Here is a 121,042-nt window from a genome sequence, read left to right as displayed (position 1 = left end):
AGTAGGTGGTTGGAGCCCTGGTCAAGATGCGGTGCCTGGGAGAGTAGACTGCCTCTTTGTGCCTCTATTTACCCCTCGCAGCAAATCTCAAGTGACTCTGGATGGCAGGAGGTCTCAGGGTGGCCCAACAGCAACAAATGCAGCTGGTGCCGCTGAAGGGCAGTTTTGCCCCGGGGCGCTGCGCCCTGGTGGATAGCGCAAGCTCCTCTTTCACTTTAGCACTTTAGGACGTTTGGCGGCGAGGTGTCTATGCTGGAGGGGAAGGGAGGGGGGGTCTACCTCTCTGACGGATCCCGGGCACGTGAATGTGGGGAGAAAGATTGCCTGGAGATGACTGTCAACAGGCTGCTAGCGTGTGCCAAGGACGTCCTAGGGAGCAAGACCTCTTGGAGAGCGTGGCTCCAAGGGGATCAGCCTGTTTGATCCGATGCTGGAGCACATCTGCCTGTCCCAAGTGCTCACAAAGACGCTTGCTGAAGAGCCTTCTCCTTTCCTACTTCCAGGGAGTGCTCCCGTTGCGTGCCTCCTCTCTCAAGAAAGGCCTGTGCCACCCGCGTTATCTGGCGCCGGCCGTAAAAAGCAGAAGGGGCGGAAGAGCAAAGGAAGCAAGTCGTCGGCCAGGTGAGGCTCTTGGAGAAAAGGGCTGAGGGTGCCCTTGTGCTCTTGGAGTTCTTCGAAGGGGTTGCTTCTTCCGTACACTCTGTCAGTGTGACATCTGAAGGGCGGCCAACAAGTCTTTGCATGACTTGGTCTTCCTAGATTGACGGCAAGCCTGTCGCAGGTTTCTGCGAGCCTCTGGTGTCAAGCTTCTCTCTGGTGCCTTTCTTGTTTCCAGGACGGAGACTGAGATGTCGCCTGTGAGACCAGCCTCTTCCTCCAGAGGGTCTCGGAAGGCCGCCAAAGGCCGGGAGGCAAAGGACAGAGCGCGTAACAAGCAGACTGAGGGAAAAGGTAATGTCACAGCTGACTGGTGAGAGAGGTGTGTTTGTTTTCCTTTTGGCCTCCGCAGCACGGGGCTGGAGCCAAGCTGAAAAGGCGATGCCTGGCGGAGTAGGCTGCTTCTCTTGTGCCTCTGTTTACTCATCACGGCAGATCTCAGGGGACTCCTCCTGGAAGGGGCTCTCCGGGCAGTCCTGCAGCACCAACTGCAGCAGCTGCCACTGCTGAGGGGCACTTGGCCCTGGGACTCCATGCCCTGGTGTGTCTTGCAAGCTGCTCCTTAGTTGCAGGAGTCTGTCTGTGCAGCAGCATTTAGGAATTTAGGAAGATCCCTCCGCGCTCTGCGCGGGATCAAAATCCTGCCTTGAGCTGCCAGTGGCGGAGGGGGTCTAGCTTTCCCAGGGAAGCAGCGCGCTGGAAAGTGGGGAGGAAGACCACGTGGAGATGAGTGGCGACAGGCTGCGAAGCTGTGCCAAAACGTGGCTTCCTTGTGGAGGCTGGTAATTGCAGGCCTTGTGCTGTGCATCTCCCTAAGCATGTCTTTGGGCTGGATGCGCCAGAAGAGCAAGTCTGTGCATGTGAGCGCCTTATAGATGTGCAGGAATCTGTTCCCCTTCTCGTGTGGAACTATGCCCTCCAGCCCGCAGCCGCCCCAAAGGAGAGGGTACCATGAGGTCACCAGCACCTCCCAGCCAAGCCCCGCTTTTTAAGCCTATGGGCTAGAGAAAGCAGGAGAACAGCCACAGTACTCCAGGGCAGACGGGTGCCCTGCAGAAGTGAAGAGCTGGACAGGATTCTGTGTCAGCAAGGGCCTAAGACCTGCTCGGGAGCAGAGCTCCGAGGCAATCGGGCTCTTTGATCCAAAGCTGGAGCACAGCTGCCTGTCCTTCTTGTTCAAACGCTCACAGAGATGCTTGCTGAAGAGTCTCCGCCCTTCCTACTTCCAGGGAGTCCTCCTGCTGAGCGCCTCCTTTCTCGAGAAAGGCTTTCTCCGCCCACGCTATCTGGGGCCAGCTCAAAGGGAGGGAAAGAATGGAAAACCCGGGCAAACAAGCCAGCTGCCAGGTGAGGCTCTTGGAGCAAAGCATGCCGGTGACCGTGTGCTTTTGGCATTCTGGGAAGGAGTTGTTTCCGTCGCACACGCCGTCGGTATGAACTCTGAAAGGTTGTCAACTCGTGTCACAACGACCGATGTCGATGCAAGAGGTGTTGCAGCAGCTGAGAAGTTGCAGCAAAGCTGTTCTGCTTTGCTAGACATTTCAAGGGACCTCATTTGGTTGCAGCGTAGATGAGAGCACTTCCCAGAGGAACGTGAAAGTCAGACCATCCTCCCCCACCAACAGAGAGCGGTGTCCGTTTTCCCTGGTTTTTAGGTTGGATTCAATTCACTAGAAGCCTCCCCTTTTCCCATTTCACCCCAAAACAGAGTCTTTCTGACCACCTCACGGCCTTTAGTGCCCCTAGCAGGAGGCGGCTAGCGGGCTCTGCAGGCTCCGGGCGTGGCAAATGGCACTGGTTTTCTCCTCGTGCCATCCAGAGAGGGCCCACACCTGGGCATCCAGAGCTTTCCTTAGGGCCTGTAGGGCCCTCACTCTTGATGGGATCACAAGGGCTCAAATACACCAAATGCTCCAGCAGCACCGTCTTGTGCTGCAGAGGCTGGCACGCCGCTGCTTGTGAGCACAAGATGGAGAACGGTCTCATCCGGGACTCCGATAACCTCACCCGGCTTGTGTGTTTTCAGCCTGCTGCAAACAGTTCGGGAGAGCTCCTCTCAGGTGGACGAGGACAGCAAGCAGCAAGAACCTCGTCAAGCCAGACCTCGGACTGCAATTCCTGTTTGCAGGCAGCCAAACAGGGCAGAACAGGTAAGCCGAGGAGCGGAGCCGTGGAGGTCTCCAAGTCCGAGTGGTACTGCTGCCCCCCAAAGAGCAGGCCAGGTGGCCATGGTCTTTCAAGCTTGCCTGCCCATGCCTGGCAGGGAGAAGCTGCTGCAAAAAGCCAAAGGGGAGGAGCAGCAATGTGCTGTGGTGGGGGCATGGCTGGGTCACCCCCTCCCTTGAACTTGCAGGGAAGAAGGCCAACCACAGGCGGGGCTGTGTTTGCAAGAGTGTAGCCAGCCGAGTGAAGGACGCCACGAGTCCTCTCTCTTCAGCCCTTGGGAGACCTCACCTGGAGCCAGCCCTAGGTCCAGGGTGGGGCTCGACCATGCAAGAGAGGCTCTGGAATGCTGGAGCAAATCCAGCGGAGGCTCCCAAGCTGGCCAGCGGGCTGGAGAACCTGGTGTCCAAGGGAGAGGTGGAGAGGACTGTGTTTGTTCAGCCCATAGAAGAGAAGGCTCAAGGGTCCATCTCCTTGCTGTCTGCAGCTACCCGGGGGAAAGGCTAGAGGTAACTTAGCCAGCTCTTCTCAGAGGCGCACAGTGACAGGGTGAGAGGCACAAGACGTAGAGTTGCAAAAAGGCAGATTCCGGCTAGCTGTTGGGAGGCGCGTTTCCACCATGAGGGTGGTCAAAGTTTGGAACAGGGCCCAGAGAGGCTGTGGGACTTCTACCCTTGGAGTTATTCAACCCTCAGGTGGACACAGCCCGGGCAGCCTGCTCTAACTGGCCCCGCTTGGAGCGGGGCCTTGGACGAGAGTTCTCCAGAGGTCCCCTCCAACCGACCCCGTTCAGTGGTTCCGTGCTGGGGTCTGACTGGTGGAACCCCACGGGAGCGTTTGATTTCACGGTTGCAGCGCTGAAAAACGGTCATTCCTTGCCCTCATTCACCCTGTCACGAGCGATGTCAGCAAGAGAGAATGGAGCCAGCAAGCAACGGTGGTGAATCCCGGCCAGGGTCCCTGCCTGCGGCAGTGCTTGGCATGGGGGTTTCTGAGGCCAGAGCAGAGCAAGTGTGCGGGAGGACGCACAGGCCCCGCAGTTGCTGGCTTCTCCAGGGCTGAGAGGTGAGAGCGCCTGAGGGAGGTCAGAAGCAGCCTCAAATTTGTCCTCTGGCCCCAATGCAGGCTTGGCGGCATCAGGAAACGCTGCCCGAGGTTCAGCCACACTCACCAGTGCCGTGGCTTGGGAAAGAGGAGAGCGCTGCTGCCTTCCTGCCCCGAGCTGAGGAGAAGAAGAGGAAGCCAGAGAGGCTGCCGCGGCTGCGCAAAGAGTAAGTGCGCGCCAGGCCCAGCCCCGGCCTGGAAAACTGGAGTGGCAGCACCTGTCCGAGGTGTGAGGAAGCCCATCTTGGGAGCCATGGGGCTGGGTATGGCGTCCCCTGATTTCTCCTGGCATGGCAATGACCTGGGCTGGACCCTGGTGCCAGGCAGCCCCAAGCTGCATTGCCACTTGAAGGCTGTGGGTACCACCAGCGGGAGCGTGCGTGCAGGGGCTGGTCGAGGGGAGAGGCAGGAGGGCCTCAGCCAGAAGGGGAGAGGGAACTTTCCCTGCTCTTGCAGGCAGCTTTCTGTACGAGCAAGCCACACCCTGCAACTCTTGGAGACTTACCAAGTGCGTCGGGAAGAGTGGAAGCAGAGGGTAGAGCTGAATCGGCAGCGGAATTCCCAAGAGAAGCACTTCCTCTGGTAAATTTCTCCAGCTGGGGGTGCTGTTTCCCCTTCCCCTGCACTGGCCTTCCCTCCACACCCAGGAGCACCCAAGGGGAGGGGAGGGGAAGGGGGTCCGGTCTTTCCCTGGCACCCCTCGTGGGAGAGCAACAGGCTTTGCAGGCTGTGGCCTGGGAGCAGGCACCCTTCCAGCCCAGGGGCAGGGGTTGGGCACTCAGCGGTGGGCTTTCCCTGTGGGACCAGAAAGTTGTGGCTGCCGACGATGAAAGGATTCCTCCAGCGTTTTGGCTCTCCCTTTTCAAACCGCACGCTCCATCCTTGTCTCCCCAAGGCTCCACACCCGGACACCTTGCCCTGTGGGGATCGAGGCCGGCTTGGTGCAAAGTCCCATCCCCGCCTGACTCCTCCGCAGGCTGATTACCGGCACGTGGCACCTTGTCATGTCCTTGCCTTGGACACTAGGGCCCCTGTCCCGTTCCAGAAAGCATAGAGATGCCAGCAGAAGCAGACCCCAGAAGAACCGCCCTGCCCTAGGCCTGCAGCGTTTCCGTGCCCTTCTCCCTGTGCCTAAAACCAAACGGTTCCTTTTTAATGCCCTAGCACTGGGCAGCAGATGGCTCTGCGGGATCAAAGGGAGAGATACCAGGACTTGCTGGCTGCGCAGAAGACATGTGAACATTGCTGGAAAGTCTGGAAGCGTGGTCCTGAGCCATCTTGCTAGCTGCGGAAGCCTGCCTGGGCCTGAAGAGCGACCAGTCCCAAGGCACTGCAGCTCCAGGGCCAAGTGGAGGCCTGTCAGCGTGGGAGCTCCCTCGGCTGCTGTCAGCGTTGTCTCCATTGCGGCCATGGAGCTCTTAGCAAAGGGGATGTTGAAATCCACCTACAAGGGCCAAAGGAAAAAAAAAAGTGGCGTGTACTTGTTCACGGCTGGAGTAACCAGCCTGTGCCTCACAAAGGACAGTGCTGCAGGACAGATGAACAGAAGAGCTGTTAAACCCCCCATGTGCTCCTCCACAGTTTTTGTAGCGCCGTAACAGAATAACGCCCGTACACAGACCGCAGCATAGAGACACGCGTGCCACAGAGCGGGTGTGCAAGCAAACCACTGCCTCACTCATTCTAAGGACAGCGCGCGCGCACACACACGCGCCCCTTTCTTCCTTCATTACCCTCCCTAGGACACGCTCAGAGCTCACACCTCTCACTCCCCAAGACCCTCACGCACAGCCAGGACTGCACCGCCAGAGTGCACATGCACCAGCCCAACACATCCCTGACACTGCACACGCATCCGCACACATGCTCACGCTCTCCACACGCACAGAGACACTGCACAGCGGACACACCCCTCACACAGCATGGTGGCCAGGACACACGTACACCTGATGGGCCCACAGCCCCAGGGGTGCTATAGGAGCTGCAGCCCTTCTCCGGATTGTATGGGGAAAGGCTAAGGGCAGAGGAGGAGCTGCTGTGGGGTAGAGCGGTGCGGCAACCTGGGAGTGCAGATGCCTGGCTTTTCTCTGCAGCTGCAGTGCTCTCCAGCCAGGCAAACCTGGGATGGGCCATGTTTGTCCCTGGGCCTCCGTCGGCCCTTGGCTGCTCCTTGTGGCGGCCCCCCCAGGGCTGTGCTCATGTCCTGGTGGGCGCACGGTGTCCCCACCACCCACCTCCTGCCTGCTGCCTGGAGGTGGACGTGCCTCATTTAGACCTTCCTCCTCTCTTGCCGCATGGCTGCGGTTGGTTTTTTTAGCGCTTTCTTGAATTAGGTTTTCAAAGCAGCACCTAGTAGCTTCTTGTAAACTACAGGCAGCTCACAGCTGCTTGACTGCCCTGTCAGCCTTTTTCAAATCCTGGGCTCCTTGAAGCCTGTCCATGCGCCTCCTCTGACCCGGGAACACAGCATCTCCCTGCCCTTCATCAAACACAGGAAGGGGCTTTGTGGATCCTCCCAGAGGAGCGGGTGATGGCTGTGTCCTTTCGGTCTGTTGCTGGGAGAAGCCTCTTCTTCGGTCGTCTTCCTTGTCCCAGTAACGCCTGATGCTCCAAACACTGCACTCTCCCTGCAAGTGCTGCCTCTTACTAAGCACCTGCTTCACTGGCAGACATTCGGCGTAGTAAAGAGGCAAAGGCTTTGGACCGCCTTGCTGCTGCAGGGACCAACAAATTGCCAAGGAGGTCCAGAAGCTGAGTACTCAGCCAGTACTGTTTTGCCCTGCCTGTGCGCTTAGTTGGCAGCTTTCCCTGGCCATGCAACTCGTGAAGTGGTGCTGACCCTGATTTCCAGAAAAGTGCTTGTCAGTTTAAAAGAGAAGAACTGGTTTTCAGTGGGGAGTTGGAAGGGCGACGTTCTGCTGCTTTGGGGGACTGCCCGCTGGCTTTTCTGGTGTGGTGACCCTTCTGTCTCGTCTCGCTCTGAGAGCTCCGCGAGGTCCCTCTTGACCCTCCCTGTGTGGAATAGCTACAAGATGCTGCTGCAGAGACTACTGGACTCTGACAGCCAGGCAGGGGTTAGGCCAGAGCCCAGATGCCCTCGGGAGCAGAGCGCAAAGCCAGAAGCCCGTTGGCTCCCCCACGAGATGTGGTTTGGGACCAGTGTTCCCTGTTGCTGCTCTCCGTGTCCTTCTTGGCTGCCTTAGCCCCTCTCCAGCCTCCACTCCCATTGGCCCAGCATGGCTTTGGCTGCTCTGGGTCTGCCCTTACTCACGGTCCCTGTGGCAGTCGGGTGTCCTTCTTCTGCCTCCCCTCGCCCCCTCCCCCGGCTGCCTTCACTACAGGGGCTTTCTGATGCACTCAATGGCCTCACAGGGCTGCCACAGCAGCGACCGCACTGTCCCAGCCCTGGGTCGCCTGTGGCCTCCCTTTTCCTGCCTCTAGCCAGCTAAACCCTGCCGAGGGGCACTTTGCCCTGGCACTCCGTGCCCTGGTGAATGTTGCAAGCCTGGCACGCAATGGCTGCTCCTTGCTGGACGAGACAAAGAGGAAAGCACTTGAGGTGCCCGGTTAATGCTGAAGAGCCATGGTGATCGCAGGCAACAATGGTTGCTCGTGGGCTCCAGTCCGCCTCTCCAAGCGTGCTCCAGTGGCGCAATGGGCCAGCGCGCAGTACTTATACAGCAGTGCTAAGCGGAGGGATGCTGAGGGTGAGTTCAAGCCTCACCTGGAGCATGGGCTTTTGATCATGCACTGCCTCCTCTTCCCTTGGGCGGTGCAGCTTCCTAGCAGTGACATCTGTCTCAAGCCAGACATCCTGGGACCTGCCAATACAGACACCTTGGAACACCAGAAGCGCTCGGGGCCGTTCCAGGCTTGACCTGGGCTCTGCCCGCATAGCACTCGGTTTGGGGCCCCGGAGGCAGAGCTGGGCTCTCCTCCCTTCTCTTCCGCAGAGGATCCAGACCTCTTCTCTTCCGCAGAGGATCCAGAGGGTTTCTTTCCCACAGCCAGCTTACAGCTTGGCCGGAACAGGACTTAAGGCTTCCAGCATGGTGGCATAACCTCAGAAAAGTCACACGCTCCCCCTGAAGAAAAAAAAAAAGCGACTTCTTTCTCCCAGGGAAGAGCTACTTGTGTTGGGGGTCTCTATGGCGTGGGATGGCAGTTGCGGGTGGGCTGGGGCTGCAGGGCAGTTTGTGTGTGGAGCTGAGAGTGCCCTGACTGCAACACGGAGAGCAAGGGCAAGGGAAAGGAAAGGTGAAAAGCTGGGCACTTTCCAGGCAGACTCTCTCAGTTCTCAAGCTTGGCCTGGAGAATGGAGAAGCTTGACTGCTTTCCCAGAAGCAGGGGTAGCTGTCACGGCAGCCCCCCAGCAGAAGACACTGCACGATCACTAGAAACCAGGAAATCATTTTAGGCACGAGCCCACTGAATGTTTGGAACAGAGAGCACAGAAGAGCTTCCTAGGCCATGGCATCTTTGGAAACAAACCCACTGGCCTACCCTTGCGGGTGCCTCCCGTGTCTTTTCCAACTCTCCTTTTCACCCGGCGGGCTTTGCAAAACCATTGCTGTGACTCGGATTCGGCCACAACGCAGAGTACTAACCACTATACGATCACAGCTGCCCATGTGATTGCCTTTCCTCCTCGGGCCATTTGTCCCTCCTGCCTCCTGCCCTCCTGCCTTCTGCCCTCCTGCGGAGCAGCCAGAGCTGTCAGGTGACGGCAGGCTAGCAGGGAGAAGTCAGAAAATGCGAGTCTGTGTCCTTGCAGAGCAGCACCCGAACAGCGCAAGCCCTCATGTGCCTCCCTGGGAGAGGGGAGGCAAACTCACACTCTAGATTCACCTTTTCAGAAGTCTCAGTTCTTGGGGATGGCAAAGAACTGGACTGAAGGAAGTTACGGGGCATGTCCAGGGGCTGGCGATGAGGAAAGGACAACTCTGCAAAGAGCGGCCCCGCGTAGCCAGTGGACAGAGGGTGGTGTAGGGGGGAAGGCAGGTGCATAGCACAGGGGATACGAACTGCTCCGTGCCCAGCCCTGGCTCTTTCTGCTCAAGTGTCCCCTCCACCACGCACCCTGGGGTGCAGTGTGAGCCTGTGGGCGCACCTCCACAAAGAGCGACGGTCCTTTCCCCACTTGCTCTGCTCCTGCTGCTGGGAGAGGTCCTGGCGAGAGGTTGCAGCTGCAGGAGTGCTGCGCTGGGTGGCGGAGGTGGCTCAGCAGAAGGGAGCTGCTCCTCGCCTGAGCTACGTTGCAGCCATGCCCGGCCCTGGCCGCCATGCACCTCGCTGACCCTGCCCTTCCCTGGCTGACCGGGCTCCAGAGCTTGGCCTCAGACCCGTCTCAGCACTTTGGACTTGGCTGGCAACCACTGCTCTGTGCCTGGCCCTCGTTCCTGACACTCAACCAGCTCTCCCTTCTTGCTCGGGTGCTGAGGGCCTGTGCCCTGCCAGGGAAGTCCCTGCCTCACTGGCCTTGCTATGTCCCTCGCAGCCTGCTTGCCTGCCCTCGGAAAGCAGCCTGCTCCCACTGCTGGCTGCCACCTGCAGCAAGAGCGTGCTCACGTTTCGCACTGTGCTGCAAGGACAGCCGGAAGGGGCATCGGTCCCCTGGCGAGAGGCAATCCAGACTTCCCCCAGCCCAACCCATGCACCAGGACAGGAGTGTTGCAGTCTGGTGGGTATAGGTGAGTGGTGCAAGGAGCTGGATTTTGGCTCCGGTTTCTTGGAGAGGTGGGTTTGAAGCCCGTGCTGTCGGGCTTTGTTGTCTCAGGCTGCTGTGATTTGTGCCCAGCTGTGATTTTCTGCTCAGGGACTTTCCAGGTGCAAACCTGTGTCCAGCAGTGACCAGCCTCCCCGCCGACCGCCACCTTGCACTCCCTGGGCCTTCCCACTGCAGGGTGCCTGCTGCCCAGAGGCTCTGGTTGAGGGCCTCGTTCTCAGAAAGAAGGAGGAATGCCTGCAGAGTTGCCTGGGAAGGCTCGGGCTGCCACGGCAATTTGTCTTCCTGACCGGCTGTGGGGGGCTGTGGTTGGAGGGGTTGGTCCCCTGCAGGGCAGGGCTGGTGCCCACCGGTGGGTGCACAGGCAGGCTGGGCCTCTCCTCCCTGGTGGTCTAGTGGTCAGGATTCGGCACTCTCACTGCCGCGGCCTGGGTTCGATTCCCAGCCAGGGAAAGGCTTAGGGTTAGGGCTAACCCTATTGCCACAGCAAGCGAGGCCTTTCACCTGGGGGGGCAGCGTGGAAGGAAGGGGACCCTATCAGACGCACAGGAGCTCTGAGCAGGCACGAGGAACAAGGCGTTTCCTCTGTTGCAACAACAGCCATCCTGGGCTTGCCTGTGCAGCCAGCTCCAGGGCAGCCCTGTCTTCTGCCAAATCCCCTTGCAGAATACCCTTTCCTTAGGGCTCCTGGGAGGCGCTGGGTGACAGAGAAAAGGTCTCTGGGTCTGCGGGACGTGACTCACCTGCCGCAGGAGCTGCCTTGTCTTTCAGTCCTAAGATCCCTGCACTACCCAGTCCCACAGAGGCAGGAGCAGGCGACTCTGCAGTGAAGCTTTGCTCTGCACATGCCAATGAGAGACCCTTCCCATGCTTCCTGGTGCAGACGGGGCCAGAAGGCCCAGGGAGGAGCTGAAATGGGCTCCTGGGCCCATGGGCAGGGTGTGTGGAGCATTGCTGGTCAGGGCCACTGAGGCCCTCAGGGCCCTGACAGCACCCAGGTGTCGCGTCCTGCTGCTACGCCACAGGGGACTCGCAATAACAACCAGTGCTTAGGCCCTGCTGATAGTCACAGCCTGAGCCAGCCCTTGGTTCTGTTACGTCCTGGACAACTCCGGTCACTTTGAAAGAAGCCCTGGAAACAAGCCCACCTGCCCCCCACACTCAGCCATGGCACAGGTGTTCCTCAGTGCAGCGAGATGTTGGTGCACAAGGGGTGGCGCTTAACGCTCCCAGACCCGATTTTGCATTCGCACGGCCTTTGGCACGGTTTGGAGACGGTCCTGGCGGACTCTTGGACAGTGCCCGGGGGGAAAGGAAGTAGCCGTTGCTGAGAGCACAGCTCACCGAGGCAGCACACAGGTGCAGCAGTTTGAGCCAAAGGAGGCTGTGACCTCTCGCAAGCTCTAACAGGCTCCAGCGAGCTCTGTCAGCCATTCCTGAGCACAGGGCGCTTGGAGCTCTAGTTCCACCTAGAGTCGTGATGAGGGAAGGTCAAGCAGCCGTCCAGCAGGTGCCAGCGAGAGACCTGTACCACAAGCGCTGGGCCCAGTACAAGAAAGACATGGCCATGCCGGAGCGAGTCCAGCAAAAGGCCTCCGAGAGGCTTGAGGGATTGAAGCATCCGTCACACGAGCAGAGGCTGAGAGAGCTGGGATTGTTTAGGCGGGAGACGCAAAGGCCCAGAGGGGCTCTTGTCGGTGTGTCTAAATACGCGATGGGGGGAGTAAAGAAGACGGAGCCAGACTCCAGAGCCCAGGCAGACTCCAGACTCCAGAACCCAGAGAGGCTGTGGTATACCTAACCAGCACCAGCCCTTGCTTTGCCGAGGCTCCTCTTTATTCCTTCCTTCCTTTATCCCTTCCTTCCTTCCTTCAGGGCAGAGCTCAGCACAGCCCCTGCGGCCAGCAATGGCAGCGCAGCGTCCCCATCTGGGGCCACCACACTGGTGAGCTCCCCCTCCCCGCCCCCGCCATGGCTCTCGCTGCGCCACGGCGTGGGGTGGGGGCAGCACCCCAAAACAGCCAGCGCAGCTGCCCTTGGCTGAGGTGGGCAAAGCCTGGCAGGGTCTGGGGGAGGGTGTCGCGGGAGGCCTGGCAGCCTCTTGGTGACGCGGGCGGGGGTCACAGTGGGACATGCCGCATCACAGCCACAGCTCCCCTCCCGCCACGGGGCCCCTCCCTGCACTTCCCTGCGAGGCCTGGGCAAGCCCAGCTTTCGGGTGCTGCTCTCGCCACCGCTCTTCTCTGGAGGAGCTGCTTTGCAGCGCAACGAGAGGGCGAAGGCAGGCCACGCAACACTGCTGGAGCCTGCCTGGGGAAGTGCAAAGGAGGAGGAGGAGAAGTTTCCTCCTCCCCCTCCTGCTACAGGGCCTCATTGAGCGTGAGGGGGCGCAAAGATGGAGAACCTGTGGCCAGACGTGTTCCCAACGCTCAGGAATCTCAGCCGCTGCGGTAAGGCTTGCAGGAGGTATTTCCTGACTGCTGTAGAGCATATCAGCTAGGAGAAGAGCTATGGAAAGGCTGGGCTCTGTGGGGCAGGGCTGGACAGGGCTAGTGGGTGCCACGAGAGACCAGTCTGCACGTCCCTTGGTGGCCCAGCGGTGAGTTTGGCAGCCGGGACTCCTGCAGGGGAGACACCTGGGGCTGCCCTGAGCCTGGGCGACTCCTGTGGGCACGGCACCGTCCTCTCACTGGCGTGGAAAGCTAGTCCCCGTTTCCCTAGCGGGCGGGTATGCCTTTCAGGCATGCCCACCTGAAAGGACAGGAGCCTCGCTTAGAAGTGGGCAGAGGTGTCCTCGCAGCTCAGCTCTGCAGCTCCCGCCACGTGGAGCGCCTTGCGTGTTCGGAATTGGGGTGGCGGTATGTTTCGTCTCACCTGCACCGGTCACCTCCTTGGTGAGCAGGGTGCTGAATGGTTGTGCGCTTGCTGACTTGGATTTTTCCCTTGCTTTCCAGAGATTGTTACCATTTGGGACAGCGTCTCTGAATACATTCTAGAGCACTTGGCAGAGAACAAGGTGGGTCTTGTGGCTCGGTCCTCCCCTCCTGAAACGCTGACGGTTTGCCTTGTCCTGACACCCCTGTGCCACGGCGTGCCGTTGCTTCCCTCCCCTGAAAAGAGAAAGAGCACCCCCGCAGGACACTGTCCTGGACAAATGTGCCACAGAGCAGCTTCTCTGGCACCGGCGGTAACAACGGAAGTCCCGATAAAGCAGAAGAGAGTGCTGGGCACTTTCTGGGCCTTCTCCCTTCTCCAGTGCCAGCATGGAAAAACCAAAGCCTGGCCCCTGTTCCAGGGTTGGTCCCTGCCGTTGGAAACCCCTCCGACTGTAGGTAGGGGAGGAATGTTGGCTCTGCTGTTGCTTTCCCAAAGAGATTTGGGGGGCGAGCCGAGGAGCAAGAGGAAAGAAAGGTCTGGAGTGTGTGCTTTCCCTAGTGCCCCATCTTGCCCTTTGCATGCTAGGGGTGGGCAGGGCCCAGGGCAGCATCTCCACGCTCGGGCAAGCCCTCGGTCCGTTTTTCGTCTCCAGGCTGCTTATGCTTGTTCCTTCTCTCCCGCTGCTGCTCTCAGGGTGTCAAGGTATTAGGAGTGGGGATATTCTATGTCCTTAAACACTACGAGTGCTCCGTGAACGGTGAGCTTTCGATTGTTCGGAGACCCATGTTCCGTATATCGGAGGTTGTTGCCAAGGAATACCAGGCCAGGTGCGCTCAAGAAGATGTTCCTGGTAAGAAGACACGTTAAAACCTTTGCCTGCCCTTGCGCCGAGCTTGAGGCGCATGCAAACTGCTCTGAAGACATGACTGAATGCCTCCGGCTGGCCTGAGAACAACTTCAGCTTGTTCAAGCTGCAGAGGCCAGCCAGGAGCAACTGCTCAGAAAGGCTCCCTGGGTGTCCTTTCCTGGTAATATGCCTTCAGCCGGTGCGTGGGAGGGATAGGACGCTGGCCCCAAAAGCGGAGACATTTGCTGACTACGAGGCGGTGGGGGTGGGGGTGGGGGTCGGGGTGGGGGTGCGGGGGGGTAGAAGAACCCTGTGGGCTGCTGTGCCGTCCTTGCACTTTGCTTCTTCCTTGCGTCTACTGACATGGCATAGGCTTAGCCAGAGGGCACTGGCTGCGGGCACAGTCACAATGGCCTGGCACCACGCACTTTCTCATGGGACCTGCACCCGTCTGCCCTACTTGTCCTGCCCTCCGGTAACGTGGTCCTACCAAATGGTTAGTTTCCCTTTTTTATTCCTGCACTGGCAAAATCACTGCTGCCCCCTGAGCACCTCAGTTTGCAGGCTGCTCTGACTCTTCCCGGAAGGGACTCCATAAACCGCTCCTAGGCGCTGTAGCAGAGGATTCAAGAGCCTGCTCTGAGGCAGCGCTGTCTTGCCAGAAAGTGTTGTCGCCTTGTGATTGGAGCCCGCTGCCCTGCTGCAGAGGTGACTTTGTTCCTCCTTTGCTGCTGTCTAGGTGACGTAAGAATCGTCCCTCTGAGGTACGAGGATCTATCCGTGTGTGCCCACATGCCTTTTACAACGGTGCAGTGCTGCATACAGGAGACCGTGATGGCGTTCTTTCGGGCCATCTCAAAAAGACAGGCCGTGGACTTTGTCTTCAAGGCCATTGGCATTCTCTCCGTACGAGACCAGGAAGTGACCATGAGATTTTACGATGACTTCCTCCTCACCGTGGATGGCACTGGAAAGCTGCTAGCAGCTCTGCTCGGGGTAAGTCGAGCACTTCCCCGTGCTACGCCTACTTCTTCTGGACACCTGTCAAAGGACGACTGAACTGATCTCTGTTGGCCTGCCAGGACCTTCCCGGCCAGCGGGGCAGCCACGGTCTCCAGCCACGCCAACTCTCTCTAGCGTCCGTCTCTCGTACGCAGTGGTCTGGGCGACAGAGGCGAACGTAGGACGAGCTGCCCCGCGTTAGGCCAAGGCTCTGGCTGGCCCAGCATCCCACTCTCTGTGCTAGAAATGATAATGGCGAGGCTTTTACGGGCTCAAAAGTAGGCAGTTTCTGGGGAAAGAGTCTACGACGCAGGCAGGTATCTGTGGCGCTTCCCCTCGCAGAAAGCCATGGTTGAGTGCTGGGCCGTCTGCACTGACCAGCCCTTCCCAGTGTCCCTGGCGTCCCACTGCCATGAACAGCTCTTTTCTGCCCCAGGCCTGCATTCACGCTCTGCTTGGGATGGTCACCCTGTCCCAGCCTGTCTCCTCATCCCAGCCCAATGCCCTTCCCCAGCTCTCTCGTGTGGCGCTCCCGGTTCTTACCCACTGGGCAAAGGCAAAGCAAGGGCTGGGTCTCTCTCGCTCCTCTTCCATGCTATGGATGCAACCACCCAAATCCTTGGAGAGCCTGTGAGGCTAACACCAGGTCCGAGCCAGGTGTTCTCTTTCCAGGAAGGCTCATAGCAAGCCAACCGGCAAAACCCGGCCCGCAGAGACCCTGGCTAATCGAATGCCTTCTCCTGTGCCTGACTTCTCCACTAACAGAGAAGGAGCGTCCTCGTTGACTGTCTTGACTCTTGCCCTTGCGAAACACCTGGCAGTGAGGTCCCTCAGTCTCAGCTCTGAGCTGTGCATCTTCTGCTTTCCTAGTTGAGGGCTAGCATTTGGAGAGGAAACTTTGTTTCAGGGTGTCCCCGTGGCAGCATCTGCCCTGAGCACAAGAAAGATTTGCTGCCTTTAGGAGCAAGGCAGTCATGTCGCCGGAACGCTCTCACGTACCTCTGTCTCTGTTTCAGGCCCCAGGGACGAGACCCCTGGTGGTTTCAGGAAGAGGAAGTGTGGCTTTTCGCATGGGTCCCGGCAGTGTCTTCGTGTTGCCACAGTACGTTTGTGGAGTAGGTCTCAGCTCCTGCTTGGTGAATAGGAGGAGGGGAGGCGAGATGGTCTCCAGGGGCAGCAAGGAGGCCTGGAGTACACTTTCTCCGCGTCAGGATAGGGAAGCCCTGGCCCAGACTGGTGGGGCCTCTCGTGTGCGCACACGCCGCGGAGGTCTGGCCTGTGCCTCTCCGGTTCCTCAGAATGAGAGTTCTCAAGGATGTTGCGTACTCTGCTTTGGAAAGCTATGGCCTTGGCAGGCCTTCTCAAAGCTCTCTGGCAACGGACTGTGAATGCGAGCGGCAAAGGGAGCGTGGTGCCTTTTCTGCAGCCTGGCGTCTTCTCCTTTCCAGATTTGATTTGACGCTTCCGGCTGAAAAACAAGAGGCGGAATCTCCCTCCCAGGGATCCCTGAAGTGCACTGAAGAAGAAGGGCAGATGGACAGAACAGGTCATGTCACAGCTGACTTGTGAGAGAGAAGGGAGTGTGCATGCGTGCGTGTGTTCATGCGTGTGTTCCCTTTGTCCTCAGCAGTAGGTGGTTGGAGCCCTGGTCAAGATGCGGTGCCTGGGAGAGTAGACTGCCTCTTTGTGCCTCTATTTACCCCTCGCAGCAAATCTCAAGTGACTCTGGATGGCAGGAGGTCTCAGGGTGGCCCAACAGCAACAAATGCAGCTGGTGCCGCTGAAGGGCAGTTTTGCCCCGGGGCGCTGCGCCCTGGTGGATAGCGCAAGCTCCTCTTTCACTTTAGCACTTTAGGACGTTTGGCGGCGAGGTGTCTATGCTGGAGGGGAAGGGAGGGGGGGTCTACCTCTCTGACGGATCCCGGGCACGTGAATGTGGGGAGAAAGATTGCCTGGAGATGACTGTCAACAGGCTGCTAGCGTGTGCCAAGGACGTCCTAGGGAGCAAGACCTCTTGGAGAGCGTGGCTCCAAGGGGATCAGCCTGTTTGATCCGATGCTGGAGCACATCTGCCTGTCCCAAGTGCTCACAAAGACGCTTGCTGAAGAGCCTTCTCCTTTCCTACTTCCAGGGAGTGCTCCCGTTGCGTGCCTCCTCTCTCAAGAAAGGCCTGTGCCACCCGCGTTATCTGGCGCCGGCCGTAAAAAGCAGAAGGGGCGGAAGAGCAAAGGAAGCAAGTCGTCGGCCAGGTGAGGCTCTTGGAGAAAAGGGCTGAGGGTGCCCTTGTGCTCTTGGAGTTCTTCGAAGGGGTTGCTTCTTCCGTACACTCTGTCAGTGTGACATCTGAAGGGCGGCCAACAAGTCTTTGCATGACTTGGTCTTCCTAGATTGACGGCAAGCCTGTCGCAGGTTTCTGCGAGCCTCTGGTGTCAAGCTTCTCTCTGGTGCCTTTCTTGTTTCCAGGACGGAGACTGAGATGTCGCCTGTGAGACCAGCCTCTTCCTCCAGAGGGTCTCGGAAGGCCGCCAAAGGCCGGGAGGCAAAGGACAGAGCGCGTAACAAGCAGACTGAGGGAAAAGGTAATGTCACAGCTGACTGGTGAGAGAGGTGTGTTTGTTTTCCTTTTGGCCTCCGCAGCACGGGGCTGGAGCCAAGCTGAAAAGGCGATGCCTGGCGGAGTAGGCTGCTTCTCTTGTGCCTCTGTTTACTCATCACGGCAGATCTCAGGGGACTCCTCCTGGAAGGGGCTCTCCGGGCAGTCCTGCAGCACCAACTGCAGCAGCTGCCACTGCTGAGGGGCACTTGGCCCTGGGACTCCATGCCCTGGTGTGTCTTGCAAGCTGCTCCTTAGTTGCAGGAGTCTGTCTGTGCAGCAGCATTTAGGAATTTAGGAAGATCCCTCCGCGCTCTGCGCGGGATCAAAATCCTGCCTTGAGCTGCCAGTGGCGGAGGGGGTCTAGCTTTCCCAGGGAAGCAGCGCGCTGGAAAGTGGGGAGGAAGACCACGTGGAGATGAGTGGCGACAGGCTGCGAAGCTGTGCCAAAACGTGGCTTCCTTGTGGAGGCTGGTAATTGCAGGCCTTGTGCTGTGCATCTCCCTAAGCATGTCTTTGGGCTGGATGCGCCAGAAGAGCAAGTCTGTGCATGTGAGCGCCTTATAGATGTGCAGGAATCTGTTCCCCTTCTCGTGTGGAACTATGCCCTCCAGCCCGCAGCCGCCCCAAAGGAGAGGGTACCATGAGGTCACCAGCACCTCCCAGCCAAGCCCCGCTTTTTAAGCCTATGGGCTAGAGAAAGCAGGAGAACAGCCACAGTACTCCAGGGCAGACGGGTGCCCTGCAGAAGTGAAGAGCTGGACAGGATTCTGTGTCAGCAAGGGCCTAAGACCTGCTCGGGAGCAGAGCTCCGAGGCAATCGGGCTCTTTGATCCAAAGCTGGAGCACAGCTGCCTGTCCTTCTTGTTCAAACGCTCACAGAGATGCTTGCTGAAGAGTCTCCGCCCTTCCTACTTCCAGGGAGTCCTCCTGCTGAGCGCCTCCTTTCTCGAGAAAGGCTTTCTCCGCCCACGCTATCTGGGGCCAGCTCAAAGGGAGGGAAAGAATGGAAAACCCGGGCAAACAAGCCAGCTGCCAGGTGAGGCTCTTGGAGCAAAGCATGCCGGTGACCGTGTGCTTTTGGCATTCTGGGAAGGAGTTGTTTCCGTCGCACACGCCGTCGGTATGAACTCTGAAAGGTTGTCAACTCGTGTCACAACGACCAATGTCGATGCAAGAGGTGTTGCAGCAGCTGAGAAGTTGCAGCAAAGCTGTTCTGCTTTGCTAGACATTTCAAGGGACCTCATTTGGTTGCAGCGTAGATGAGAGCACTTCCCAGAGGAACGTGAAAGTCAGACCATCCTCCCCCACCAACAGAGAGCGGTGTCCGTTTTCCCTGGTTTTTAGGTTGGATTCAATTCACTAGAAGCCTCCCCTTTTCCCATTTCACCCCAAAACAGAGTCTTTCTGACCACCTCACGGCCTTTAGTGCCCCTAGCAGGAGGCGGCTAGCGGGTTCTGCAGGCTCCGGGCGTGGCAAATGGCACTGGTTTTCTCCTCGTGCCATCCAGAGAGGGCCCACACCTGGGCATCCAGAGCTTTCCTTAGGGCCTGTAGGGCCTCATGTGAGTGCTACAGCTGGAGGCGTTCTTCCCTCACTCTTGACGGGATCACAAGGGCTCAAATACACCAAATGCTCCAGCAGCACTGTCTTGTGCTGCAGAGGCTGGCACGCCGCTGCTTGTGAGCACAAGATGGAGAACGGTCTCATCCGGGACTCCGATAACCTCACCCGGCTTGTGTGTTTTCAGCCTGCTGCAAACAGTTCGGGAGAGCTCCTCTCAGGTGGACGAGGACAGCAAGCAGCAAGAACCTCGTCAAGCCAGACCTCGGACTGCAATTCCTGTTTGCAGGCAGCCAAACAGGGCAGAACAGGTAAGCCGAGGAGCGGAGCCGTGGAGGTCTCCAAGTCCGAGTGGTACTGCTGCCCCCCAAAGAGCAGGCCAGGTGGCCATGGTCTTTCAAGCTTGCCTGCCCATGCCTGGCAGGGAGAAGCTGCTGCAAAAAGCCAAAGGGGAGGAGCAGCAATGTGCTGTGGTGGGGGCATGGCTGGGTCGCCCCCTCCCTTGAACTTGCGGGGAAGAAGGCCAACCACAGGCGGGGCTGTGCTTGCAAGAGTGTAGCCAGCCGAGTGAAGGACGCCACGAGTCCTCTCTCTTCAGCCCTTGGGAGACCTCACCTGGAGCCAGCCCTAGGTCCAGGGTGGGGCTCGACCATGCAAGAGAGGCTCTGGAATGCTGGAGCAAATCCAGCGGAGGCTCCCAAGCTGGCCAGCGGGCTGGAGAACCTGGTGTCCAAGGGAGAGGTGGAGAGGACTGTGTTTGTTCAGCCCATAGAAGAGAAGGCTCAAGGGTCCATCGCCTTGCTGTCTGCAGCTACCCAGGGGAAAGGCTAGAGGTAACTTAGCCAGCTCTTCTCAGAGGCGCACAGTGACAGGGTGAGAGGCACAAGACGTAGAGTTGCAAAAAGGCAGATTCCGGCTAGCTGTTGGGAGGCGCGTTTCCACCATGAGGGTGGTCAAAGTTTGGAACAGGGCCCAGAGAGGCTGTGGGACTTCTACCCTTGGAGTTATTCAACCCTCAGGTGGACACAGCCTGGGCAGCCTGCTCTAACTGGCCCCGCTTGGAGCGGGGCCTTGGACGAGAGTTCTCCAGAGGTCCCCTCCAACCGACCCCGTTCAGTGGTTCCGTGCTGGGGTCTGACTGGTGGAACCCCACGGGAGCGTTTGATTTCACGGTTGCAGCGCTGAAAAACGGTCATTCCTTGCCCTCATTCACCCTGTCACGAGCGATGTCAGCAAGAGAGAATGGAGCCAGCAAGCAACGGTGGTGAATCCCGGCCAGGGTCCCTGCCTGCGGCAGTGCTTGGCATGGGGGTTTCTGAGGCCAGAGCAGAGCAAGTGTGCGGGAGGACGCACAGGCCCCGCAGTTGCTGGCTTCTCCAGGGCTGAGAGGTGAGAGCGCCTGAGGGAGGTCAGAAGCAGCCTCAAATTTGTCCTCTGGCCCCAATGCAGGCTTGGCGGCATCAGGAAACGCTGCCCGAGGTTCAGCCACACTCACCAGTGCCGTGGCTTGGGAAAGAGGAGAGCGCTGCTGCCTTCCTGCCCCGAGCTGAGGAGAAGAAGAGGAAGCCAGAGAGGCTGCCGCGGCTGTGCAAAGAGTAAGTGCGCGCCAGGCCCAGCCCCGGCCTGGAAAACTGGAGTGGCAGCACCTGTCCGAGGTGTGAGGAAGCCCATCTTGGGAGCCATGGGGCTGGGTATGGCGTCCCCTGATTTCTCCTGGCATGGCAATGACCTGGGCTGGACCCTGGTGCCAGGCAGCCCCAAGCTGCATTGCCACTTGAAGGCTGTGGGTACCACCAGCGGGAGCGTGCGTGCAGGGGCTGGTCGAGGGGAGAGGCAGGAGGGCCTCAGCCAGAAGGGGAGAGGGAACTTTCCCTGCTCTTGCAGGCAGCTTTCTGTACGAGCAAGCCACACCCTGCAACTCTTGGAGACTTACCAAGCGCGTCGGGAAGAGTGGAAGCAGAGGGTAGAGCTGAATCGGCAGCGGAATTCCCAAGAGAAGCACTTCCTCTGGTAAATTTCTCCAGCTGGGGGTGCTGTTTCCCCTTCCCCTGCACTGGCCTTCCCTCCACACCCAGGAGCACCCAAGGGGAGGGGAGGGGAAGGGGGTCCGGTCTTTCCCTGGCACCCCTCGTGGGAGAGCAACAGGCTTTGCAGGCTGTGGCCTGGGAGCAGGCACCCTTCCAGCCCAGGGGCAGGGGTTGGGCACTCAGCGGTGGGCTTTCCCTGTGGGACCAGAAAGTTGTGGCTGCCGACGATGAAAGGATTCCTCCAGCGTTTTGGCTCTCCCTTTTCAAACCGCACGCTCCATCCTTGTCTCCCCAAGGCTCCACACCCGGACACCTTGCCCTGTGGGGATCGAGGCCGGCTTGGTGCAAAGTCCCATCCCCGCCTGACTCCTCCGCAGGCTGATTACCGGCACGTGGCACCTTGTCATGTCCTTGCCTTGGACACTAGGGCCCCTGTCCCGTTCCAGAAAGCATAGAGATGCCAGCAGAAGCAGACCCCAGAAGAACCGCCCTGCCCTAGGCCTGCAGCGTTTCCGTGCCCTTCTCCCTGTGCCTAAAACCAAACGGTTCCTTTTTAATGCCCTAGCACTGGGCAGCAGATGGCTCTGCGGGATCAAAGGGAGAGATACCAGGACTTGCTGGCTGCGCAGAAGACATGTGAACATTGCTGGAAAGTCTGGAAGCGTGGTCCTGAGCCATCTTGCTAGCTGCAGAAGCCTGCCTGGGCCTGAAGAGCGACCAATCCCAAGGCACTGCAGCTCCAGGGCCAAGTGGAGGCCTGTCAGCGTGGGAGCTCCCTCGGCTGCTGTCAGCGTTGTCTCCATTGCGGCCATGGAGCTCTTAGCAAAGGGGATGATAAAATCCACCTACAAGGGCCAAAGGAAAAAAAAAGTGGCGTGTACTTGTTCACGGCTGGAGTAACCAGCCTGTGCCTCACAAAGGACAGTGCTGCAGGACAGATGAACAGAAGAGCTGTTAAACCCCCCATGTGCTCCTCCACAGTTTTTGTAGCGCCGTAACAGAATAACGCCCGTACACAGACCGCAGCATAGAGACACGCGTGCCACAGAGCGGGTGTGCAAGCAAACCACTGCCTCACTCATTCTAAGGACAGCGCGCGCGCACACACACGCGCCCCTTTCTTCCTTCATTACCCTCCCTAGGACACGCTCAGAGCTCACACCTCTCACTCCCCAAGACCCTCACGCACAGCCAGGACTGCACCGCCAGAGTGCACATGCACCAGCCCAACACATCCCTGACACTGCACACGCATCCGCACACATGCTCACGCTCTCCACACGCACAGAGACACTGCACAGCGGACACACCCCTCACACAGCATGGTGGCCAGGACACACGTACACCTGATGGGCCCACAGCCCCAGGGGTGCTATAGGAGCTGGAGCCCTTCTCCGGATTGTATGGGGAAAGGCTAAGGGCAGAGGAGGAGCTGCTGTGGGGTAGAGCGGTGCGGCAACCTGGGAGTGCAGATGCCTGGCTTTTCTCTGCAGCTGCAGTGCTCTCCAGCCAGGCAAACCTGGGATGGGCCATGTTTGTCCCTGGGCCTCCGTCGGCCCTTGGCTGCTCCTTGTGGCGGCCCCCCCAGGGCTGTGCTCATGTCCTGGTGGGCGCACGGTGTCCCCACCACCCACCTCCTGCCTGCTGCCTGGAGGTGGACGTGCCTCATTTAGACCTTCCTCCTCTCTTGCCGCATGGCTGCGGTTGGTTTTTTTAGCGCTTTCTTGAATTAGGTTTTCAAAGCAGCACCTAGTAGCTTCTTGTAAACTACAGGCAGCTCACAGCTGCTTGACTGCCCTGTCAGCCTTTTTCAAATCCTGGGCTCCTTGAAGCCTGTCCATGCGCCTCCTCTGACCCGGGAACACAGCATCTCCCTGCCCTTCATCAAACACAGGAAGGGGCTTTGTGGATCCTCCCAGAGGAGCGGGTGATGGCCGTGTCCTTTCGGTCTGTTGCTGGGAGAAGCCTCTTCTTCGGTCGTCTTCCTTGTCCCAGTAACGCCTGATGCTCCAAACACTGCACTCTCCCTGCAAGTGCTGCCTCTTACTAAGCACCTGCTTCACTGGCAGACATTCGGCGTAGTAAAGAGGCAAAGGCTTTGGACCGCCTTGCTGCTGCAGGGACCAACAAATTGCCAAGGAGGTCCAGAAGCTGAGTACTCAGCCAGTACTGTTTTGCCCTGCCTGTGCGCTTAGTTGGCAGCTTTCCCTGGCCATGCAACTCGTGAAGTGGTGCTGACCCTGATTTCCAGAAAAGTGCTTGTCAGTTTAAAAGAGAAGAACTGGTTTTCAGTGGGGAGTTGGAAGGGCGACGTTCTGCTGCTTTGGGGGACTGCCCGCTGGCTTTTCTGGTGCGGTGACCCTTCTGTCTCGTCTCGCTCTGAGAGCTCCGCGAGGTCCCTCTTGACCCTCCCTGTGTGGAATAGCTACAAGATGCTGCTGCAGAGACTACTGGACTCTGACAGCCAGGCAGGGGTTAGGCCAGAGCCCAGATGCCCTCGGGAGCAGAGCGCAAAGCCAGAAGCCCGTTGGCTCCCCCACGAGATGTGGTTTGGGACCAGTGTTCCCTGCTGCTGCTCTCCGTGTCCTTCTTGGCTGCCTTAGCCCCTCTCCAGCCTCCACTCCCATTGGCCCAGCATGGCTTTGGCTGCTCTGGGTCTGCCCTTACTCACAGTCCCTGTGGCAGTCGGGTGTCCTTCTTCTGCCTCCCCTCGCCCCCTCCCCCGGCTGTCTTCACTACAGGGGGCTTTCTGATGCACTCAATGGCCTCACAGGGCTGCCACAGCAGCGACCGCACTGTCCCAGCCCTGGGTCGCCTGTGGCCTCCCTTTTCCTGCCTCTAGCCAGCTAAACCCTGCCGAGGGGCACTTTGCCCTGGCACTCCGTGCCCTGGTGAATGTTGCAAGCCTGGCACGCAATGGCTGCTCCTTGCTGGACGAGACAAAGAGGAAAGCACTTGAGGTGCCCGGTTAATGCTGAAGAGCCATGGTGATCGCAGGCAACAATGGTTGCTCGTGGGCTCCAGTCCGCCTCTCCAAGCGTGCTCCAGTGGCGCAATGGGCCAGCGCGCAGTACTTATACAGCAGTGCTAAGCGGAGGGATGCTGAGGGTGTGCGTTCAAGCCTCACCTGGAGCATGGGCTTTTGATCATGCAGTGCCTCCTCTTCCCTTGGGCGGTGCAGCTTCCTAGCAGTGACATCTGTCTCAAGCCAGACATCCTGGGACCTGCCAATACAGACACCTTGGAACACCAGAAGCGCTTGGGGCCGTTCCAGGCTTGACCTGGGCTCTGCCCGCATAGCACTCGGTTTGGGGCCCCGGAGGCAGAGCTGGGCCCTCCTCCCTTCTCTTCCGCAGAGGATCCAGACCCCACTCAGGGCGCAGATGCTAACATTTTCCTTTGCTCTTCAGCATTTGCCCTCCAGGCGGACACTCTCCCAGCACCAGCTGCCCAGCCTCACTGTGGCAGAGCCTTCCTAGCCAGCCTTTCCCCCTGCAGCCAGGCCAGGAGGAAGCACTCCTGGCTCTCTACACGCGAGCACTGCGGTGGAGCTGCAGGCAAAAGCTGCTGCCTCACAGCGCCTCTCACTCTGCAGCAGGCAAGGGAGAAAGGCAGCTCTGCCTTTCCAGGGAGGGTTTCTTTCCCACAGCCAGCTTACAGCTTGGCCGGAACAGGACTTAAGACTTCCAGCAAGGTGGCATAACCTCAGAAAAGTCACACACTCCCCCTGAAGAAAAAAAAAAAGCGACTTCTTTCTCCCAGGGAAGAGCTACTTGTGTTGGGGGTCTCTATGGCGTGGGATGGCAGTTGCGGGTGGGCTGGGGCTGCAGGGCAGTTTGTGTGTGGAGCTGAGAGTGCCCTGACTGCAACACGGAGAGCAAGGGCAAGGGAAAGGAAAGGTGAAAAGCTGGGCACTTTCCAGGCAGACTCTCTCAGTTCTCAAGCTTGGCCTGGAGAATGGAGAAGCTTGACTGCTTTCCCAGAAGCAGGGGTAGCTGTCACGGCAGCCCCCCAGCAGAAGACACTGCACGATCACTAGAAACCAGGAAATCATTTTAGGCACGAGCCCACTGAATGTTTGGAACAGAGAGCACAGAAGAGCTTCCTAGGCCATGGCATCTTTGGAAACAAACCCGTTGGCCCACCCTTGCAGGTGCCTCCCGTGTCTTTTCCAACTCTCCTTTTCACCCGGCGGGCTTTGCAAAACCATTGCTGTGACTCGGATTCGAACCGAGGTTGCTGCGGCCACAACACAGAGTACTAACCACTATACGATCACAGCTGCCCATGTGATTGCCTTTCCTCCTTGGAAAGGGAGGGATTGCCTTCCCTCCTGCCTCCTGCCCTCCTGCCTTCTGCCCTCCTGCGGAGCAGCCAGAGCTGTCAGGTGACGGCAGGCTAGCAGGGAGAAGTCAGAAAATGCGAGTCTGTGTCCTTGCAGAGCAGCACCCGAACACCGCAAGCCCTCATGTGCCTCCCTGGGAGAGGGGAGGCAAACTCACACTCTAGATTCACCTTTTCAGAAGTCTCAGTTCTTGGGGATGGCAAAGAACTGGACTGAAGGAAGTTACGGGGCATGTCCAGGGGCTGGCGATGAGGAAAGGACAACTCTGCAAAGAGCGGCCCCGCGTAGCCAGCTGGACAGAGGGTGGTGTAGGGGGGAAGGCAGGTGCATAGCACAGGGGATACGAACTGCTCCGTGCCCAGCCCTGGCTCTTTCTGCTCAAGTGTCCCCTCCACCACGCACCCTGGGGTGCAGTGTGAGCCTGTGGGCGCACCTCCACAAAGAGCGACGGTCCTTTCCCCACTTGCTCTGCTCCTGCTGCTGGGAGAGGTCCTGGCGAGAGGTTGCATCTGCAGGAGTGCTGCGCTGGGTGGCGGAGGTGGCTCAGCAGAAGGGAGCTGCTCCTCGCCTGAGCTACGTTGCAGCCATGCCCAGCCCTGGCCGCCATGCACCTCGCTGACCCTGCCCTTCCCTGGCTGACCGGGCTCCAGAGCTTGGCCTCAGACCCGTCTCAGCACTTTGGACTTGGCTGGCAACCACTGCTCTGTGCCTGGCCCTCGTTCCTGACACTCAACCAGCTCTCCCTTCTTGCTCGGGTGCTGAGGGCCTGTGCCCTGCCAGGGAGGTCCCTGCCTCACTGGCCTTGCTATGTCCCTCGCAGCCTGCTTGCCTGCCCTCGGAAAGCAGCCCGCTCCCACTGCTGGCTGCCACCTGCAGCAAGAGCGTGCTCACGCTTCGCACTGTGCTGCAAGGACAGCCGGAAGGGGCATCGGTCCCCTGGCGAGAGGCAATCCAGACTTCCCCCAGCCCAACCCATGCACCAGGACAGGAGTGTTGCAGTCTGGTGGGTATAGGTGAGTGGTGCAAGGAGCTGGATTTTGGCTCCGGTTTCTTGGAGAGGTGGGTTTGAAGCCCGTGCTGTCGGGCTTTGTTGTCTCAGGCTGCTGTGATTTGTGCCCAGCTGTGATTTTCTGCTCAGGGACTTTCCACGGCAGCGGGTCCCTGCCGGCAAGCCCACGTGTGCCGCCAAAAGGAGGCCGTCCCTGGGTGGGCTCGAACCACCAGCCTCTCGGTTAACAGCCGAGCGCGCTCGCCCATTGCGCCACAGAGACCCCCCCCGACCAAGGGCTGTCTCAGTGATGCGCCCGTCTGTGCCATGACACACCTCGGTGCTGAGGGACTGGCAATGCCCCTGATCTTGGGCCATGTCCTTGGAGGGCACGTGCACGCACCACGCGGTGGAGGCGGCTTGAGGAGAGGCCTTTTCTCAGTCTCTTCCAGCATCGCTTTCCCACACGCTGTGCGTCAAGAGAGAGCTGGTGGGTGCAGCTCTCTCCCGTGCCCGCCCGCCTGCTCTGCTCCTGGTGCTGGAGGCAGGACAGTAGCCACGCACACAGCACTGCTGACCTGGCTGAGGTGGACTCAGGGCAAGGGATTTGCTCCGCTCCCTCTGGCCACCCCTGCCCAGAGCAAGGTGTAGCAGTGGTGCCAGCAGCTGGAGGCTCCTCTCCTGGATGGGCCCTGAGCACCTGGGGTCCACTGCCCATAGGTGCTGAGTGGTGTCTAGGCTTCCTGTGAGCCCCAGCACCATCGGACCCTGTCAGCGCCCTCCGGACCGTTTCTCAGAGACTTCCGGAATAAGAAGAGCTTGGCGCAGGGGTTGCTTCAGAGCAGGCATTTGAGTGAGGCACACGGTGGTTTCCTCTCTGCGTGGGCATCGACTGACCCTGGCAGAGGACAGACTCCCCTCCCAGGGAGCCAGCTGCTCTATGAGCGCAGCAATGTGTGAGCCCTCTTGGCTTGACATGGAAAGACGGGCAGTTTTGTCCCGCAGAGGCACACTTCTGAGAGCTGCAGCTGAATTTAATGCAGGAGGGTGATTTTGCCAAGCTGTTAGGAGCTATGAAGCTGGACTGGTTGTGTCCTCCTGGCAGCGTGTCGTGACTAGAGCCGGGGCCATCTCAGCAGCACAAAAGGGCATTAGACTGTGCAGAAAGGGCCCCCAGGGCCCCCTTGCCTCAACCACGCTGCCAATAGCACACGGCGCAAACCTGTGTCCAGCGGTGACCAGCCTCCCCGCCGACCGCCACCTTGCACTCCCTGGGCCTTCCCACTGCAGGGTGCCTGCTGCCCAGAGGCTCTGGTTGAGGGCCTCGTTCTCAGAAAGAAGGAGGAATGCCTGCAGAGTTGCCTGGGAAGGCTCGGGCTGCCACGGCAATTTGTCTTCCTGACCGGCTGTGGGGGGCTGTGGTTGGAGGGGTTGGTCCCCTGCAGGGCAGGGCTGGTGCCCACCAGTGGGTGCACAGGCAGGCTGGGCCTCTCCTCCCTGGTGGTCTAGTGGTCAGGATTCGGCACTCTCACTGCCGCGGCCTGGGTTCGATTCCCAGCCAGGGAAAGGCTTAGGGTTAGGCTTAGGCTTAGGGCTAACCCTATTGCCACAGCAAGCGAGGCCTTTCACCTGGGGGGCAGCGTGGAAGGAAGGGGACCCTATCAGACGCACAGGAGCTCTGAGCAGGCACGAGGAACAGGGCGTTTCCTCTGTTGCAACAACAGCCATCCTGGGCTTGCCTGTGCAGCCAGCTCCAGGGCAGCCCTGTCTTCTGCCAAATCCCCTTGCAGAATACCCTTTCCTTAGGGCTCCTGGGAGGCGCTGGGTGACAGAGAAAAGGTCTCTGGGTCTGCGGGACGTGACTCACCTGCCGCAGGAGCTGCCTTGTCTTTCAGTCCTAAGATCCCTGCACTACCCAGTCCCACAGAGGCAGGAGCAGGCGACTCTGCAGTGAAGCTTTGCTCTGCACATGCCAATGAGAGACCCTTCCCATGCTTCCTGGTGCAGACGGGGCCAGAAGGCCCAGGGAGGAGCTGAAATGGGCTCCTGGGCCCATGGGCAGGGTGTGTGGAGCATTGCTGGTCAGGGCCACTGAGGCCCTCAGGGCCCTGACAGCACCCAGGTGTCGCGTCCTGCTGCTACGCCACAGGGGACTCGCAATAACAACCAGTGCTTAGGCCCTGCTGATAGTCACAGCCTGAGCCAGCCCTTGGTTCTGTTACGTCCTGGACAACTCCGGTCACTTTGAAAGAAGCCCTGGAAACAAGCCCACCTGCCCCCCACACTCAGCCATGGCACAGGTGTTCCTCAGTGCAGCGAGATGTTGGTGCACAAGGGGTGGCGCTTAACGCTCCCAGACCCGATTTTGCATTCGCACGGCCTTTGGCACGGTTTGGAGACGGTCCTGGCGGACTCTTGGACAGTGCCCGGGGAAAGGAAGTAGCCGTTGCTGAGAGCACAGCTCACCGAGGCAGCACACAGGTGCAGCAGTTTGAGCCAAAGGAGGCTGTGACCTCTCGCAAGCTCTAACAGGCTCCAGCGAGCTCTGTCAGCCATTCCTGAGCACAGGGCGCTTGGAGCTCTAGTTCCACCTAGAGTCGTGATGAGGGAAGGTCAAGCAGCCGTCCAGCAGGTGCCAGCGAGAGACCTGTACCACAAGCGCTGGGCCCAGTACAAGAAAGACATGGCCGTGCTGGAGCGAGTCCAGCAAAAGGCCTCCGAGAGGCTTGAGGGATTGAAGCATCCGTCACACGAGCAGAGGCTGAGAGAGCTGGGATTGTTTAGGCGGGAGACGCAAAGGCCCAGAGGGGCTCTTGTCAGTGTGTCTAAATACGTGATGGGGGGAGTAAAGAAGACGGAGCCAGACTCCAGAGCCCAGGCAGACTCCAGACTCCAGAACCCAGAGAGGCTGTGGTATACCTAGCCAGCACCAGCCCTTGCTTTGCCGAGGCTCCTCTTTATTCCTTCCTTCCTTTATCCCTTCCTTCCTTCCTTCAGGGCAGAGCTCAGCACAGCCCCTGCGGCCAGCAATGGCAGCGCAGCGTCCCCATCTGGGGCCACCACACTGGTGAGCTCCCCCTCCCCGCCCCCGCCATGGCTCTCGCTGCGCCACGGCGTGGGGTGGGGGCAGCACCCCAAAACAGCCAGCGCAGCTGCCCTTGGCTGAGGTGGGCAAAGCCTGGCAGGGTCTGGGGGAGGGTGTCGCGGGAGGCCTGGCAGCCTCTTGGTGACGCGGGCGGGGGTCACAGTGGGACATGCCGCATCACAGCCACAGCTCCCCTCCCGCCACGGGGCCCCTCCCTGCACTTCCCTGCGAGGCCTGGGCAAGCCCAGCTTTCGGGTGCTGCTCTCGCCACCGCTCTTCTCTGGAGGAGCTGCTTTGCAGCGCAACGAGAGGGCGAAGGCAGGCCACGCAACACTGCTGGAGCCTGCCTGGGGAAGTGCAAAGGAGGAGGAGGAGAAGTTTCCTCCTCCCCCTCCTGCTACAGGGCCTCATTGAGCGTGAGGGGGCGCAAAGATGGAGAACCTGTGGCCAGACGTGTTCCCAACGCTCAGGAATCTCAGCCGCTGCGGTAAGGCTTGCAGGAGGTATTTCCTGACTGCTGTAGAGCATATCAGCTAGGAGAAGAGCTATGGAAAGGCTGGGCTCTGTGGGGCAGGGCTGGACAGGGCTAGTGGGTGCCACGAGAGACCAGTCTGCACGTCCCTTGGTGGCCCAGCGGTGAGTTTGGCAGCCGGGACTCCTGCAGGGGAGACACCTGGGGCTGCCCTGAGCCTGGGCGACTCCTGTGGGCACGGCACCGTCCTCTCACTGGCGTGGAAAGCTAGTCCCCGTTTCCCTAGCGGGCGGGTATGCCTTTCAGGCATGCCCACCTGAAAGGACAGGAGCCTCGCTTAGAAGTGGGCAGAGGTGTCCTCGCAGCTCAGCTCTGCAGCTCCCGCCACGTGGAGCGCCTTGCGTGTTCGGAATTGGGGTGGCGGTATGTTTCGTCTCACCTGCACCGGTCACCTCCTTGGTGAGCAGGGTGCTGAATGGTTGTGCGCTTGCTGACTTGGATTTTTCCCTTGCTTTCCAGAGATTGTTACCATTTGGGACAGCGTCTCTGAATACATTCTAGAGCACTTGGCAGAGAACAAGGTGGGTCTTGTGGCTCGGTCCTCCCCTCCTGAAACGCTGACGGTTTGCCTTGTCCTGACACCCCTGTGCCACGGCGTGCCGTTGCTTCCCTCCCCTGAAAAGAGAAAGAGCACCCCCGCAGGACACTGTCCCGGACAAATGTGCCACAGAGCAGCTTCTCTGGCACCGGCGGTAACAACGGAAGTCCCGATAAAGCAGAAGAGAGTGCTGGGCACTTTCTGGGCCTTCTCCCTTCTCCAGTGCCAGCATGGAAAAACCAAAGCCTGGCCCCTGTTCCAGGGTTGGTCCCTGCCGTTGGAAACCCCTCCGAGTGTAGGTAGGGGAGGAATGTTGGCTCTGCTGTTGCTTTCCCAAAGAGATTTGGGGGGCGAGCAGAGGAGCAAGAGGAAAGAAAGGTCTGGAGTGTGTGCTTTCCCTAGTGCCCCATCTTGCCCTTTGCATGCTAGGGGTGGGCAGGGCCCAGGGCAGCATCCCCACGCTCGGGCAAGCCCTCGGTCCGTTTTTCGTCTCCAGGCTGCTTATGCTTGTTCCTTCTCTCCCGCTGCTGCTCTCAGGGTGTCAAGGTATTAGGAGTGGGGATATTCTATGTCCTTAAACACTACGAGTGCTCCGTGAACGGTGAGCTTTCGATTGTTCGGAGACCCATGTTCTGTATATCGGAGGTTGTTGCCAAGGAATACCAGGCCAGGTGCGCTCAAGAAGATGTTCCTGGTAAGAAGACACGTTAAAACCTTTGCCTGCCCTTGCGCCGAGCTTGAGGCGCATGCAAACTGCTCTGAAGACATGACTGAATGCCTCCGGCTGGCCTGAGAACAACTTCAGCTTGTTCATGCTGCAGAGGCCAGCCAGGAGCAACTGCTCAGAAAGGCTCCCTGGGTGTCCTTTCCTGGTAATATGCCTTCAGCCGGGTGCGTGGGAGGGATAGGACGCTGGCCCCAAAAGCGGAGACATTTGCTGACTACGAGGCGGTGGGGGTGGGGGTGGGGGTCGGGGTGGGGGGTAGAAGAACCCTGTGGGCTGCTGTGCCGTCCTTGCACTTTGCTTCTTCCTTGCGTCTACTGACATGGCATAGGCTTAGCCAGAGGGCACTGGCTGCGGGCACAGTCACAATGGCCTGGCACCGCGCACTTTCTCATGGGACCTGCACCCGTCTGCCCTACTTGTCCTGCCCTCCGGTAACGTGGTCCTACCAAATGGTTAGTTTCCCTTTTTTATTCCTGCACTGGCAAAATCACTGCTGCCCCCTGAGCACCTCAGTTTGCAGGCTGCTCTGACTCTTCCCGGAAGGGACTCCATAAACTGCTCCTAGGCGCTGTAGCAGAGGATTCAAGAGCCTGCTCTGAGGCAGCGCTGTCTTGCCAGAAAGTGTTGTCACCTTGTGATTGGAGCCCGCTGCCCTGCTGCAGAGGTGCCTTTGTTCCTCCTTTGCTGCTGTCTAGGTGACGTAAGAATCGTCCCTCTGAGGTACGAGGATCTATCCGTGTGTGCCCACATGCCTTTTACAACGGTGCAGTGCTGCATACAGGAGACCGTGATGGCGTTCTTTCGGGCCATCTCAAAAAGACAGGCCGTGGACTTTGTCTTCAAGGCCATTGGCATTCTCTCCGTACGAGACCAGGAAGTGACCATGAGATTTTACGATGACTTCCTCCTCACCGTGGATGGCACTGGAAAGCTGCTAGAAGCTCTGCTCGGGGTAAGTCGAGCACTTCCCCGTGCTACGCCTACTTCTTCTGGACACCTGTCAAAGGACGACTGAACTGATCTCTGTTGGCCTGCCAGGACCTTCCCGGCCAGCGAGGCAGCCACGGTCTCCAGCCACGCCAACTCTCTCTAGCGTCCGTCTCTCGTACACAGTGGTCTGGGCGACAGAGGCGAACGTAGGACGAGCTGCCCCGCGTTAGGCCAAGGCTCTGGCTGGCCCAGCATCCCACTCTCTGTGCTAGAAATGATAATGGCGAGGCTTTTACGGGCTCAAAAGTAGGCAGTTTCTGGGGAAAGAGTCTACGACGCAGGCAGGTATCTGTGGCGCTTCCCCTCGCAGAAAGCCATGGTTGAGTGCTGGGCCGTCTGCACTGACCAGCCCTTCCTAGTGTCCCTGGCGTCCCACTGCCATGAACGGCTCTTTTCTGCCCCAGGCCTGCATTCACGCTCTGCTTGGGATGGTCACCCTGTCCCAGCCTGTCTCCTCATCCCAGCCCAATGCCCTTCCCCAGCTCTCTCGTGTGGCGCTCCCGGTTCTTACCCACTGGGCAAAGGCAAAGCAAGGGCTGGGTCTCTCTCGCTCCTCTTCCATGCTATGGATGCAACCACCCAAATCCTTGGAGAGCCTGTGAGCTAACACCAGGTCCGAGCCAGGTGTTCTCTTTCCAGGAGGGCTCATAGCAAGCCAACCGGCAAAACCCGGCCCGCAGAGACCCTGGCTAATCGAATGCCTTCTCCTGTGCCTGACTTCTCCACTAACAGAGAAGGAGCGTCCTCGTTGACTGTCTTGACTCTTGCCCTTGCGAAACACCCGGCAGTGAGGTCCCTCATTCTCAGCTCTGAGCTGTGCATCTTCTGCTTTCCTAGTTGAGGGCTAGCATTTGGAGAGGAAACTTTGTTTCAGGGTGTCCCGGTGGCAGCATCTGCCCTGAGCACAAGAAAGATTTGCTGCCTTTAGGAGCAAGGCAGTCATGTCGCCGGAACGCTCTCACGTACCTCTGTCTCTGTTTCAGGCCCCAGGGACGAGACCCCTGGTGGTTTCAGGAAGAGGAAGTGTGGCTTTTCGCATGGGTCCCGGCAGTGTCTTCGTGTTGCCACAGTACGTTTGTGGAGTAGGTCTCAGCTCCTGCTTGGTGAATAGGAGGAGGGGAGGCGAGATGGTCTCCAGGGGCAGCAAGGAGGCCTGGAGTACACTTTCTCCGCGTTAGGATAGGGAAGCCCTGGCCCAGACTGGTGGGGCCTCTCGTGTGCGCACACGCCGCGGAGGTCTGGCCTGTGCCTCTCCGGTTCCTCAGAATGAGAGTTCTCAAGGATGTTGCGTACTCTGCTTTGGAAAGCTATGGCCTTGGCAGGCCTTCTCAAAGCTCTCTGGCAACGGACTGTGAATGCGAGCGGCAAAGGGAGCGTGGTGCCTTTTCTGCAGCCTGGCGTCTTCTCCTTTCCAGATTTGATTTGACGCTTCCGGCTGAAAAACAAGAGGCGGAATCTCCCTCCCAGGGATCCCTGAAGTGCACTGAAGAAGAAGGGCAGATGGACAGAACAGGTCATGTCACAGCTGACTTGTGAGAGAGAAGGGAGTGTGCATGCGTGCGTGTGTTCATGCGTGTGTTCCCTTTGTCCTCAGCAGTAGGTGGTTGGAGCCCTGGTCAAGATGCGGTGCCTGGGAGAGTAGACTGCCTCTTTGTGCCTCTACCCCTCGCAGCAAATCTCAAGTGACTCTGGATGGCAGGAGGTCTCAGGGTGGCCCAACAGCAACAAATGCAGCTGGTGCCGCTGAAGGGCAGTTTTGCCCCGGGGCGCTGCGCCCTGGTGGATAGCGCAAGCTCCTCTTTCACTTTAGCACTTTAGGATGTTTGGCGGCGAGGTGTCTATGCTGGAGGGGAAGGGAGGGGGGGTCTACCTCTCTGACGGATCCCGGGCACGTGAATGAAAGATTGCCTGGAGATGACTGTCAACAGGCTGCTAGCATGTGCCAAGGACGTCCTAGGGAGCAAGACCTCTTGGAGAGTGTGGCTCCAAGGGGATCAGCCTGTTTGATCCGATGCTGGAGCACATCTGCCTGTCCCAAGTGCTCACAAAGACGCTTGCTGAAGAGCCTTCTCCTTTCCTACTTCCAGGGAGTGCTCCCGTTGCGTGCCTCCTCTCTCAAGAAAGGCCTGTGCCACCCGCGTTATCTGGCGCCGGCCGTAAAAAGCAGAAGGGGCGGAAGAGCAAAGGAAGCAAGTCGTCGGCCAGGTGAGGCTCTTGGAGAAAAGGGCTGAGGGTGCCCTTGTGCTCCTGGAGTTCTTTGAAGGGGTTGCTTCTTCCGTACACTCTGTCAGTGTGACATCTGAAGGGTGGCCAACAAGTCTTTGCATGACTTGGTCTTCCTAGATTGACGGCAAGCCTGTCGCAGGTTTCTGCGAGCCTCTGGTGTCAAGCTTCTCTCTGGTGCCTTTCTTGTTTCCAGGACGGAGACTGAGATGTCGCCTGTGAGACCAGCCTCTTCCTCCAGAGGGTCTCGGAAGGCCGCCAAAGGCCGGGAGGCAAAGGACAGAGCGCGTAACAAGCAGACTGAGGGAAAAGGTAATGTCACAGCTGACTGGTGAGAGAGGTGTGTTTGTTTTCCTTTTGGCCTCCGCAGCACGGGGCTGGAGCCAAGCTGAAAAGGCGATGCCCGGCGGAGTAGGCTGCTTCTCTTGTGCCTCTGTTTACTCATCACAGCAGATCTCAGGGGACTCCTCCTGGAAGGGGCTCTCCGGGCAGTCCTGCAGCACCAACTGCAGCAGCTGCCACTGCTGAGGGGCACTTGGCCCTGGGACTCCATGCCCTGGTGTGTCTTGCAAGCTGCTCCTTAGTTGCAGGAGTCTGTCTGTGCAGCGGCATTTAGGAATTTAGGAAGATCCCTCCGCGCTCTGCGCGGGATCAAAATCCTGCCTTGAGCTGCCAGTGGCGGAGGGGGTCTACCTTTCCCAGGGAAGCAGCGCGCTGGAAAGTGGGGAGGAAGACCACGTGGAGATGAGTGGCAACAGGCTGCGAAGCTGTGCCAAAATGTGGCTTCCTTGTGGAGGCTGGTAATTGCAGGCCTTGTGCTGTGCATCTCCCTAAGCATGTCTTTGGGCTGGATGTGCCAGAAGAGCAAGTCTGTGCATGTGAGCGCCTTATAGATGTGCAGGAATCTGTTCCCCTTCTCGTGTGGCACTATGCCCTCCAGCCCGCAGCCGCCCCAAAGGAGAGGGTACCATGAGGTCACCAGCACCTCCCAGCCAAGCCCCGCTTTTTAAGCCTATGGGCTAGAGAAAGCAGGAGAACAGCCACAGTACTCCAGGGCAGAAGGGTGCCCTGCAGAAGTGAAGAGCTGGACAGGATTCTGTGTCAGCAAGGGCCTAAGACCTGCTCGGGAGCAGAGCTCCAAGGCAATCGGGCTCTTTGATCCAAAGCTGGAGCACAGCTGCCTGTCCTTCTTGTTCAAACGCTCACAGAGATGCTTGCTGAAGAGTCTCCGCCCTTCCTACTTCCAGGGAGTCCTCCTGCTGAGCGCCTCCTTTCTCGAGAAAGGCTTTCTCCGCCCACGCTATCTGGGGCCAGCTCAAAGGGAGGGAAAGAATGGAAAACCCGGGCAAACAAGCCAGCTGCCAGGTGAGGCTCTTGGAGCAAAGCATGCCGGTGACCGTGTGCTTTTGGCATTCTGGGAAGGAGTTGTTTCCGTCGCACACGCCGTCGGTATGAACTCTGAAAGGTTGTCAACTCGTGTCACAACGACCGATGTCGATGCAAGAGGTGTTGCAGCAGCTGAGAAGTTGCAGCAAAGCTGTTCTGCTTTGCTAGACATTTCAAGGGACTTCGACATTTCAAGGGACCTCATTTGGTTGCAGCGTAGATGAGAGCACTTCCCAGAGGAACGTGAAAGTCAGACCATCCTCCCCCACCAACAGAGAGCGGTGTCCGTTTTCCCTGGTTTTTAGGTTGGATTCAATTCACTAGAAGCCTCCCCTTTTCCCATTTCACCCCAAAACAGAGTCTTTTTGACCACCTCACGGCCTTTAGTGCCCCTAGCAGGAGGCGGCTAGCGGGCTCTGCAGGCTCCGGGCGTGGCAAATGGCACTGGTTTTCTCCTCGTGCCATCCAGAGAGGGCCCACACCTGGGCATCCAGAGCTTTCCTTAGGGCCTGTAGGGCCTCATGTGAGTGCTACAGCTGGAGGCGTTCTTCCCTCACTCTTGACGGGATCACAAGGGCTCAAATACACCAAATGCTCCAGCAGCACTGTCTTGTGCTGCAGAGGCTGGCACGCCGCTGCTTGTGAGCACAAGATGGAGAACGGTCTCATCCGGGACTCCGATAACCTCACCCGGCTTGTGTGTTTTCAGCCTGCTGCAAACAGTTCGGGAGAGCTCCTCTCAGGTGGACGAGGACAGCAAGCAGCAAGAACCTCGTCAAGCCAGACCTCGGACTGCAATTCCTGTTTGCAGGCAGCCAAACAGGGCAGAACAGGTAAGCCGAGGAGCGGAGCCGTGGAGGTCTCCAAGTCCGAGTGGTACTGCTGCCCCCCAAAGAGCAGGCCAGGTGGCCATGGTCTTTCAAGCTTGCCTGCCCATGCCTGGCAGGGAGAAGCTGCTGCAAAAAGCCAAAGGGGAGGAGCAGCAATGTGCTGTGGTGGGGGCATGGCTGGGTCGCCCCCTCCCTTGAACTTGCGGGGAAGAAGGCCAACCACAGGCGGGGCTGTGCTTGCAAGAGTGTAGCCAGCCGAGTGAAGGACGCCACGAGTCCTCTCTCTTCAGCCCTTGGGAGACCTCACCTGGAGCCAGCCCTAGGTCCAGGGTGGGGCTCGACCATGCAAGAGAGGCTCTGGAATGCTGGAGCAAATCCAGCGGAGGCTCCCAAGCTGGCCAGCGGGCTGGAGAACCTGGTGTCCAAGGGAGAGGTGGAGAGGACTGTGTTTGTTCAGCCCATAGAAGAGAAGGCTCAAGGGTCCATCGCCTTGCTGTCTGCAGCTACCCGGGGGAAAGGCTAGAGGTAACTTAGCCAGCTCTTCTCAGAGGCGCACAGTGACAGGGTGAGAGGCACAAGACGTAGAGTTGCAAAAAGGCAGATTCCGGCTAGCTGTTGGGAGGCGCGTTTCCACCATGAGGGTGGTCAAAGTTTGGAACAGGGCCCAGAGAGGCTGTGGGACTTCTACCCTTGGAGTTATTCAACCCTCAGGTGGACACAGCCCGGGCAGCCTGCTCTAACTGGCCCCGCTTGGAGCGGGGCCTTGGACGAGAGTTCTCCAGAGGTCCCCTCCAACCGACCCCGTTCAGTGGTTCCGTGCTGGGGTCTGACTGGTGGAACCCCACGGGAGCGTTTGATTTCACGGTTGCAGCGCTGAAAAATGGTCATTCCTTGCCCTCATTCACCCTGTCACGAGCGATGTCAGCAAGAGAGAATGGAGCCAGCAAGCAACGGTGGTGAATCCCGGCCAGGGTCCCTGCCTGCGGCAGTGCTTGGCATGGGGGTTTCTGAGGCCAGAGCAGAGCAAGTGTGCGGGAGGACGCACAGGCCCCGCAGTTGCTGGCTTCTCCAGGGCTGAGAGGTGAGAGCGCCTGAGGGAGGTCAGAAGTAGCCTCAAATTTGTCCTCTGGCCCCAATGCAGGCTTGGCGGCATCAGGAAACGCTGCCCGAGGTTCAGCCACACTCACCAGTGCCGTGGCTTGGGAAAGAGGAGAGCGCTGCTGCCTTCCTGCCCCGAGCTGAGGAGAAGAAGAGGAAGCCAGAGAGGCTGCCGCGGCTGCGCAAAGAGTAAGTGCGCGCCAGGCCCAGCCCCGGCCTGGAAAACTGGAGTGGCAGCACCTGTCCGAGGTGTGAGGAAGCCCATCTTGGGAGCCATGGGGCTGGGTATGGCGTCCCCTGATTTCTCCTGGCATGGCAATGACCTGGGCTGGACCCTGGTGCCAGGCAGCCCCAAGCTGCATTGCCACTTGAAGGCTGTGGGTACCACCAGCGGGAGCGTGCGTGCAGGGGCTGGTCGAGGGGAGAGGCAGGAGGGCCTCAGCCAGAAGGGGAGAGGGAACTTTCCCTGCTCTTGCAGGCAGCTTTCTGTACGAGCAAGCCACACCCTGCAACTCTTGGAGACTTACCAAGCGCGTCGGGAAGAGTGGAAGCAGAGGGTAGAGCTGAATCGGCAGCGGAATTCCCAAGAGAAGCACTTCCTCTGGTAAATTTCTCCAGCTGGGGGTGCTGTTTCCCCTTCCCCTGCACTGGCCTTCCCTCCACACCCAGGAGCACCCAAGGGGAGGGGAGGGGAAGGGGGTCCGGTCTTTCCCTGGCACCCCTCGTGGGAGAGCAACAGGCTTTGCAGGCTGTGGCCTGGGAGCAGGCACCCTTCCAGCCCAGGGGCAGGGGTTGGGCACTCAGCGGTGGGCTTTCCCTGTGGGACCAGAAAGTTGTGGCTGCCGACGATGAAAGGATTCCTCCAGCGTTTTGGCTCTCCCTTTTCAAACCGCACGCTCCATCCTTGTCTCCCCAAGGCTCCACACCCGGACACCTTGCCCTGTGGGGATCGAGGCCGGCTTGGTGCAAAGTCCCATCCCCGCCTGACTCCTCCGCAGGCTGATTACCGGCACGTGGCACCTTGTCATGTCCTTGCCTTGGACACTAGGGCCCCTGTCCCGTTCCAGAAAGCATAGAGATGCCAGCAGAAGCAGACCCCAGAAGAACCGCCCTGCCCTAGGCCTGCAGCGTTTCCGTGCCCTTCTCCCTGTGCCTAAAACCAAACGGTTCCTTTTTAATGCCCTAGCACTGGGCAGCAGATGGCTCTGCGGGATCAAAGGGAGAGATACCAGGACTTGCTGGCTGCGCAGAAGACATGTGAACATTGCTGGAAAGTCTGGAAGCGTGGTCCTGAGCCATCTTGCTAGCTGCAGAAGCCTGCCTGGGCCTGAAGAGCGACCAATCCCAAGGCACTGCAGCTCCAGGGCCAAGTGGAGGCCTGTCAGCGTGGGAGCTCCCTCGGCTGCTGTCAGCGTTGTCTCCATTGCGGCCATGGAGCTCTTAGCAAAGGGGATGATAAAATCCACCTACAAGGGCCAAAGGAAAAAAAAAGTGGCGTGTACTTGTTCACGGCTGGAGTAACCAGCCTGTGCCTCACAAAGGACAGTGCTGCAGGACAGATGAACAGAAGAGCTGTTAAACCCCCCATGTGCTCCTCCACAGTTTTTGTAGCGCCGTAACAGAATAACGCCCGTACACAGACCGCAGCATAGAGACACGCGTGCCACAGAGCGGGTGTGCAAGCAAACCACTGCCTCACTCATTCTAAGGACAGCGCGCGCGCACACACACGCGCCCCTTTCTTCCTTCATTACCCTCCCTAGGACACGCTCAGAGCTCACACCTCTCACTCCCCAAGACCCTCACGCACAGCCAGGACTGCACTGCCAGAGTGCACATGCACCAGCCCAACACATCCCTGACACTGCACACGCATCCGCACACATGCTCACGCTCTCCACACGCACAGAGACACTGCACAGTGGACACACCCCTCACACAGCATGGTGGCCAGGACACACGTACACCTGATGGGCCCACAGCCCCAGGGGTGCTATAGGAGCTGGAGCCCTTCTCCGGATTGTATGGGGAAAGGCTAAGGGCAGAGGAGGAGCTGCTGTGGGGTAGAGCGGTGCGGCAACCTGGGAGTGCAGATGCCTGGCTTTTCTCTGCAGCTGCAGTGCTCTCCAGCCAGGCAAACCTGGGATGGGCCATGTTTGTCCCTGGGCCTCCGTCGGCCCTTGGCTGCTCCTTGTGGCGGCCCCCCCAGGGCTGTGCTCATGTCCTGGTGGGCGCACGGTGTCCCCACCACCCACCTCCTGCCTGCTGCCTGGAGGTGGACGTGCCTCATTTAGACCTTCCTCCTCTCTTGCCGCATGGCTGCGGTTGGTTTTTTTAGCGCTTTCTTGAATTAGGTTTTCAAAGCAGCACCTAGTAGCTTCTTGTAAACTACAGGCAGCTCACAGCTGCTTGACTGCCCTGTCAGCCTTTTTCAAATCCTGGGCTCCTTGAAGCCTGTCCATGCGCCTCCTCTGACCCGGGAACACAGCATCTCCCTGCCCTTCATCAAACACAGGAAGGGGCTTTGTGGATCCTCCCAGAGGAGCGGGTGATGGCCGTGTCCTTTCGGTCTGTTGCTGGGAGAAGCCTCTTCTTCGGTCGTCTTCCTTGTCCCAGTAACGCCTGATGCTCCAAACACTGCACTCTCCCTGCAAGTGCTGCCTCTTACTAAGCACCTGCTTCACTGGCAGACATTCGGCGTAGTAAAGAGGCAAAGGCTTTGGACCGCCTTGCTGCTGCAGGGACCAACAAATTGCCAAGGAGGTCCAGAAGCTGAGTACTCAGCCAGTACTGTTTTGCCCTGCCTGTGCGCTTAGTTGGCAGCTTTCCCTGGCCATGCAACTCGTGAAGTGGTGCTGACCCTGATTTCCAGAAAAGTGCTTGTCAGTTTAAAAGAGAAGAACTGGTTTTCAGTGGGGAGTTGGAAGGGCGACGTTCTGCTGCTTTGGGGGACTGCCCGCTGGCTTTTCTGGTGCGGTGACCCTTCTGTCTCGTCTCGCTCTGAGAGCTCCGCGAGGTCCCTCTTGACCCTCCCTGTGTGGAATAGCTACAAGATGCTGCTGCAGAGACTACTGGACTCTGACAGCCAGGCAGGGGTTAGGCCAGAGCCCAGATGCCCTCGGGAGCAGAGCGCAAAGCCAGAAGCCCGTTGGCTCCCCCACGAGATGTGGTTTGGGACCAGTGTTCCCTGCTGCTGCTCTCCGTGTCCTTCTTGGCTGCCTTAGCCCCTCTCCAGCCTCCACTCCCATTGGCCCAGCATGGCTTTGGCTGCTCTGGGTCTGCCCTTACTCACAGTCCCTGTGGCAGTCGGGTGTCCTTCTTCTGCCTCCCCTCGCCCCCTCCCCCGGCTGTCTTCACTACAGTGGGCTTTCTGATGCACTCAATGGCCTCACAGGGCTGCCACAGCAGCGACCGCACTGTCCCAGCCCTGGGTCGCCTGTGGCCTCCCTTTTCCTGCCTCTAGCCAGCTAAACCCTGCCGAGGGGCACTTTGCCCTGGCACTCCGTGCCCTGGTGAATGTTGCAAGCCTGGCACGCAATGGCTGCTCCTTGCTGGACGAGACAAAGAGGAAAGCACTTGAGGTGCCCGGTTAATGCTGAAGAGCCATGGTGATCGCAGGCAACAATGGTTGCTCGTGGGCTCCAGTCCGCCTCTCCAAGCGTGCTCCAGTGGCGCAATGGGCCAGCGCGCAGTACTTATACAGCAGTGCTAAGCGGAGGGATGCTGAGGGTGTGCGTTCAAGCCTCACCTGGAGCATGGGCTTTTGATCATGCAGTGCCTCCTCTTCCCTTGGGCGGTGCAGCTTCCTAGCAGTGACATCTGTCTCAAGCCAGACATCCTGGGACCTGCCAATACAGACACCTTGGAACACCAGAAGCGCTTGGGGCCGTTCCAGGCTTGACCTGGGCTCTGCCCGCATAGCACTCGGTTTGGGGCCCCGGAGGCAGAGCTGGGCTCTCCTCCCTTCTCTTCCGCAGAGGATCCAGACCCCACTCAGGGCGCAGATGCTAACATTTTCCTTTGCTCTTCAGCATTTGCCCTCCAGGCGGACACTCTCCCAGCACCAGCTGCCCAGCCTCACTGTGGCAGAGCCTTCCTAGCCAGCCTTTCCCCCTGCAGCCAGGCCAGGAGGAAGCACTCCTGGCTCTCTACACGCGAGCACTGCGGTGGAGCTGCAGGCAAAAGCTGCTGCCTCACAGCGCCTCTCACTCTGCAGCAGGCAAGGGAGAAAGGCAGCTCTGCCTTTCCAGGGAGGGTTTCTTTCCCACAGCCAGCTTACAGCTTGGCCGGAACAGGACTTAAGACTTCCAGCAAGGTGGCATAACCTCAGAAAAGTCATACACTCCCCCTGAAGAAAAAAAAAAAGCGACTTCTTTCTCCCAGGGAAGAGCTACTTGTGTTGGGGGTCTCTATGGCGTGGGATGGCAGTTGCGGGTGGGCTGGGGCTGCAGGGCAGTTTGTGTGTGGAGCTGAGAGTGCCCTGACTGCAACACGGAGAGCAAGGGCAAGGGAAAGGAAAGGTGAAAAGCTGGGCACTTTCCAGGCAGAGTCTCTCAGTTCTCAAGCTTGGCCTGGAGAACGGAGAAGCTTGACTGCTTTCCCAGAAGCAGGGGTAGCTGTCACGGCAGCCCCCCAGCAGAAGACACTGCACGATCACTAGAAACCAGGAAATCATTTTAGGCACGAGCCCACTGAATGTTTGGAACAGAGAGCACAGAAGAGCTTCCTAGGCCATGGCATCTTTGGAAACAAACCCGTTGGCCCACCCTTGCAGGTGCCTCCCGTGTCTTTTCCAACTCTCCTTTTCACCCGGCGGGCTTTGCAAAACCATTGCTGTGACTCGGATTCGAACCGAGGTTGCTGCGGCCACAACGCAGAGTACTAACCACTATACGATCACAGCTGCCCATGTGATTGCCTTTCCTCCTCGGAAAGGGAGGGATTGCCTTCCCTCCTGCCTCCTGCCTTCTGCCCTCCTGCGGAGCAGCCAGAGCTGTCAGGTGACGGCAGGCTAGCAGGGAGAAGTCAGAAAATGCGAGTCTGTGTCCTTGCAGAGCAGCACCCGAACAGCGCAAGCCCTCACTCTCTAGATTCACCTTTTCAGAAGTCTCAGTTCTTGGGGATGGCAAAGAACTGGACTGAAGGAAGTTACGGGGCATGTCCAGGGGCTGGCGATGAGGAAAGGACAACTCTGCAAAGAGCGGCCCCGCGTAGCCAGCTGGACAGAGGGTGGTGTAGGGGGGAAGGCAGGTGCATAGCACAGGGGATACGAACTGCTCCGTGCCCAGCCCTGGCTCTTTCTGCTCAAGTGTCCCTTCCACCACGCACCCTGGGGTGCAGTGTGAGCCTGTGGGCGCACCTCCACAAAGAGCGACGGTCCTTTCCCCACTTGCTCTGCTCCTGCTGCTGGGAGAGGTCCTGGCGAGAGGTCGCAGCTGTAGGAGTGCTGCGCTGGGTGGCGGAGGTGGCTCAGCAGAAGGGAGCTGCTCCTCGCCTGAGCTACGTTGCAGCCATGCCCGGCCCTGGCCGCCATGCACCTCGCTGACCCTGCCCTTCCCTGGCTGACCGGGCTCCAGAGCTTGGCCTCAGACCCGTCTCAGCACTTTGGACTTGGCTGGCAACCACTGCTCTGTGCCTGGCCCTCGTTCCTGACACTCAACCAGCTCTCCCTTCTTGCTCGGGTGCTGAGGGCCTGTGCCCTGCCAGGGAGGTCCCTGCCTCACTGGCCTTGCTATGTCCCTCGCAGCCTGCTTGCCTGCCCTCGGAAAGCAGCCCGCTCCCACTGCTGGCTGCCACCTGCAGCAAGAGCGTGCTCACGCTTCGCACTGTGCTGCAAGGACAGCCGGAAGGGGCATCGGTCCCCTGGCGAGAGGCAATCCAGACTTCCCCCAGCCCAACCCATGCACCAGGACAGGAGTGTTGCAGTCTGGTGGGTATAGGTGAGTGGTGCAAGGAGCTGGATTTTGGCTCCGGTTTCTTGGAGAGGTGGGTTTGAAGCCCGTGCTGTCGGGCTTTGTTGTCTCAGGCTGCTGTGATTTGTGCCCAGCTGTGATTTTCTGCTCAGGGACTTTCCACGGCAGCGGGTCCCTGCCGGCAAGCCCACGTGTGCCGCCAAAAGGAGGCCGTCCCTGGGTGGGCTCGAACCACCAGCCTCTCGGTTAACAGCCGAGCGCGCTCGCCCATTGCGCCACAGAGACCCCCCCCGACCAAGGGCTGTCTCAGTGATGCGCCCGTCTGTGCCATGACACACCTCGGTGCTGAGGGACTGGCAATGCCCCTGATCTTGGGCCATGTCCTTGGAGGGCACGTGCACGCACCACGCGGTGGAGGCGGCTTGAGGAGAGGCCTTTTCTCAGTCTCTTCCAGCATCGCTTTCCCACACGCTGTGCGTCAAGAGAGAGCTGGTGGGTGCAGCTCTCTCCCGTGCCCGCCCGCCTGCTCTGCTCCTGGTGCTGGAGGCAGGACAGTAGCCACGCACACAGCACTGCTGACCTGGCTGAGGTGGACTCAGGGCAAGGGATTTGCTCCGCTCCCTCTGGCCACCCCTGCCCAGAGCAAGGTGTAGCAGTGGTGCCAGCAGCTGGAGGCTCCTCTCCTGGATGGGCCCTGAGCACCTGGGGTCCACTGCCCATAGGTGCTGAGTGGTGTCTAGGCTTCCTGTGAGCCCCAGCACCATCGGACCCTGTCAGCGCCCTCCGGACCGTTTCTCAGAGACTTCCGGAATAAGAAGAGCTTGGCGCAGGGGTTGCTTCAGAGCAGGCATTTGAGTGAGGCACACGGTGGTTTCCTCTCTGCGTGGGCATCGACTGACCCTGGCAGAGGACAGACTCCCCTCCCAGGGAGCCAGCTGCTCTATGAGCGCAGCAATGTGTGAGCCCTCTTGGCTTGACATGGAAAGACGGGCAGTTTTGTCCCGCAGAGGCACACTTCTGAGAGCTGCAGCTGAATTTAATGCAGGAGGGTGATTTTGCCAAGCTGTTAGGAGCTATGAAGCTGGACTGGTTGTGTCCTCCTGGCAGCGTGTCGTGACTAGAGCCGGGGCCATCTCAGCAGCACAAAAGGGCATTAGACCATGCAGAAAGGGCCCCCAGGGCCCCCTTGCCTCAACCACGCTGCCAATAGCACACGGCGCAAACCTGTGTCCAGCGGTGACCAGCCTCCCCGCCGACCGCCACCTTGCACTCCCTGGGCCTTCCCACTGCAGGGTGCCTGCTGCCCAGAGGCTCTGGTTGAGGGCCTCGTTCTCAGAAAGAAGGAGGAATGCCTGCAGAGTTGCCTGGGAAGGCTCGGGCTGCCACGGCAATTTGTCTTCCTGACCGGCTGTGGGGGGCTGTGGTTGGAGGGGTTGGTCCCCTGCAGGGCAGGGCTGGTGCCCACCAGTGGGTGCACAGGCAGGCTGGGCCTCTCCTCCCTGGTGGTCTAGTGGTCAGGATTCGGCACTCTCACTGCCGCGGCCTGGGTTCGATTCCCAGCCAGGGAAAGGCTTAGGGTTAGGCTTAGGCTTAGGGCTAACCCTATTGCCACAGCAAGCGAGGCCTTTCACCTGGGGGGCAGCGTGGAAGGAAGGGGACCCTATCAGACGCACAGGAGCTCTGAGCAGGCACGAGGAACAGGGCGTTTCCTCTGTTGCAACAACAGCCATCCTGGGCTTGCCTGTGCAGCCAGCTCCAGGGCAGCCCTGTCTTCTGCCAAATCCCCTTGCAGAATACCCTTTCCTTAGGGCTCCTGGGAGGCGCTGGGTGACAGAGAAAAGGTCTCTGGGTCTGCGGGACGTGACTCACCTGCCGCAGGAGCTGCCTTGTCTTTCAGTCCTAAGATCCCTGCACTACCCAGTCCCACAGAGGCAGGAGCAGGCGACTCTGCAGTGAAGCTTTGCTCTGCACATGCCAATGAGAGACCCTTCCCATGCTTCCTGGTGCAGACGGGGCCAGAAGGCCCAGGGAGGAGCTGAAATGGGCTCCTGGGCCCATGGGCAGGGTGTGTGGAGCATTGCTGGTCAGGGCCACTGAGGCCCTCAGGGCCCTGACAGCACCCAGGTGTCGCGTCCTGCTGCTACGCCACAGGGGACTCGCAATAACAACCAGTGCTTAGGCCCTGCTGATAGTCACAGCCTGAGCCAGCCCTTGGTTCTGTTACGTCCTGGACAACTCCGGTCACTTTGAAAAAAGCCCTGGAAACAAGCCCACCTGCCCCCCACACTCAGCCATGGCACAGGTGTTCCTCAGTGCAGCGAGATGTTGGTGCACAAGGGGTGGCGCTTAACGCTCCCAGACCCGATTTTGCATTCGCACGGCCTTTGGCACGGTTTGGAGACGGTCCTGGCGGACTCTTGGACAGTGCCCGGGGAAAGGAAGTAGCCGTTGCTGAGAGCACAGCTCACCGAGGCAGCACACAGGTGCAGCAGTTTGAGCCAAAGGAGGCTGTGACCTCTCGCAAGCTCTAACAGGCTCCAGCGAGCTCTGTCAGCCATTCCTGAGCACAGGGCGCTTGGAGCTCTAGTTCCACCTAGAGTCGTGATGAGGGAAGGTCAAGCAGCCGTCCAGCAGGTGCCAGCGAGAGACCTGTACCACAAGCGCTGGGCCCAGTACAAGAAAGACATGGCCGTGCTGGAGCGAGTCCAGCAAAAGGCCTCGGAGAGGCTTGAGGGATTGAAGCATCCGTCACACGAGCAGAGGCTGAGAGAGCTGGGATTGTTTAGGCGGGAGACGCAAAGGCCCAGAGGGGCTCTTGTCAGTGTGTCTAAATACGTGATGGGGGGAGTAAAGAAGACGGAGCCAGACTCCAGAGCCCAGGCAGACTCCAGACTCCAGAACCCAGAGAGGCTGTGGTATACCTAGCCAGCACCAGCCCTTGCTTTGCCGAGGCTCCTCTTTATTCCTTCCTTCCTTTATCCCTTCCTTCCTTCCTTCAGGGCAGAGCTCAGCACAGCCCCTGCGGCCAGCAATGGCAGCGCAGCGTCCCCATCTGGGGCCACCACACTGGTGAGCTCCCCCTCCCCGCCCCCGCCATGGCTCTCGCTGCGCCACGGCGTGGGGTGGGGGCAGCACCCCAAAACAGCCAGCGCAGCTGCCCTTGGCTGAGGTGGGCAAAGCCTGGCAGGGTCTGGGGGAGGGTGTCGCGGGAGGCCTGGCAGCCTCTTGGTGACGCGGGCGGGGGTCACAGTGGGACATGCCGCATCACAGCCACAGCTCCCCTCCCGCCACGGGGCCCCTCCCTGCACTTCCCTGCGAGGCCTGGGCAAGCCCAGCTTTCGGGTGCTGCTCTCGCCACCGCTCTTCTCTGGAGGAGCTGCTTTGCAGCGCAACGAGAGGGCGAAGGCAGGCCACGCAACACTGCTGGAGCCTGCCTGGGGAAGTGCAAAGGAGGAGGAGGAGAAGTTTCCTCCTCACCCTCCTGCTACAGGGCCTCATTGAGCGTGAGGGGGCGCAAAGATGGAGAACCTGTGGCCAGACGTGTTCCCAACGCTCAGGAATCTCAGCCGCTGCGGTAAGGCTTGCAGGAGGTATTTCCTGACTGCTGTAGAGCATATCAGCTAGGAGAAGAGCTATGGAAAGGCTGGGCTCTGTGGGGCAGGGCTGGACAGGGCTAGTGGGTGCCACGAGAGACCAGTCTGCACGTCCCTTGGTGGCCCAGCGGTGAGTTTGGCAGCCGGGACTCCTGCAGGGGAGACACCTGGGGCTGCCCTGAGCCTGGGCGACTCCTGTGGGCACGGCACCGTCCTCTCACTGGCGTGGAAAGCTAGTCCCCGTTTCCCTAGCGGGCGGGTATGCCTTTCAGGCATGCCCACCTGAAAGGACAGGAGCCTCGCTTAGAAGTGGGCAGAGGTGTCCTCGCAGCTCAGCTCTGCAGCTCCCGCCACGTGGAGCGCCTTGCGTGTTTGGAATTGGGGTGGCGGTATGTTTCGTCTCACCTGCACCGGTCACCTCCTTGGTGAGCAGGGTGCTGAATGGTTGTGCGCTTGCTGACTTGGATTTTTCCCTTGCTTTCCAGAGATTGTTACCATTTGGGACAGCGTCTCTGAATACATTCTAGAGCACTTGGCAGAGAACAAGGTGGGTCTTGTGGCTCGGTCCTCCCCTCCTGAAACGCTGACGGTTTGCCTTGTCCTGACACCCCTGTGCCACGGCGTGCCGTTGCTTCCCTCCCCTGAAAAGAGAAAGAGCACCCCCGCAGGACACTGTCCCGGACAAATGTGCCACAGAGCAGCTTCTCTGGCACCGGCGGTAACAACGGAAGTCCCGATAAAGCAGAAGAGAGTGCTGGGCACTTTCTGGGCCTTCTCCCTTCTCCAGTGCCAGCATGGAAAAACCAAAGCCTGGCCCCTGTTCCAGGGTTGGTCCCTGCCGTTGGAAACCCCTCCGAGTGTAGGTAGGGGAGGAATGTTGGCTCTGCTGTTGCTTTCCCAAAGAGATTTGGGGGGCGAGCAGAGGAGCAAGAGGAAAGAAAGGTCTGGAGTGTGTGCTTTCCCTAGTGCCCCATCTTGCCCTTTGCATGCTAGGGGTGGGCAGGGCCCAGGGCAGCATCCCCACGCTCGGGCAAGCCCTCGGTCCGTTTTTCGTCTCCAGGCTGCTTATGCTTGTTCCTTCTCTCCTGCTGCTGCTCTCAGGGTGTCAAGGTATTAGGAGTGGGGATATTCTATGTCCTTAAACACTACGAGTGCTCCGTGAACGGTGAGCTTTCGATTGTTCGGAGACCCATGTTCCGTATATCGGAGGTTGTTGCCAAGGAATACCAGGCCAGGTGCGCTCAAGAAGATGTTCCTGGTAAGAAGACACGTTAAAACCTTTGCCTGCCCTTGCGCCGAGCTTGAGGCGCATGCAAACTGCTCTGAAGACATGACTGAATGCCTCCGGCTGGCCTGAGAACAACTTCAGCTTGTTCATGCTGCAGAGGCCAGCCAGGAGCAACTGCTCAGAAAGGCTCCCTGGGTGTCCTTTCCTGGTAATATGCCTTCAGCCGGGTGCGTGGGAGGGATAGGACGCTGGCCCCAAAAGCGGAGACATTTGCTGACTACGAGGCGGTGGGGGTGGGGGTGGGGGTCGGGGTGGGGGGTAGAAGAACCCTGTGGGCTGCTGTGCCGTCCTTGCACTTTGCTTCTTCCTTGCGTCTACTGACATGGCATAGGCTTAGCCAGAGGGCACTGGCTGCGGGCACAGTCACAATGGCCTGGCACCGCGCACTTTCTCATGGGACCTGCACCCGTCTGCCCTACTTGTCCTGCCCTCCGGTAACGTGGTCCTACCAAATGGTTAGTTTCCCTTTTTTATTCCTGCACTGGCAAAATCACTGCTGCCCCCTGAGCACCTCAGTTTGCAGGCTGCTCTGACTCTTCCCGGAAGGGACTCCATAAACTGCTCCTAGGCGCTGTAGCAGAGGATTCAAGAGCCTGCTCTGAGGCAGCGCTGTCTTGCCAGAAAGTGTTGTCACCTTGTGATTGGAGCCCGCTGCCCTGCTGCAGAGGTGCCTTTGTTCCTCCTTTGCTGCTGTCTAGGTGACGTAAGAATCGTCCCTCTGAGGTACGAGGATCTATCCGTGTGTGCCCACATGCCTTTTACAACGGTGCAGTGCTGCATACAGGAGACCGTGATGGCGTTCTTTCGGGCCATCTCAAAAAGACAGGCCGTGGACTTTGTCTTCAAGGCCATTGGCATTCTCTCCGTACGAGACCAGGAAGTGACCATGAGATTTTACGATGACTTCCTCCTCACCGTGGATGGCACTGGAAAGCTGCTAGAAGCTCTGCTCGGGGTAAGTCGAGCACTTCCCCGTGCTACGCCTACTTCTTCTGGACACCTGTCAAAGGACGACTGAACTGATCTCTGTTGGCCTGCCAGGACCTTCCCGGCCAGCGAGGCAGCCACGGTCTCCAGCCACGCCAACTCTCTCTAGCGTCCGTCTCTCGTACACAGTGGTCTGGGCGACAGAGGCGAACGTAGGACGAGCTGCCCCGCGTTAGGCCAAGGCTCTGGCTGGCCCAGCATCCCACTCTCTGTGCTAGAAATGATAATGGCGAGGCTTTTACGGGCTCAAAAGTAGGCAGTTTCTGGGGAAAGAGTCTACGACGCAGGCAGGTATCTGTGGCGCTTCCCCTCGCAGAAAGCCATGGTTGAGTGCTGGGCCGTCTGCACTGACCAGCCCTTCCTAGTGTCCCTGGCGTCCCACTGCCATGAACGGCTCTTTTCTGCCCCAGGCCTGCATTCACGCTCTGCTTGGGATGGTCACCCTGTCCCAGCCTGTCTCCTCATCCCAGCCCAATGCCCTTCCCCAGCTCTCTCGTGTGGCACTCCCGGTTCTTACCCACTGGGCAAAGGCAAAGCAAGGGCTGGGTCTCTCTCGCTCCTCTTCCATGCTATGGATGCAACCACCTAAATCCTTGGAGAGCCTGTGAGCTAACACCAGGTCCGAGCCAGGTGTTCTCTTTCCAGGAGGGCTCATAGCAAGCCAACCGGCAAAACCCGGCCCGCAGAGACCCTGGCTAATCGAATGCCTTCTCCTGTGCCTGACTTCTCCACTAACAGAGAAGGAGCGTCCTCGTTGACTGTCTTGACTCTTGCCCTTGCGAAACACCCGGCAGTGAGGTCCCTCATTCTCAGCTCTGAGCTGTGCATCTTCTGCTTTCCTAGTTGAGGGCTAGCATTTGGAGAGGAAACTTTGTTTCAGGGTGTCCCGGTGGCAGCATCTGCCCTGAGCACAAGAAAGATTTGCTGCCTTTAGGAGCAAGGCAGTCATGTCGCCGGAACGCTCTCACGTACCTCTGTCTCTGTTTCAGGCCCCAGGGACGAGACCCCTGGTGGTTTCAGGAAGAGGAAGTGTGGCTTTTCGCATGGGTCCCGGCAGTGTCTTCGTGTTGCCACAGTACGTTTGTGGAGTAGGTCTCAGCTCCTGCTTGGTGAATAGGAGGAGGGGAGGCGAGATGGTCTCCAGGGGCAGCAAGGAGGCCTGGAGTACACTTTCTCCGCGTTAGGATAGGGAAGCCCTGGCCCAGACTGGTGGGGCCTCTCGTGTGCGCACACGCCGCGGAGGTCTGGCCTGTGCCTCTCCGGTTCCTCAGAATGAGAGTTCTCAAGGATGTTGCGTACTCTGCTTTGGAAAGCTATGGCCTTGGCAGGCCTTCTCAAAGCTCTCTGGCAACGGACTGTGAATGCGAGCGGCAAAGGGAGCGTGGTGCCTTTTCTGCAGCCTGGCGTCTTCTCCTTTCCAGATTTGATTTGACGCTTCCGGCTGAAAAACAAGAGGCGGAATCTCCCTCCCAGGGATCCCTGAAGTGCACTGAAGAAGAAGGGCAGATGGACAGAACAGGTCATGTCACAGCTGACTTGTGAGAGAGAAGGGAGTGTGCATGCGTGCGTGTGTTCATGCGTGTGTTCCCTTTGTCCTCAGCAGTAGGTGGTTGGAGCCCTGGTCAAGATGCGGTGCCTGGGAGAGTAGACTGCCTCTTTGTGCCTCTATTTACCCCTCGCAGCAAATCTCAAGTGACTCTGGATGGCAGGAGGTCTCAGGGTGGCCCAACAGCAACAAATGCAGCTGGTGCCGCTGAAGGGCAGTTTTGCCCCGGGGCGCTGCGCCCTGGTGGATAGCGCAAGCTCCTCTTTCACTTTAGCACTTTAGGATGTTTGGCGGCGAGGTGTCTATGCTGGAGGGGAAGGGAGGGGGGGTCTACCTCTCTGACGGATCCCGGGCACGTGAATGAAAGATTGCCTGGAGATGACTGTCAACAGGCTGCTAGCATGTGCCAAGGACGTCCTAGGGAGCAAGACCTCTTGGAGAGCGTGGCTCCAAGGGGATCAGCCTGTTTGATCCGATGCTGGAGCACATCTGCCTGTCCCAAGTGCTCACAAAGACGCTTGCTGAAGAGCCTTCTCCTTTCCTACTTCCAGGGAGTGCTCCCGTTGCGTGCCTCCTCTCTCAAGAAAGGCCTGTGCCACCCGCGTTATCTGGCGCCGGCCGTAAAAAGCAGAAGGGGCGGAAGAGCAAAGGAAGCAAGTCGTCGGCCAGGTGAGGCTCTTGGAGAAAAGGGCTGAGGGTGCCCTTGTGCTCCTGGAGTTCTTTGAAGGGGTTGCTTCTTCCGTACACTCTGTCAGTGTGACATCTGAAGGGTGGCCAACAAGTCTTTGCATGACTTGGTCTTCCTAGATTGACGGCAAGCCTGTCGCAGGTTTCTGCGAGCCTCTGGTGTCAAGCTTCTCTCTGGTGCCTTTCTTGTTTCCAGGACGGAGACTGAGATGTCACCTGTGAAACCAGCCTCTTCCTCCAGAGGGTCTCGGAAGGCCGCCAAAGGCCGGGAGGCAAAGGACAGAGCGCGTAACAAGCAGACTGAGGGAAAAGGTAATGTCACAGCTGACTGGTGAGAGAGGTGTGTTTGTTTTCCTTTTGGCCTCCGCAGCACGGGGCTGGAGCCAAGCTGAAAAGGCGATGCCCGGCGGAGTAGGCTGCTTCTCTTGTGCCTCTGTTTACTCATCACAGCAGATCTCAGGGGACTCCTCCTGGAAGGGGCTCTCCGGGCAGTCCTGCAGCACCAACTGCAGCAGCTGCCACTGCTGAGGGGCACTTGGCCCTGGGACTCCATGCCCTGGTGTGTCTTGCAAGCTGCTCCTTAGTTGCAGGAGTCTGTCTGTGCAGCGGCATTTAGGAATTTAGGAAGATCCCTCCGCGCTCTGCGCGGGATCAAAATCCTGCCTTGAGCTGCCAGTGGCGGAGGGGGTCTACCTTTCCCAGGGAAGCAGCGCGCTGGAAAGTGGGGAGGAAGACCACGTGGAGATGAGTGGCAACAGGCTGCGAAGCTGTGCCAAAACGTGGCTTCCTTGTGGAGGCTGGTAATTGCAGGCCTTGTGCTGTGCATCTCCCTAAGCATGTCTTTGGGCTGGATGTGCCAGAAGAGCAAGTCTGTGCATGTGAGCGCCTTATAGATGTGCAGGAATCTGTTCCCCTTCTCGTGTGGCACTATGCCCTCCAGCCCGCAGCCGCCCCAAAGGAGAGGGTACCATGAGGTCACCAGCACCTCCCAGCCAAGCCCCGCTTTTTAAGCCTATGGGCTAGAGAAAGCAGGAGAACAGCCACAGTACTCCAGGGCAGAAGGGTGCCCTGCAGAAGTGAAGAGCTGGACAGGATTCTGTGTCAGCAAGGGCCTAAGACCTGCTCGGGAGCAGAGCTCCAAGGCAATCGGGCTCTTTGATCCAAAGCTGGAGCACAGCTGCCTGTCCTTCTTGTTCAAACGCTCACAGAGATGCTTGCTGAAGAGTCTCCGCCCTTCCTACTTCCAGGGAGTCCTCCTGCTGAGCGCCTCCTTTCTCGAGAAAGGCTTTCTCCGCCCACGCTATCTGGGGCCAGCTCAAAGGGAGGGAAAGAATGGAAAACCCGGGCAAACAAGCCAGCTGCCAGGTGAGGCTCTTGGAGCAAAGCATGCCGGTGACCGTGTGCTTTTGGCATTCTGGGAAGGAGTTGTTTCCGTCGCACACGCCGTCGGTATGAACTCTGAAAGGTTGTCAACTCGTGTCACAACGACCGATGTCGATGCAAGAGGTGTTGCAGCAGCTGAGAAGTTGCAGCAAAGCTGTTCTGCTTTGCTAGACATTTCAAGGGACCTCGACATTTCAAGGGACCTCATTTGGTTGCAGCGTAGATGAGAGCACTTCCCAGAGGAACGTGAAAGTCAGACCATCCTCCCCCACCAACAGAGAGCGGTGTCCGTTTTCCCTGGTTTTTAGGTTGGATTCAATTCACTAGAAGCCTCCCCTTTTCCCATTTCACCCCAAAACAGAGTCTTTCTGACCACCTCACGGCCTTTAGTGCCCCTAGCAGGAGGCGGCTAGCGGGCTCTGCAGGCTCCGGGCGTGGCAAATGGCACTGGTTTTCTCCTCGTGCCATCCAGAGAGGGCCCACACCTGGGCATCCAGAGCTTTCCTTAGGGCCTGTAGGGCCTCATGTGAGTGCTACAGCTGGAGGCGTTCTTCCCTCACTCTTGACGGGATCACAAGGGCTCAAATACACCAAATGCTCCAGCAGCACTGTCTTGTGCTGCAGAGGCTGGCACGCCGCTGCTTGTGAGCACAAGATGGAGAACGGTCTCATCCGGGACTCCGATAACCTCACCCGGCTTGTGTGTTTTCAGCCTGCTGCAAACAGTTCGGGAGAGCTCCTCTCAGGTGGACGAGGACAGCAAGCAGCAAGAACCTCGTCAAGCCAGACCTCGGACTGCAATTCCTGTTTGCAGGCAGCCAAACAGGGCAGAACAGGTAAGCCGAGGAGCGGAGCCGTGGAGGTCTCCAAGTCCGAGTGGTACTGCTGCCCCCCAAAGAGCAGGCCAGGTGGCCATGGTCTTTCAAGCTTGCCTGCCCATGCCTGGCAGGGAGAAGCTGCTGCAAAAAGCCAAAGGGGAGGAGCAGCAATGTGCTGTGGTGGGGGCATGGCTGGGTCGCCCCCTCCCTTGAACTTGCGGGGAAGAAGGCCAACCACAGGCGGGGCTGTGCTTGCAAGAGTGTAGCCAGCCGAGTGAAGGACGCCACGAGTCCTCTCTCTTCAGCCCTTGGGAGACCTCACCTGGAGCCAGCCCTAGGTCCAGGGTGGGGCTCGACCATGCAAGAGAGGCTCTGGAATGCTGGAGCAAATCCAGCGGAGGCTCCCAAGCTGGTCAGCGGGCTGGAGAACCTGGTGTCCAAGGGAGAGGTGGAGAGGACTGTGTTTGTTCAGCCCATAGAAGAGAAGGCTCAAGGGTCCATCGCCTTGCTGTCTGCAGCTACCCGGGGGAAAGGCTAGAGGTAACTTAGCCAGCTCTTCTCAGAGGCGCACAGTGACAGGGTGAGAGGCACAAGACGTAGAGTTGCAAAAAGGCAGATTCCGGCTAGCTGTTGGGAGGCGCGTTTCCACCATGAGGGTGGTCAAAGTTTGGAACAGGGCCCAGAGAGGCTGTGGGACTTCTACCCTTGGAGTTATTCAACCCTCAGGTGGACACAGCCCGGGCAGCCTGCTCTAACTGGCCCCGCTTGGAGCGGGGCCTTGGACGAGAGTTCTCCAGAGGTCCCCTCCAACCGACCCCGTTCAGTGGTTCCGTGCTGGGGTCTGACTGGTGGAACCCCACGGGAGCGTTTGATTTCACGGTTGCAGCGCTGAAAAATGGTCATTCCTTGCCCTCATTCACCCTGTCACGAGCGATGTCAGCAAGAGAGAATGGAGCCAGCAAGCAACGGTGGTGAATCCCGGCCAGGGTCCCTGCCTGCGGCAGTGCTTGGCATGGGGGTTTCTGAGGCCAGAGCAGAGCAAGTGTGCGGGAGGACGCACAGGCCCCGCAGTTGCTGGCTTCTCCAGGGCTGAGAGGTGAGAGCGCCTGAGGGAGGTCAGAAGCAGCCTCAAATTTGTCCTCTGGCCCCAATGCAGGCTTGGCGGCATCAGGAAACGCTGCCCGAGGTTCAGCCACACTCACCAGTGCCGTGGCTTGGGAAAGAGGAGAGCGCTGCTGCCTTCCTGCCCCGAGCTGAGGAGAAGAAGAGGAAGCCAGAGAGGCTGCCGCGGCTGCGCAAAGAGTAAGTGCGCGCCAGGCCCAGCCCCGGCCTGGAAAACTGGAGTGGCAGCACCTGTCCGAGGTGTGAGGAAGCCCATCTTGGGAGCCATGGGGCTGGGTATGGCGTCCCCTGATTTCTCCTGGCATGGCAATGACCTGGGCTGGACCCTGGTGCCAGGCAGCCCCAAGCTGCATTGCCACTTGAAGGCTGTGGGTACCACCAGCGGGAGCGTGCGTGCAGGGGCTGGTCGAGGGGAGAGGCAGGAGGGCCTCAGCCAGAAGGGGAGAGGGAACTTTCCCTGCTCTTGCAGGCAGCTTTCTGTACGAGCAAGCCACACCCTGCAACTCTTGGAGACTTACCAAGCGCGTCGGGAAGAGTGGAAGCAGAGGGTAGAGCTGAATCGGCAGCGGAATTCCCAAGAGAAGCACTTCCTCTGGTAAATTTCTCCAGCTGGGGGTGCTGTTTCCCCTTCCCCTGCACTGGCCTTCCCTCCACACCCAGGAGCACCCAAGGGGAGGGGAGGGGAAGGGGGTCCGGTCTTTCCCTGGCACCCCTCGTGGGAGAGCAACAGGCTTTGCAGGCTGTGGCCTGGGAGCAGGCACCCTTCCAGCCCAGGGGCAGGGGTTGGGCACTCAGCGGTGGGCTTTCCCTGTGGGACCAGAAAGTTGTGGCTGCCGACGATGAAAGGATTCCTCCAGCGTTTTGGCTCTCCCTTTTCAAACCGCACGCTCCATCCTTGTCTCCCCAAGGCTCCACACCCGGACACCTTGCCCTGTGGGGATCGAGGCCGGCTTGGTGCAAAGTCCCATCCCCGCCTGACTCCTCCGCAGGCTGATTACCGGCACGTGGCACCTTGTCATGTCCTTGCCTTGGACACTAGGGCCCCTGTCCCGTTCCAGAAAGCATAGAGATGCCAGCAGAAGCAGACCCCAGAAGAACCGCCCTGCCCTAGGCCTGCAGCGTTTCCGTGCCCTTCTCCCTGTGCCTAAAACCAAACGGTTCCTTTTTAATGCCCTAGCACTGGGCAGCAGATGGCTCTGCGGGATCAAAGGGAGAGATACCAGGACTTGCTGGCTGCGCAGAAGACATGTGAACATTGCTGGAAAGTCTGGAAGCGTGGTCCTGAGCCATCTTGCTAGCTGCAGAAGCCTGCCTGGGCCTGAAGAGCGACCAATCCCAAGGCACTGCAGCTCCAGGGCCAAGTGGAGGCCTGTCAGCGTGGGAGCTCCCTCGGCTGCTGTCAGCGTTGTCTCCATTGCGGCCATGGAGCTCTTAGCAAAGGGGATGATAAAATCCACCTACAAGGGCCAAAGGAAAAAAAAAGTGGCGTGTACTTGTTCACGGCTGGAGTAACCAGCCTGTGCCTCACAAAGGACAGTGCTGCAGGACAGATGAACAGAAGAGCTGTTAAACCCCCCATGTGCTCCTCCACAGTTTTTGTAGCGCCGTAACAGAATAACGCCCGTACACAGACCGCAGCATAGAGACACGCGTGCCACAGAGCGGGTGTGCAAGCAAACCACTGCCTCACTCATTCTAAGGACAGCGCGCGCGCACACACACGCGCCCCTTTCTTCCTTCATTACCCTCCCTAGGACACGCTCAGAGCTCACACCTCTCACTCCCCAAGACCCTCACGCACAGCCAGGACTGCACTGCCAGAGTGCACATGCACCAGCCCAACACATCCCTGACACTGCACACGCATCCGCACACATGCTCACGCTCTCCACACGCACAGAGACACTGCACAGCGGACACACCCCTCACACAGCATGGTGGCCAGGACACACGTACACCTGATGGGCCCACAGCCCCAGGGGTGCTATAGGAGCTGGAGCCCTTCTCCGGATTGTATGGGGAAAGGCTAAGGGCAGAGGAGGAGCTGCTGTGGGGTAGAGCGGTGCGGCAACCTGGGAGTGCAGATGCCTGGCTTTTCTCTGCAGCTGCAGTGCTCTCCAGCCAGGCAAACCTGGGATGGGCCATGTTTGTCCCTGGGCCTCCGTCGGCCCTTGGCTGCTCCTTGTGGCGGCCCCCCCAGGGCTGTGCTCATGTCCTGGTGGGCGCACGGTGTCCCCACCACCCACCTCCTGCCTGCTGCCTGGAGGTGGACGTGCCTCATTTAGACCTTCCTCCTCTCTTGCCGCATGGCTGCGGTTGGTTTTTTTAGCGCTTTCTTGAATTAGGTTTTCAAAGCAGCACCTAGTAGCTTCTTGTAAACTACAGGCAGCTCACAGCTGCTTGACTGCCCTGTCAGCCTTTTTCAAATCCTGGGCTCCTTGAAGCCTGTCCATGCGCCTCCTCTGACCCGGGAACACAGCATCTCCCTGCCCTTCATCAAACACAGGAAGGGGCTTTGTGGATCCTCCCAGAGGAGCGGGTGATGGCCGTGTCCTTTCGGTCTGTTGCTGGGAGAAGCCTCTTCTTCGGTCGTCTTCCTTGTCCCAGTAACGCCTGATGCTCCAAACACTGCACTCTCCCTGCAAGTGCTGCCTCTTACTAAGCACCTGCTTCACTGGCAGACATTCGGCGTAGTAAAGAGGCAAAGGCTTTGGACCGCCTTGCTGCTGCAGGGACCAACAAATTGCCAAGGAGGTCCAGAAGCTGAGTACTCAGCCAGTACTGTTTTGCCCTGCCTGTGCGCTTAGTTGGCAGCTTTCCCTGGCCATGCAACTCGTGAAGTGGTGCTGACCCTGATTTCCAGAAAAGTGCTTGTCAGTTTAAAAGAGAAGAACTGGTTTTCAGTGGGGAGTTGGAAGGGCGACGTTCTGCTGCTTTGGGGGACTGCCCGCTGGCTTTTCTGGTGCGGTGACCCTTCTGTCTCGTCTCGCTCTGAGAGCTCCGCGAGGTCCCTCTTGACCCTCCCTGTGTGGAATAGCTACAAGATGCTGCTGCAGAGACTACTGGACTCTGACAGCCAGGCAGGGGTTAGGCCAGAGCCCAGATGCCCTCGGGAGCAGAGCGCAAAGCCAGAAGCCCGTTGGCTCCCCCACGAGATGTGGTTTGGGACCAGTGTTCCCTGCTGCTGCTCTCCGTGTCCTTCTTGGCTGCCTTAGCCCCTCTCCAGCCTCCACTCCCATTGGCCCAGCATGGCTTTGGCTGCTCTGGGTCTGCCCTTACTCACAGTCCCTGTGGCAGTCGGGTGTCCTTCTTCTGCCTCCCCTCGCCCCCTCCCCCGGCTGTCTTCACTACAGGGGGCTTTCTGATGCACTCAATGGCCTCACAGGGCTGCCACAGCAGCGACCGCACTGTCCCAGCCCTGGGTCGCCTGTGGCCTCCCTTTTCCTGCCTCTAGCCAGCTAAACCCTGCCGAGGGGCACTTTGCCCTGGCACTCCGTGCCCTGGTGAATGTTGCAAGCCTGGCACGCAATGGCTGCTCCTTGCTGGACGAGACAAAGAGGAAAGCACTTGAGGTGCCCGGTTAATGCTGAAGAGCCATGGTGATCGCAGGCAACAATGGTTGCTCGTGGGCTCCAGTCCGCCTCTCCAAGCGTGCTCCAGTGGCGCAATGGGCCAGCGCGCAGTACTTATACAGCAGTGCTAAGCGGAGGGATGCTGAGGGTGTGCGTTCAAGCCTCACCTGGAGCATGGGCTTTTGATCATGCAGTGCCTCCTCTTCCCTTGGGCGGTGCAGCTTCCTAGCAGTGACATCTGTCTCAAGCCAGACATCCTGGGACCTGCCAATACAGACACCTTGGAACACCAGAAGCGCTTGGGGCCGTTCCAGGCTTGACCTGGGCTCTGCCCGCATAGCACTCGGTTTGGGGCCCCGGAGGCAGAGCTGGGCTCTCCTCCCTTCTCTTCCGCAGAGGATCCAGACCCCACTCAGGGCGCAGATGCTAACATTTTCCTTTGCTCTTCAGCATTTGCCCTCCAGGCGGACACTCTCCCAGCACCAGCTGCCCAGCCTCACTGTGGCAGAGCCTTCCTAGCCAGCCTTTCCCCCTGCAGCCAGGCCAGGAGGAAGCACTCCTGGCTCTCTACACGCGAGCACTGCGGTGGAGCTGCAGGCAAAAGCTGCTGCCTCACAGCGCCTCTCACTCTGCAGCAGGCAAGGGAGAAAGGCAGCTCTGCCTTTCCAGGGAGGGTTTCTTTCCCACAGCCAGCTTACAGCTTGGCCGGAACAGGACTTAAGACTTCCAGCAAGGTGGCATAACCTCAGAAAAGTCATACACTCCCCCTGAAGAAAAAAAAAAAGCGACTTCTTTCTCCCAGGGAAGAGCTACTTGTGTTGGGGGTCTCTATGGCGTGGGATGGCAGTTGCGGGTGGGCTGGGGCTGCAGGGCAGTTTGTGTGTGGAGCTGAGAGTGCCCTGACTGCAACACGGAGAGCAAGGGCAAGGGAAAGGAAAGGTGAAAAGCTGGGCACTTTCCAGGCAGAGTCTCTCAGTTCTCAAGCTTGGCCTGGAGAATGGAGAAGCTTGACTGCTTTCCCAGAAGCAGGGGTAGCTGTCACGGCAGCCCCCCAGCAGAAGACACTGCACGATCACTAGAAACCAGGAAATCATTTTAGGCACGAGCCCACTGAATGTTTGGAACAGAGAGCACAGAAGAGCTTCCTAGGCCATGGCATCTTTGGAAACAAACCCGTTGGCCCACCCTTGCAGGTGCCTCCCGTGTCTTTTCCAACTCTCCTTTTCACCCGGCGGGCTTTGCAAAACCATTGCTGTGACTCGGATTCGAACCGAGGTTGCTGCGGCCACAACACAGAGTACTAACCACTATACGATCACAGCTGCCCATGTGATTGCCTTTCCTCCTCGGAAAGGGAGGGATTGCCTTCCCTCCTGCCTCCTGCCCTCCTGCCTTCTGCCCTCCTGCGGAGCAGCCAGAGCTGTCAGGTGACGGCAGGCTAGCAGGGAGAAGTCAGAAAATGCGAGTCTGTGTCCTTGCAGAGCAGCACCCGAACAGCGCAAGCCCTCATGTGCCTCCCTGGGAGAGGGGAGGCAAACTCACGCTCTAGATTCACCTTTTCAGAAGTCTCAGTTCTTGGGGATGGCAAAGAACTGGACTGAAGGAAGTTACGGGGCATGTCCAGGGGCTGGCGATGAGGAAAGGACAACTCTGCAAAGAGCGGCCCCGCGTAGCCAGCTGGACAGAGGGTGGTGTAGGGGGGAAGGCAGGTGCATAGCACAGGGGATACGAACTGCTCCGTGCCCAGCCCTGGCTCTTTCTGCTCAAGTGTCCCCTCCACCACGCACCCTGGGGTGCAGTGTGAGCCTGTGGGCGCACCTCCACAAAGAGCGACGGTCCTTTCCCCACTTGCTCTGCTCCTGCTGCTGGGAGAGGTCCTGGCGAGAGGTTGCAGCTGCAGGAGTGCTGCGCTGGGTGGCGGAGGTGGCTCAGCAGAAGGGAGCTGCTCCTCGCCTGAGCTACGTTGCAGCCATGCCCGGCCCTGGCCGCCATGCACCTCGCTGACCCTGCCCTTCCCTGGCTGACCGGGCTCCAGAGCTTGGCCTCAGACCCGTCTCAGCACTTTGGACTTGGCTGGCAACCACTGCTCTGTGCCTGGCCCTCGTTCCTGACACTCAACCAGCTCTCCCTTCTTGCTCGGGTGCTGAGGGCCTGTGCCCTGCCAGGGAGGTCCCTGCCTCACTGGCCTTGCTATGTCCCTCGCAGCCTGCTTGCCTGCCCTCGGAAAGCAGCCCGCTCCCACTGCTGGCTGCCACCTGCAGCAAGAGCGTGCTCACGTTTCGCACTGTGCTGCAAGGACAGCCGGAAGGGGCATCGGTCCCCTGGCGAGAGGCAATCCAGACTTCCCCCAGCCCAACCCATGCACCAGGACAGGAGTGTTGCAGTCTGGTGGGTATAGGTGAGTGGTGCAAGGAGCTGGATTTTGGCTCCGGTTTCTTGGAGAGGTGGGTTTGAAGCCCGTGCTGTCGGGCTTTGTTGTCTCAGGCTGCTGTGATTTGTGCCCAGCTGTGATTTTCTGCTCAGGGACTTTCCACGGCAGCGGGTCCCTGCCGGCAAGCCCACGTGTGCCGCCAAAAGGAGGCCGTCCCTGGGTGGGCTCGAACCACCAGCCTCTCGGTTAACAGCCGAGCGCGCTCGCCCATTGCGCCACAGAGACCCCCCCCGACCAAGGGCTGTCTCAGTGATGCGCCCGTCTGTGCCATGACACACCTCGGTGCTGAGGGACTGGCAATGCCCCTGATCTTGGGCCATGTCCTTGGAGGGCACGTGCACGCACCACGCGGTGGAGGCGGCTTGAGGAGAGGCCTTTTCTCAGTCTCTTCCAGCATCGCTTTCCCACACGCTGTGCGTCAAGAGAGAGCTGGTGGGTGCAGCTCTCTCCCGTGCCCGCCCGCCTGCTCTGCTCCTGGTGCTGGAGGCAGGACAGTAGCCACGCACACAGCACTGCTGACCTGGCTGAGGTGGACTCAGGGCAAGGGATTTGCTCCGCTCCCTCTGGCCACCCCTGCCCAGAGCAAGGTGTAGCAGTGGTGCCAGCAGCTGGAGGCTCCTCTCCTGGATGGGCCCTGAGCACCTGGGGTCCACTGCCCATAGGTGCTGAGTGGTGTCTAGGCTTCCTGTGAGCCCCAGCACCATCGGACCCTGTCAGCGCCCTCCGGACCGTTTCTCAGAGACTTCCGGAATAAGAAGAGCTTGGCGCAGGGGTTGCTTCAGAGCAGGCATTTGAGTGAGGCACACGGTGGTTTCCTCTCTGCGTGGGCATCGACTGACCCTGGCAGAGGACAGACTCCCCTCCCAGGGAGCCAGCTGCTCTATGAGCGCAGCAATGTGTGAGCCCTCTTGGCTTGACATGGAAAGACGGGCAGTTTTGTCCCGCAGAGGCACACTTCTGAGAGCTGCAGCTGAATTTAATGCAGGAGGGTGATTTTGCCAAGCTGTTAGGAGCTATGAAGCTGGACTGGTTGTGTCCTCCTGGCAGCGTGTCGTGACTAGAGCCGGGGCCATCTCAGCAGCACAAAAGGGCATTAGACTGTGCAGAAAGGGCCCCCAGGGCCCCCTTGCCTCAACCACGCTGCCAATAGCACACGGCGCAAACCTGTGTCCAGCGGTGACCAGCCTCCCCGCCGACCGCCACCTTGCACTCCCTGGGCCTTCCCGCTGCAGGGTGCCTGCTGCCCAGAGGCTCTGGTTGAGGGTCTCGTTCTCAGAAAGAAGGAGGAATGCCTGCAGAGTTGCCTGGGAAGGCTCGGGCTGCCACGGCAATTTGTCTTCCTGACCGGCTGTGGGGGGCTGTGGTTGGAGGGGTTGGTCCCCTGCAGGGCAGGGCTGGTGCCCACCGGTGGGTGCACAGGCAGGCTGGGCCTCTCCTCCCTGGTGGTCTAGTGGTCAGGATTCGGCACTCTCACTGCCGCGGCCTGGGTTCGATTCCCAGCCAGGGAAAGGCTTAGGGTTAGGCTTAGGCTTAGGGCTAACCCTATTGCCACAGCAAGCGAGGCCTTTCACCTGGGGGGCAGCGTGGAAGGAAGGGGACCCTATCAGACGCACAGGAGCTCTGAGCAGGCACGAGGAACAGGGCGTTTCCTCTGTTGCAACAACAGCCATCCTGGGCTTGCCTGTGCAGCCAGCTCCAGGGCAGCCCTGTCTTCTGCCAAATCCCCTTGCAGAATACCCTTTCCTTAGGGCTCCTGGGAGGCGCTGGGTGACAGAGAAAAGGTCTCTGGGTCTGCGGGACGTGACTCACCTGCCGCAGGAGCTGCCTTGTCTTTCAGTCCTAAGATCCCTGCACTACCCAGTCCCACAGAGGCAGGAGCAGGCGACTCTGCAGTGAAGCTTTGCTCTGCACATGCCAATGAGAGACCCTTCCCATGCTTCCTGGTGCAGACGGGGCCAGAAGGCCCAGGGAGGAGCTGAAATGGGCTCCTGGGCCCATGGGCAGGGTGTGTGGAGCATTGCTGGTCAGGGCCACTGAGGCCCTCAGGGCCCTGACAGCACCCAGGTGTCGCGTCCTGCTGCTACGCCACAGGGGACTCGCAATAACAACCAGTGCTTAGGCCCTGCTGATAGTCACAGCCTGAGCCAGCCCTTGGTTCTGTTACGTCCTGGACAACTCCGGTCACTTTGAAAGAAGCCCTGGAAACAAGCCCACCTGCCCCCCACACTCAGCCATGGCACAGGTGTTCCTCAGTGCAGCGAGATGTTGGTGCACAAGGGGTGGCGCTTAACGCTCCCAGACCCGATTTTGCATTCGCACGGCCTTTGGCACGGTTTGGAGACGGTCCTGGCGGACTCTTGGACAGTGCCCGGGGGGAAAGGAAGTAGGCGTTGCTGAGAGCACAGCTCACCGAGGCAGCACACAGGTGCAGCAGTTTGAGCCAAAGGAGGCTGTGACCTCTCGCAAGCTCTAACAGGCTCCAGCGAGCTCTGTCAGCCATTCCTGAGCACAGGGCGCTTGGAGCTCTAGTTCCACCTAGAGTCGTGATGAGGGAAGGTCAAGCAGCCGTCCAGCAGGTGCCAGCGAGAGACCTGTACCACAAGCGCTGGGCCCAGTACAAGAAAGACATGGCCATGCCGGAGCGAGTCCAGCAAAAGGCCTCGGAGAGGCTTGAGGGATTGAAGCATCCGTCACACGAGCAGAGGCTGAGAGAGCTGGGATTGTTTAGGCGGGAGACGCAAAGGCCCAGAGGGGCTCTTGTCAGTGTGTCTAAATACGTGATGGGGGGAGTAAAGAAGACGGAGCCAGACTCCAGAGCCCAGGCAGACTCCAGACTCCAGAACCCAGAGAGGCTGTGGTATACCTAGCCAGCACCAGCCCTTGCTTTGCCGAGGCTCCTCTTTATTCCTTCCTTCCTTTATCCCTTCCTTCCTTCCTTCAGGGCAGAGCTCAGCACAGCCCCTGCGGCCAGCAATGGCAGCGCAGCGTCCCCATCTGGGGCCACCACACTGGTGAGCTCCCCCTCCCCGCCCCCGCCATGGCTCTCGCTGCGCCACGGCGTGGGGTGGGGGCAGCACCCCAAAACAGCCAGCGCAGCTGCCCTTGGCTGAGGTGGGCAAAGCCTGGCAGGGTCTGGGGGAGGGTGTCGCGGGAGGCCTGGCAGCCTCTTGGTGACGCGGGCGGGGGTCACAGTGGGACATGCCGCATCACAGCCACAGCTCCCCTCCCGCCACGGGGCCCCTCCCTGCACTTCCCTGCGAGGCCTGGGCAAGCCCAGCTTTCGGGTGCTGCTCTCGCCACCGCTCTTCTCTGGAGGAGCTGCTTTGCAGCGCAACGAGAGGGCGAAGGCAGGCCACGCAACACTGCTGGAGCCTGCCTGGGGAAGTGCAAAGGAGGAGGAGGAGAAGTTTCCTCCTCACCCTCCTGCTACAGGGCCTCATTGAGCGTGAGGGGGCGCAAAGATGGAGAACCTGTGGCCAGACGTGTTCCCAACGCTCAGGAATCTCAGCCGCTGCGGTAAGGCTTGCAGGAGGTATTTCCTGACTGCTGTAGAGCATATCAGCTAGGAGAAGAGCTATGGAAAGGCTGGGCTCTGTGGGGCAGGGCTGGACAGGGCTAGTGGGTGCCACGAGAGACCAGTCTGCACGTCCCTTGGTGGCCCAGCGGTGAGTTTGGCAGCCGGGACTCCTGCAGGGGAGACACCTGGGGCTGCCCTGAGCCTGGGCGACTCCTGTGGGCACGGCACCGTCCTCTCACTGGCGTGGAAAGCTAGTCCCCGTTTCCCTAGCGGGCGGGTATGCCTTTCAGGCATGCCCACCTGAAAGGACAGGAGCCTCGCTTAGAAGTGGGCAGAGGTGTCCTCGCAGCTCAGCTCTGCAGCTCCCGCCACGTGGAGCGCCTTGCGTGTTTGGAATTGGGGTGGCGGTATGTTTCGTCTCACCTGCACCGGTCACCTCCTTGGTGAGCAGGGTGCTGAATGGTTGTGCGCTTGCTGACTTGGATTTTTCCCTTGCTTTCCAGAGATTGTTACCATTTGGGACAGCGTCTCTGAATACATTCTAGAGCACTTGGCAGAGAACAAGGTGGGTCTTGTGGCTCGGTCCTCCCCTCCTGAAACGCTGACGGTTTGCCTTGTCCTGACACCCCTGTGCCACGGCGTGCCGTTGCTTCCCTCCCCTGAAAAGAGAAAGAGCACCCCCGCAGGACACTGTCCCGGACAAATGTGCCACAGAGCAGCTTCTCTGGCACCGGCGGTAACAACGGAAGTCCCGATAAAGCAGAAGAGAGTGCTGGGCACTTTCTGGGCCTTCTCCCTTCTCCAGTGCCAGCATGGAAAAACCAAAGCCTGGCCCCTGTTCCAGGGTTGGTCCCTGCCGTTGGAAACCCCTCCGACTGTAGGTAGGGGAGGAATGTTGGCTCTGCTGTTGCTTTCCCAAAGAGATTTGGGGGGCGAGCAGAGGAGCAAGAGGAAAGAAAGGTCTGGAGTGTGTGCTTTCCCTAGTGCCCCATCTTGCCCTTTGCATGCTAGGGGTGGGCAGGGCCCAGGGCAGCATCCCCACGCTCGGGCAAGCCCTCGGTCCGTTTTTCGTCTCCAGGCTGCTTATGCTTGTTCCTTCTCTCCTGCTGCTGCTCTCAGGGTGTCAAGGTATTAGGAGTGGGGATATTCTATGTCCTTAAACACTACGAGTGCTCCGTGAACGGTGAGCTTTCGATTGTTCGGAGACCCATGTTCCGTATATCGGAGGTTGTTGCCAAGGAATACCAGGCCAGGTGCGCTCAAGAAGATGTTCCTGGTAAGAAGACACGTTAAAACCTTTGCCTGCCCTTGCGCCGAGCTTGAGGCGCATGCAAACTGCTCTGAAGACATGACTGAATGCCTCCGGCTGGCCTGAGAACAACTTCAGCTTGTTCATGCTGCAGAGGCCAGCCAGGAGCAACTGCTCAGAAAGGCTCCCTGGGTGTCCTTTCCTGGTAATATGCCTTCAGCCGGGTGCGTGGGAGGGATAGGACGCTGGCCCCAAAAGCGGAGACATTTGCTGACTACGAGGCGGTGGGGGTGGGGGTGGGGGTGGGGGTGGGGGGTAGAAGAACCCTGTGGGCTGCTGTGCCGTCCTTGCACTTTGCTTCTTCCTTGCGTCTACTGACATGGCATAGGCTTAGCCAGAGGGCACTGGCTGCGGGCACAGTCACAATGGCCTGGCACCGCGCACTTTCTCATGGGACCTGCACCCGTCTGCCCTACTTGTCCTGCCCTCCGGTAACGTGGTCCTACCAAATGGTTAGTTTCCCTTTTTTATTCCTGCACTGGCAAAATCACTGCTGCCCCCTGAGCACCTCAGTTTGCAGGCTGCTCTGACTCTTCCCGGAAGGGACTCCATAAACTGCTCCTAGGCGCTGTAGCAGAGGATTCAAGAGCCTGCTCTGAGGCAGCGCTGTCTTGCCAGAAAGTGTTGTCACCTTGTGATTGGAGCCCGCTGCCCTGCTGCAGAGGTGCCTTTGTTCCTCCTTTGCTGCTGTCTAGGTGACGTAAGAATCGTCCCTCTGAGGTACGAGGATCTATCCGTGTGTGCCCACATGCCTTTTACAACGGTGCAGTGCTGCATACAGGAGACCGTGATGGCGTTCTTTCGGGCCATCTCAAAAAGACAGGCCGTGGACTTTGTCTTCAAGGCCATTGGCATTCTCTCCGTACGAGACCAGGAAGTGACCATGAGATTTTACGATGACTTCCTCCTCACCGTGGATGGCACTGGAAAGCTGCTAGCAGCTCTGCTCGGGGTAAGTCGAGCACTTCCCCGTGCTACGCCTACTTCTTCTGGACAGCTGTCAAAGGACGACTGAACTGATCTCTGTTGGCCTGCCAGGACCTTCCCGGCCAGCGAGGCAGCCACGGTCTCCAGCCACGCCAACTCTCTCTAGCGTCCGTCTCTCGTACACAGTGGTCTGGGCGACAGAGGCGAACGTAGGACGAGCTGCCCCGCGTTAGGCCAAGGCTCTGGCTGGCCCAGCATCCCACTCTCTGTGCTAGAAATGATAATGGCGAGGCTTTTACGGGCTCAAAAGTAGGCAGTTTCTGGGGAAAGAGTCTACGACGCAGGCAGGTATCTGTGGCGCTTCCCCTCGCAGAAAGCCATGGTTGAGTGCTGGGCCGTCTGCACTGACCAGCCCTTCCCAGTGTCCCTGGCGTCCCACTGCCATGAACGGCTCTTTTCTGCCCCAGGCCTGCATTCACGCTCTGCTTGGGATGGTCACCCTGTCCCAGCCTGTCTCCTCATCCCAGCCCAATGCCCTTCCCCAGCTCTCTCGTGTGGCACTCCCGGTTCTTACCCACTGGGCAAAGGCAAAGCAAGGGCTGGGTCTCTCTCGCTCCTCTTCCATGCTATGGATGCAACCACCTAAATCCTTGGAGAGCCTGTGAGCTAACACCAGGTCCGAGCCAGGTGTTCTCTTTCCAGGAGGGCTCATAGCAAGCCAACCGGCAAAACCCGGCCCGCAGAGACCCTGGCTAATCGAATGCCTTCTCCTGTGCCTGACTTCTCCACTAACAGAGAAGGAGCATCCTCGTTGACTGTCTTGACTCTTGCCCTTGCGAAACACCCGGCAGTGAGGTCCCTCATTCTCAGCTCTGAGCTGTGCATCTTCTGCTTTCCTAGTTGAGGGCTAGCATTTGGAGAGGAAACTTTGTTTCAGGGTGTCCCGGTGGCAGCATCTGCCCTGAGCACAAGAAAGATTTGCTGCCTTTAGGAGCAAGGCAGTCATGTCGCCGGAACGCTCTCACGTACCTCTGTCTCTGTTTCAGGCCCCAGGGACGAGACCCCTGGTGGTTTCAGGAAGAGGAAGTGTGGCTTTTCGCATGGGTCCCGGCAGTGTCTTCGTGTTGCCACAGTACGTTTGTGGAGTAGGTCTCAGCTCCTGCTTGGTGAATAGGAGGAGGGGAGGCGAGATGGTCTCCAGGGGCAGCAAGGAGGCCTGGAGTACACTTTCTCCGCGTTAGGATAGGGAAGCCCTGGCCCAGACTGGTGGGGCCTCTCGTGTGCGCACACGCCGCGGAGGTCTGGCCTGTGCCTCTCCGGTTCCTCAGAATGAGAGTTCTCAAGGATGTTGCGTACTCTGCTTTGGAAAGCTATGGCCTTGGCAGGCCTTCTCAAAGCTCTCTGGCAACGGACTGTGAATGCGAGCGGCAAAGGGAGCGTGGTGCCTTTTCTGCAGCCTGGCGTCTTCTCCTTTCCAGATTTGATTTGACGCTTCCGGCTGAAAAACAAGAGGCGGAATCTCCCTCCCAGGGATCCCTGAAGTGCACTGAAGAAGAAGGGCAGATGGACAGAACAGGTCATGTCACAGCTGACTTGTGAGAGAGAAGGGAGTGTGCATGCGTGCGTGTGTTCATGCGTGTGTTCCCTTTGTCCTCAGCAGTAGGTGGTTGGAGCCCTGGTCAAGATGCGGTGCCTGGGAGAGTAGACTGCCTCTTTGTGCCTCTATTTACCCCTCGCAGCAAATCTCAAGTGACTCTGGATGGCAGGAGGTCTCAGGGTGGCCCAACAGCAACAAATGCAGCTGGTGCCGCTGAAGGGCAGTTTTGCCCCGGGGCGCTGCGCCCTGGTGGATAGCGCAAGCTCCTCTTTCACTTTAGCACTTTAGGATGTTTGGCGGCGAGGTGTCTATGCTGGAGGGGAAGGGAGGGGGGGTCTACCTCTCTGACGGATCCCGGGCACGTGAATGAAAGATTGCCTGGAGATGACTGTCAACAGGCTGCTAGCATGTGCCAAGGACGTCCTAGGGAGCAAGACCTCTTGGAGAGCGTGGCTCCAAGGGGATCAGCCTGTTTGATCCGATGCTGGAGCACATCTGCCTGTCCCAAGTGCTCACAAAGACGCTTGCTGAAGAGCCTTCTCCTTTCCTACTTCCAGGGAGTGCTCCCGTTGCGTGCCTCCTCTCTCAAGAAAGGCCTGTGCCACCCGCGTTATCTGGCGCCGGCCGTAAAAAGCAGAAGGGGCGGAAGAGCAAAGGAAGCAAGTCGTCGGCCAGGTGAGGCTCTTGGAGAAAAGGGCTGAGGGTGCCCTTGTGCTCCTGGAGTTCTTTGAAGGGGTTGCTTCTTCCGTACACTCTGTCAGTGTGACATCTGAAGGGTGGCCAACAAGTCTTTGCATGACTTGGTCTTCCTAGATTGACGGCAAGCCTGTCGCAGGTTTCTGCGAGCCTCTGGTGTCAAGCTTCTCTCTGGTGCCTTTCTTGTTTCCAGGACGGAGACTGAGATGTCACCTGTGAAACCAGCCTCTTCCTCCAGAGGGTCTCGGAAGGCCGCCAAAGGCCGGGAGGCAAAGGACAGAGCGCGTAACAAGCAGACTGAGGGAAAAGGTAATGTCACAGCTGACTGGTGAGAGAGGTGTGTTTGTTTTCCTTTTGGCCTCCGCAGCACGGGGCTGGAGCCAAGCTGAAAAGGCGATGCCCGGCGGAGTAGGCTGCTTCTCTTGTGCCTCTGTTTACTCATCACAGCAGATCTCAGGGGACTCCTCCTGGAAGGGGCTCTCCGGGCAGTCCTGCAGCACCAACTGCAGCAGCTGCCACTGCTGAGGGGCACTTGGCCCTGGGACTCCATGCCCTGGTGTGTCTTGCAAGCTGCTCCTTAGTTGCAGGAGTCTGTCTGTGCAGCGGCATTTAGGAATTTAGGAAGATCCCTCCGCGCTCTGCGCGGGATCAAAATCCTGCCTTGAGCTGCCAGTGGCGGAGGGGGTCTACCTTTCCCAGGGAAGCAGCGCGCTGGAAAGTGGGGAGGAAGACCACGTGGAGATGAGTGGCAACAGGCTGCGAAGCTGTGCCAAAACGTGGCTTCCTTGTGGAGGCTGGTAATTGCAGGCCTTGTGCTGTGCATCTCCCTAAGCATGTCTTTGGGCTGGATGTGCCAGAAGAGCAAGTCTGTGCATGTGAGCGCCTTATAGATGTGCAGGAATCTGTTCCCCTTCTCGTGTGGCACTATGCCCTCCAGCCCGCAGCCGCCCCAAAGGAGAGGGTACCATGAGGTCACCAGCACCTCCCAGCCAAGCCCCGCTTTTTAAGCCTATGGGCTAGAGAAAGCAGGAGAACAGCCACAGTACTCCAGGGCAGACGGGTGCCCTGCAGAAGTGAAGAGCTGGACAGGATTCTGTGTCAGCAAGGGCCTAAGACCTGCTCGGGAGCAGAGCTCCAAGGCAATCGGGCTCTTTGATCCAAAGCTGGAGCACAGCTGCCTGTCCTTCTTGTTCAAACGCTCACAGAGATGCTTGCTGAAGAGTCTCCGCCCTTCCTACTTCCAGGGAGTCCTCCTGCTGAGCGCCTCCTTTCTCGAGAAAGGCTTTCTCCGCCCACGCTATCTGGGGCCAGCTCAAAGGGAGGGAAAGAATGGAAAACCCGGGCAAACAAGCCAGCTGCCAGGTGAGGCTCTTGGAGCAAAGCATGCCGGTGACCGTGTGCTTTTGGCATTCTGGGAAGGAGTTGTTTCCGTCGCACACGCCGTCGGTATGAACTCTGAAAGGTTGTCAACTCGTGTCACAACGACCGATGTCGATGCAAGAGGTGTTGCAGCAGCTGAGAAGTTGCAGCAAAGCTGTTCTGCTTTGCTAGACATTTCAAGGGACCTCGACATTTCAAGGGACCTCATTTGGTTGCAGCGTAGATGAGAGCACTTCCCAGAGGAACGTGAAAGTCAGACCATCCTCCCCCACCAACAGAGAGCGGTGTCCGTTTTCCCTGGTTTTTAGGTTGGATTCAATTCACTAGAAGCCTCCCCTTTTCCCATTTCACCCCAAAACAGAGTCTTTTTGACCACCTCACGGCCTTTAGTGCCCCTAGCAGGAGGCGGCTAGCGGGCTCTGCAGGCTCCGGGCGTGGCAAATGGCACTGGTTTTCTCCTCGTGCCATCCAGAGAGGGCCCACACCTGGGCATCCAGAGCTTTCCTTAGGGCCTGTAGGGCCTCATGTGAGTGCTACAGCTGGAGGCGTTCTTCCCTCACTCTTGACGGGATCACAAGGGCTCAAATACACCAAATGCTCCAGCAGCACTGTCTTGTGCTGCAGAGGCTGGCACGCCGCTGCTTGTGAGCACAAGATGGAGAACGGTCTCATCCGGGACTCCGATAACCTCACCCGGCTTGTGTGTTTTCAGCCTGCTGCAAACAGTTTGGGAGAGCTCCTCTCAGGTGGACGAGGACAGCAAGCAGCAAGAACCTCGTCAAGCCAGACCTCGGACTGCAATTCCTGTTTGCAGGCAGCCAAACAGGGCAGAACAGGTAAGCCGAGGAGCGGAGCCGTGGAGGTCTCCAAGTCCGAGTGGTACTGCTGCCCCCCAAAGAGCAGGCCAGGTGGCCATGGTCTTTCAAGCTTGCCTGCCCATGCCTGGCAGGGAGAAGCTGCTGCAAAAAGCCAAAGGGGAGGAGCAGCAATGTGCTGTGGTGGGGGCATGGCTGGGTCGCCCCCTCCCTTGAACTTGCGGGGAAGAAGGCCAACCACAGGCGGGGCTGTGCTTGCAAGAGTGTAGCCAGCCGAGTGAAGGACGCCACGAGTCCTCTCTCTTCAGCCCTTGGGAGACCTCACCTGGAGCCAGCCCTAGGTCCAGGGTGGGGCTCGACCATGCAAGAGAGGCTCTGGAATGCTGGAGCAAATCCAGCGGAGGCTCCCAAGCTGGTCAGCGGGCTGGAGAACCTGGTGTCCAAGGGAGAGGTGGAGAGGACTGTGTTTGTTCAGCCCATAGAAGAGAAGGCTCAAGGGTCCATCGCCTTGCTGTCTGCAGCTACCCGGGGGAAAGGCTAGAGGTAACTTAGCCAGCTCTTCTCAGAGGCGCACAGTGACAGGGTGAGAGGCACAAGACGTAGAGTTGCAAAAAGGCAGATTCCGGCTAGCTGTTGGGAGGCGCGTTTCCACCATGAGGGTGGTCAAAGTTTGGAACAGGGCCCAGAGAGGCTGTGGGACTTCTACCCTTGGAGTTATTCAACCCTCAGGTGGACACAGCCCGGGCAGCCTGCTCTAACTGGCCCCGCTTGGAGCGGGGCCTTGGACGAGAGTTCTCCAGAGGTCCCCTCCAACCGACCCCGTTCAGTGGTTCCGTGCTGGGGTCTGACTGGTGGAACCCCACGGGAGCGTTTGATTTCACGGTTGCAGCGCTGAAAAATGGTCATTCCTTGCCCTCATTCACCCTGTCACGAGCGATGTCAGCAAGAGAGAATGGAGCCAGCAAGCAACGGTGGTGAATCCCGGCCAGGGTCCCTGCCTGCGGCAGTGCTTGGCATGGGGGTTTCTGAGGCCAGAGCAGAGCAAGTGTGCGGGAGGACGCACAGGCCCCGCAGTTGCTGGCTTCTCCAGGGCTGAGAGGTGAGAGCGCCTGAGGGAGGTCAGAAGCAGCCTCAAATTTGTCCTCTGGCCCCAATGCAGGCTTGGCGGCATCAGGAAACGCTGCCCGAGGTTCAGCCACACTCACCAGTGCCGTGGCTTGGGAAAGAGGAGAGCGCTGCTGCCTTCCTGCCCCGAGCTGAGGAGAAGAAGAGGAAGCCAGAGAGGCTGCCGCGGCTGCGCAAAGAGTAAGTGCGCGCCAGGCCCAGCCCCGGCCTGGAAAACTGGAGTGGCAGCACCTGTCCGAGGTGTGAGGAAGCCCATCTTGGGAGCCATGGGGCTGGGTATGGCGTCCCCTGATTTCTCCTGGCATGGCAATGACCTGGGCTGGACCCTGGTGCCAGGCAGCCCCAAGCTGCATTGCCACTTGAAGGCTGTGGGTACCACCAGCGGGAGCGTGCGTGCAGGGGCTGGTCGAGGGGAGAGGCAGGAGGGCCTCAGCCAGAAGGGGAGAGGGAACTTTCCCTGCTCTTGCAGGCAGCTTTCTGTACGAGCAAGCCACACCCTGCAACTCTTGGAGACTTACCAAGCGCGTCGGGAAGAGTGGAAGCAGAGGGTAGAGCTGAATCGGCAGCGGAATTCCCAAGAGAAGCACTTCCTCTGGTAAATTTCTCCAGCTGGGGGTGCTGTTTCCCCTTCCCCTGCACTGGCCTTCCCTCCACACCCAGGAGCACCCAAGGGGAGGGGAGGGGAAGGGGGTCCGGTCTTTCCCTGGCACCCCTCGTGGGAGAGCAACAGGCTTTGCAGGCTGTGGCCTGGGAGCAGGCACCCTTCCAGCCCAGGGGCAGGGGTTGGGCACTCAGCGGTGGGCTTTCCCTGTGGGACCAGAAAGTTGTGGCTGCCGACGATGAAAGGATTCCTCCAGCGTTTTGGCTCTCCCTTTTCAAACCGCACGCTCCATCCTTGTCTCCCCAAGGCTCCACACCCGGACACCTTGCCCTGTGGGGATCGAGGCCGGCTTGGTGCAAAGTCCCATCCCCGCCTGACTCCTCCGCAGGCTGATTACCGGCACGTGGCACCTTGTCATGTCCTTGCCTTGGACACTAGGGCCCCTGTCCCGTTCCAGAAAGCATAGAGATGCCAGCAGAAGCAGACCCCAGAAGAACCGCCCTGCCCTAGGCCTGCAGCGTTTCCGTGCCCTTCTCCCTGTGCCTAAAACCAAACGGTTCCTTTTTAATGCCCTAGCACTGGGCAGCAGATGGCTCTGCGGGATCAAAGGGAGAGATACCAGGACTTGCTGGCTGCGCAGAAGACATGTGAACATTGCTGGAAAGTCTGGAAGCGTGGTCCTGAGCCATCTTGCTAGCTGCAGAAGCCTGCCTGGGCCTGAAGAGCGACCAATCCCAAGGCACTGCAGCTCCAGGGCCAAGTGGAGGCCTGTCAGCGTGGGAGCTCCCTCGGCTGCTGTCAGCGTTGTCTCCATTGCGGCCATGGAGCTCTTAGCAAAGGGGATGATAAAATCCACCTACAAGGGCCAAAGGAAAAAAAAAGTGGCGTGTACTTGTTCACGGCTGGAGTAACCAGCCTGTGCCTCACAAAGGACAGTGCTGCAGGACAGATGAACAGAAGAGCTGTTAAACCCCCCATGTGCTCCTCCACAGTTTTTGTAGCGCCGTAACAGAATAACGCCCGTACACAGACCGCAGCATAGAGACACGCGTGCCACAGAGCGGGTGTGCAAGCAAACCACTGCCTCACTCATTCTAAGGACAGCGCGCGCGCACACACACGCGCCCCTTTCTTCCTTCATTACCCTCCCTAGGACACGCTCAGAGCTCACACCTCTCACTCCCCAAGACCCTCACGCACAGCCAGGACTGCACTGCCAGAGTGCACATGCACCAGCCCAACACATCCCTGACACTGCACACGCATCCGCACACATGCTCACGCTCTCCACACGCACAGAGACACTGCACAGCGGACACACCCCTCACACAGCATGGTGGCCAGGACACACGTACACCTGATGGGCCCACAGCCCCAGGGGTGCTATAGGAGCTGCAGCCCTTCTCCGGATTGTATGGGGAAAGGCTAAGGGCAGAGGAGGAGCTGCTGTGGGGTAGAGCGGTGCGGCAACCTGGGAGTGCAGATGCCTGGCTTTTCTCTGCAGCTGCAGTGCTCTCCAGCCAGGCAAACCTGGGATGGGCCATGTTTGTCCCTGGGCCTCCGTCGGCCCTTGGCTGCTCCTTGTGGCGGCCCCCCCAGGGCTGTGCTCATGTCCTGGTGGGCGCACGGTGTCCCCACCACCCACCTCCTGCCTGCTGCCTGGAGGTGGACGTGCCTCATTTAGACCTTCCTCCTCTCTTGCCGCATGGCTGCGGTTGGTTTTTTTAGCGCTTTCTTGAATTAGGTTTTCAAAGCAGCACCTAGTAGCTTCTTGTAAACTACAGGCAGCTCACAGCTGCTTGACTGCCCTGTCAGCCTTTTTCAAATCCTGGGCTCCTTGAAGCCTGTCCATGCGCCTCCTCTGACCCGGGAACACAGCATCTCCCTGCCCTTCATCAAACACAGGAAGGGGCTTTGTGGATCCTCCCAGAGGAGCGGGTGATGGCCGTGTCCTTTCGGTCTGTTGCTGGGAGAAGCCTCTTCTTCGGTCGTCTTCCTTGTCCCAGTAACGCCTGATGCTCCAAACACTGCACTCTCCCTGCAAGTGCTGCCTCTTACTAAGCACCTGCTTCACTGGCAGACATTCGGCGTAGTAAAGAGGCAAAGGCTTTGGACCGCCTTGCTGCTGCAGGGACCAACAAATTGCCAAGGAGGTCCAGAAGCTGAGTACTCAGCCAGTACTGTTTTGCCCTGCCTGTGCGCTTAGTTGGCAGCTTTCCCTGGCCATGCAACTCGTGAAGTGGTGCTGACCCTGATTTCCAGAAAAGTGCTTGTCAGTTTAAAAGAGAAGAACTGGTTTTCAGTGGGGAGTTGGAAGGGCGACGTTCTGCTGCTTTGGGGGACTGCCCGCTGGCTTTTCTGGTGCGGTGACCCTTCTGTCTCGTCTCGCTCTGAGAGCTCCGCGAGGTCCCTCTTGACCCTCCCTGTGTGGAATAGCTACAAGATGCTGCTGCAGAGACTACTGGACTCTGACAGCCAGGCAGGGGTTAGGCCAGAGCCCAGATGCCCTCGGGAGCAGAGCGCAAAGCCAGAAGCCCGTTGGCTCCCCCACGAGATGTGGTTTGGGACCAGTGTTCCCTGCTGCTGCTCTCCGTGTCCTTCTTGGCTGCCTTAGCCCCTCTCCAGCCTCCACTCCCATTGGCCCAGCATGGCTTTGGCTGCTCTGGGTCTGCCCTTACTCACAGTCCCTGTGGCAGTCGGGTGTCCTTCTTCTGCCTCCCCTCGCCCCCTCCCCCAGCTGTCTTCACTACAGGGGGCTTTCTGATGCACTCAATGGCCTCACAGGGCTGCCACAGCAGCGACCGCACTGTCCCAGCCCTGGGTCGCCTGTGGCCTCCCTTTTCCTGCCTCTAGCCAGCTAAACCCTGCCGAGGGGCACTTTGCCCTGGCACTCCGTGCCCTGGTGAATGTTGCAAGCCTGGCACGCAATGGCTGCTCCTTGCTGGACGAGACAAAGAGGAAAGCACTTGAGGTGCCCGGTTAATGCTGAAGAGCCATGGTGATCGCAGGCAACAATGGTTGCTCGTGGGCTCCAGTCCGCCTCTCCAAGCGTGCTCCAGTGGCGCAATGGGCCAGCGCGCAGTACTTATACAGCAGTGCTAAGCGGAGGGATGCTGAGGGTGTGCGTTCAAGCCTCACCTGGAGCATGGGCTTTTGATCATGCAGTGCCTCCTCTTCCCTTGGGCGGTGCAGCTTCCTAGCAGTGACATCTGTCTCAAGCCAGACATCCTGGGACCTGCCAATACAGACACCTTGGAACACCAGAAGCGCTTGGGGCCGTTCCAGGCTTGACCTGGGCTCTGCCCGCATAGCACTCGGTTTGGGGCCCCGGAGGCAGAGCTGGGCTCTCCTCCCTTCTCTTCCGCAGAGGATCCAGACCCCACTCAGGGCGCAGATGCTAACATTTTCCTTTGCTCTTCAGCATTTGCCCTCCAGGCGGACACTCTCCCAGCACCAGCTGCCCAGCCTCACTGTGGCAGAGCCTTCCTAGCCAGCCTTTCCCCCTGCAGCCAGGCCAGGAGGAAGCACTCCTGGCTCTCTACACGCGAGCACTGCGGTGGAGCTGCAGGCAAAAGCTGCTGCCTCACAGCGCCTCTCACTCTGCAGCAGGCAAGGGAGAAAGGCAGCTCTGCCTTTCCAGGGAGGGTTTCTTTCCCACAGCCAGCTTACAGCTTGGCCGGAACAGGACTTAAGACTTCCAGCAAGGTGGCATAACCTCAGAAAAGTCATACACTCCCCCTGAAGAAAAAAAAAAAGCGACTTCTTTCTCCCAGGGAAGAGCTACTTGTGTTGGGGGTCTCTATGGCGTGGGATGGCAGTTGCGGGTGGGCTGGGGCTGCAGGGCAGTTTGTGTGTGGAGCTGAGAGTGCCCTGACTGCAACACGGAGAGCAAGGGCAAGGGAAAGGAAAGGTGAAAAGCTGGGCACTTTCCAGGCAGAGTCTCTCAGTTCTCAAGCTTGGCCTGGAGAATGGAGAAGCTTGACTGCTTTCCCAGAAGCAGGGGTAGCTGTCACGGCAGCCCCCCAGCAGAAGACACTGCACGATCACTAGAAACCAGGAAATCATTTTAGGCACGAGCCCACTGAATGTTTGGAACAGAGAGCACAGAAGAGCTTCCTAGGCCATGGCATCTTTGGAAACAAACCCGTTGGCCCACCCTTGCAGGTGCCTCCCGTGTCTTTTCCAACTCTCCTTTTCACCCGGCGGGCTTTGCAAAACCATTGCTGTGACTCGGATTCGAACCGAGGTTGCTGCGGCCACAACACAGAGTACTAACCACTATACGATCACAGCTGCCCATGTGATTGCCTTTCCTCCTCGGAAAGGGAGGGATTGCCTTCCCTCCTGCCTCCTGCCCTCCTGCCTTCTGCCCTCCTGCGGAGCAGCCAGAGCTGTCAGGTGACGGCAGGCTAGCAGGGAGAAGTCAGAAAATGCGAGTCTGTGTCCTTGCAGAGCAGCACCCGAACAGCGCAAGCCCTCATGTGCCTCCCTGGGAGAGGGGAGGCAAACTCACGCTCTAGATTCACCTTTTCAGAAGTCTCAGTTCTTGGGGATGGCAAAGAACTGGACTGAAGGAAGTTACGGGGCATGTCCAGGGGCTGGCGATGAGGAAAGGACAACTCTGCAAAGAGCGGCCCCGCGTAGCCAGCTGGACAGAGGGTGGTGTAGGGGGGAAGGCAGGTGCATAGCACAGGGGATACGAACTGCTCCGTGCCCAGCCCTGGCTCTTTCTGCTCAAGTGTCCCCTCCACCACGCACCCTGGGGTGCAGTGTGAGCCTGTGGGCGCACCTCCACAAAGAGCGACGGTCCTTTCCCCACTTGCTCTGCTCCTGCTGCTGGGAGAGGTCCTGGCGAGAGGTTGCAGCTGCAGGAGTGCTGCGCTGGGTGGCGGAGGTGGCTCAGCAGAAGGGAGCTGCTCCTCGCCTGAGCTACGTTGCAGCCATGCCCGGCCCTGGCCGCCATGCACCTCGCTGACCCTGCCCTTCCCTGGCTGACCGGGCTCCAGAGCTTGGCCTCAGACCCGTCTCAGCACTTTGGACTTGGCTGGCAACCACTGCTCTGTGCCTGGCCCTCGTTCCTGACACTCAACCAGCTCTCCCTTCTTGCTCGGGTGCTGAGGGCCTGTGCCCTGCCAGGGAGGTCCCTGCCTCACTGGCCTTGCTATGTCCCTCGCAGCCTGCTTGCCTGCCCTCGGAAAGCAGCCCGCTCCCACTGCTGGCTGCCACCTGCAGCAAGAGCGTGCTCACGTTTCGCACTGTGCTGCAAGGACAGCCGGAAGGGGCATCGGTCCCCTGGCGAGAGGCAATCCAGACTTCCCCCAGCCCAACCCATGCACCAGGACAGGAGTGTTGCAGTCTGGTGGGTATAGGTGAGTGGTGCAAGGAGCTGGATTTTGGCTCCGGTTTCTTGGAGAGGTGGGTTTGAAGCCCGTGCTGTCGGGCTTTGTTGTCTCAGGCTGCTGTGATTTGTGCCCAGCTGTGATTTTCTGCTCAGGGACTTTCCACGGCAGCGGGTCCCTGCCGGCAAGCCCACGTGTGCCGCCAAAAGGAGGCCGTCCCTGGGTGGGCTCGAACCACCAGCCTCTCGGTTAACAGCCGAGCGCGCTCGCCCATTGCGCCACAGAGACCCCCCCCGACCAAGGGCTGTCTCAGTGATGCGCCCGTCTGTGCCATGACACACCTCGGTGCTGAGGGACTGGCAATGCCCCTGATCTTGGGCCATGTCCTTGGAGGGCACGTGCACGCACCACGCGGTGGAGGCGGCTTGAGGAGAGGCCTTTTCTCAGTCTCTTCCAGCATCGCTTTCCCACACGCTGTGCGTCAAGAGAGAGCTGGTGGGTGCAGCTCTCTCCCGTGCCCGCCCGCCTGCTCTGCTCCTGGTGCTGGAGGCAGGACAGTAGCCACGCACACAGCACTGCTGACCTGGCTGAGGTGGACTCAGGGCAAGGGATTTGCTCCGCTCCCTCTGGCCACCCCTGCCCAGAGCAAGGTGTAGCAGTGGTGCCAGCAGCTGGAGGCTCCTCTCCTGGATGGGCCCTGAGCACCTGGGGTCCACTGCCCATAGGTGCTGAGTGGTGTCTAGGCTTCCTGTGAGCCCCAGCACCATCGGACCCTGTCAGCGCCCTCCGGACCGTTTCTCAGAGACTTCCGGAATAAGAAGAGCTTGGCGCAGGGGTTGCTTCAGAGCAGGCATTTGAGTGAGGCACACGGTGGTTTCCTCTCTGCGTGGGCATCGACTGACCCTGGCAGAGGACAGACTCCCCTCCCAGGGAGCCAGCTGCTCTATGAGCGCAGCAATGTGTGAGCCCTCTTGGCTTGACATGGAAAGACGGGCAGTTTTGTCCCGCAGAGGCACACTTCTGAGAGCTGCAGCTGAATTTAATGCAGGAGGGTGATTTTGCCAAGCTGTTAGGAGCTATGAAGCTGGACTGGTTGTGTCCTCCTGGCAGCGTGTCGTGACTAGAGCCGGGGCCATCTCAGCAGCACAAAAGGGCATTAGACTGTGCAGAAAGGGCCCCCAGGGCCCCCTTGCCTCAACCACGCTGCCAATAGCACACGGCGCAAACCTGTGTCCAGCGGTGACCAGCCTCCCCGCCGACCGCCACCTTGCACTCCCTGGGCCTTCCCGCTGCAGGGTGCCTGCTGCCCAGAGGCTCTGGTTGAGGGTCTCGTTCTCAGAAAGAAGGAGGAATGCCTGCAGAGTTGCCTGGGAAGGCTCGGGCTGCCACGGCAATTTGTCTTCCTGACCGGCTGTGGGGGGCTGTGGTTGGAGGGGTTGGTCCCCTGCAGGGCAGGGCTGGTGCCCACCGGTGGGTGCACAGGCAGGCTGGGCCTCTCCTCCCTGGTGGTCTAGTGGTCAGGATTCGGCACTCTCACTGCCGCGGCCTGGGTTCGATTCCCAGCCAGGGAAAGGCTTAGGGTTAGGCTTAGGCTTAGGGCTAACCCTATTGCCACAGCAAGCGAGGCCTTTCACCTGGGGGGCAGCGTGGAAGGAAGGGGACCCTATCAGACGCACAGGAGCTCTGAGCAGGCACGAGGAACAGGGCGTTTCCTCTGTTGCAACAACAGCCATCCTGGGCTTGCCTGTGCAGCCAGCTCCAGGGCAGCCCTGTCTTCTGCCAAATCCCCTTGCAGAATACCCTTTCCTTAGGGCTCCTGGGAGGCGCTGGGTGACAGAGAAAAGGTCTCTGGGTCTGCGGGACGTGACTCACCTGCCGCAGGAGCTGCCTTGTCTTTCAGTCCTAAGATCCCTGCACTACCCAGTCCCACAGAGGCAGGAGCAGGCGACTCTGCAGTGAAGCTTTGCTCTGCACATGCCAATGAGAGACCCTTCCCATGCTTCCTGGTGCAGACGGGGCCAGAAGGCCCAGGGAGGAGCTGAAATGGGCTCCTGGGCCCATGGGCAGGGTGTGTGGAGCATTGCTGGTCAGGGCCACTGAGGCCCTCAGGGCCCTGACAGCACCCAGGTGTCGCGTCCTGCTGCTACGCCACAGGGGACTCGCAATAACAACCAGTGCTTAGGCCCTGCTGATAGTCACAGCCTGAGCCAGCCCTTGGTTCTGTTACGTCCTGGACAACTCCGGTCACTTTGAAAAAAGCCCTGGAAACAAGCCCACCTGCCCCCCACACTCAGCCATGGCACAGGTGTTCCTCAGTGCAGCGAGATGTTGGTGCACAAGGGGTGGCGCTTAACGCTCCCAGACCCGATTTTGCATTCGCACGGCCTTTGGCACGGTTTGGAGACGGTCCTGGCGGACTCTTGGACAGTGCCCGGGGGGAAAGGAAGTAGGCGTTGCTGAGAGCACAGCTCACCGAGGCAGCACACAGGTGCAGCAGTTTGAGCCAAAGGAGGCTGTGACCTCTCGCAAGCTCTAACAGGCTCCAGCGAGCTCTGTCAGCCATTCCTGAGCACAGGGCGCTTGGAGCTCTAGTTCCACCTAGAGTCGTGATGAGGGAAGGTCAAGCAGCCGTCCAGCAGGTGCCAGCGAGAGACCTGTACCACAAGCGCTGGGCCCAGTACAAGAAAGACATGGCCATGCCGGAGCGAGTCCAGCAAAAGGCCTCGGAGAGGCTTGAGGGATTGAAGCATCCGTCACACGAGCAGAGGCTGAGAGAGCTGGGATTGTTTAGGCGGGAGACGCAAAGGCCCAGAGGGGCTCTTGTCAGTGTGTCTAAATACGTGATGGGGGGAGTAAAGAAGACGGAGCCAGACTCCAGAGCCCAGGCAGACTCCAGACTCCAGAACCCAGAGAGGCTGTGGTATACCTAGCCAGCACCAGCCCTTGCTTTGCCGAGGCTCCTCTTTATTCCTTCCTTCCTTTATCCCTTCCTTCCTTCCTTCAGGGCAGAGCTCAGCACAGCCCCTGCGGCCAGCAATGGCAGCGCAGCGTCCCCATCTGGGGCCACCACACTGGTGAGCTCCCCCTCCCCGCCCCCGCCATGGCTCTCGCTGCGCCACGGCGTGGGGTGGGGGCAGCACCCCAAAACAGCCAGCGCAGCTGCCCTTGGCTGAGGTGGGCAAAGCCTGGCAGGGTCTGGGGGAGGGTGTCGCGGGAGGCCTGGCAGCCTCTTGGTGACGCGGGCGGGGGTCACAGTGGGACATGCCGCATCACAGCCACAGCTCCCCTCCCGCCACGGGGCCCCTCCCTGCACTTCCCTGCGAGGCCTGGGCAAGCCCAGCTTTCGGGTGCTGCTCTCGCCACCGCTCTTCTCTGGAGGAGCTGCTTTGCAGCGCAACGAGAGGGCGAAGGCAGGCCACGCAACACTGCTGGAGCCTGCCTGGGGAAGTGCAAAGGAGGAGGAGGAGAAGTTTCCTCCTCACCCTCCTGCTACAGGGCCTCATTGAGCGTGAGGGGGCGCAAAGATGGAGAACCTGTGGCCAGACGTGTTCCCAACGCTCAGGAATCTCAGCCGCTGCGGTAAGGCTTGCAGGAGGTATTTCCTGACTGCTGTAGAGCATATCAGCTAGGAGAAGAGCTATGGAAAGGCTGGGCTCTGTGGGGCAGGGCTGGACAGGGCTAGTGGGTGCCACGAGAGACCAGTCTGCACGTCCCTTGGTGGCCCAGCGGTGAGTTTGGCAGCCGGGACTCCTGCAGGGGAGACACCTGGGGCTGCCCTGAGCCTGGGCGACTCCTGTGGGCACGGCACCGTCCTCTCACTGGCGTGGAAAGCTAGTCCCCGTTTCCCTAGCGGGCGGGTATGCCTTTCAGGCATGCCCACCTGAAAGGACAGGAGCCTCGCTTAGAAGTGGGCAGAGGTGTCCTCGCAGCTCAGCTCTGCAGCTCCCGCCACGTGGAGCGCCTTGCGTGTTCGGAATTGGGGTGGCGGTATGTTTCGTCTCACCTGCACCGGTCACCTCCTTGGTGAGCAGGGTGCTGAATGGTTGTGCGCTTGCTGACTTGGATTTTTCCCTTGCTTTCCAGAGATTGTTACCATTTGGGACAGCGTCTCTGAATACATTCTAGAGCACTTGGCAGAGAACAAGGTGGGTCTTGTGGCTCGGTCCTCCCCTCCTGAAACGCTGACGGTTTGCCTTGTCCTGACACCCCTGTGCCACGGCGTGCCGTTGCTTCCCTCCCCTGAAAAGAGAAAGAGCACCCCCGCAGGACACTGTCCTGGACAAATGTGCCACAGAGCAGCTTCTCTGGCACCGGCGGTAACAACGGAAGTCCCGATAAAGCAGAAGAGAGTGCTGGGCACTTTCTGGGCCTTCTCCCTTCTCCAGTGCCAGCATGGAAAAACCAAAGCCTGGCCCCTGTTCCAGGGTTGGTCCCTGCCGTTGGAAACCCCTCCGACTGTAGGTAGGGGAGGAATGTTGGCTCTGCTGTTGCTTTCCCAAAGAGATTTGGGGGGCGAGCAGAGGAGCAAGAGGGAAGAAAGGTCTGGAGTGTGTGCTTTCCCTAGTGCCCCATCTTGCCCTTTGCATGCTAGGGGTGGGCAGGGCCCAGGGCAGCATCCCCACGCTCGGGCAAGCCCTCGGTCCGTTTTTCGTCTCCAGGCTGCTTATGCTTGTTCCTTCTCTCCCGCTGCTGCTCTCAGGGTGTCAAGGTATTAGGAGTGGGGATATTCTATGTCCTTAAACACTACGAGTGCTCCGTGAACGGTGAGCTTTCGATTGTTCGGAGACCCATGTTCCGTATATCGGAGGTTGTTGCCAAGGAATACCAGGCCAGGTGCGCTCAAGAAGATGTTCCTGGTAAGAAGACACGTTAAAACCTTTGCCTGCCCTTGCGCCGAGCTTGAGGCGCATGCAAACTGCTCTGAAGACATGACTGAATGCCTCCGGCTGGCCTGAGAACAACTTCAGCTTGTTCATGCTGCAGAGGCCAGCCAGGAGCAACTGCTCAGAAAGGCTCCCTGGGTGTCCTTTCCTGGTAATATGCCTTCAGCCGGTGCGTGGGAGGGATAGGACGCTGGCCCCAAAAGCGGAGACATTTGCTGACTACGAGGCGGTGGGGGTGGGGGTGGGGGTCGGGGTGGGGGGTAGAAGAACCCTGTGGGCTGCTGTGCCGTCCTTGCACTTTGCTTCTTCCTTGCGTCTACTGACATGGCATAGGCTTAGCCAGAGGGCACTGGCTGCGGGCACAGTCACAATGGCCTGGCACCGCGCACTTTCTCATGGGACCTGCACCCGTCTGCCCTACTTGTCCTGCCCTCCGGTAACGTGGTCCTACCAAATGGTTAGTTTCCCTTTTTTATTCCTGCACTGGCAAAATCACTGCTGCCCCCTGAGCACCCCAGTTTGCAGGCTGCTCTGACTCTTCCCGGAAGGGACTCCATAAACTGCTCCTAGGCGCTGTAGCAGAGGATTCAAGAGCCTGCTCTGAGGCAGCGCTGTCTTGCCAGAAAGTGTTGTCGCCTTGTGATTGGAGCCCGCTGCCCTGCTGCAGAGGTGCCTTTGTTCCTCCTTTGCTGCTGTCTAGGTGACGTAAGAATCGTCCCTCTGAGGTACGAGGATCTATCCGTGTGTGCCCACATGCCTTTTACAACGGTGCAGTGCTGCATACAGGAGACCGTGATGGCGTTCTTTCGGGCCATCTCAAAAAGACAGGCCGTGGACTTTGTCTTCAAGGCCATTGGCATTCTCTCCGTACGAGACCAGGAAGTGACCATGAGATTTTACGATGACTTCCTCCTCACCGTGGATGGCACTGGAAAGCTGCTAGAAGCTCTGCTCGGGGTAAGTCGAGCACTTCCCCGTGCTACGCCTACTTCTTCTGGACAGCTGTCAAAGGACGACTGAACTGATCTCTGTTGGCCTGCCAGGACCTTCCCAGCCAGCGAGGCAGCCACGGTCTCCAGCCACGCCAACTCTCTCTAGCGTCCGTCTCTCGTACACAGTGGTCTGGGCGACAGAGGCGAACGTAGGACGAGCTGCCCCGCGTTAGGCCAAGGCTCTGGCTGGCCCAGCATCCCACTCTCTGTGCTAGAAATGATAATGGCGAGGCTTTTACGGGCTCAAAAGCAGGCAGTTTCTGGGGAAAGAGTCTACGACGCAGGCAGGTATCTGTGGCGCTTCCCCTCGCAGAAAGCCATGGTTGAGTGCTGGGCCGTCTGCACTGACCAGCCCTTCCTAGTGTCCCTGGCGTCCCACTGCCATGAACGGCTCTTTTCTGCCCCAGGCCTGCATTCACGCTCTGCTTGGGATGGTCACCCTGTCCCAGCCTGTCTCCTCATCCCAGCCCAATGCCCTTCCCCAGCTCTCTCGTGTGGCACTCCCGGTTCTTACCCACTGGGCAAAGGCAAAGCAAGGGCTGGGTCTCTCTCGCTCCTCTTCCATGCTATGGATGCAACCACCTAAATCCTTGGAGAGCCTGTGAGCTAACACCAGGTCCGAGCCAGGTGTTCTCTTTCCAGGAGGGCTCATAGCAAGCCAACCGGCAAAACCCGGCCCGCAGAGACCCTGGCTAATCGAATGCCTTCTCCTGTGCCTGACTTCTCCACTAACAGAGAAGGAGCGTCCTCGTTGACTGTCTTGACTCTTGCCCTTGTGAAACACCCGGCAGTGAGGTCCCTCATTCTCAGCTCTGAGCTGTGCATCTTCTGCTTTCCTAGTTGAGGGCTAGCATTTGGAGAGGAAACTTTGTTTCAGGGTGTCCCGGTGGCAGCATCTGCCCTGAGCACAAGAAAGATTTGCTGCCTTTAGGAGCAAGGCAGTCATGTCGCCGGAACGCTCTCACGTACCTCTTTCTCTGTTTCAGGCCCCAGGGACGAGACCCCTGGTGGTTTCAGGAAGAGGAAGTGTGGCTTTTCGCATGGGTCCCGGCAGTGTCTTCGTGTTGCCACAGTACGTTTGTGGAGTAGGTCTCAGCTCCTGCTTGGTGAATAGGAGGAGGGGAGGCGAGATGGTCTCCAGGGGCAGCAAGGAGGCCTGGAGTACACTTTCTCCGCGTTAGGATAGGGAAGCCCTGGCCCAGACTGGTGGGGCCTCTCGTGTGCGCACACGCCGCGGAGGTCTGGCCTGTGCCTCTCCGGTTCCTCAGAATGAGAGTTCTCAAGGATGTTGCGTACTCTGCTTTGGAAAGCTATGGCCTTGGCAGGCCTTCTCAAAGCTCTCTGGCAACGGACTGTGAATGCGAGCGGCAAAGGGAGCGTGGTGCCTTTTCTGCAGCCTGGCGTCTTCTCCTTTCCAGATTTGATTTGACGCTTCCGGCTGAAAAACAAGAGGCGGAATCTCCCTCCCAGGGATCCCTGAAGTGCACTGAAGAAGAAGGGCAGATGGACAGAACAGGTCATGTCACAGCTGACTTGTGAGAGAGAAGGGAGTGTGCATGCGTGCGTGTGTTCATGCGTGTGTTCCCTTTGTCCTCAGCAGTAGGTGGTTGGAGCCCTGGTCAAGATGCGGTGCCTGGGAGAGTAGACTGCCTCTTTGTGCCTCTATTTACCCCTCGCAGCAAATCTCAAGTGACTCTGGATGGCAGGAGGTCTCAGGGTGGCCCAACAGCAACAAATGCAGCTGGTGCCGCTGAAGGGCAGTTTTGCCCCGGGGCGCTGCGCCCTGGTGGATAGCGCAAGCTCCTCTTTCACTTTAGCACTTTAGGATGTTTGGCGGCGAGGTGTCTATGCTGGAGGGGAAGGGAGGGGGGGTCTACCTCTCTGACGGATCCCGGGCACGTGAATGAAAGATTGCCTGGAGATGACTGTCAACAGGCTGCTAGCATGTGCCAAGGACATCCTAGGGAGCAAGACCTCTTGGAGAGCGTGGCTCCAAGGGGATCAGCCTGTTTGATCCGATGCTGGAGCACATCTGCCTGTCCCAAGTGCTCACAAAGACGCTTGCTGAAGAGCCTTCTCCTTTCCTACTTCCAGGGAGTGCTCCCGTTGCGTGCCTCCTCTCTCAAGAAAGGCCTGTGCCACCCGCGTTATCTGGCGCCGGCCGTAAAAAGCAGAAGGGGCGGAAGAGCAAAGGAAGCAAGTCGTCGGCCAGGTGAGGCTCTTGGAGAAAAGGGCTGAGGGTGCCCTTGTGCTCCTGGAGTTCTTTGAAGGGGTTGCTTCTTCCGTACACTCTGTCAGTGTGACATCTGAAGGGTGGCCAACAAGTCTTTGCATGACTTGGTCTTCCTAGATTGACGGCAAGCCTGTCGCAGGTTTCTGCGAGCCTCTGGTGTCAAGCTTCTCTCTGGTGCCTTTCTTGTTTCCAGGACGGAGACTGAGATGTCACCTGTGAAACCAGCCTCTTCCTCCAGAGGGTCTCGGAAGGCCGCCAAAGGCCGGGAGGCAAAGGACAGAGCGCGTAACAAGCAGACTGAGGGAAAAGGTAATGTCACAGCTGACTGGTGAGAGAGGTGTGTTTGTTTTCCTTTTGGCCTCCGCAGCACGGGGCTGGAGCCAAGCTGAAAAGGCGATGCCCGGCGGAGTAGGCTGCTTCTCTTGTGCCTCTGTTTACTCATCACAGCAGATCTCAGGGGACTCCTCCTGGAAGGGGCTCTCCGGGCAGTCCTGCAGCACCAACTGCAGCAGCTGCCACTGCTGAGGGGCACTTGGCCCTGGGACTCCATGCCCTGGTGTGTCTTGCAAGCTGCTCCTTAGTTGCAGGAGTCTGTCTGTGCAGCGGCATTTAGGAATTTAGGAAGATCCCTCCGCGCTCTGCGCGGGATCAAAATCCTGCCTTGAGCTGCCAGTGGCGGAGGGGGTCTACCTTTCCCAGGGAAGCAGCGCGCTGGAAAGTGGGGAGGAAGACCACGTGGAGATGAGTGGCGACAGGCTGCGAAGCTGTGCCAAAACGTGGCTTCCTTGTGGAGGCTGGTAATTGCAGGCCTTGTGCTGTGCATCTCCCTAAGCATGTCTTTGGGCTGGATGTGCCAGAAGAGCAAGTCTGTGCATGTGAGCGCCTTATAGATGTGCAGGAATCTGTTCCCCTTCTCGTGTGGCACTATGCCCTCCAGCCCGCAGCCGCCCCAAAGGAGAGGGTACCATGAGGTCACCAGCACCTCCCAGCCAAGCCCCGCTTTTTAAGCCTATGGGCTAGAGAAAGCAGGAGAACAGCCACAGTACTCCAGGGCAGAAGGGTGCCCTGCAGAAGTGAAGAGCTGGACAGGATTCTGTGTCAGCAAGGGCCTAAGACCTGCTCGGGAGCAGAGCTCCAAGGCAATCGGGCTCTTTGATCCAAAGCTGGAGCACAGCTGCCTGTCCTTCTTGTTCAAACGCTCACAGAGATGCTTGCTGAAGAGTCTCCGCCCTTCCTACTTCCAGGGAGTCCTCCTGCTGAGCGCCTCCTTTCTCGAGAAAGGCTTTCTCCGCCCACGCTATCTGGGGCCAGCTCAAAGGGAGGGAAAGAATGGAAAACCCGGGCAAACAAGCCAGCTGCCAGGTGAGGCTCTTGGAGCAAAGCATGCCGGTGACCGTGTGCTTTTGGCATTCTGGGAAGGAGTTGTTTCCGTCGCACACGCCGTCGGTATGAACTCTGAAAGGTTGTCAACTCGTGTCACAACGACCGATGTCGATGCAAGAGGTGTTGCAGCAGCTGAGAAGTTGCAGCAAAGCTGTTCTGCTTTGCTAGACATTTCAAGGGACCTCGACATTTCAAGGGACCTCATTTGGTTGCAGCGTAGATGAGAGCACTTCCCAGAGGAACGTGAAAGTCAGACCATCCTCCCCCACCAACAGAGAGCGGTGTCCGTTTTCCCTGGTTTTTAGGTTGGATTCAATTCACTAGAAGCCTCCCCTTTTCCCATTTCACCCCAAAACAGAGTCTTTTTGACCACCTCACGGCCTTTAGTGCCCCTAGCAGGAGGCGGCTAGCGGGTTCTGCAGGCTCCGGGCGTGGCAAATGGCACTGGTTTTCTCCTCGTGCCATCCAGAGAGGGCCCACACCTGGGCATCCAGAGCTTTCCTTAGGGCCTGTAGGGCCTCATGTGAGTGCTACAGCTGGAGGCGTTCTTCCCTCACTCTTGACGGGATCACAAGGGCTCAAATACACCAAATGCTCCAGCAGCACTGTCTTGTGCTGCAGAGGCTGGCACGCCGCTGCTTGTGAGCACAAGATGGAGAACGGTCTCATCCGGGACTCCGATAACCTCACCCGGCTTGTGTGTTTTCAGCCTGCTGCAAACAGTTCGGGAGAGCTCCTCTCAGGTGGACGAGGACAGCAAGCAGCAAGAACCTCGTCAAGCCAGACCTCGGACTGCAATTCCTGTTTGCAGGCAGCCAAACAGGGCAGAACAGGTAAGCCGAGGAGCGGAGCCGTGGAGGTCTCCAAGTCCGAGTGGTACTGCTGCCCCCCAAAGAGCAGGCCAGGTGGCCATGGTCTTTCAAGCTTGCCTGCCCATGCCTGGCAGGGAGAAGCTGCTGCAAAAAGCCAAAGGGGAGGAGCAGCAATGTGCTGTGGTGGGGGCATGGCTGGGTCGCCCCCTCCCTTGAACTTGCGGGGAAGAAGGCCAACCACAGGCGGGGCTGTGCTTGCAAGAGTGTAGCCAGCCGAGTGAAGGACGCCACGAGTCCTCTCTCTTCAGCCCTTGGGAGACCTCACCTGGAGCCAGCCCTAGGTCCAGGGTGGGGCTCGACCATGCAAGAGAGGCTCTGGAATGCTGGAGCAAATCCAGCGGAGGCTCCCAAGCTGGCCAGCGGGCTGGAGAACCTGGTGTCCAAGGGAGAGGTGGAGAGGACTGTGTTTGTTCAGCCCATAGAAGAGAAGGCTCAAGGGTCCATCGCCTTGCTGTCTGCAGCTACCCGGGGGAAAGGCTAGAGGTAACTTAGCCAGCTCTTCTCAGAGGCGCACAGTGACAGGGTGAGAGGCACAAGACGTAGAGTTGCAAAAAGGCAGATTCCGGCTAGCTGTTGGGAGGCGCGTTTCCACCATGAGGGTGGTCAAAGTTTGGAACAGGGCCCAGAGAGGCTGTGGGACTTCTACCCTTGGAGTTATTCAACCCTCAGGTGGACACAGCCCGGGCAGCCTGCTCTAACTGGCCCCGCTTGGAGCGGGGCCTTGGACGAGAGTTCTCCAGAGGTCCCCTCCAACCGACCCCGTTCAGTGGTTCCGTGCTGGGGTCTGACTGGTGGAACCCCACGGGAGCGTTTGATTTCACGGTTGCAGTGCTGAAAAACGGTCATTCCTTGCCCTCATTCACCCTGTCACGAGCGATGTCAGCAAGAGAGAATGGAGCCAGCAAGCAACGGTGGTGAATCCCGGCCAGGGTCCCTGCCTGCGGCAGTGCTTGGCATGGGGGTTTCTGAGGCCAGAGCAGAGCAAGTGTGCGGGAGGACGCACAGGCCCCGCAGTTGCTGGCTTCTCCAGGGCTGAGAGGTGAGAGCGCCTGAGGGAGGTCAGAAGCAGCCTCAAATTTGTCCTCTGGCCCCAATGCAGGCTTGGCGGCATCAGGAAACGCTGCCCGAGGTTCAGCCACACTCACCAGTGCCGTGGCTTGGGAAAGAGGAGAGCGCTGCTGCCTTCCTGCCCCGAGCTGAGGAGAAGAAGAGGAAGCCAGAGAGGCTGCCGCGGCTGCGCAAAGAGTAAGTGCGCGCCAGGCCCAGCCCCGGCCTGGAAAACTGGAGTGGCAGCACCTGTCCGAGGTGTGAGGAAGCCCATCTTGGGAGCCATGGGGCTGGGTATGGCGTCCCCTGATTTCTCCTGGCATGGCAATGACCTGGGCTGGACCCTGGTGCCAGGCAGCCCCAAGCTGCATTGCCACTTGAAGGCTGTGGGTACCACCAGCGGGAGCGTGCGTGCAGGGGCTGGTCGAGGGGAGAGGCAGGAGGGCCTCAGCCAGAAGGGGAGAGGGAACTTTCCCTGCTCTTGCAGGCAGCTTTCTGTACGAGCAAGCCACACCCTGCAACTCTTGGAGACTTACCAAGCGCGTCGGGAAGAGTGGAAGCAGAGGGTAGAGCTGAATCGGCAGCAAAATTCCCAAGAGAAGCACTTCCTCTGGTAAATTTCTCCAGCTGGGGGTGCTGTTTCCCCTTCCCCTGCACTGGCCTTCCCTCCACACCCAGGAGCACCCAAGGGGAGGGGAGGGGAAGGGGGTCCGGTCTTTCCCTGGCACCCCTCGTGGGAGAGCAACAGGCTTTGCAGGCTGTGGCCTGGGAGCAGGCACCCTTCCAGCCCAGGGGCAGGGGTTGGGCACTCAGCGGTGGGCTTTCCCTGTGGGACCAGAAAGTTGTGGCTGCCGACGATGAAAGGATTCCTCCAGCGTTTTGGCTCTCCCTTTTCAAACCGCACGCTCCATCCTTGTCTCCCCAAGGCTCCACACCCGGACACCTTGCCCTGTGGGGATCGAGGCCGGCTTGGTGCAAAGTCCCATCCCCGCCTGACTCCTCCGCAGGCTGATTACCGGCACGTGGCACCTTGTCATGTCCTTGCCTTGGACACTAGGGCCCCTGTCCCGTTCCAGAAAGCATAGAGATGCCAGCAGAAGCAGACCCCAGAAGAACCGCCCTGCCCTAGGCCTGCAGCGTTTCCGTGCCCTTCTCCCTGTGCCTAAAACCAAACGGTTCCTTTTTAATGCCCTAGCACTGGGCAGCAGATGGCTCTGCGGGATCAAAGGGAGAGATACCAGGACTTGCTGGCTGCGCAGAAGACATGTGAACATTGCTGGAAAGTCTGGAAGCGTGGTCCTGAGCCATCTTGCTAGCTGCAGAAGCCTGCCTGGGCCTGAAGAGCGACCAATCCCAAGGCACTGCAGCTCCAGGGCCAAGTGGAGGCCTGTCAGCGTGGGAGCTCCCTCGGCTGCTGTCAGCGTTGTCTCCATTGCGGCCATGGAGCTCTTAGCAAAGGGGATGATAAAATCCACCTACAAGGGCCAAAGGAAAAAAAAAGTGGCGTGTACTTGTTCACGGCTGGAGTAACCAGCCTGTGCCTCACAAAGGACAGTGCTGCAGGACAGATGAACAGAAGAGCTGTTAAACCCCCCATGTGCTCCTCCACAGTTTTTGTAGCGCCGTAACAGAATAACGCCCGTACACAGACCGCAGCATAGAGACACGCGTGCCACAGAGCGGGTGTGCAAGCAAACCACTGCCTCACTCATTCTAAGGACAGCGCGCGCGCACACACACGCGCCCCTTTCTTCCTTCATTACCCTCCCTAGGACACGCTCAGAGCTCACACCTCTCACTCCCCAAGACCCTCACGCACAGCCAGGACTGCACTGCCAGAGTGCACATGCACCAGCCCAACACATCCCTGACACTGCACACGCATCCGCACACATGCTCACGCTCTCCACACGCACAGAGACACTGCACAGCGGACACACCCCTCACACAGCATGGTGGCCAGGACACACGTACACCTGATGGGCCCACAGCCCCAGGGGTGCTATAGGAGCTGGAGCCCTTCTCCGGATTGTATGGGGAAAGGCTAAGGGCAGAGGAGGAGCTGCTGTGGGGTAGAGCGGTGCGGCAACCTGGGAGTGCAGATGCCTGGCTTTTCTCTGCAGCTGCAGTGCTCTCCAGCCAGGCAAACCTGGGATGGGCCATGTTTGTCCCTGGGCCTCCGTCGGCCCTTGGCTGCTCCTTGTGGCGGCCCCCCCAGGGCTGTGCTCATGTCCTGGTGGGCGCACGGTGTCCCCACCACCCACCTCCTGCCTGCTGCCTGGAGGTGGACGTGCCTCATTTAGACCTTCCTCCTCTCTTGCCGCATGGCTGCGGTTGGTTTTTTTAGCGCTTTCTTGAATTAGGTTTTCAAAGCAGCACCTAGTAGCTTCTTGTAAACTACAGGCAGCTCACAGCTGCTTGACTGCCCTGTCAGCCTTTTTCAAATCCTGGGCTCCTTGAAGCCTGTCCATGCGCCTCCTCTGACCCGGGAACACAGCATCTCCCTGCCCTTCATCAAACACAGGAAGGGGCTTTGTGGATCCTCCCAGAGGAGCGGGTGATGGCCGTGTCCTTTCGGTCTGTTGCTGGGAGAAGCCTCTTCTTCGGTCGTCTTCCTTGTCCCAGTAACGCCTGATGCTCCAAACACTGCACTCTCCCTGCAAGTGCTGCCTCTTACTAAGCACCTGCTTCACTGGCAGACATTCGGCGTAGTAAAGAGGCAAAGGCTTTGGACCGCCTTGCTGCTGCAGGGACCAACAAATTGCCAAGGAGGTCCAGAAGCTGAGTACTCAGCCAGTACTGTTTTGCCCTGCCTGTGCGCTTAGTTGGCAGCTTTCCCTGGCCATGCAACTCGTGAAGTGGTGCTGACCCTGATTTCCAGAAAAGTGCTTGTCAGTTTAAAAGAGAAGAACTGGTTTTCAGTGGGGAGTTGGAAGGGCGACGTTCTGCTGCTTTGGGGGACTGCCCGCTGGCTTTTCTGGTGCGGTGACCCTTCTGTCTCGTCTCGCTCTGAGAGCTCCGCGAGGTCCCTCTTGACCCTCCCTGTGTGGAATAGCTACAAGATGCTGCTGCAGAGACTACTGGACTCTGACAGCCAGGCAGGGGTTAGGCCAGAGCCCAGATGCCCTCGGGAGCAGAGCGCAAAGCCAGAAGCCCGTTGGCTCCCCCACGAGATGTGGTTTGGGACCAGTGTTCCCTGCTGCTGCTCTCCGTGTCCTTCTTGGCTGCCTTAGCCCCTCTCCAGCCTCCACTCCCATTGGCCCAGCATGGCTTTGGCTGCTCTGGGTCTGCCCTTACTCACGGTCCCTGTGGCAGTCGGGTGTCCTTCTTCTGCCTCCCCTCGCCCCCTCCCCCGGCTGCCTTCACTACAGGGGCTTTCTGATGCACTCAATGGCCTCACAGGGCTGCCACAGCAGCGACCGCACTGTCCCAGCCCTGGGTCGCCTGTGGCCTCCCTTTTCCTGCCTCTAGCCAGCTAAACCCTGCCGAGGGGCACTTTGCCCTGGCACTCCGTGCCCTGGTGAATGTTGCAAGCCTGGCACGCAATGGCTGCTCCTTGCTGGACGAGACAAAGAGGAAAGCACTTGAGGTGCCCGGTTAATGCTGAAGAGCCATGGTGATCGCAGGCAACAATGGTTGCTCGTGGGCTCCAGTCCGCCTCTCCAAGCGTGCTCCAGTGGCGCAATGGGCCAGCGCGCAGTACTTATACAGCAGTGCTAAGCGGAGGGATGCTGAGGGTGAGTTCAAGCCTCACCTGGAGCATGGGCTTTTGATCATGCACTGCCTCCTCTTCCCTTGGGCGGTGCAGCTTCCTAGCAGTGACATCTGTCTCAAGCCAGACATCCTGGGACCTGCCAATACAGACACCTTGGAACACCAGAAGCGCTCGGGGCCGTTCCAGGCTTGACCTGGGCTCTGCCCGCATAGCACTCGGTTTGGGGCCCCGGAGGCAGAGCTGGGCTCTCCTCCCTTCTCTTCCGCAGAGGATCCAGACCTCTTCTCTTCCGCAGAGGATCCAGAGGGTTTCTTTCCCACAGCCAGCTTACAGCTTGGCCGGAACAGGACTTAAGGCTTCCAGCATGGTGGCATAACCTCAGAAAAGTCACACGCTCCCCCTGAAGAAAAAAAAAAAGCGACTTCTTTCTCCCAGGGAAGAGCTACTTGTGTTGGGGGTCTCTATGGCGTGGGATGGCAGTTGCGGGTGGGCTGGGGCTGCAGGGCAGTTTGTGTGTGGAGCTGAGAGTGCCCTGACTGCAACACGGAGAGCAAGGGCAAGGGAAAGGAAAGGTGAAAAGCTGGGCACTTTCCAGGCAGAGTCTCTCAGTTCTCAAGCTTGGCCTGGAGAATGGAGAAGCTTGACTGCTTTCCCAGAAGCAGGGGTAGCTGTCACGGCAGCCCCCCAGCAGAAGACACTGCACGATCACTAGAAACCAGGAAATCATTTTAGGCACGAGCCCACTGAATGTTTGGAACAGAGAGCACAGAAGAGCTTCCTAGGCCATGGCATCTTTGGAAACAAACCCGTTGGCCCACCCTTGCAGGTGCCTCCCGTGTCTTTTCCAACTCTCCTTTTCACCCGGCGGGCTTTGCAAAACCATTGCTGTGACTCGGATTCGAACCGAGGTTGCTGCGGCCACAACACAGAGTACTAACCACTATACGATCACAGCTGCCCATGTGATTGCCTTTCCTCCTCGGGCCATTTGTCCCTCCTGCCTCCTGCCCTCCTGCCTTCTGCCCTCCTGCGGAGCAGCCAGAGCTGTCAGGTGACGGCAGGCTAGCAGGGAGAAGTCAGAAAATGCGAGTCTGTGTCCTTGCAGAGCAGCACCCGAACAGCGCAAGCCCTCATGTGCCTCCCTGGGAGAGGGGAGGCAAACTCACGCTCTAGATTCACCTTTTCAGAAGTCTCAGTTCTTGGGGATGGCAAAGAACTGGACTGAAGGAAGTTACGGGGCATGTCCAGGGGCTGGCGATGAGGAAAGGACAACTCTGCAAAGAGCGGCCCCGCGTAGCCAGCTGGACAGAGGGTGGTGTAGGGGGGAAGGCAGGTGCATAGCACAGGGGATAGGAACTGCTCCGTGCCCAGCCCTGGCTCTTTCTGCTCAAGTGTCCCCTCCACCACGCACCCTGGGGTGCAGTGTGAGCCTGTGGGCGCACCTCCACAAAGAGCGACGGTCCTTTCCCCACTTGCTCTGCTCCTGCTGCTGGGAGAGGTCCTGGCGAGAGGTTGCAGCTGCAGGAGTGCTGCGCTGGGTGGCGGAGGTGGCTCAGCAGAAGGGAGCTGCTCCTCGCCTGAGCTACGTTGCAGCCATGCCCAGCCCTGGCCGCCATGCACCTCGCTGACCCTGCCCTTCCCTGGCTGACCGGGCTCCAGAGCTTGGCCTCAGACCCGTCTCAGCACTTTGGACTTGGCTGGCAACCACTGCTCTGTGCCTGGCCCTCGTTCCTGACACTCAACCAGCTCTCCCTTCTTGCTCGGGTGCTGAGGGCCTGTGCCCTGCCAGGGAGGTCCCTGCCTCACTGGCCTTGCTATGTCCCTCGCAGCCTGCTTGCCTGCCCTCGGAAAGCAGCCCGCTCCCACTGCTGGCTGCCACCTGCAGCAAGAGCGTGCTCACGCTTCGCACTGTGCTGCAAGGACAGCCGGAAGGGGCATCGGTCCCCTGGCGAGAGGCAATCCAGACTTCCCCCAGCCCAACCCATGCACCAGGACAGGAGTGTTGCAGTCTGGTGGGTATAGGTGAGTGGTGCAAGGAGCTGGATTTTGGCTCCGGTTTCTTGGAGAGGTGGGTTTGAAGCCCGTGCTGTCGGGCTTTGTTGTCTCAGGCTGCTGTGATTTGTGCCCAGCTGTGATTTTCTGCTCAGGGACTTTCCACGGCAGCGGGTCCCTGCCGGCAAGCCCACGTGTGCCGCCAAAAGGAGGCCGTCCCTGGGTGGGCTCGAACCACCAGCCTCTCGGTTAACAGCCGAGCGCGCTCGCCCATTGCGCCACAGAGACCCCCCCCGACCAAGGGCTGTCTCAGTGATGCGCCCGTCTGTGCCATGACACACCTCGGTGCTGAGGGACTGGCAATGCCCCTGATCTTGGGCCATGTCCTTGGAGGGCACGTGCACGCACCACGCGGTGGAGGCGGCTTGAGGAGAGGCCTTTTCTCAGTCTCTTCCAGCATCGCTTTCCCACACGCTGTGCGTCAAGAGAGAGCTGGTGGGTGCAGCTCTCTCCCGTGCCCGCCCGCCTGCTCTGCTCCTGGTGCTGGAGGCAGGACAGTAGCCACGCACACAGCACTGCTGACCTGGCTGAGGTGGACTCAGGGCAAGGGATTTGCTCCGCTCCCTCTGGCCACCCCTGCCCAGAGCAAGGTGTAGCAGTGGTGCCAGCAGCTGGAGGCTCCTCTCCTGGATGGGCCCTGAGCACCTGGGGTCCACTGCCCATAGGTGCTGAGTGGTGTCTAGGCTTCCTGTGAGCCCCAGCACCATCGGACCCTGTCAGCGCCCTCCGGACCGTTTCTCAGAGACTTCCGGAATAAGAAGAGCTTGGCGCAGGGGTTGCTTCAGAGCAGGCATTTGAGTGAGGCACACGGTGGTTTCCTCTCTGCGTGGGCATCGACTGACCCTGGCAGAGGACAGACTCCCCTCCCAGGGAGCCAGCTGCTCTATGAGCGCAGCAATGTGTGAGCCCTCTTGGCTTGACATGGAAAGACGGGCAGTTTTGTCCCGCAGAGGCACACTTCTGAGAGCTGCAGCTGAATTTAATGCAGGAGGGTGATTTTGCCAAGCTGTTAGGAGCTATGAAGCTGGACTGGTTGTGTCCTCCTGGCAGCGTGTCGTGACTAGAGCCGGGGCCATCTCAGCAGCACAAAAGGGCATTAGACTGTGCAGAAAGGGCCCCCAGGGCCCCCTTGCCTCAACCACGCTGCCAATAGCACACGGCGCAAACCTGTGTCCAGCGGTGACCAGCCTCCCCGCCGACCGCCACCTTGCACTCCCTGGGCCTTCCCGCTGCAGGGTGCCTGCTGCCCAGAGGCTCTGGTTGAGGGTCTCGTTCTCAGAAAGAAGGAGGAATGCCTGCAGAGTTGCCTGGGAAGGCTCGGGCTGCCACGGCAATTTGTCTTCCTGACCGGCTGTGGGGGGCTGTGGTTGGAGGGGTTGGTCCCCTGCAGGGCAGGGCTGGTGCCCACCGGTGGGTGCACAGGCAGGCTGGGCCTCTCCTCCCTGGTGGTCTAGTGGTCAGGATTCGGCACTCTCACTGCCGCGGCCTGGGTTCGATTCCCAGCCAGGGAAAGGCTTAGGGTTAGGCTTAGGCTTAGGGCTAACCCTATTGCCACAGCAAGCGAGGCCTTTCACCTGGGGGGCAGCGTGGAAGGAAGGGGACCCTATCAGACGCACAGGAGCTCTGAGCAGGCACGAGGAACAGGGCGTTTCCTCTGTTGCAACAACAGCCATCCTGGGCTTGCCTGTGCAGCCAGCTCCAGGGCAGCCCTGTCTTCTGCCAAATCCCCTTGCAGAATACCCTTTCCTTAGGGCTCCTGGGAGGCGCTGGGTGACAGAGAAAAGGTCTCTGGGTCTGCGGGATGTGACTCACCTGCCGCAGGAGCTGCCTTGTCTTTCAGTCCTAAGATCCCTGCACTACCCAGTCCCACAGAGGCAGGAGCAGGCGACTCTGCAGTGAAGCTTTGCTTTGCACATGCCAATGAGAGACCCTTCCCATGCTTCCTGGTGCAGACGGGGCCAGAAGGCCCAGGGAGGAGCTGAAATGGGCTCCTGGGCCCATGGGCAGGGTGTGTGGAGCATTGCTGGTCAGGGCCACTGAGGCCCTCAGGGCCCTGACAGCACCCAGGTGTCGCGTCCTGCTGCTACGCCACAGGGGACTCGCAATAACAACCAGTGCTTAGGCCCTGCTGATAGTCACAGCCTGAGCCAGCCCTTGGTTCTGTTACGTCCTGGACAACTCCGGTCACTTTGAAAGAAGCCCTGGAAACAAGCCCACCTGCCCCCCACACTCAGCCATGGCACAGGTGTTCCTCAGTGCAGCGAGATGTTGGTGCACAAGGGGTGGCGCTTAACGCTCCCAGACCCGATTTTGCATTCGCACGGCCTTTGGCACGGTTTGGAGACGGTCCTGGCGGACTCTTGGACAGTGCCCGGGGGGAAAGGAAGTAGCCGTTGCTGAGAGCACAGCTCACCGAGGCAGCACACAGGTGCAGCAGTTTGAGCCAAAGGAGGCTGTGACCTCTCGCAAGCTCTAACAGGCTCCAGCGAGCTCTGTCAGCCATTCCTGAGCACAGGGCGCTTGGAGCTCTAGTTCCACCTAGAGTCGTGATGAGGGAAGGTCAAGCAGCCGTCCAGCAGGTGCCAGCGAGAGACCTGTACCACAAGCGCTGGGCCCAGTACAAGAAAGACATGGCCATGCCGGAGCGAGTCCAGCAAAAGGCCTCCGAGAGGCTTGAGGGATTGAAGCATCCGTCACACGAGCAGAGGCTGAGAGAGCTGGGATTGTTTAGGCGGGAGACGCAAAGGCCCAGAGGGGCTCTTGTCAGTGTGTCTAAATACGTGATGGGGGGAGTAAAGAAGACGGAGCCAGACTCCAGAGCCCAGGCAGACTCCAGACTCCAGAACCCAGAGAGGCTGTGGTATACCTAACCAGCACCAGCCCTTGCTTTGCCGAGGCTCCTCTTTATTCCTTCCTTCCTTTATCCCTTCCTTCCTTCCTTCAGGGCAGAGCTCAGCACAGCCCCTGCGGCCAGCAATGGCAGCGCAGCGTCCCCATCTGGGGCCACCACACTGGTGAGCTCCCCCTCCCCGCCCCCGCCATGGCTCTCGCTGCGCCACGGCGTGGGGTGGGGGCAGCACCCCAAAACAGCCAGCGCAGCTGCCCTTGGCTGAGGTGGGCAAAGCCTGGCAGGGTCTGGGGGAGGGTGTCGCGGGAGGCCTGGCAGCCTCTTGGTGACGCGGGCGGGGGTCACAGTGGGACATGCCGCATCACAGCCACAGCTCCCCTCCCGCCACGGGGCCCCTCCCTGCACTTCCCTGCGAGGCCTGGGCAAGCCCAGCTTTCGGGTGCTGCTCTCGCCACCGCTCTTCTCTGGAGGAGCTGCTTTGCAGCGCAACGAGAGGGCGAAGGCAGGCCACGCAACACTGCTGGAGCCTGCCTGGGGAAGTGCAAAGGAGGAGGAGGAGAAGTTTCCTCCTCCCCCTCCTGCTACAGGGCCTCATTGAGCGTGAGGGGGCGCAAAGATGGAGAACCTGTGGCCAGACGTGTTCCCAACGCTCAGGAATCTCAGCCGCTGCGGTAAGGCTTGCAGGAGGTATTTCCTGACTGCTGTAGAGCATATCAGCTAGGAGAAGAGCTATGGAAAGGCTGGGCTCTGTGGGGCAGGGCTGGACAGGGCTAGTGGGTGCCACGAGAGACCAGTCTGCACGTCCCTTGGTGGCCCAGCGGTGAGTTTGGCAGCCGGGACTCCTGCAGGGGAGACACCTGGGGCTGCCCTGAGCCTGGGCGACTCCTGTGGGCACGGCACCGTCCTCTCACTGGCGTGGAAAGCTAGTCCCCGTTTCCCTAGCGGGCGGGTATGCCTTTCAGGCATGCCCACCTGAAAGGACAGGAGCCTCGCTTAGAAGTGGGCAGAGGTGTCCTCGCAGCTCAGCTCTGCAGCTCCCGCCACGTGGAGCGCCTTGCGTGTTCGGAATTGGGGTGGCGGTATGTTTCGTCTCACCTGCACCGGTCACCTCCTTGGTGAGCAGGGTGCTGAATGGTTGTGCGCTTGCTGACTTGGATTTTTCCCTTGCTTTCCAGAGATTGTTACCATTTGGGACAGCGTCTCTGAATACATTCTAGAGCACTTGGCAGAGAACAAGGTGGGTCTTGTGGCTCGGTCCTCCCCTCCTGAAACGCTGACGGTTTGCCTTGTCCTGACACCCCTGTGCCACGGCGTGCCGTTGCTTCCCTCCCCTGAAAAGAGAAAGAGCACCCCCGCAGGACACTGTCCTGGACAAATGTGCCACAGAGCAGCTTCTCTGGCACCGGCGGTAACAACGGAAGTCCCGATAAAGCAGAAGAGAGTGCTGGGCACTTTCTGGGCCTTCTCCCTTCTCCAGTGCCAGCATGGAAAAACCAAAGCCTGGCCCCTGTTCCAGGGTTGGTCCCTGCCGTTGGAAACCCCTCCGACTGTAGGTAGGGGAGGAATGTTGGCTCTGCTGTTGCTTTCCCAAAGAGATTTGGGGGGCGAGCCGAGGAGCAAGAGGGAAGAAAGGTCTGGAGTGTGTGCTTTCCCTAGTGCCCCATCTTGCCCTTTGCATGCTAGGGGTGGGCAGGGCCCAGGGCAGCATCCCCACGCTCGGGCAAGCCCTCGGTCCGTTTTTCGTCTCCAGGCTGCTTATGCTTGTTCCTTCTCTCCCGCTGCTGCTCTCAGGGTGTCAAGGTATTAGGAGTGGGGATATTCTATGTCCTTAAACACTACGAGTGCTCCGTGAACGGTGAGCTTTCGATTGTTCGGAGACCCATGTTCCGTATATCGGAGGTTGTTGCCAAGGAATACCAGGCCAGGTGCGCTCAAGAAGATGTTCCTGGTAAGAAGACACGTTAAAACCTTTGCCTGCCCTTGCGCCGAGCTTGAGGCGCATGCAAACTGCTCTGAAGACATGACTGAATGCCTCCGGCTGGCCTGAGAACAACTTCAGCTTGTTCATGCTGCAGAGGCCAGCCAGGAGCAACTGCTCAGAAAGGCTCCCTGGGTGTCCTTTCCTGGTAATATGCCTTCAGCCGGGTGCGTGGGAGGGATAGGACGCTGGCCCCAAAAGCGGAGACATTTGCTGACTACGAGGCGGTGGGGGTGGGGGTGGGGGTCGGGGTGGGGGGTAGAAGAACCCTGTGGGCTGCTGTGCCGTCCTTGCACTTTGCTTCTTCCTTGCGTCTACTGACATGGCATAGGCTTAGCCAGAGGGCACTGGCTGCGGGCACAGTCACAATGGCCTGGCACCGCGCACTTTCTCATGGGACCTGCACCCGTCTGCCCTACTTGTCCTGCCCTCCGGTAACGTGGTCCTACCAAATGGTTAGTTTCCCTTTTTTATTCCTGCACTGGCAAAATCACTGCTGCCCCCTGAGCACCCCAGTTTGCAGGCTGCTCTGACTCTTCCCGGAAGGGACTCCATAAACTGCTCCTAGGCGCTGTAGCAGAGGATTCAAGAGCCTGCTCTGAGGCAGCGCTGTCTTGCCAGAAAGTGTTGTCGCCTTGTGATTGGAGCCCGCTGCCCTGCTGCAGAGGTGACTTTGTTCCTCCTTTGCTGCTGTCTAGGTGACGTAAGAATCGTCCCTCTGAGGTACGAGGATCTATCCGTGTGTGCCCACATGCCTTTTACAACGGTGCAGTGCTGCATACAGGAGACCGTGATGGCGTTCTTTCGGGCCATCTCAAAAAGACAGGCCGTGGACTTTGTCTTCAAGGCCATTGGCATTCTCTCCGTACGAGACCAGGAAGTGACCATGAGATTTTACGATGACTTCCTCCTCACCGTGGATGGCACTGGAAAGCTGCTAGCAGCTCTGCTCGGGGTAAGTCGAGCACTTCCCCGTGCTACGCCTACTTCTTCTGGACAGCTGTCAAAGGACGACTGAACTGATCTCTGTTGGCCTGCCAGGACCTTCCCAGCCAGCGAGGCAGCCACGGTCTCCAGCCACGCCAACTCTCTCTAGCGTCCGTCTCTCGTACACAGTGGTCTGGGCGACAGAGGCGAACGTAGGACGAGCTGCCCCGCGTTAGGCCAAGGCTCTGGCTGGCCCAGCATCCCACTCTCTGTGCTAGAAATGATAATGGCGAGGCTTTTACGGGCTCAAAAGCAGGCAGTTTCTGGGGAAAGAGTCTACGACGCAGGCAGGTATCTGTGGCGCTTCCCCTCGCAGAAAGCCATGGTTGAGTGCTGGGCCGTCTGCACTGACCAGCCCTTCCTAGTGTCCCTGGCGTCCCACTGCCATGAACGGCTCTTTTCTGCCCCAGGCCTGCATTCACGCTCTGCTTGGGATGGTCACCCTGTCCCAGCCTGTCTCCTCATCCCAGCCCAATGCCCTTCCCCAGCTCTCTCGTGTGGCACTCCCGGTTCTTACCCACTGGGCAAAGGCAAAGCAAGGGCTGGGTCTCTCTCGCTCCTCTTCCATGCTATGGATGCAACCACCCAAATCCTTGGAGAGCCTGTGAGCTAACACCAGGTCCGAGCCAGGTGTTCTCTTTCCAGGAGGGCTCATAGCAAGCCAACCGGCAAAACCCGGCCCGCAGAGACCCTGGCTAATCGAATGCCTTCTCCTGTGCCTGACTTCTCCACTAACAGAGAAGGAGCGTCCTCGTTGACTGTCTTGACTCTTGCCCTTGCGAAACACCCGGCAGTGAGGTCCCTCATTCTCAGCTCTGAGCTGTGCATCTTCTGCTTTCCTAGTTGAGGGCTAGCATTTGGAGAGGAAACTTTGTTTCAGGGTGTCCCGGTGGCAGCATCTGCCCTGAGCACAAGAAAGATTTGCTGCCTTTAGGAGCAAGGCAGTCATGTCGCCGGAACGCTCTCACGTACCTCTGTCTCTGTTTCAGGCCCCAGGGACGAGACCCCTGGTGGTTTCAGGAAGAGGAAGTGTGGCTTTTCGCATGGGTCCCGGCAGTGTCTTCGTGTTGCCACAGTACGTTTGTGGAGTAGGTCTCAGCTCCTGCTTGGTGAATAGGAGGAGGGGAGGCGAGATGGTCTCCAGGGGCAGCAAGGAGGCCTGGAGTACACTTTCTCCGCGTTAGGATAGGGAAGCCCTGGCCCAGACTGGTGGGGCCTCTCGTGTGCGCACACGCCGCGGAGGTCTGGCCTGTGCCTCTCCGGTTCCTCAGAATGAGAGTTCTCAAGGATGTTGCGTACTCTGCTTTGGAAAGCTATGGCCTTGGCAGGCCTTCTCAAAGCTCTCTGGCAACGGACTGTGAATGCGAGCGGCAAAGGGAGCGTGGTGCCTTTTCTGCAGCCTGGCGTCTTCTCCTTTCCAGATTTGATTTGACGCTTCCGGCTGAAAAACAAGAGGCGGAATCTCCCTCCCAGGGATCCCTGAAGTGCACTGAAGAAGAAGGGCAGATGGACAGAACAGGTCATGTCACAGCTGACTTGTGAGAGAGAAGGGAGTGTGCATGCGTGCGTGTGTTCATGCGTGTGTTCCCTTTGTCCTCAGCAGTAGGTGGTTGGAGCCCTGGTCAAGATGCGGTGCCTGGGAGAGTAGACTGCCTCTTTGTGCCTCTATTTACCCCTCGCAGCAAATCTCAAGTGACTCTGGATGGCAGGAGGTCTCAGGGTGGCCCAACAGCAACAAATGCAGCTGGTGCCGCTGAAGGGCAGTTTTGCCCCGGGGCGCTGCGCCCTGGTGGATAGCGCAAGCTCCTCTTTCACTTTAGCACTTTAGGACGTTTGGCGGCGAGGTGTCTATGCTGGAGGGGAGGGGAGGGGGGGTCTACCTCTCTGACGGATCCCGGGCACGTGAATGTGGGGAGAAAGATTGCCTGGAGATGACTGTCAACAGGCTGCTAGCGTGTGCCAAGGACGTCCTAGGGAGCAAGACCTCTTGGAGAGCGTGGCTCCAAGGGGATCAGCCTGTTTGATCCGATGCTGGAGCACATCTGCCTGTCCCAAGTGCTCACAAAGACGCTTGCTGAAGAGCCTTCTCCTTTCCTACTTCCAGGGAGTGCTCCCGTTGCGTGCCTCCTCTCTCAAGAAAGGCCTGTGCCACCCGCGTTATCTGGCGCCGGCCGTAAAAAGCAGAAGGGGCGGAAGAGCAAAGGAAGCAAGTCGTCGGCCAGGTGAGGCTCTTGGAGAAAAGGGCTGAGGGTGCCCTTGTGCTCCTGGAGTTCTTCGAAGGGGTTGCTTCTTCCGTACACTCTGTCAGTGTGACATCTGAAGGGCGGCCAACAAGTCTTTGCATGACTTGGTCTTCCTAGATTGACGGCAAGCCTGTCGCAGGTTTCTGCGAGCCTCTGGTGTCAAGCTTCTCTCTGGTGCCTTTCTTGTTTCCAGGACGGAGACTGAGATGTCACCTGTGAAACCAGCCTCTTCCTCCAGAGGGTCTCGGAAGGCCGCCAAAGGCCGGGAGGCAAAGGACAGAGCGCGTAACAAGCAGACTGAGGGAAAAGGTAATGTCACAGCTGACTGGTGAGAGAGGTGTGTTTGTTTTCCTTTTGGCCTCCGCAGCACGGGGCTGGAGCCAAGCTGAAAAGGCGATGCCCGGCGGAGTAGGCTGCTTCTCTTGTGCCTCTGTTTACTCATCACAGCAGATCTCAGGGGACTCCTCCTGGAAGGGGCTCTCCGGGCAGTCCTGCAGCACCAACTGCAGCAGCTGCCACTGCTGAGGGGCACTTGGCCCTGGGACTCCATGCCCTGGTGTGTCTTGCAAGCTGCTCCTTAGTTGCAGGAGTCTGTCTGTGCAGCGGCATTTAGGAATTTAGGAAGATCCCTCCGCGCTCTGCGCGGGATCAAAATCCTGCCTTGAGCTGCCAGTGGCGGAGGGGGTCTACCTTTCCCAGGGAAGCAGCGCGCTGGAAAGTGGGGAGGAAGACCACGTGGAGATGAGTGGCGACAGGCTGCGAAGCTGTGCCAAAACGTGGCTTCCTTGTGGAGGCTGGTAATTGCAGGCCTTGTGCTGTGCATCTCCCTAAGCATGTCTTTGGGCTGGATGTGCCAGAAGAGCAAGTCTGTGCATGTGAGCGCCTTATAGATGTGCAGGAATCTGTTCCCCTTCTCGTGTGGCACTATGCCCTCCAGCCCGCAGCCGCCCCAAAGGAGAGGGTACCATGAGGTCACCAGCACCTCCCAGCCAAGCCCCGCTTTTTAAGCCTATGGGCTAGAGAAAGCAGGAGAACAGCCACAGTACTCCAGGGCAGAAGGGTGCCCTGCAGAAGTGAAGAGCTGGACAGGATTCTGTGTCAGCAAGGGCCTAAGACCTGCTCGGGAGCAGAGCTCTGAGGCAATCGGGCTCTTTGATCCAAAGCTGGAGCACAGCTGCCTGTCCTTCTTGTTCAAACGCTCACAGAGATGCTTGCTGAAGAGTCTCCGCCCTTCCTACTTCCAGGGAGTCCTCCTGCTGAGCGCCTCCTTTCTCGAGAAAGGCTTTCTCCGCCCACGCTATCTGGGGCCAGCTCAAAGGGAGGGAAAGAATGGAAAACCCGGGCAAACAAGCCAGCTGCCAGGTGAGGCTCTTGGAGCAAAGCATGCCGGTGACCGTGTGCTTTTGGCATTCTGGGAAGGAGTTGTTTCCGTCGCACACGCCGTCGGTATGAACTCTGAAAGGTTGTCAACTCGTGTCACAACGATCGATGTCGATGCAAGAGGTGTTGCAGCAGCTGAGAAGTTGCAGCAAAGCTGTTCTGCTTTGCTAGACATTTCAAGGGACCTCATTTGGTTGCAGCGTAGATGAGAGCACTTCCCAGAGGAACGTGAAAGTCAGACCATCCTCCCCCACCAACAGAGAGCGGTGTCTGTTTTCCCTGGTTTTTAGGTTGGATTCAATTCACTAGAAGCCTCCCCTTTTCCCATTTCACCCCAAAACAGAGTCTTTCTGACCACCTCACGGCCTTTAGTGCCCCTAGCAGGAGGCGGCTAGCGGGTTCTGCAGGCTCCGGGCGTGGCAAATGGCACTGGTTTTCTCCTCGTGCCATCCAGAGAGGGCCCACACCTGGGCATCCAGAGCTTTCCTTAGGGCCTGTAGGGCCTCATGTGAGTGCTACAGCTGGAGGCGTTCTTCCCTCACTCTTGACGGGATCACAAGGGCTCAAATACACCAAATGCTCCAGCAGCACTGTCTTGTGCTGCAGAGGCTGGCACGCCGCTGCTTGTGAGCACAAGATGGAGAACGGTCTCATCCGGGACTCCGATAACCTCACCCGGCTTGTGTGTTTTCAGCCTGCTGCAAACAGTTCGGGAGAGCTCCTCTCAGGTGGACGAGGACAGCAAGCAGCAAGAACCTCGTCAAGCCAGACCTCGGACTGCAATTCCTGTTTGCAGGCAGCCAAACAGGGCAGAACAGGTAAGCCGAGGAGCGGAGCCGTGGAGGTCTCCAAGTCCGAGTGGTACTGCTGCCCCCCAAAGAGCAGGCCAGGTGGCCATGGTCTTTCAAGCTTGCCTGCCCATGCCTGGCAGGGAGAAGCTGCTGCAAAAAGCCAAAGGGGAGGAGCAGCAATGTGCTGTGGTGGGGGCATGGCTGGGTCGCCCCCTCCCTTGAACTTGCGGGGAAGAAGGCCAACCACAGGCGGGGCTGTGTTTGCAAGAGTGTAGCCAGCCGAGTGAAGGACGCCACGAGTCCTCTCTCTTCAGCCCTTGGGAGACCTCACCTGGAGCCAGCCCTAGGTCCAGGGTGGGGCTCGACCATGCAAGAGAGGCTCTGGAATGCTGGAGCAAATCCAGCGGAGGCTCCCAAGCTGGCCAGCGGGCTGGAGAACCTGGTGTCCAAGGGAGAGGTGGAGAGGACTGTGTTTGTTCAGCCCATAGAAGAGAAGGCTCAAGGGTCCATCGCCTTGCTGTCTGCAGCTACCCGGGGGAAAGGCTAGAGGTAACTTAGCCAGCTCTTCTCAGAGGCGCACAGTGACAGGGTGAGAGGCACAAGACGTAGAGTTGCAAAAAGGCAGATTCCGGCTAGCTGTTGGGAGGCGCGTTTCCACCATGAGGGTGGTCAAAGTTTGGAACAGGGCCCAGAGAGGCTGTGGGACTTCTACCCTTGGAGTTATTCAACCCTCAGGTGGACACAGCCCGGGCAGCCTGCTCTAACTGGCCCCGCTTGGAGCGGGGCCTTGGACGAGAGTTCTCCAGAGGTCCCCTCCAACCGACCCCGTTCAGTGGTTCCGTGCTGGGGTCTGACTGGTGGAACCCCACGGGAGCGTTTGATTTCACGGTTGCAGTGCTGAAAAACGGTCATTCCTTGCCCTCATTCACCCTGTCACGAGCGATGTCAGCAAGAGAGAATGGAGCCAGCAAGCAACGGTGGTGAATCCCGGCCAGGGTCCCTGCCTGCGGCAGTGCTTGGCATGGGGGTTTCTGAGGCCAGAGCAGAGCAAGTGTGCGGGAGGACGCACAGGCCCCGCAGTTGCTGGCTTCTCCAGGGCTGAGAGGTGAGAGCGCCTGAGGGAGGTCAGAAGCAGCCTCAAATTTGTCCTCTGGCCCCAATGCAGGCTTGGCGGCATCAGGAAACGCTGCCCGAGGTTCAGCCACACTCACCAGTGCCGTGGCTTGGGAAAGAGGAGAGCGCTGCTGCCTTCCTGCCCCGAGCTGAGGAGAAGAAGAGGAAGCCAGAGAGGCTGCCGCGGCTGCGCAAAGAGTAAGTGCGCGCCAGGCCCAGCCCCGGCCTGGAAAACTGGAGTGGCAGCACCTGTCCGAGGTGTGAGGAAGCCCATCTTGGGAGCCATGGGGCTGGGTATGGCGTCCCCTGATTTCTCCTGGCATGGCAATGACCTGGGCTGGACCCTGGTGCCAGGCAGCCCCAAGCTGCATTGCCACTTGAAGGCTGTGGGTACCACCAGCGGGAGCGTGCGTGCAGGGGCTGGTCGAGGGGAGAGGCAGGAGGGCCTCAGCCAGAAGGGGAGAGGGAACTTTCCCTGCTCTTGCAGGCAGCTTTCTGTACGAGCAAGCCACACCCTGCAACTCTTGGAGACTTACCAAGCGCGTCGGGAAGAGTGGAAGCAGAGGGTAGAGCTGAATCGGCAGCGGAATTCCCAAGAGAAGCACTTCCTCTGGTAAATTTCTCCAGCTGGGGGTGCTGTTTCCCCTTCCCCTGCACTGGCCTTCCCTCCACACCCAGGAGCACCCAAGGGGAGGGGAGGGGAAGGGGGTCCGGTCTTTCCCTGGCACCCCTCGTGGGAGAGCAACAGGCTTTGCAGGCTGTGGCCTGGGAGCAGGCACCCTTCCAGCCCAGGGGCAGGGGTTGGGCACTCAGCGGTGGGCTTTCCCTGTGGGACCAGAAAGTTGTGGCTGCCGACGATGAAAGGATTCCTCCAGCGTTTTGGCTCTCCCTTTTCAAACCGCACGCTCCATCCTTGTCTCCCCAAGGCTCCACACCCGGACACCTTGCCCTGTGGGGATCGAGGCCGGCTTGGTGCAAAGTCCCATCCCCGCCTGACTCCTCCGCAGGCTGATTACCGGCACGTGGCACCTTGTCATGTCCTTGCCTTGGACACTAGGGCCCCTGTCCCGTTCCAGAAAGCATAGAGATGCCAGCAGAAGCAGACCCCAGAAGAACCGCCCTGCCCTAGGCCTGCAGCGTTTCCGTGCCCTTCTCCCTGTGCCTAAAACCAAACGGTTCCTTTTTAATGCCCTAGCACTGGGCAGCAGATGGCTCTGCGGGATCAAAGGGAGAGATACCAGGACTTGCTGGCTGCGCAGAAGACGTGTGAACATTGCTGGAAAGTCTGGAAGCGTGGTCCTGAGCCATCTTGCTAGCTGCAGAAGCCTGCCTGGGCCTGAAGAGCGACCAATCCCAAGGCACTGCAGCTCCAGGGCCAAGTGGAGGCCTGTCAGCGTGGGAGCTCCCTCGGCTGCTGTCAGCGTTGTCTCCATTGCGGCCATGGAGCTCTTAGCAAAGGGGATGATAAAATCCACCTACAAGGGCCAAAGGAAAAAAAAAGTGGCGTGTACTTGTTCACGGCTGGAGTAACCAGCCTGTGCCTCACAAAGGACAGTGCTGCAGGACAGATGAACAGAAGAGCTGTTAAACCCCCCATGTGCTCCTCCACAGTTTTTGTAGCGCCGTAACAGAATAACGCCCGTACACAGACCGCAGCATAGAGACACGCGTGCCACAGAGCAGGTGTGCAAGCAAACCACTGCCTCACTCATTCTAAGGACAGCGCGCGCGCACACACACGCGCCCCTTTCTTCCTTCATTACCCTCCCTAGGACACGCTCAGAGCTCACACCTCTCACTCCCCAAGACCCTCACGCACAGCCAGGACTGCACCGCCAGAGTGCACATGCACCAGCCCAACACATCCCTGACACTGCACACGCATCCGCACACATGCTCACGCTCTCCACACGCACAGAGACACTGCACAGCGGACACACCCCTCACACAGCATGGTGGCCAGGACACACGTACACCTGATGGGCCCACAGCCCCAGGGGTGCTATAGGAGCTGCAGCCCTTCTCCGGATTGTATGGGGAAAGGCTAAGGGCAGAGGAGGAGCTGCTGTGGGGTAGAGCGGTGCGGCAACCTGGGAGTGCAGATGCCTGGCTTTTCTCTGCAGCTGCAGTGCTCTCCAGCCAGGCAAACCTGGGATGGGCCATGTTTGTCCCTGGGCCTCCGTCGGCCCTTGGCTGCTCCTTGTGGCGGCCCCCCCAGGGCTGTGCTCATGTCCTGGTGGGCGCACGGTGTCCCCACCACCCACCTCCTGCCTGCTGCCTGGAGGTGGACGTGCCTCATTTAGACCTTCCTCCTCTCTTGCCGCATGGCTGCGGTTGGTTTTTTTAGCGCTTTCTTGAATTAGGTTTTCAAAGCAGCACCTAGTAGCTTCTTGTAAACTACAGGCAGCTCACAGCTGCTTGACTGCCCTGTCAGCCTTTTTCAAATCCTGGGCTCCTTGAAGCCTGTCCATGCGCCTCCTCTGACCCGGGAACACAGCATCTCCCTGCCCTTCATCAAACACAGGAAGGGGCTTTGTGGATCCTCCCAGAGGAGCGGGTGATGGCCGTGTCCTTTCGGTCTGTTGCTGGGAGAAGCCTCTTCTTCGGTCGTCTTCCTTGTCCCAGTAACGCCTGATGCTCCAAACACTGCACTCTCCCTGCAAGTGCTGCCTCTTACTAAGCACCTGCTTCACTGGCAGACATTCGGCGTAGTAAAGAGGCAAAGGCTTTGGACCGCCTTGCTGCTGCAGGGACCAACAAATTGCCAAGGAGGTCCAGAAGCTGAGTACTCAGCCAGTACTGTTTTGCCCTGCCTGTGCGCTTAGTTGGCAGCTTTCCCTGGCCATGCAACTCGTGAAGTGGTGCTGACCCTGATTTCCAGAAAAGTGCTTGTCAGTTTAAAAGAGAAGAACTGGTTTTCAGTGGGGAGTTGGAAGGGCGACGTTCTGCTGCTTTGGGGGACTGCCCGCTGGCTTTTCTGGTGCGGTGACCCTTCTGTCTCGTCTCGCTCTGAGAGCTCCGCGAGGTCCCTCTTGACCCTCCCTGTGTGGAATAGCTACAAGATGCTGCTGCAGAGACTACTGGACTCTGACAGCCAGGCAGGGGTTAGGCCAGAGCCCAGATGCCCTCGGGAGCAGAGCGCAAACCCAGAAGCCCGTTGGCTCCCCCACGAGATGTGGTTTGGGACCAGTGTTCCCTGCTGCTGCTCTCCGTGTCCTTCTTGGCTGCCTTAGCCCCTCTCCAGCCTCCACTCCCATTGGCCCAGCATGGCTTTGGCTGCTGTGGGTCTGCCCTTACTCACAGTCCCTGTAGCAGTCGGGTGTCCTTCTTCTGCCTCCCCTCGCCCCCTCCCCCGGCTGTCTTCACTACAGGGGCTTTCTGATGCACTCAATAGCCTCACAGGGCTGCCACAGCAGCGACCGCACTGTCCCAGCCCTGGGTCGCCTGTGGCCTCCCTTTTCCTGCCTCTAGCCAGCTAAACCCTGCCGAGGGGCACTTTGCCCTGGCACTCCGTGCCCTGGTGAATGTTGCAAGCCTGGCTCGCAATGGCTGCTCCTTGCTGGACGAGACAAAGAGGAAAGCACTTGAGGTGCCCGGTTAATGCTGAAGAGCCATGGTGATCGCAGGCAACAATGGTTGCTCGTGGGCTCCAGTCCGCCTCTCCAAGCGTGCTCCAGTGGCGCAATGGGCCAGCGCGCAGTACTTATACAGCAGTGCTAAGCGGAGGGATGCTGAGGGTGTGCGTTCAAGCCTCACCTGGAGCATGGGCTTTTGATCATGCAGTGCCTCCTCTTCCCTTGGGCGGTGCAGCTTCCTAGCAGTGACATCTGTCTCAAGCCAGACATCCCGGGACCTGCCAATACAGACACCTTGGAACACCAGAAGCGCTCGGGGCCGTTCCAGGCTTGACCTGGGCTCTGCCCGCATAGCACTCGGTTTGGGGCCCCGGAGGCAGAGCTGGGCTCTCCTCCCTTCTCTTCCGCAGAGGATCCAGACCCCACTCAGGGCGCAGATGCTAACATTTTCCTTTGCTCTTCAGCATTTGCCCTCCAGGCGGACACTCTCCCAGCACCAGCTGCCCAGCCTCACTGTGGCAGAGCCTTCCTAGCCAGCCTTTCCCCCTGCAGCCAGGCCAGGAGGAAGCACTCCTGGCTCTCTACACGCGAGCACTGCGGTGGAGCTGCAGGCAAAAGCTGCTGCCTCACAGCACCTCTCACTCTGCAGCAGGCAAGGGAGAAAGGCAGCTCTGCCTTTCCAGGGAGGGTTTCTTTCCCACAGCCAGCTTACAGCTTGGCCGGAACAGGACTTAAGACTTCCAGCAAGGTGGCATAACCTCAGAAAAGTCACACACTCCCCCTGAAGAAAAAAAAAAAGCGACTTCTTTCTCCCAGGGAAGAGCTACTTGTGTTGGGGGTCTCTATGGCGTGGGATGGCAGTTGCGGGTGGGCTGGGGCTGCAGGGCAGTTTGTGTGTGGAGCTGAGAGTGCCCTGACTGCAACACGGAGAGCAAGGGCAAGGGAAAGGAAAGGTGAAAAGCTGGGCACTTTCCAGGCAGAGTCTCTCAGTTCTCAAGCTTGGCCTGGAGAACGGAGAAGCTTGACTGCTTTCCCAGAAGCAGGGGTAGCTGTCACGGCAGCCCCACAGCAGAAGACACTGCACGATCACTAGAAACCAGGAAATCATTTTAGGCACGAGCCCACTGAATGTTTGGAACAGAGAGCACAGAAGAGCTTCCTAGGCCATGGCATCTTTGGAAACAAACCCGTTGGCCCACCCTTGCAGGTGCCTCCCGTGTCTTTTCCAACTCTCCTTTTCACCCGGCGGGCTTTGCAAAACCATTGCTGTGACTCGGATTCGAACCGAGGTTGCTGCGGCCACAACGCAGAGTACTAACCACTATACGATCACAGCTGCCCATGTGATTGCCTTTCCTCCTCGGAAAGGGAGGGATTGCCTTCCCTCCTGCCTCCTGCCTTCTGCCCTCCTGCGGAGCAGCCAGAGCTGTCAGGTGACGGCAGGCTAGCAGGGAGAAGTCAGAAAATGCGAGTCTGTGTCCTTGCAGAGCAGCGCCCGAACAGCGCAAGCCCTCACTCTCTAGATTCACCTTTTCAGAAGTCTCAGTTCTTGGGGATGGCAAAGAACTGGACTGAAGGAAGTTACGGGGCATGTCCAGGGGCTGGCGATGAGGAAAGGACAACTCTGCAAAGAGCGGCCCCGCGTAGCCAGCTGGACAGAGGGTGGTGTAGGGGGGAAGGCAGGTGCATAGCACAGGGGATACGAACTGCTCCGTGCCCAGCCCTGGCTCTTTCTGCTCAAGTGTCCCTTCCACCACGCACCCTGGGGTGCAGTGTGAGCCTGTGGGCGCACCTCCACAAAGAGCGACGGTCCTTTCCCCACTTGCTCTGCTCCTGCTGCTGGGAGAGGTCCTGGCGAGAGGTCGCAGCTGTAGGAGTGCTGCGCTGGGTGGCGGAGGTGGCTCAGCAGAAGGGAGCTGCTCCTCGCCTGAGCTACGTTGCAGCCATGCCCGGCCCTGGCCGCCATGCACCTCGCTGACCCTGCCCTTCCCTGGCTGACCGGGCTCCAGAGCTTGGCCTCAGACCCGTCTCAGCACTTTGGACTTGGCTGGCAACCACTGCTCTGTGCCTGGCCCTCGTTCCTGACACTCAACCAGCTCTCCCTTCTTGCTCGGGTGCTGAGGGCCTGTGCCCTGCCAGGGAGGTCCCTGCCTCACTGGCCTTGCTATGTCCCTCGCAGCCTGCTTGCCTGCCCTCGGAAAGCAGCCCGCTCCCACTGCTGGCTGCCACCTGCAGCAAGAGCGTGCTCACGCTTCGCACTGTGCTGCAAGGACAGCCGGAAGGGGCATCGGTCCCCTGGCGAGAGGCAATCCAGACTTCCCCCAGCCCAACCCATGCACCAGGACAGGAGTGTTGCAGTCTGGTGGGTATAGGTGAGTGGTGCAAGGAGCTGGATTTTGGCTCCGGTTTCTTGGAGAGGTGGGTTTGAAGCCCGTGCTGTCGGGCTTTGTTGTCTCAGGCTGCTGTGATTTGTGCCCAGCTGTGATTTTCTGCTCAGGGACTTTCCACGGCAGCGGGTCCCTGCCGGCAAGCCCACGTGTGCCGCCAAAAGGAGGCCGTCCCTGGGTGGGCTCGAACCACCAGCCTCTCGGTTAACAGCCGAGCGCGCTCGCCCATTGCGCCACAGAGACCCCCCCCGACCAAGGGCTGTCTCAGTGATGCGCCCGTCTGTGCCATGACACACCTCGGTGCTGAGGGACTGGCAATGCCCCTGATCTTGGGCCATGTCCTTGGAGGGCACGTGCACGCACCACGCGGTGGAGGCGGCTTGAGGAGAGGCCTTTTCTCAGTCTCTTCCAGCATCGCTTTCCCACACGCTGTGCGTCAAGAGAGAGCTGGTGGGTGCAGCTCTCTCCCGTGCCCGCCCGCCTGCTCTGCTCCTGGTGCTGGAGGCAGGACAGTAGCCACGCACACAGCACTGCTGACCTGGCTGAGGTGGACTCAGGGCAAGGGATTTGCTCCGCTCCCTCTGGCCACCCCTGCCCAGAGCAAGGTGTAGCAGTGGTGCCAGCAGCTGGAGGCTCCTCTCCTGGATGGGCCCTGAGCACCTGGGGTCCACTGCCCATAGGTGCTGAGTGGTGTCTAGGCTTCCTGTGAGCCCCAGCACCATCGGACCCTGTCAGCGCCCTCCGGACCGTTTCTCAGAGACTTCCGGAATAAGAAGAGCTTGGCGCAGGGGTTGCTTCAGAGCAGGCATTTGAGTGAGGCACACGGTGGTTTCCTCTCTGCGTGGGCATCGACTGACCCTGGCAGAGGACAGACTCCCCTCCCAGGGAGCCAGCTGCTCTATGAGCGCAGCAATGTGTGAGCCCTCTTGGCTTGACATGGAAAGACGGGCAGTTTTGTCCCGCAGAGGCACACTTCTGAGAGCTGCAGCTGAATTTAATGCAGGAGGGTGTTTTTGCCAAGCTGTTAGGAGCTATGAAGCTGGACTGGTTGTGTCCTCCTGGCAGCGTGTCGTGACTAGAGCCGGGGCCATCTCAGCAGCACAAAAGGGCATTAGACCGTGCAGAAAGGGCCCCCAGGGCCCCCTTGCCTCAACCACGCTGCCAATAGCACACGGCGCAAACCTGTGTCCAGCGGTGACCAGCCTCCCCGCCGACCGCCACCTTGCACTCCCTGGGCCTTCCCGCTGCAGGGTGCCTGCTGCCCAGAGGCTCTGGTTGAGGGCCTCGTTCTCAGAAAGAAGGAGGAATGCCTGCAGAGTTGCCTGGGAAGGCTCGGGCTGCCACGGCAATTTGTCTTCCTGACCAGCTGTGGGGGGCTGTGGTTGGAGGGGTTGGTCCCCTGCAGGGCAGGGCTGGTGCCCACCGGTGGGTGCACAGGCAGGCTGGGCCTCTCCTCCCTGGTGGTCTAGTGGTCAGGATTCGGCACTCTCACTGCCGCGGCCTGGGTTCGATTCCCAGCAGGGAAAGGCTTAGGGTTAGGCTTAGGCTTAGGGCTAACCCTATTGCCACAGCAAGCGAGGCCTTTCACCTGGGGGGCAGCGTGGAAGGAAGGGGACCCTATCAGACGCACAGGAGCTCTGAGCAGGCACGAGGAACAGGGCGTTTCCTCTGTTGCAACAACAGCCATCCTGGGCTTGCCTGTGCAGCCAGCTCCAGGGCAGCCCTGTCTTCTGCCAAATCCCCTTGCAGAATACCCTTTCCTTAGGGCTCCTGGGAGGCGCTGGGTGACAGAGAAAAGGTCTCTGGGTCTGCGGGACGTGACTCACCTGCCGCAGGAGCTGCCTTGTCTTTCAGTCCTAAGATCCCTGCACTACCCAGTCCCACAGAGGCAGGAGCAGGCGACTCTGCAGTGAAGCTTTGCTCTGCACATGCCAATGAGAGACCCTTCCCATGCTTCCTGGTGCAGACGGGGCCAGAAGGCCCAGGGAGGAGCTGAAATGGGCTCCTGGGCCCATGGGCAGGGTGTGTGGAGCATTGCTGGTCAGGGCCACTGAGGCCCTCAGGGCCCTGACAGCACCCAGGTGTCGCGTCCTGCTGCTACGCCACAGGGGACTCGCAATAACAACCAGTGCTTAGGCCCTGCTGATAGTCACAGCCTGAGCCAGCCCTTGGTTCTGTTACGTCCTGGACAACTCCGGTCACTTTGAAAAAAGCCCTGGAAACAAGCCCACCTGCCCCCCACACTCAGCCATGGCACAGGTGTTCCTCAGTGCAGCGAGATGTTGGTGCACAAGGGGTGGCGCTTAACGCTCCCAGACCCGATTTTGCATTCGCACGGCCTTTGGCACGGTTTGGAGACGGTCCTGGCGGACTCTTGGACAGTGCCCGGGGGGAAAGGAAGTAGGCGTTGCTGAGAGCACAGCTCACCGAGGCAGCACACAGGTGCAGCAGTTTGAGCCAAAGGAGGCTGTGACCTCTCGCAAGCTCTAACAGGCTCCAGCGAGCTCTGTCAGCCATTCCTGAGCACAGGGCGCTTGGAGCTCTAGTTCCACCTAGAGTCGTGATGAGGGAAGGTCAAGCAGCCGTCCAGCAGGTGCCAGCGAGAGACCTGTACCACAAGCGCTGGGCCCAGTACAAGAAAGACATGGCCATGCCGGAGCGAGTCCAGCAAAAGGCCTCCGAGAGGCTTGAGGGATTGAAGCATCCGTCACACGAGCAGAGGCTGAGAGAGCTGGGATTGTTTAGGCGGGAGACGCAAAGGCCCAGAGGGGCTCTTGTCGGTGTGTCTAAATACACGATGGGGGGAGTAAAGAAGACGGAGCCAGACTCCAGAGCCCAGGCAGACTCCAGACTCCAGAACCCAGAGAGGCTGTGGTATACCTAACCAGCACCAGCCCTTGCTTTGCCGAGGCTCCTCTTTATTCCTTCCTTCCTTTATCCCTTCCTTCCTTCCTTCAGGGCAGAGCTCAGCACAGCCCCTGCGGCCAGCAATGGCAGCGCAGCGTCCCCATCTGGGGCCACCACACTGGTGAGCTCCCCCTCCCCGCCCCCGCCATGGCTCTCGCTGCGCCACGGCGTGGGGTGGGGGCAGCACCCCAAAACAGCCAGCGCAGCTGCCCTTGGCTGAGGTGGGCAAAGCCTGGCAGGGTCTGGGGGAGGGTGTCGCGGGAGGCCTGGCAGCCTCTTGGTGACGCGGGCGGGGGTCACAGTGGGACATGCCGCATCACAGCCACAGCTCCCCTCCCGCCACGGGGCCCCTCCCTGCACTTCCCTGCGAGGCCTGGGCAAGCCCAGCTTTCGGGTGCTGCTCTCGCCACCGCTCTTCTCTGGAGGAGCTGCTTTGCAGCGCAACGAGAGGGCGAAGGCAGGCCACGCAACACTGCTGGAGCCTGCCTGGGGAAGTGCAAAGGAGGAGGAGGAGAAGTTTCCTCCTCCCCCTCCTGCTACAGGGCCTCATTGAGCGTGAGGGGGCGCAAAGATGGAGAACCTGTGGCCAGACGTGTTCCCAACGCTCAGGAATCTCAGCCGCTACGGTAAGGCTTGCAGGAGGTATTTCCTGACTGCTGTAGAGCATATCAGCTAGGAGAAGAGCTATGGAAAGGCTGGGCTCTGTGGGGCAGGGCTGGACAGGGCTAGTGGGTGCCACGAGAGACCAGTCTGCACGTCCCTTGGTGGCCCAGCGGTGAGTTTGGCAGCCGGGACTCCTGCAGGGGAGACACCTGGGGCTGCCCTGAGCCTGGGCGACTCCTGTGGGCACGGCACCGTCCTCTCACTGGCGTGGAAAGCTAGTCCCCGTTTCCCTAGCGGGCGGGTATGCCTTTCAGGCATGCCCACCTGAAAGGACAGGAGCCTCGCTTAGAAGTGGGCAGAGGTGTCCTCGCAGCTCAGCTCTGCAGCTCCCGCCACGTGGAGCGCCTTGCGTGTTCGGAATTGGGGTGGCGGTATGTTTCGTCTCACCTGCACCGGTCACCTCCTTGGTGAGCAGGGTGCTGAATGGTTGTGCGCTTGCTGACTTGGATTTTTCCCTTGCTTTCCAGAGATTGTTACCATTTGGGACAGCGTCTCTGAATACATTCTAGAGCACTTGGCAGAGAACAAGGTGGGTCTTGTGGCTCGGTCCTCCCCTCCTGAAACGCTGACGGTTTGCCTTGTCCTGACACCCCTGTGCCACGGCGTGCCGTTGCTTCCCTCCCCTGAAAAGAGAAAGAGCACCCCCGCAGGACACTGTCCTGGACAAATGTGCCACAGAGCAGCTTCTCTGGCACCGGCGGTAACAACGGAAGTCCCGATAAAGCAGAAGAGAGTGCTGGGCACTTTCTGGGCCTTCTCCCTTCTCCAGTGCCAGCATGGAAAAACCAAAGCCTGGCCCCTGTTCCAGGGTTGGTCCCTGCCGTTGGAAACCCCTCCGAGTGTAGGTAGGGGAGGAATGTTGGCTCTGCTGTTGCTTTCCCAAAGAGATTTGGGGGGCGAGCAGAGGAGCAAGAGGGAAGAAAGGTCTGGAGTGTGTGCTTTCCCTAGTGCCCCATCTTGCCCTTTGCATGCTAGGGGTGGGCAGGGCCCAGGGCAGCATCCCCACGCTCGGGCAAGCCCTCGGTCCGTTTTTCGTCTCCAGGCTGCTTATGCTTGTTCCTTCTCTCCCGCTGCTGCTCTCAGGGTGTCAAGGTATTAGGAGTGGGGATATTCTATGTCCTTAAACACTACGAGTGCTCCGTGAACGGTGAGCTTTCGATTGTTCGGAGACCCATGTTCCGTATATCGGAGGTTGTTGCCAAGGAATACCAGGCCAGGTGCGCTCAAGAAGATGTTCCTGGTAAGAAGACACGTTAAAACCTTTGCCTGCCCTTGCGCCGAGCTTGAGGCGCATGCAAACTGCTCTGAAGACATGACTGAATGCCTCCGGCTGGCCTGAGAACAACTTCAGCTTGTTCATGCTGCAGAGGCCAGCCAGGAGCAACTGCTCAGAAAGGCTCCCTGGGTGTCCTTTCCTGGTAATATGCCTTCAGCCGGGTGCGTGGGAGGGATAGGACGCTGGCCCCAAAAGCGGAGACATTTGCTGACTACGAGGCGGTGGGGGTGGGGGTGGGGGTCGGGGTGGGGGGTAGAAGAACCCTGTGGGCTGCTGTGCCGTCCTTGCACTTTGCTTCTTCCTTGCGTCTACTGACATGGCATAGGCTTAGCCAGAGGGCACTGGCTGCGGGCACAGTCACAATGGCCTGGCACCACGCACTTTCTCATGGGACCTGCACCTGTCTGCCCTACTTGTCCTGCCCTCCGGTAACGTGGTCCTACCAAATGGTTAGTTTCCCTTTTTTATTCCTGCACTGGCAAAATCACTGCTGCCCCCTGAGCACCTCAGTTTGCAGGCTGCTCTGACTCTTCCCGGAAGGGACTCCATAAACTGCTCCTAGGCGCTGTAGCAGAGGATTCAAGAGCCTGCTCTGAGGCAGCGCTGTCTTGCCAGAAAGTGTTGTCACCTTGTGATTGGAGCCCGCTGCCCTGCTGCAGAGGTGCCTTTGTTCCTCCTTTGCTGCTGTCTAGGTGACGTAAGAATCGTCCCTCTGAGGTACGAGGATCTATCCGTGTGTGCCCACATGCCTTTTACAACGGTGCAGTGCTGCATACAGGAGACCGTGATGGCGTTCTTTCGGGCCATCTCAAAAAGACAGGCCGTGGACTTTGTCTTCAAGGCCATTGGCATTCTCTCCGTACGAGACCAGGAAGTGACCATGAGATTTTACGATGACTTCCTCCTCACCGTGGATGGTACTGGAAAGCTGCTAGAAGCTCTGCTCGGGGTAAGTCGAGCACTTCCCCGTGCTACGCCTACTTCTTCTGGACACCTGTCAAAGGACGACTGAACTGATCTCTGTTGGCCTGCCAGGACCTTCCCGGCCAGCGAGGCAGCCACGGTCTCCAGCCACGCCAACTCTCTCTAGCGTCCGTCTCTCGTACACAGTGGTCTGGGCGACAGAGGCGAACGTAGGACGAGCTGCCCCGCGTTAGGCCAAGGCTCTGGCTGGCCCAGCATCCCACTCTCTGTGCTAGAAATGATAATGGCGAGGCTTTTACGGGCTCAAAAGTAGGCAGTTTCTGGGGAAAGAGTCTATTACGCAGGCAGGTATCTGTGGCGCTTCCCCTCGCAGAAAGCCATGGTTGAGTGCTGGGCCGTCTGCACTGACCAGCCCTTCCTAGTGTCCCTGGCGTCCCACTGCCATGAACGGCTCTTTTCTGCCCCAGGCCTGCATTCACGCTCTGCTTGGGATGGTCACCCTGTCCCAGCCTGTCTCCTCATCCCAGCCCAATGCCCTTCCCCAGCTCTCTCGTGTGGCGCTCCCGGTTCTTACCCACTGGGCAAAGGCAAAGCAAGGGCTGGGTCTCTCTCGCTCCTCTTCCATGCTATGGATGCAACCACCCAAATCCTTGGAGAGCCTGTGAGCTAACACCAGGTCCGAGCCAGGTGTTCTCTTTCCAGGAGGGCTCATAGCAAGCCAACCGGCAAAACCCGGCCCGCAGAGACCCTGGCTAATCGAATGCCTTCTCCTGTGCCTGACTTCTCCACTAACAGAGAAGGAGCGTCCTCGTTGACTGTCTTGACTCTTGCCCTTGCGAAACACCCGGCAGTGAGGTCCCTCAGTCTCAGCTCTGAGCTGTGCATCTTCTGCTTTCCTAGTTGAGGGCTAGCATTTGGAGAGGAAACTTTGTTTCAGGGTGTCCCGGTGGCAGCATCTGCCCTGAGCACAAGAAAGATTTGCTGCCTTTAGGAGCAAGGCAGTCATGTCGCCGGAACGCTCTCACGTACCTCTTTCTCTGTTTCAGGCCCCAGGGACGAGACCCCTGGTGGTTTCAGGAAGAGGAAGTGTGGCTTTTCGCATGGGTCCCGGCAGTGTCTTCGTGTTGCCACAGTACGTTTGTGGAGTAGGTCTCAGCTCCTGCTTGGTGAATAGGAGGAGGGGAGGCGAGATGGTCTCCAGGGGCAGCAAGGAGGCCTGGAGTACACTTTCTCCGCGTTAGGATAGGGAAGCCCTGGCCCAGACTGGTGGGGCCTCTCGTGTGCGCACACGCCGCGGAGGTCTGGCCTGTGCCTCTCCGGTTCCTCAGAATGAGAGTTCTCAAGGATGTTGCGTACTCTGCTTTGGAAAGCTATGGCCTTGGCAGGCCTTCTCAAAGCTCTCTGGCAACGGACTGTGAATGCGAGCGGCAAAGGGAGCGTGGTGCCTTTTCTGCAGCCTGGCGTCTTCTCCTTTCCAGATTTGATTTGACGCTTCCGGCTGAAAAACAAGAGGCGGAATCTCCCTCCCAGGGATCCCTGAAGTGCACTGAAGAAGAAGGGCAGATGGACAGAACAGGTCATGTCACAGCTGACTTGTGAGAGAGAAGGGAGTGTGCATGCGTGCGTGTGTTCATGCGTGTGTTCCCTTTGTCCTCAGCAGTAGGTGGTTGGAGCCCTGGTCAAGATGCGGTGCCTGGGAGAGTAGACTGCCTCTTTGTGCCTCTATTTACCCCTCGCAGCAAATCTCAAGTGACTCTGGATGGCAGGAGGTCTCAGGGTGGCCCAACAGCAACAAATGCAGCTGGTGCCGCTGAAGGGCAGTTTTGCCCCGGGGCGCTGCGCCCTGGTGGATAGCGCAAGCTCCTCTTTCACTTTAGCACTTTAGGACGTTTGGCGGCGAGGTGTCTATGCTGGAGGGGAGGGGAGGGGGGGTCTACCTCTCTGACGGATCCCGGGCACGTGAATGTGGGGAGAAAGATTGCCTGGAGATGACTGTCAACAGGCTGCTAGCGTGTGCCAAGGACGTCCTAGGGAGCAAGACCTCTTGGAGAGCGTGGCTCCAAGGGGATCAGCCTGTTTGATCCGATGCTGGAGCACATCTGCCTGTCCCAAGTGCTCACAAAGACGCTTGCTGAAGAGCCTTCTCCTTTCCTACTTCCAGGGAGTGCTCCCGTTGCGTGCCTCCTCTCTCAAGAAAGGCCTGTGCCACCCGCGTTATCTGGCGCCGGCCGTAAAAAGCAGAAGGGGCGGAAGAGCAAAGGAAGCAAGTCGTCGGCCAGGTGAGGCTCTTGGAGAAAAGGGCTGAGGGTGCCCTTGTGCTCCTGGAGTTCTTTGAAGGGGTTGCTTCTTCCGTACACTCTGTCAGTGTGACATCTGAAGGGTGGCCAACAAGTCTTTGCATGACTTGGTCTTCCTAGATTGACGGCAAGCCTGTCGCAGGTTTCTGCGAGCCTCTGGTGTCAAGCTTCTCTCTGGTGCCTTTCTTGTTTCCAGGACGGAGACTGAGATGTCACCTGTGAAACCAGCCTCTTCCTCCAGAGGGTCTCGGAAGGCCGCCAAAGGCTGGGAGGCAAAGGACAGAGCGCGTAACAAGCAGACTGAGGGAAAAGGTAATGTCACAGCTGACTGGTGAGAGAGGTGTGTTTGTTTTCCTTTTGGCCTCCGCAGCACGGGGCTGGAGCCAAGCTGAAAAGGCGATGCCCGGCGGAGTAGGCTGCTTCTCTTGTGCCTCTGTTTACTCATCACAGCAGATCTCAGGGGACTCCTCCTGGAAGGGGCTCTCCGGGCAGTCCTGCAGCACCAACTGCAGCAGCTGCCACTGCTGAGGGGCACTTGGCCCTGGGACTC

General features: G+C 59.2%; 18 non-coding genes across 18 annotated transcripts; 6 read left to right on the top strand and 12 right to left on the bottom strand.

The window, feature by feature from the left end:
* Positions 1-10,030: 10,030 nt before the first annotated feature.
* Positions 10,031-10,102, top strand: TRNAE-CUC (transfer RNA glutamic acid (anticodon CUC)). Its single transcript has one exon. It is a non-coding gene; the product is annotated as a tRNA-Glu (tRNA).
* A 14,667-nt stretch (positions 10,103-24,769) lies between these two features.
* On the bottom strand, positions 24,770-24,841 carry TRNAH-GUG (transfer RNA histidin (anticodon GUG)). Its single transcript has one exon. It is a non-coding gene; the product is annotated as a tRNA-His (tRNA).
* Positions 24,842-26,101: 1,260 nt separating this feature from the next.
* Positions 26,102-26,175, bottom strand: TRNAN-GUU (transfer RNA asparagine (anticodon GUU)). Its single transcript has one exon. It is a non-coding gene; the product is annotated as a tRNA-Asn (tRNA).
* A 1,211-nt stretch (positions 26,176-27,386) lies between these two features.
* Positions 27,387-27,458, top strand: TRNAE-CUC (transfer RNA glutamic acid (anticodon CUC)). Its single transcript has one exon. It is a non-coding gene; the product is annotated as a tRNA-Glu (tRNA).
* Positions 27,459-42,132: 14,674 nt separating this feature from the next.
* On the bottom strand, positions 42,133-42,204 carry TRNAH-GUG (transfer RNA histidin (anticodon GUG)). Its single transcript has one exon. It is a non-coding gene; the product is annotated as a tRNA-His (tRNA).
* Positions 42,205-43,424: 1,220 nt separating this feature from the next.
* Positions 43,425-43,498, bottom strand: TRNAN-GUU (transfer RNA asparagine (anticodon GUU)). The gene has a single exon. It is a non-coding gene; the product is annotated as a tRNA-Asn (tRNA).
* Positions 43,499-44,709: 1,211 nt separating this feature from the next.
* On the top strand, positions 44,710-44,781 carry TRNAE-CUC (transfer RNA glutamic acid (anticodon CUC)). Its single transcript has one exon. It is a non-coding gene; the product is annotated as a tRNA-Glu (tRNA).
* A 14,678-nt stretch (positions 44,782-59,459) lies between these two features.
* On the bottom strand, positions 59,460-59,531 carry TRNAH-GUG (transfer RNA histidin (anticodon GUG)). Its single transcript has one exon. It is a non-coding gene; the product is annotated as a tRNA-His (tRNA).
* Positions 59,532-60,791: 1,260 nt separating this feature from the next.
* On the bottom strand, positions 60,792-60,865 carry TRNAN-GUU (transfer RNA asparagine (anticodon GUU)). Its single transcript has one exon. It is a non-coding gene; the product is annotated as a tRNA-Asn (tRNA).
* Positions 60,866-62,076: 1,211 nt separating this feature from the next.
* On the top strand, positions 62,077-62,148 carry TRNAE-CUC (transfer RNA glutamic acid (anticodon CUC)). The gene has a single exon. It is a non-coding gene; the product is annotated as a tRNA-Glu (tRNA).
* Positions 62,149-76,828: 14,680 nt separating this feature from the next.
* TRNAH-GUG (transfer RNA histidin (anticodon GUG)) lies at positions 76,829-76,900 on the bottom strand. Its single transcript has one exon. It is a non-coding gene; the product is annotated as a tRNA-His (tRNA).
* Positions 76,901-78,160: 1,260 nt separating this feature from the next.
* TRNAN-GUU (transfer RNA asparagine (anticodon GUU)) lies at positions 78,161-78,234 on the bottom strand. The gene has a single exon. It is a non-coding gene; the product is annotated as a tRNA-Asn (tRNA).
* Positions 78,235-79,445: 1,211 nt separating this feature from the next.
* TRNAE-CUC (transfer RNA glutamic acid (anticodon CUC)) lies at positions 79,446-79,517 on the top strand. The gene has a single exon. It is a non-coding gene; the product is annotated as a tRNA-Glu (tRNA).
* A 14,437-nt stretch (positions 79,518-93,954) lies between these two features.
* On the bottom strand, positions 93,955-94,026 carry TRNAH-GUG (transfer RNA histidin (anticodon GUG)). Its single transcript has one exon. It is a non-coding gene; the product is annotated as a tRNA-His (tRNA).
* A 1,251-nt stretch (positions 94,027-95,277) lies between these two features.
* TRNAN-GUU (transfer RNA asparagine (anticodon GUU)) lies at positions 95,278-95,351 on the bottom strand. Its single transcript has one exon. It is a non-coding gene; the product is annotated as a tRNA-Asn (tRNA).
* Positions 95,352-96,562: 1,211 nt separating this feature from the next.
* Positions 96,563-96,634, top strand: TRNAE-CUC (transfer RNA glutamic acid (anticodon CUC)). The gene has a single exon. It is a non-coding gene; the product is annotated as a tRNA-Glu (tRNA).
* A 14,668-nt stretch (positions 96,635-111,302) lies between these two features.
* On the bottom strand, positions 111,303-111,374 carry TRNAH-GUG (transfer RNA histidin (anticodon GUG)). The gene has a single exon. It is a non-coding gene; the product is annotated as a tRNA-His (tRNA).
* Positions 111,375-112,594: 1,220 nt separating this feature from the next.
* TRNAN-GUU (transfer RNA asparagine (anticodon GUU)) lies at positions 112,595-112,668 on the bottom strand. Its single transcript has one exon. It is a non-coding gene; the product is annotated as a tRNA-Asn (tRNA).
* Positions 112,669-121,042: the final 8,374 nt, after the last annotated feature.

The sequence above is a fragment of the Struthio camelus genome, chromosome 10, assembly GCF_040807025.1.
Source record: "Struthio camelus isolate bStrCam1 chromosome 10, bStrCam1.hap1, whole genome shotgun sequence".
NCBI lineage: Eukaryota > Metazoa > Chordata > Aves > Struthioniformes > Struthionidae > Struthio > Struthio camelus.
The sequence above is the reverse complement of the archived record's forward strand: the minus strand, read 5'-3'. Positions and strand labels throughout refer to the sequence as shown.